Genomic DNA, 144179 nt, shown 5'->3' with positions numbered 1-144179 from the left:
ACTGTTTTCTTGACCTTGGCTTTGAAAGGATTTCTACCATACAGCAACATATGTGTATCTACTTTCATGTGTGAGCTCAGTCATTGGCATCACTAAGACTTTGATTAGAATTAAATTTATAAAAGTTTAAGTAAAAATTTTCATTAGGAACATAGTGTATGCATTATTTTCATTTAGCTGCTGTGTGTTAAATAATGCATACTATCTCACCTTCTCTGTTAAAATACAGAAAAATGTCTGCCTTCTGCCTACTTTCTGAGTTTGTCAGTAGCAACGATCACTTGGATTCTGAAACATCTTAAGAAACAAAGGAAAAAGTGTTTTTTTAATCACTGAGAAGTATTACAGCGGGTTTTCTTGGGGTCCCAGGATGAGGGAAGAGACGACAACGTTGACTCCATGCATCAGAAGGCTTTGATTTATTATGATAAGATATATAAGATATAGAAACTGTACTAAAAGAGTAAAGAGAATGGTTTCACTACCAGGCTATGCTAAGAATAGAATAGGAATGTGTAAACTGAAGTCTTCTCAGCCCGAGACGGGCCGAACAGGTGAATTGTGATAGGCTCTTAATTGGAAACAGTCTGACGGGGCCAATCACAGATTTTCCCGTGGCATTCCACAGCAGCAGATAAGAATTGTTTAGTTTGTTCTGAGGCTTCTCAGCTCCCAGGAAAGGAAAAATCCTAAGTAAAGGATTTTTCATAAAATATGTTGGCAACAGAGAAGTCCGTGACTTCTGGTCCTGGATCTGGAATGCTACTCAGATTTTCCAATATGAACTTACAGGGAATGTCTTCAGCCATGGCTTGAAGTTAGGGATATTCAGATGCCTTCACATGCCTTTTTCTAGAGTTTAGCATTAAACATCTCTCTTTTTCGGCAGTCTTTACAGATGTGCCCTCTGAAATATCAAGGCCTGGATTATCACATTTCATTTTTATGGCCGATGAAGATGATGAGTCTGTGAGAGCAGTTGTTCAGTGTTCACTGGAGAGTAGTTTGAGCAAGATCTTTGCATATTAGAGAAACCAAATTCCATATGCGCACTGAGGAAAAAACTCAGGTCTTAGGAGGAATGATCTACCCTCTGAAGGTAAAAGTCTTGCCATTGTCTATAGTGATACCTACAATGTCGATGATATTTGCACCAATTACCAGTGCCTGTGATATCTTATTCTTATGGCTTGCTTAGGTATTTAAAATTTGTGTGATGAATCTAAGCCTGGTCTATTTCTACAGCAGATACAAGTCAACTGCTTTTAACTTTTTTAATGTCCTGGTTTAGGGCTGATCCATTGCTAACTATAGAAATCATGATCTCATTAAAAGTCTTCTTGGGGAGGGCCATCATGCTTTCCATTAGTAGTCAGAGAGGGAGTGAATTGAGAGCAGGGAAGAAATGAATAAAAGTGACAGTGTGATAGGAAAAAAACCCCTTTTTTTTGATGTCTTTGTGTAGGAACTCTGGAATAAGACAAAGACAGACAAGCTTTCCAAAACAGGCAAGTCTTTAAACCGTCTCTTCATGCATGACAATACAAATACAAGTGAAAACTTTCCAAATTTTTAATAACATTGATCAGATTATATTAGCCCAATACCATGTATTGATGACAGTTCTGTTCTGAAAATTGTCTTATAACTCAACATCTCTTACTATTTTTCCTCACTACAGGGTAGTTCTTTAAATTCTTATAGTTTTTTAGATCCATATATAAATTTGAAGAAATTTATATAAGAAAAGTAAGCAAAGTTTTTATTTTTTAATGTTTTTCTCAGATGGAAATTGCTAGTGTATTTTCATGCACTTTTTAATGAGAAAATATACTATTCGCATCTTCTGTTATGCATTGAGTATTTCTTTTTATTTTTGGATTTTTTTAAGGAAGAGACTATATTGCAATCAAAAGCACTAAACTCCTTTGCTAGGTAAGAGGTATTCGCTAGAGAGAGCTTTCAAAAAATCAAATCAAGTGTATGAAGTACTATAGAGATTATGTCCTTGTACTCTTGTAGGAGAAGAAATAAGAAATCAATTTTCTTTGCAAAATTTATTTTTCAAATAACAATTCTAAAGCAGACTGGTAGTTTATGTGCGGAACCAGATCGTTCTTTCCATATCAAGTAGAACAATTTTGTCAGACTCACTTTGCTGCTAACATGGATGTCATGCAGCTAAATATAAGCTGACAGAATGTACGACATAACTAGAGTAGATCTTATCCATAAAAATCAATTTTTTTCCTCAAAAAAATGAAAGCTCTGTCTTTGGAGTGGTTTTGAACTGCCAAGGGAAGATAGTATCCTGACAGTAGATATTCCTTTAGACAGTCCGAGAGTTCTCAGTCGAGGTCATCAATTGTATGGATTCTACTGTCCACGTACATGTCTGGAGAGTCCTAATACTTCTCCAGCAGCCTTGGAGTGTAATGCCAACTCAGCCGCATGTGAGAGAGTGAGAAAGTGAGAAAACTCATGAGTTCAGATAGAGAGAGTGCATGGTATCCCAAGGTATGCAATATCCTTTGGTCACTTGGGGTCATCTGTCCCAGTTGTGTCTCCTCCCAACTTCCCATGTTCCCCCAGCTGCCTCGCCAGTGTGGCAGCATGAGAGGGCCTTGACATTCTGCAAAAGCTGCTCAGCAATGACAAAACCTTTCCTGTATTGTCAAAACCATTTTCAGCACAAATCCAAAACACAGTCTCATCCTGGCTTCTGTGGAGTTAACTCTGCCACAGCTAAAACCAGCACAGCCATTTAAATTAAGTGCTTCTGAAAATTGTTAGTGTAAGAAAGTATCATTTTCTACCCAGACAAAACATTTTTCATTCCCAAAGTTTAATTTCTTAAATTGTTTCTTCCTGTATTTAAGTGTCACTAAAGCAAGTGTAGACCATGGAGTGTAAAGGCCTTTTTGTTTCAAACACTGTGCCCATGCAGGCAGCTGAATCAGGTGTGCACATGCACATGCACACTCAGATGTACTCTTGTTAAATGATTGTGTCTAAATGCTAACCTATGGAAGCAGCTGAAAATGCCTTTTTTTTTTTAATTGCCAAGGTTAGACCTTCCTTGAGGGCAGGGAAGAACAGTGAAGAACAATAGTCACCCTAAGTGGCATAGTGAAGTAGCACAGGGACAAGGAGGTCAGCACAGAATGGTCTCAATTCAGAGCCTACAAAAATTGCTGTAATTCCTCAGCAAGGCACCTAATTGGAATCATGCACATTGACAGTTTCAGCAATTTTGCTTCATGCTCTGGAGCAATATAAAAACCACCTTGATTGTTTATCTGTCCCAAGTGCCCATGATAGCAAACACTAAATCCCAGAAATGGCCATTGGTGCACATGAAGTCTCTAGCACAAGCGACAGACCCCTTGTTCAGTGGGATCTATAGTTAAGGGTCTTGCCAAAGACATCTGATTCTAGACACAGATTTACCATGGCTATTTCCTGTTACAGCCCACATAAGTCTGTGCATCTGACATGGGAACAAATGTGCAGCTGCTCAGTCTATCCTTTTATTAGGTGAAGATGAAGCCTACCCTTGCAACTACAAATACAAGATTTGAGCACCCTTGCAAGTTCATTTGGCAGTGATACATGATCTGAAAGGAAAGCCAGGGGGAGCTGCTTAGGTTTCAGCAACTTTAAGGGCTGTCATAAAAGTTTTCAGAAGGTTAAAAGACTTCACATTATTTGAAGCTAGTCTCAGCATTAAAAAATAGTACCGGTCAGACTAAATAGGATGACCATGGTCTGATTCTTATAAATGCTGTAACACCTGAGGAAAAAGGTTTGACGCACTTCTGCTCTTCCTCCTTCCCTTTTCCATCTGACAAGGAACATCTTCTGATTTGAGGGCCAGTGCATAGGGAGCACAAAAATATCATGTGCCTGAAGATATGAAGCATAGAAACCACAGAGCTTCTACCATCCGTTGTTGACACATTAATGCAAGGCTCCAGACCACCTCTAGTGTGCTCAAATGCACATAGCTACAGAGACAGGGAAGCCTTGCTGAGAAACCTTCACGTTAGTGGCTCTAAAACTAACTGTAGTTTATAAGTCAACAAAGTCACAGAGTAGAGAACTATAGCATATAACCAGTGAGTGCAGGGAAGAGGATGGGTAATTAGATATAATTGGTCTTTCCATATCTAATTGCTATTGACTGTGTCATCAAAGCTTTAATCTTCGCTCTTTATTTTCCTACCACCATCTCTTCTTTTTAATCTTGTTTCCTTTATGGATGAAGAACCATTTAAACAACATTTAAGGACTATAGTCATCATTATATTGATTGAATGAATGAATATTTCTTCAGAAGCAGAGAAAGGCTCTTGTGATTCTTTTCTAAGGAAAATTCACAATTTTTTTCTGGGTAGTCAAAATCCTGCAGCATGTCTTTCTCTCTAGAGATCTGCAGCAGTAGGTTATATGAGACTGATCACTGGGCAAAAGCATATTAAAGAGTACAGCTGTGTCTTGAGACTGAGAGCATTTGAGTAGGGGCAGAAATATATGCAGGGGAGGAGCTCATTCTGCTGTAAGCCTTGATAGACTCTGGAAAAAAGCGTGTAAACACCTGTTTATGAAGATACTTGTTTAAAAAGGGTAAATCAGTCTAGTTCTATGAGAAGATCATCATTATGCAAATTGTCTCTCAGGGAGTTTAAATAAGTAAGTTCCTTCTTTCTGAAGAAACATGACTGAACTGTCAAATATTACTTAGTAAGAGGATTATACTGGATTTGATTTTATTTCAGACTGTTTCACAGAGAACAGTTTCTCTCTCTTCACTTTTAGTGAGCCACTTGCTTTTGAGATATTGGTTTGGATTCAACATTAGTCTTAATTGACATAAGTTTAGTTATTTCACTTGAGTCCTTTATCATAAAGCTCCACATATCATATAATTTTGTACAAACAGAAGGATCCATGCATGCTATAATCCATGCACTGGAATGGAAGGCAGAGAAATAAATAGAAAAGCCTGGTTTATGATTTTATGCCCATGAAATATATAGGATAAAACAAAACATTGTGAAGCAGCAGACTTACATGATTGCAGACTTACATTAATTTTTGGTTTAATTCTCTTTCTTTTAATTCTCTTTCTAATGATTTCCAAAATATATCAGTATGTGATCCACAAAACAGACACTTGGAAAATCAGTCAGTTGCAAGAAGTAGGGTGAATTTAAAACTAAGAAAAAAGAAATAGAAGTAAAATCATGAACACAAGAAGAAGAGAAATCCGTGGGGAGAGGAAGAGTTTCAGTCACGTAGTTCAATCTTATGCAGTGAGCTTTTTGCTATGGTCATCAAACAAATATCCTCAATTTGGATGAAATGTTACATCAGACCATTGAAGAATCTAACTATGCACACACTGGATTTTCCTCAGGGATTTTTAGGGCACGAAACCAAAATATGTAATTCATTATTTGCTTCTGCAGTTTGGATCAATTCCACTTATATCTGGCTGACGGAGAAGAGGCAGGTACAGAAGGAGATGCAGTTAGATGATCTAGAGCACACCCAGGAAGAAAGCAGAATGGGTCTGAGGTAATAATTAAATTATCCCTGGGAAAATGTTTTTCGACTATAATGAGAGAGCACCCAGAAAAGACAAAATTGGTCATTACCTACTCTATTCCTTTATCCTTTCTGTGTTAGTACAAAAGCCTTCTGTATGTTTCACTGGACTAAAAGGATGAGCAAAGAAAACCATCTGCTTGTGAAATCTGTTTATTTACCACAGTAATACTGAGTACCTGTTCAGACCATCATGGAAATACTTCACACATTTCCTAACAGTAGCTACTTAGCTAAAACCCAAGAACACAACAAGTTAAAAAGCTCTAAGAAATCAAATTGAAGAAAGTATTCAAGGTTTATTTTTACTAATTCTGTAGCATTATGCTTTGCTTGTCTTTTACTTGCCTGAACTTCAAAGAATTTCAAGCAGCATTAGAACAAATTCATCCCGCTACTCAGCAATTTCATCCTTCATACATGTCTTTGAAAATCTGTGCTTCAGATCCAAAGAAATAGATGTTATGCAAATTAAAACACCGTAATTCCTTTGGAATCGCCACATACATTCATTTTAAACCATCAGGAGCTGCGCAGAGACAGAAGGGATAAAACTCCTCATACCCCTTTGATCCCAGGGGCATTACCCCCCTCTGCCTGAGCTAGCAAAGTGCTTGTGCTATGCATACCTGCCCTGTCCACAAAGGTCCTGCTGATGGAGAGCACAGGCTGTGCAAGTGGCACAGCCCTGCATTAACCTTCAGGCAGGTGCCTGTGTGAGGGCTGGAAATGAACTGCAAGGATGGACTCAGGTGCACAGGAGGGTAAGAACAGGGCAGAGGTGAGGCAGAGCAAGAGAATTTATTGTTAAACCTTTATGCCATATAAAATAACCCAGCTTACATGTCTGCAGTGTCAAAGCAAGGCTTCCACTTCTCCCTTTCAGTCAGCTCCAGGTATTTTTATCCGTACTGACAGGACAGGAGTGTGCTGGGTTCAGATATGTCTTTACTCTTTTGGGACACAACTGTTCAAGTCCAAGCTTAAACCAATGTATGAGCTGGTCCAGGTGCATGATAGATGATCAGGGAGCTTGTCATAAAGAATGAGATCCAGCTTTAAGCTGACACAACATCAAAAACACATTACATCTCTTAGAAGAAATAAACCCTTCTCAGTGTAGAACAGACTCTATATAACTCATATTAAGAAGAAGTCAATCTTTTTCTCAGTCATATGGCTGCTTTTGATAATGCACGACTTTAGCATTGAAGGATGCCCCAGTGAACAGTTACATCTTGATGGATTTGGTTTTTAAGAGCAATGAGCACCTTCCTGGTACATTGGGCAATAGAGAAATACTGTTATAGCCCCTGTCTATAGAAGACAAAGTCCCATACTCACCACTGGCTGTAAGGACATTGATCTACAAAATATGAATAACTCTTTGCATGGAATCAGTATTTCCCAACAGGATTTTACACACTGGGAGATGTGAAGTAGAAAAAGACAGCTCAGGCACTGACATCTCTAATGGCAATGCCCTGGTCATGCTCAAATACCTGTTAACAGAGTAAGAGCCAAGAATTTTTTATTAATTTAATTGAGGTCTTAACTGTCTATTATGCAATTTAGCATTGTGAGTTCTGATGTAAATGCTATACATAGAGGAGAAAATACAGAAAATGTTACTACAGCAACAAAAAAACCAACAATAATAATAACAAAAAACCAAATACAGTAATTTCTAATTGCTATACACACCCTTTCCCTGGTGTTCTTTTTGTTTTTCCTCCAAGCCCTAAGCTCAGTGATTCTTTTTGGGAGTGGGTGAGGGAGTTGTCAACACCTTTATTTTTTCACCAGGAGGAAATATTTAATGTTTGTGCTTTTTCACTCTACAATCAATTTTAGATTATTATTTTTTGACATACTTTTATACCCGGTTCTTTTTATATTATTCTGTAATTCCTCATCACATCTGGATTTACAGCAGACAATGCCTTTTACATGCACTAGAGAGTACTCCTCTATTTTTTTTCCCTAACACCTATATTTTACCAACCCCAGGACTGCATTTTTTTAGCTGATCTTTTGTGTGTTTTTTATAACTATGGGGTTACAAAGCCAGTGTCAGGCTGTGTCCCATCTCTTTTATCCCACGTCTGCACCCCTCTATGCCATCCCTAATCTCATTCACAAGATGTCTCCTTTCACAGCAAGCCTCTCAAACAACACCTTTGATAATTGCTTCTTTCTGCTATCTGTATAAAACTATTGTCATACTTTACAAAGAGAAAAAAACCAAAGGAAATTAGCCCCAGACACCCCTAAATTTAACAAATTGCTGTCACAGCTAAACTAATTGAGTTGCAGGCTGGCCAGGTTCAGGCAGAGCAGGTCTGGTAGCCCTCAATAGTGAGGGCTTGCAAACTCAGTAAAAAACCTGTAACTGCTACTGGCAGTAGCAATTGTGGAGGATGGGACTCACAAACACACACATGGTTTTTTATCTGGAGTGATCTTAACATAGGCTACTAAAACCAGAGTCTGGAATACACAAAGGGGGTAGCCCAAATCATCCAGTTTCCACTGATCCTATGATTTCCTCTGAGTGTAATTTCTGATCTTTCTTTCTACAGACATGTTCCCATCTCATTTGAGGACCTGGCTTTATGTAAGGAAATGTGTCAACAAACCCACTCAGGATAACTAGGACAACCTCTCTGCAGAGCTCCAATGCAAACCCAATACCTGCAATGGAAATCAAGAAACATCAGCCTTTAGAGATTACAAATCATTGCTTTCAAGACAGGAAATTGTGTGCAGCAGTATTTTAAGGCAGAAGAGTTCAAGACAGTGCAATACAGATGCTACTGGCCCATGTGCCTTTCCCTTCATGCTGCTATTTGACAGTGTGCATTATAGTGACTTAATGGTGTATTTATCACAAACAGCATTGTCTAATGAATGAATACTTAATGAGCCTCCATTAAGCTTAGAAGTGCCCTGTTTTAAACCATTAGCTCATTACAGTAATAAGGTATTTTCTACTGCAGAGGAGTTAAAGCAAACACAGCAGTTCTTTGAAGCCAGATGACTGCTTAAGGCAAAATAAAAGAGAAAGCAGAATTATTAATTCAAAGAAATAGAAACCAAATCTACTATACATGGGAAAAAAGCAGCTTTGAATTTTTTTTTTTCTTTCTTGGCAGCATTTTAGCATTTTCTGGTTTGGAAAAAAAGGCAATTTATATTTGCAAGATAAGAGCTTTGACTTTCACTATTGGGGGTAGAATAGAATGTTTGTCATGAATTGTCTGTCCTATTAGTCTTTTTGCCCTGCCTTTGGATTGGAATCAGCTAAAATCATAGCATATGAGACTTTTAATAAGGAATTTCCCTTTACATGTCTTGAATTCCTTGGTCTCTTATTGCAGGCCTTTTAATACCTTAGTTTGGGAATAAAACTTATTCCAGTGCCTCAGGCAAGAGAAGCTGAGAGCTAGTGAAATATGTATAGTGTGATAGGATTTAGAGTTATTTGAAGAATTATGTAAGAGATGTTTAGATGCCTAAATAGATAAAAAATGGCCTGATGGTACCTTTAAAAGCACTTGAGTCATGTAAAGTTAAATGTGAGGCTGGATGCTCGCAGTATATCTGTTTCCCTAGGTGCATATCCATTTCACTAGGTGCATATCCAAACAAAGCAATGAAAGATTTCCAGTCAGAAGAATTAGGAAATTATGACTGCAGGTACTTTTATTGAACTTCTGATTTATCTACAGACTAATAATTGTAGGTCTAATCTAGAGTTCATACAATTCAATGAAATACTTTTTACTGATTTAATATACTTTATATCAGGCTTCCATAATAATAGTAAGTTACACTGAATGAGGAATTAATCTCAGAGAATTAAAATGTATTTGTGGATAATATGCAAGTAGAAAGTGGGCACAAATTTTAATTTATTTGCTATAAATTATTCACCCAATTATATTGCATGTAGATAGATAGGGAATTACTCCTTAATGATTATGTATTCCACATCAGCATTGGCAACATGATGAAAAAGATTTATCATGAAGGATCTGTCCATCAGTAGAAAGATTCACTGTAAAATATTTCAAAGACTCCCATTTGACTCCAAATCACCAGCTATTAAACAAAGAATGGCTGGAAGCTGCCACTGTTCAGAAGTAAGATTGGTGGGGGAAATGCTGTGTGGCAGGAGCAGTATTTTTAGTACATTTCTCTTCTCCTAGCTCCTGTTGGAGAGGCTGCGTCAGCATGGTTATTCTTTCAGGAAACAGAATGGGAAGAGATGAGGGGAGAATATGTAGGCATAGGACTCAGACTTCAGCTATTCTATTCTCATAATTTCCTGTAGGAAAATTTTAAACCTAACGAGGTCACATATTAAATCCTTGTTGAAATTAATGAGTTTAATATTTGATCATTTCATCCATCTCCATATCTTCAGTGTGAGCTTAGGACACTTGCAATTTCCCTCCATCTGGCTCGACCTCAGTTTGAAAAATAAAAAGAGTAGGAACAGTTATGTCCAACACACAAAATGAATTCCTACTAGATTTAAAAGAGCAAGCAATGGATTTTAAATTTAGGAGTGCCTGCTACCCTTCTTTTAATTTCATGCTTTGCTGTGCCAGCAGTCTGCTGTGTGTGCATGCCTGAGTGCAGGACACAGCTCTGTATCACGGCTGGGTGTTAGTGCACAGGGGTATCCGTGCATTCCTGCACGGACTGAAATCACAGCTCCATGCATTCCTGGCTCTGTGTGACACTGTGGGTCCCTGTGTGCACCCTGCTGTGTCCCTCTGTGTGTATAGAGTCATAGAATCATAGAATATCCTGACAGGGAAGACTCCCACAGAGACCTTCGACAATGTCCAACTCCTGACCCTCTCCAAGAGTCACACCATGATCCTTAAAGCATTATCCAAACACTGAACTCTGTCAGCCTTGTACTGTGAGCCCTTCCCTGGGAAGCCTGCTCCCATGCCCAGCCATCCTCTGGGTGTGTGTGTTTTAAGGTGAAGAAAGAAATGGGCTTCTTGCTGTCGACATATGCCCAAACTGCAAACATTCTGTTTGTCCTTTCCAAACTAAATTATGGTGCAGCTATTTCATTGTGGCTTAGCCCATTTTAGTGACCTAAAGAGTTATCTTTAAATGGACATGAGATAATTCAATCTTCATGCCACATTAGCTCTCAGCAGAAATGCAAGGAAATTTCAGTTACAGGATTTAATAGTGTGGTAAGGAGGCGATTAGAGTGCATTGTATGGACTGTTTTATTGGAGTGATTTCACATAATACCATGAAAATAACTCCAAATCATCACCTCCAGGATTGTACAGCTTGTCACTGTCATTTTCAATCTTGGATAATGCCACCCCGCAATGTGTGAGTGTATATCTGCAGAGATAAAAATAATTAAAATGAAAATTCAGAACTTTCAGTGTGGGTATACAGGATGTGGCAGAGAGAAAACCAAACAAACTAAAAACTCCCCACATTTTGATATGGTTCTATTCTGCTCCATTTTCCTGCATGTGGGATTTGGCATCTGTGCATGTCTGTAGGGATTCACAGCCATGTCAGAAACAAGGCTAGTGAGCCAGGCAGAAAAGGTGTAATTCTCACAGCAGATCTGAAGGACTTAAGGAAATTGGCTCTGTTAGCAATGAGCCTGCCATTCATCCCAGTTCCGTGTTTCACTGTGAACAAATTTGTGGACCCTCATCTCACAGAGAGCTATGAAAGAAATCTTTACATTTACTAAAAATACAGAGGAAGGAATCAAATGCACCCTCAGTCAGTTTGCTGGTGACATCAAATTGGTCTGCAGTGTTGTTCTACTGGAGGGCAGAAAGGCTCTGCAAAGAGATTTGGACATGCTGGATTGATAGGCTGAAGCCAACTGCATGAGCTTGAACAAGGCCAAGTGCTGGGTCCTGCCCTTGGGTGGACATTACCCCAGGCAGAAGTACAGGCTGGGGGAGAATGGCTGGAATACTGCCTGGTGGAAAACAACATGGACAATGGCTGGAATACTGCCTGGTGGAAAACAACATGGACAACAGTGGCTGAACATGAGCCAGCAGTGCCCAGGTGGCCGAGAAGGCCAATGGCATCCTGGGCTGGATCAGCACTGGTGTGGCCAGCAGGAGCAGGGCAGTGACCGTCCCCTGTACTCAGTGCTGATGAGGCCACACCTCCAATCCTGTGCTCAGTTCTGGGCCCCTCACTGCAAGAAGGACATTGAGGGGCTCGAGCGTGTCCAGAGAAGGGCAACGGAGCTGGGGAAGGGTCTGGAGCACAAGTCCTGTGAGCAGCAGCTGAGAGAGCTGGGGGTGTTTAGCCTGGAGAAAAGGAGGATCAGAGGTGACCTTATCACTCTCTGCAGCAACCTGAAAGGAGGTTTTATCAAGGTGGGGGTTGATTTGTTTCCTGAATAACAAATGACAGAACAAGAGGAAACAGCCTCAAGTTGTGCCAGGGTAGATTTAGATTGTATTTTAGAAATAACTTCTTCATGGAAAGCATTGTCAAAAATTGGAGCAGGGTGCTCAGAGAAGTGGTTGAGTAGCCATTTCTTGAGGGATTTAAAAGACATGTAGATGTGGCACTCAGGGACGTGGTTTGGTAGTGGACCTGGGTGTGATGGGTTGAGCTGGGCCTGATGACTTTAAAGGTCTTTTTCAACATAAGTGATTCTCTGACTCTATGATTCTAAACTTATATTATGCAGAGAGACATTGCCAATGGATTCACAGACTCACCACAAGCAAACAGTGTCCACACCTTTTCAGGATTAGTGAGTTAGTTCATTAGCTTCTCAATGCTAGAAGCAGAGAACTGTGCCTTATTGTAGCTTCTTACCAGCCTCAGAATAACAGAGCTACAATGAGGAATGAATTCTTAGCTTCTTCTAGGGATTTTGAGGATGAAAACAGACAGGGAAGGACACAGAAACAGTGCTCAGAAGTGGTATTAAGTAAATACCATGCTAATGGCATTTCCTGCCTCCTCAAAGACTGTACTGGAAGAGATGGCATCACAAGTTTACTTGTCCTGCCTTGTCTCACCTGTGTAAGGAAAGTAAGCAGCTTTTAGCTAACAGTTGCCCTCTTCCCTCTGAGGGATCTGGCAGTGAGGGCTGTCCACACGGGAGACTAATGAGACTTCTCACGGACCATTACTCCCGGAGCGGGCGTGTGGAAGGACTTACAGCTGAGCCTGTAATTAATAAAGTAGAAGGCTGAGACTGACTGGCAGGATAGAAGGAATCATTTCTGGGAAAGGAGCAGAAGGCCTGTTGTTGGATCCAGCACAGTGATGGTAACACTGGGTAACAATTGAAGCTGGGAACAGTGCTCCTCAGCTGCTGCTGCACATCTGCTCAGCTGGGTGGCCTCAAACCTTTTCCCCAAGGCTCTCACAAGTGCCAGGGTGTCAAGTTTTGTCTCCTGAAAACTGTGAGGCAGGACACAGGTGTTTGTTTGTTTCTGCATTTACCAAGGACGCTGGAGAGGTGAGAATGATCTGACAGCTGTTACTAGTTAAAAAGACAGGGAAAGAAACAAGAAAAAAGGTAAATGATAGGCACAAGTGATCAATACTCACTGCTGAGTGTGTACTATTGGTGAACAGTGGGTGTCAGCTTGTTCTCAGCTGCAAACCTCTGTACTGCCCAGACTGCTGTCTTGTAAAGACATGACCTGGAACAAACTGCAAAGCAACAGCTCTGAAGTGAGCTCAGTTTCCTCATGCAGTAGTCAGTTTTTGTTTGGACCTTGTCTTGTTTGAAACAAGACTAGTTGGTAAGAAAGAGGTGGCAGTGGCTTTCCCAAACTCAGCATCAGAATGTAATTCCCTAAACTTTCCACCAAGTCAAGAATTACCAAGCAGCCATTACAAACTGCCATAATGTTTGTATGTGTTTATGCTGTCACAGAGACTCTCACAAGGATAGAAGGAGATTAACAATGGAGTTGACAAAAAAAAGGTTGTATAGTTCTGAATACAGCAGGAAATTAAATGCTGTTTGTATTTTTCTTTGAGGATAAAACTTTAATTTAGAAATACTCTCAAATTTCCCTTCACATCTGTATGTAACTTATGGAAAAACTAGAGCTGCAGTGGAGGGCAAGGATAAAAGGGAAACCTCGACTTTGCTACAGATGAGAAGATTATTAAAAATGTATAACGTCCATCTTAATTACAAATGACATAATCTGCATGTTGATTAATTCTACCAGTGACTTGCTTTAAGCAGTACCTGCACAGTGACTGAATTGTCTTTTGAAGGTCTTTCTGTATTTGCACAAAATCTCAGCTGTGACACAAATTATTAAAGTCAGAAATTGCTGTTTGTATTGCCGTCTCTTAGAGGCTTCTTTTTGATTAGAACCCAATATGCTGCCCAGGAAAATATTCAGGTGCACCAAAAAAACTGCAGTCAATGAATTTTAAGTTGACTAGAATTCACTTCCCGAGAGGGCAAAGAACCTGAAAGAATCTTTATAGGTCAAGGAGAGAAATTCTTGGCTTTTGTGGCTATCTGGGTGAACCAGCACTGCTAGGCAGACTGACATCAGGCTTGGATCAGAGCAGGGTAGGAACTGCTTCATAGGAAAGTTGTCAGCTAAAAAACACCAAACTGTAAAAAGACTAATAAAATGCCAACACAGAAGATCCCTGAAGAGTGTTATTGATCAAACATAGTGGCTACTGTGCCTTCATCTCCTAATTATCAGTTAGTTTGTTTTTGCAGTTACTAGGTGCAGATCAGTTGTATGAAGTGTGGCTCTTCTCATGATGACAGCTGGGTTTTCCATTTTCTCTCAACACAACAGATTTGAGTTACTTGGTATTACAGAGTGCTTTCCACTCCACACTCACAAAAATATTTTATTAGATTGTAAATGAAGTTGTCTTGTTCTCTGAGGTTATTTTCTACAGCAGTTTCATTTCTTCTTTCTTTTTCTCTTATTTTGTTTTTATTGGATGCTAAGGGCAAAAATGTAAAACAGCATCAGTAAAAGGAACTAAAAAACCCCAAAAACCTTTAATGTGCTTGGAGAGAGGAATTAAATTGTACTTCTAACTTCTCAGTCTAATAGCTTATACAATATGAAATGGAACAGAGTAAGCTCTTTTACTATTTCAGCTTCCAGCAGTGTAGTTATAGGTAAAGATGTTTCATGCCTCCCATTATAAATACTCATTTACACAGCTTTACAGAAAGTCACAAAAATTCACTCTTGATTGAAACTTACTCAATGAGGTCATAACCTAAGAACCATTTCAGAGAAATGTTGGGTGAAATTGGGCTGATGGAGAGCCAGGCATCTATTTAAGTACACTGAGTTACCTGGGAGTCTAATACCAAGAATTTTATCGATGTTCAAAATACTGAGGTGTAAAAAGATAACCTGCTGTGGCTGATGGAATCAGCACAATCACAGGGCTCATCTGAGCCAATTAAAACATCAGTAATGCATTGTCAATAGATCACATGAAATGCACCGGCTGTTTTTAGAACACTGAGCTAAGAAATGTAGATATAGTATATATGGAAGGAGGGATGACAAAAAGCTGGAAATGAGCAGTCAGTGAGTGTGACTGCTTGTCTCAACTAGCTCCTGTTTCCAAGACATCTTTGTCTTTCAGGCTGGAGCCTGTCTACACACCTTTTCCTGACACCAATAGTTTTTTCTAGGGTATTTTTTCTTAAGTTTCGTTTGTTTGTGTGTTTGTTTGGTTTAAGTAACACAAGTGGTCACATCATGGGCAAAACTCATCCAGGGATCTTCATCTGCTTTCACTTCAAGCAAATTGTGCTGCAAAACAGAATCACAGTGCAATATAAACACACACACACACACACACACACACACACACACACACACATAAATATATATATACAAACATGCACAATGCATACACATACACGAACGTATGTACTTACATAATGAGAATTTTTCTGTCTTGGTAAAATCCTTTTAGAATGGTGGATTTCACACTCAGAACCAGAATTTCTGAAGCTCTACCTCTCCCATCCATCCCCTTTGTTGTTAAAATCCCTAAAATAGTGATGCAAAACATGAGAGACACACAACCTATCTCTGCTCTCATTCAAGGAGATTCTAGCCTTGGTCAGGTCTGTCTCTAACTTTTGGGCTCTGGCATCAGTTCTTTGTCTCAGGAAATACTCACTTGATCATACATTGTGGAGAGGTAAAAAGAAGAGACTGAGGATATACATCATGATTAAGTGATTAAGGAGCTAAATTAGGGCATGGCAGGATGAAGTTTAATGATGATGAAGTAGAAACTAAGACCCACCACCGTTCTTGTGCTTCCTTGCTTTTGCACTCTGTGTTTGGGGGCATACAGTGGGTCTCTTCCTAGTAGCTTGATGGTCTATAGGCTAAGTCAAATATGACCTTAAGAAGTAAAGCACATTTTCTTTTTCCAGTGATTTTCCATCAGTCACTAGTATGGCACATACAGAGGCCAGTGATCATTTGTTTTATACCTGCCCCATTCTGTGGTCAAAGCAGATCAGAGACATTTCTTTCAAAAATATCTAACTTAGTAATCTGAGTTCTGTTTTCACAAAGGCCTTAGCACACAGTAGCTGAAAGAGGGGATTTTTAGGTCTTCAGTGACAAATACCTACAACCCCTTGCTTTCCTTTGGGATTTTACATCCTTATGTGCCATTTAGTGATCTCTCTTTACCCTGATGCAATGTTTTATTATGTTTCATCGGACTTCTGGTAATTACCACTAACAGCTGCATGGTGAAATGGACTTCCACTGATTCCCAGTTTCCAGTTGCTGTGGAAAGAGGCTGCATCCAGACAGCCCCTTCTATTTGGACAACCTACAGCAGCTTGGAGTACAATGCTATTAACACAGGAGAAATAATCTGAGAGAGTAAACCTGAGGAAAAGATACATTAAGGTGTCCATTTGCTAGTCTGATTTCAGGTATCCTGAGGAAGAATCAAATCCACTCTGCTGGCTTTCCTTCAGGATTTCTCTGCTGGTATTAGCTTTCTTATTTTCCTTTCGTGGTTTAATTGATAAAATAACAAGTGAAAATATCACCATGGGGGTTAAGGAAAAGAAAAAGAATACTCAGTGACTGATGTCTTCTTGAGTCCAGTGATTTCATTGAAGTCCCCCATAGCCTATTTATTTTTCCAGGCAAGGTAATTTTCTCTAAATTATAGACACAAATAGCAACTTCAAAATTCCTCCTTTCCAATAATACCCACTGACTTCTTACATGAAAATGAAGTACACCAGCCTGTAAAGAGCACAGACTGTAAAAATAATTACATTCATTCTTATTAAAATGTCCAGTCATTTGCTGCAAAAGTACAATTTGTGGTGGCAGGAGAAAGTAATTTTTAAAATAAGTTATTCATCTAACTATTCATAATATGATTTAATCAGTAGATTGTATGCAGACTTTAAATATAAAATGTCCAAAATCATTGTTGTGAATTATTAACAGTTGATATCTTTGGGAAAGGAGAATTATACTCCTTATTTGCAATGCTGGGAGAAAGGGACAGAGGAAAAGATGAATTAGATCAACCAATGTGTTGCATTTTTCATTCTTTAAAAATTTTCATCTTCCTGCTGAGCTTGGAGAATGATGTCCTAACAACTGTAATGTTTAATTCCCACAAATTCCTCAGGAATCCAGGGCCTTCAAACTTATCAGCTTTGAGTAAAGCATCATATTTTGGTGCTTTTGAAGATGTTACTTGAACATAGTTGTTATTCTAATCAATAGCACATATGTTTTCCAGAAGCTTGGCCAAGGCCTACCAAATTTCATACATATTGCATTAAAGCATATTTTCTGCCCTGTGGTTCCCTCATTTGTTCTTATAGCCCTTAGTCTGCAAAAACACATGCTTTCCCTTTCTGTATTGGACAAATTTGCTGGAGGCTACTCACTCAATCCCATTGGCCTCTGAGATAAAAAAATTCATGTATGCTGCATTTACCTCCTTTCAAAATCTGGCACTTTTTCTGTGTGTGCAGGAAGATTACCTGAAGCATATTTGGCAGTTTTGCAGAGTTCTAATACGTGCTACCTGTGTATGTAAGCGATTTTCTAACAACATATGGTGGGCAGAAGGAAACCTTTAGAAGCACTTTGTTTTTCACTCTAGATGATTTTGATAGCCTGTAGAGATCTCCAGATTTTTTAGGGAAAATCTGCAGCAGACAATATATAACTTTGTTGAACAAAAAACAATGACAAACAGCCATTACACGTTGTTGCTACATTTTTGTATGGTGTTTGGCATTTCCAGTCTGCAATTCTCAGGATTACAGGTTTATGATATGTCTTGTTCACTGAGATTCTTAGCTCTCTGGAAAAAAAAATTGCAAATTTAATTCTGTGCTTGTTTAAAAATAGCACAAATAAGTAGAAGCTATTATAATATATGACAAGAAAGTACATCAATTGCACTTACTAATCTTTTATGCCTCAAAGCGTGTCCCTTACACAAAGAAATCCTTTCATTCCCGTGGATCTGATTCTCCAGGGCATGACACCCATTTTAACCTAAGGCAATTTTATCTCTTCTGATAGCATTGCACTTCAATGACACTGGTGTGATGAGGTAGAAAATTAGTGCTGTACCTATATGGTAGCTTACACCTGTTTCTATTGCTCATGTTCTGCAGTCAGAGACAGGTGCTGGAAATCACAAACCTCTCCTCTCCTACCCTGAGCTGGCCTCTCCTTTGCCCTCTTTGGCCCCTCCTGAGCACAGTGGTCACACAACCACTTAGCTCTGGGCTTAGTGCTGGTTGGTGGCAGCTGCTCAGGGCACAGACACAGCAGGACTGCCAGCACCTGAGTGCTCCTGCTCTGCACATCCCTGGGAAACCCCTCCTGAGGCAAAGGATCATCACTGAACCTCCTCGGTTTCCATGGCCGTTTCTGGACGTAGTGAGCAAAGAAATAATGAGCTCAGTGTACAAGGCACAGTCCTCCTGCCCTCAGCAACCCTCACCCCTCTCCACAGTCTCATTTACTGGCACCAGAGAAATGTGTTTAGTAAATAATAAGAGGATAGCAGTGTTTTGCCATTACTTAGAAGCGGATTATTTGTGGCAGAGAATAAAATAGACTGAAAGCAAAGGATAGGCAGTACAGTGTGGTTTTGTGGCAGACCATTGGTTTCCTGAATTAAAAAACATCACTGAAGGACACCAGAAATGCAGTGATGTCACTGAATAGAGTAGAACCTTCCTTCTATGGAAATTCTCCAGAATAAATATTGTATGTAACTCTGCTAAATCAGATATACAAGCAACATGCTAATCTCCTAAGTACAGATCATATTTAAATTTCTTCTAAGCTTTCATGAATTCATAATCAAAAGACAGCATTAATTTATGTGGCATAGGAAGATGACAAAGACCTCATACAGACAAAATGACAAGACACCCAGAGAGTAGCCCAGACAATTGCTCAGTTTCTTAGTTCTGGGAACTTGGTATTTGATTTGAATTAGTAAAATATTCAAAATGCTTGTGTATGTTATCACAGAGTGGAACTGTCTGAAGTTATTTATGCTGGCATGTCTGGTATTCCTAACAGCTATAAAAATACAGCTTTTGGATTAGATTTACTTACATTTTGTATCAGCCTGGAAGCCAAGTATAGCACTATTAACTTAAGTGCTGGTGATTTAACTCATATGAAATGAATGTTTTAAGAAGTTAAATAAATTTTTTTTGTGTTTTTTTTAAAGTACTGAGTAGATCTAATAATTTAGATAGACCATTTTTTACTAAAGATTTTCTTTATTCTGTACTTAAAAAACCCCTCAGGCGTATTCAGGCTATTGGTTATGATTGTGAAAGGTGTTTATCCTCACAAAAGAGCAAAAAGACTGATGATAAGATGTTTGATTTCTAACTTGCATCATGAATTTCATTCTGATTTTTGTTAAGAAAAGTTTGATTCTGGCATTGAAATTTATGTCTAAGTAACAGTAAATACTAGAGTTTCCAGGGTTTGGGTGCTAGCAAATCCTCTTTTAAGGTGAAAAGACCTTAAGGCTGTTTTCCCTGGTTGCAAAAAGGTATAATTAAACTATTTAGGACTTTGGGACAACCTCTGCAATTTTCAGCCTATATTTGCTGGTATCTGTATCATACCTAAGTATTTGCACACAGGTGTGATACAGGGCTCTCTCCTGACAACTGTGTGACTCTTCCTCCTCCTGCTGTTCATTATCCAGAAGCATTTTCAGAGAAAGATCTTATCATCTTTTGAGGTTATATTTTATGGGCTTGATCAAACAAAACTCTTTCATTCTTCCATTTCTTGAACATTTATGAAGGCCTCTTCTACTTCTTTTCGCTTTGAATTAATATGATCTGAACATCAGACAGTGGGATGTCACTGGAGGAGGTCTCCTTTCCTTGAGGTATTTTAACAATAAACTTTTTTCTACATGAAAAAACCCCTGGTGTTTCATTGTCATCCTGCAATCATTTAAAACAACCACTTTCTCCTCTTCCTCAGCTATTTACAGCTGAGAATCACCCCGTTGATAGAATTTGCACTAGTTATTGCAAATTCTTGTTGTTTGCGTTCTTACTTTTTCTATTCTTGGAGTTGCCCTGCATGTTTTGATGTGATATTCTGACATCCCTATATATTGATAATACACTGTGAAACTGATTCATGAACAGATTTCATTAATAGACAACTTTTCATTTAGTCGAATGGTGCTTAGCTATTTCTTCTAATATGCTTTGCAAAGATGAGCATGTCCCACCTTTGGAAAATTCTCTATTTTATTCTTCTTGATATCTAGGTTATCAAGAAGATATCCTAGGAATCCTTGATATCTAGGTTATAACCTTTTGTTATGAAGACTTCTTTCATTTTCTATCTGGTATATGTAGCTTCCCTACTTGCTAACATCTTTTTTGATTGAATAGTCATCCATTAAGTGAAATCCCTTTCAACAAGATTCCCCCTTTTTAGGGACGTGTTCTTGACAAGACAGTCCTTTGACCATGAGAAAAATTCAGAAGTTGCTGTCTTCTAGAAACCCAGCCTTCTTTCTCTTCAATTCTGAGCTAGTTTCAAGAGCAGCGTCCTCCAATGGAGTTTTTATTTGTTCATTTCTACAAGTAACTGAAAAAGAAACATGATTTGGAAAAAAAAAAAGAAGAAAAGGAAGAAAAAAACGAACTACTATAGCATTCTCATTTCCTCTCAAAACTCTGTCTAAAGCAATAGTATTCTGTGCATTTATCTCTTGATTTCCTGGAAAATATTGTTTACTACCATCTCCAAAAATAGTAGTCTAGTCATTGCATAGTTTCTGATCTCCTGGCAGGAAAAAATAAAAAAAAAAATAAAAGGCTTCCTAATGATGTCAGTGTTTGCTTTCCAAATAATATGAGGGATATCTCTGACCCTGTCCAAATCCAAGCCTCTAGGAGCTCAAGTTCTCCCCTTTTGTTTCACAGCAGCAGTAGACAAATCACTAAACATTTCTGTTGAAAAGGGGAATAATCCTTTTTCCTAACCACTTCAGCAGCCTGGCTACAGTCTTGACTAATATTAATTTTTCCTTCATTTCAGGCACCTAGGCTCATTGTCCTTTATCCATTACAGTTGTAGCTGCACTTGTCTATTTTCCCTAGGATCAAGTGTGAAAATACCTCATCTCCCAACTTTCTTTTTTAACTCCTACTCTAAAGCTTTTTTGATGGGTCTCAGTGACCTTAGCCAGACATTTCTCTACTGTAATATGAAGCTGAAGCATGTTCTTTCTATTAATATCTCAATAAAGTTGAATATCCCTGAACTGTCATCATTTAATCAACTAATTAGTCATATTTCCATCTTCATTATCTTGTCCTCTCACTTTCTTTGTCAGTTACCTGAAAAAAAAATAATGTTGATGATCAGCTGTGCCTTAGCACTGCCAGGCATCTTCTGTGGGGTGGCACAGTGATCCTTGAGTTAGGATGCTTCTCAATGTGTGAGATCTATGAGAAATTGAAGAAATCAAACTGCAAAAAGATCTGGAGTGTGTATGGGAAATTTCAGATGAAAATATTGAGAATGGTTCCAGATCAGTATAGAAAAATACCCAGAGTGAAATTCCCAGTGCATTTAAGATATGATACAGAGTTTGCAAGAGGTTGGCTAGAAAATATTGGCAGAATAAGCAAGACCTTTTTTCTGAAATGTTATAAATGTGGTCTGAAAAAAACCCTGTTATGGTGTCCTGATTTCCATTTGGAAAAAAAGGTTGACAGAGGTACCAATATAAGAGGTAAGAAAGGCTTTGAAACTATTGTTACTTCTAACAAAATCTTCATGTTTGTAGGATAACCACTGCATTTTACAGCTTAGAAACACAATCAGACAGGTTTGTTTTTCCCATATAAAGCAAACACTTTGTTTTATTTTCAATACTAATGAACAAAGTCTGAAAAATCAAAACAGAAGTTTCCATTTGTGCAATAATAAAAGTTTGTTGTCATTTAGAGATACACGGAATGATCATATATATTAAAAAAATCACTATAAAAGAAATTTTTATTATGTCTTTGATGGTATATAAAATATCACATCATTAAATGATCAATTTTGTTAGCATTGTGCTGTAGAATTCAATAAACCACTGCTGAGATTGATTAATAAGCAAAACAAAGAGGATATATTGAATTAGTCTGAAAATCTTTTGTTTATATGGAAACAACGGATAAGTCCTACCACGTGCTATAAACTAAGAGGTAATGAAAGAAACAAAGGTAGCTGGGCTGGATTCTACTTTCAGTTCAACAGAGTAGGATCTCATCATCATAAAAGATGATTAAAATACCAAATAATCTTTCCCATCCTGGTATGTTTTTATACTGACTTATTTCAGTGAAAATTCACTGTTTCATAAGGTACTGCAAAATCTGCTACTCATCCCCAAGGAGTCTTGTGTAGCTTGACAATTATATCTCCTGTCTAGAATATTCAGAGGTCAGTAAATATTCAAGGTGATTGAGAAAGAAGTGAAAACATGATATATCCATTCTCTTTTCCTCTCAGAAACTATTCTTATTTGCAAAATTTTGTATACAAATTCTTATTCCTCATGACTTTCTAGTCTACTGATTCCCTCTGAACTGGATGGTGGATCCAAACCAGAGTTCAAAACTGTCTCTTGTTTGGTCAATATTATACAGATGCATAATGATAAAGGCAGTCCCAGGGATTTGTTCTTTTACATGATTTTGTTCACTATCTTCTTCTAAAGGTGTAATGGCTGCAGATTTTGAAAGGTAGATGCTAAAGCAGGCATGAAAGGAGAGCTGAGAAGGGCATAAGCATGAAGTGATCCTTTTCCAAATCTTTAATTTGTGATCTGAATCAGTTAATCAGAGCAAATTAATTGAACCACTATACAGAACATGACCAAGCACCCACATTGGTTACTAGAATCCTAGTGGAATTATGTACTATGGGGCAAAGAGATTATTGAAATTAAGCATGCAATACACATTTCAAACACAAGCCACCCCCAACTCCCTGCATCATTGTCATGTTATACCCAGCATATTTACTAAAGGTCATGAGAGCCCTTCAAAATGCACAGAATCAAGAACAAGGCATTCATATGTGCAAAACCTTCTGAGATTAATAACTCAAAGGAAATAAGTGGAAACATTAACAGCTGGTTGAATTAATTTTATGGAGGGGTGGGTGCGTTTCTGCATTTTTGCTAGTATTGGCCCAAGGCCAATCTCCAGTGCAGATACATTGGACCCAGATAAAACCAGACTTGAAATAATATGAAGTCTAGAATAAATCAAATTCTGTGGAAGTTTTGACAGAGCAGATTCACATAGGAGATTTATTCTGCTATAGCTCCCATGAAATCCATCATTGTACTGCACCTGAAAATATCACATTGTCTAGAAAAGTCACTGGAAAATTGAAAGACTCCCACTTGTAGACCAGTGTATATATTGGTGAAACCTTAATTCTGTGAACCTACAGATCTTTATACCAATGACTGATCAACAACATGTAAAAGATTTCTGTGGACTTTACTGTAGCTCCCTGTGGCAGTGCCAAAACTGCAGGAAAAAAATGACTGCTTTTTAAGGTGTGTAGAAATCCCTGTTTAAAAAGGATGAATGCATGCATGACACTGAAAGAGCAGAATTGAATTTGACAACAGGGGAACATTGTGCATTTCGGATACTGCTCCTCACCAGCAAATCTCCTCTGCTTCTGCACTTCTTGAAAGGCAATGATTATAACTTCTGCAAATAAGAGGGGACTATTGAAACAGGAAGAGGAAGTTATTGTATAAAAACTTTAATTTGATCACCAAATCCTCCAACACTTCAATCCATCATCATTCCTCTGGTGATAAGAGGTCTATCTGCTAAAGCTGGGCGTTGGATTTTGTCCAAGTGATTCCCTCTGAACTGAAAAACTTCACTGTTCTGCTTTGGCAGCTCAGTGCCCAAAGAAGTCTGCTAAGCAGCCTGGGCTTTCTGGGGGTTATGGAGGTCATTTAATCATATAAGCTACAGGTACATGTACAAACAGTACATAGATATGTGGGAAGTGGCACAATACTGCTTGGATTGGAACTTTCCTGTAATTGCTTGCTTGGGGCATTAATAAGAAATAACATCCTACAAAATTATCTCCTTGAAGAGCTGAGTGTTGAAGCAGTGTAACATTCTGTGGTTAATCTTCTCAGAGCAGAACTTATCAGTAAATATCACACTCAAGTTCAGAGATCTTTAGTGACAATTTTTAACTATTCCACCATTATGCCTGCTTTTGAGTTCTCTGCAGCAGGTGCAGCAAAGAGAGAATAAAAGCCTCTTTTTGGCTTTGGTTGAACTAGAAGCTAGAATAGATGCTCACCCAAATACAAGGAAGAAGTTATCACAAAGAGGGCTTACAAGTGTGTGAATCAGATTTAACCTTCGTTGAGATTAGGATTAATATTATCCTTTTTGAAGACACTGCTTTTTGAAGTATGTTTTATTTCTTGTCTCTGCTCTTGGAAATCACTCCTGCAGCTCTTCTTCAGTAGAGAGTTCAGCTATGTGCTACAAAGTTCCTGGCATTTTCATCTTGTCCAGGTTGATGTTATCTTTCTGCTTTGCCCTCTTATATAAGCAGGCATTTCTTACACTACTGTTCAAGTCAAAACTCTGCTGAAACTAGCAGGGGAAACAGTAAGGCATGATTTTGAAATACCTATTTCTCTTCTCAGTAGAGGAGCTTAGAATTCAAGTTACTAATTGTATCTTTAGAGAAGAGTCTAACCAATTATGCATATATCACTGTGGTGAAGCAATATGCTTTTGTGTAGGAAGCCTTAGAGGCCAAGACTGTAGGGGCATTATCTTTTCTTTCCGGTAACTCAGAAGAATAAAGGATCAAAAGTGAATGCTTTGTCTAATTGTAACTCAGATGGTGAATTCAATTTAGTGTCATCTGGTAAAGGCCAGGTATTTGCTTAACTAGGGATGTGGAGCCTGAAGGAGCGATGGATATGAGATGAAAATGTATAGTCAATCAAAATGCATATTAGCAAAATTTGAATCTATTTTTATAAAAGTATTGTAAGTTTAAAATGGCTGGATTATAGTAGTTTTTCTTTCCTTGATCGACTTAATACATATTCTGGTGACAGAAACTTCAGCTGTTCCATTTCAATAAAGACAAATCTTTGTGTCCTAGTTTTACTTCTATACCTTTTCTTTTTTTTTTTGGCAGACAAAGACTGTTCTTTTCTTCATGTATGCATTTGTGAACATGTGCTCAAATGAATGACGTTGCCCAAAATCATTCTGTCTATCTAAAGAATGAGTGCCCAACTGCAGAAATATTCCTTTATTTCCCAGTCTTGGTTCTTCAGCTCTTCAGTGGTTTTCAGTTTTAATGCACCATCTTTCAGGGAGTAAAAGATGTACTTGACCTTTGTTCACAAATCATTGATTCTGTTTTTCCTAGTTATTGTTTTATTTCAGCTGGATCCACTCCCCCAAATCTCTCCCCACTACTGAAGCTTAACAGCTTCACAAAAAGTTTCTTCTTGGAAAGAACTATGACCCTGGAAAATAATGATGAATTCCCTATAAACTGATGTATCACACCAGCTAGAAGCTCTGCACAGTCAAGATTCTCCTGGATGCACATACTTGGAGGCATAGCTTGGCAAGGAGATATGAAATACTACTATGCCTCAAGAGACCAAGTATTCTGGGACTGGTGGCAAGGTCAGCCACTTTCTTCAAGCCTATCAAACTAGCCTTACACCAAACATTCAGTGTTTAAATCCCAGAGACATTTCAGATAAATAATCACTGCGTTATTGGCAGGGATTGTTAATCTAGGCCTTTTAGGATGCACCTCTTATTCTCCTTACAGGCCAAACTCACATATTGCCTAAATTACGTGAAATTGTCTACAAGAGATGGCACAACTATGAACATCCTGTTTTACACAGTAGCTAGCAGCTGGGAATACTAAATCCCTTACCTGAAGAAACTTAAACCAATATTTCCAGTTTCTGTTCATTTGAGCTCCCTGATTTTTAAAGTGCTACATAAATATGTGAAGCTCTAGGAAATTAATTAAGCCATGAGCTGCCTAAGCATCCACCTTCTGAACTTAGGCTAGACTTTTCTTAGTCCTCTTCAGGATGCAACTCTGCCATCTCTTTTCTTTTGTCAACTGCTTTAGCTGCACTGTGCAGATAACATTTTTAGTTACGAGAAAACAAACTTCTGCAACAAAAAATTGACATGTTCAAAATAAAAGAAAGACAGGCCTCTTTTTAAATGTAATGGGGAGCAGATCCTTCTGGATTTTCAGAAAAATCAGGTTTTATTTTGAACCTGTGGTTTTCAGAAATTCTCAGCCATGAATGCAGCATTATCTGGCTTTGGGAGAAATACTGTGGCTGTTCATGACTCTTTGGTCATGTCCAATATGTTCCCTCTCTTGCCCTCACTCACCATGTTCTTTAATTTAGGTATCAGAACTTACATAGTCACCCTTTGCTTCTGTAGTAAGCAAGCTCCTCTGGATGACAGTTCATCTAATCTTTAAATAGACATGCATAGTAAACCAGAAAACAGCCCTCTCCTGTCTGGGCTTTCAGCGCAGCGTGCATCCAGCTCAGCATTTTGCCACTTTGTGATGAATCATATTGTGTCAAACCTTTCAGCGTATTTGCCACAGTTCATTAGAGTTAGAAGGGGCTGTCTGCTCAGCACTGCTGGTATGTCTGGGGAACTGCTGTGCTGTGAGACTTCCACAAGGCTAAAAAATCCCTGCTCTGCAAAGTATCTGCTCATCAAAGGTGAAAGAGTTCAACTTTAGAGATATGTGACATACATTAGGAACATTACTTAGGATATAGATATCTGCAGCCTCTTACTGCAAAGAACATCGAAGCAAGGCTATTAGAAGATTCTTTGGGGTCTCTTTCCCTCATGGAAAATACTTCTTAGCCAGACATGTGAATATCATCCTGCCTTGTCTCTTCTAAGCTGCTCATGCTCAAGGAAGTATTTTTCTTCTGCTTAATTAAACAGCATCATGATTGCTGTGACAATAAGTCTCTTTAAAATCACCATGTTTATGTTCTTACCTTTCTCTGCACCTTCCAAGTCACATCTATTCACCTGATGTAAATGTCCGAATTTGTATTTCAGTATTGTCAATTTTTATAGTCTCATGTCTTCCTAAACTAGCAATGTAATTATAACTGTCTACCTCCTGGTATTTATTATTAATATGAATATAATGAAGTGGGTGATTAAGCAGTCGCTGGTTACTCCTGTAATCACCAGACCAGCCCCCTAAGGAAACTGGGTTCAATAACATGTCACTGGAATGATAAAATCTTAATGAGTCATCAACGAGATGCAGAATTGTGAGGCTCAGCAGAGTTCAAGTCCTGTTTATCATAAAGATGAGGGGAGTTGAGGCTGGGAAAGGAGAAGTAGCCCAAAATGAAGGGATAGATACTCAGTTAGTGTGATTTGCATTACCTCTATGGGATCTCTGGCAAATAAGACCTGCTGCAGCTCTGCCCTTCATCATTAGCACCGTAGCTGTAAAACCTTTGTTTTGATATAGAGTTCTATTTCCACACTCTCAGCTGCTGCCTGACATCTGCATTAATTCAGAGCATGTCGGAGATGGGACCACCTCCTCCCCATCTGCCCCCTATGCTCACCTCCCCATCTTCCTTTCAGAAGGAGTATCTGTGATGGGAAGTGATTCACAGAAAAAGAGTTTCCAAACCCTCTGGCATCTTGGATCTGCTTATACAAGCGTGTCCTGATTAATTCAAAATTCTTCTTGTTCTAATAATGCTCTCATTTCAAAGCATCTTTGTAGTTCCTTCACTATCTTTTGTTGGCATGCAAAAGAGCAACCTCAGGTATGGATGTTTAACTTTTTTTGTTCTCCCTTTTTTCAAATTCTTATAGGTTTGGAAAGATGTGATATACTTTGGGGGTTTTTTCTTCCCTCAATGTATTCTTCATGTTATTAATAATTCATATTCTTGAGAAGGGAGGTAAAAAACCAAATTACTCACAGCCCTGTTAGACAAAAAGAAGTGACAATGCCTCCACAAGAAAGACTGCAGGTCAAGTTCAGACCTGGGAGAAGGGGCTGCAATTCTATTGAACTCCTTCCAGATTATTCATAACAACAAGGCAATAACACTGCTCAATAATGTATCCTACTCCAACCTTCAATTAACCTTTTTACTCTTAAGCATTTAGCTTGGTAAATCACACAAATTAATTTACTGAGAAGCTAATAAACAATGAGTCAAGAGAATCAGAAGCTGGATGATTAGGTGTTTAGTTATATGGTTTATTATTTATTTAAACTGAATTTTGATGAATTATTGAAGCCTTAACATTATTCCTTTTTTTTTCTTTATTCAAAGTGTGTTGTTTCCAAGTGCAGAGATGATTTTCTAAGAGCCCCCATATGACATGATCTAAGGCACAAACATTTGCTTCAGTAATTTGATATTTCAGTATTTTGTGCCCTTGAGGCACAACTGTTATTCCAACTCTATGCAAGGAATTGATGCAAAACTAAAAATAAAAATATATACTAAAAGAAAAAGAGCAATTCAATTGCATATATCTAGAAGTCTAATACTTTCTCAAATATCTTCATCTGTCCAAAGTCTCAGCACACCAGATACCATGACACAGGAGAGACACATCTTTCTGTCAAATGGCCATATTTATACCAGCTGACACACAGTGACCGGGTGGGCCTCAGGGCTCTGCCCTTGCAGCAGGGGAAGGCATTTCAGCTTAACTAATGGGAGAAGCCAATCTGCATGAAAACTTCCCAGAAATGGCCAGGGCGGGGGTAACCAGCTCCCCCTTTGTAGGCAGTGACAGAGTAGAACTTCAGATTTAACCAAATGAAACTCTTCCCCCTAAAACTGATATATGCCTCCATCCTGCCAAAAAAACCCAAATGGCTTCTGAGGACAATAGCAAACACTAATGGCAGAGAAGAAACATTCCATCATTTAGTTCAGCTCAATTAGAGCTTTCTCTTTGTTTTAAGTGACAAAAGGCTTTAATTTTTGTATTTTGAACCTGGCAGCTGAAAGCAGAAAGAAACCTATTGATTCATGGTGGTAGATAGTAGATTTTACAGATCCAAAGTGCCTGGGTGAGCTGACAGATTCCTCTCTTGGTTCCCCATCTTCCAGTTATTCCCCATAGCTCAGTATACACATGGTCTTGGAAAATAATACTCCCATAATATACTTTTGCATGTACAGTTTTTCCAATGGGTTTGGGAAACTATCTGCCCTAATATTATGAATAAAGATGAGTACCTGTGCAATTTCCTTTCATAAAATGTAAGTCTACTAAAAAAGTGGGAAAAGTTAGTAGTTACTGTTCCCTATGAATATTGTTGATCAGTGTTATGAATTATGCATGTTATTCCTCCTGGGTCCAGTGTCCTCTGACATTTCTTAAGCAGTAGCTCAATATTTTCTACCACTCTGATAAATCATTCAATAGAAAAAGGGTAAGTCCTGGTTCTTGAGCCACTGTTCAGAGGCACTGACTGATGTGGTTTGTCAAACAGCTTAGTTTTACATTCCACGGCTGAAAGTCTGACATCCAAGACTTTATAGTCCACCAAGGTCACAAGGACACAAGAGCTGTGAAGTGTGCTTTCAGCTTCTTGGATGCTGAAAAATTGCTTGAAATTCAGCAGGAAAATTTCTACTTCTGTAGAGACACAGGTTTCTCTGATGTTTTTTATCTTTTTCATTACAGAGATATGAGATAACAATGGTGTCCCAAGGAGATAGTATTTCTTTCTTTAAGGAGAATTAGAGGTCAGATATTTCTATAATGTTCACAATATCTACGATAAAAACTATTCAGTAAAAATAACCCAGGGTTTTCTTTTCAGAACTTAATTTATTCTATACAGCTCTTCTGTGAATGTCTTGAAAGACACTGTGTAAAACTGGTGGAGGACTTCCACTCTTCACAGATTATGGGTTAGCTAAATAATGCTTTAAAGAAAAATAGTGTGGTTTCATTTCAAAATGAGTGGTTGCAACCCAACCCTGAGCACTAACAGTTTATTCCCACTGCTGTACAGTACAACTTCCATTAAGTTCCCTAAGCTAAGTGAAATAACAAAGTAACCTTGCAAAATACATCTTTTCCTCTTAAATGATTTTTTCTCCATGCTCAGCAAGATCATAGCACAGATCTTAATGGAAACCATGTAAAGGCACATGGAAAATAAGGAGGTAATTTGTGACAGCCAATATGGCTTCACAAAGAGCAAATTGTTCCTGACAAATTTGGTGGTTTTTTAAAAGGAGCTGCAGCATGGTGAATGAGGAAAGAGCAACTTATGTTATCTGCCTGTACTTGTGCAAAGCATTTGACACTGTTCAGCATAACCTCTTCATCTCTAAGCTGGAGAGACATGGATCTGACAGATCGATGGATAAGGAATTGGCTGAAGGATGCACTCAAAGGGCTGTGGTCAGTGACCCAGTGTCTGAGTGGAGAGCAGTGACAAGTGGCATTTCTCAGGGGCTGGTATTTGGACAGGTGCTGTTTAATATCTTTGTTACTGACATGGACTGAGGGATTCAGCGCACTCTTAGAGAGCTTGTGGATGATACACAGCTGTGTGGTGCATCCAGCAGGCTGGAGGGAAGGGGTGCCATGCAGAAGGACCAGGACAGACTTGAGAGGGGGGCCCATGAAGAACATCATGAAGGGCAACAAGACCAAGTTCAAGATCTTGCACCTGGACTGGAAAAATCACAAGCACAAATACAGAATGGGCAATGAGTGGATTGGCAGCAACTCTGTGGAGAAGGACTTGAGGGTACTGGTGAATTAAATACTGAGTATGACTGAGCAATGTACACTTGCAGAACATGAAGTCAGCTGTGTCCTGGGTTGCATCCAGAGCAGTGTTGCCAGCAGGGTCAAGGAGGGGATTTCAGTATCTAAAGGGGCTGTATGAGGGCAGGAGAGGGACTTTTGACAAGGGCATGTAGTGATAGGACAAAGGGGAATTTTGAACTGAAAGAGGGCAGTTTCAGGTTAGATATTAGGGGTAAATTCTTTATTGTGAGTGTGGTAAGTCACTGTCACAGGTTGCCCAGAGAGGTTGTATGTGCCCCATCCCTGGAAGTGCTCAAGGTCAGGTTGGATGGGTCTTTGAACAACCTGGTCTTGTGGATGGTGTAAGAAGACCATCTTTAAAGTCCCTTCTAAGCCAAAGTATTCTATGATTGTACAATTCTATGATATTTAAAGCCATAATATTCTGTATTTCATTTGAGGTACAGAGAGAAGATCTGTGGGATATTCAAAACACACAATTCAAATGCAGAATCATGAGCATTCATGGCAGATAGAAGGGGAAGTTTTACCTTTTTTCTGTCAGGGATCAAAGATGAGTCCTGTGCCCTGTATGTCTACCCAGCTGAATGCCACAAAGAATATTTAACAGACGTGGTTAAAATGCTCATGAAAGCTCTCTAAAAAATAAATCTGGCTAATACAAAATCTTTATTTCAAGGTCTCGAAGAGCATAAAACACATTCCATACTTTGAAAAATTAATGCAGGTGAAAAAAGAAATTCAAAATCCACAAATCAATGTCATAACTGAAATCTTGCTCCTTGGAACATTCTGATAAATGCGAACAGATCCAAGGATCCTGCAAGAAGATAAAATAAGCAAACAGAAATTATAATTTATCGCTGCAAATAATGTGGAATATGTGTCAACTCTCTCTTGCCTAAAAGAATTGAAATAAGGAACGAGGGAAAATACTTGTCTTTTTTATGTTGGAAGAGTAATAGGTGAGAAGTTAAATCTCTCTATAAGGCCATCACTTCATTTCAAATACCTTGCATGCAAGGTAGTAGATTTACTTCAAGAGAGCAAAAGCTTCCACAGCTACCTAAGGCAGAGCAGTCGTGCAACTATCATGTATCAAACACATTGGACAAAACCATTCTATGCCACTGTTACTGATATCTTTGTTAGGCTTTTGTCTTGGTGCTTATTTCCTATTTTTATATCCAGCTGGGCAAGGAGCTTGACATGCTCACACCTTCTCAATATATTATATGGTTCCTTGTTAGTACTCAGTAGGGAGCTGATCATAAAGAATCCCAATTCTATTCTTGGCTCTCTGAGAGATGCATGCTGTGTGCTTCCTGGGGAACTGAATAGTCCAAACTGATGTAGTTATCCTAACAAGCAAGACAGAAAAGGAAATAAATTGGGGTCTGACATATTGGCATGTTGGCCCTGAATTCTTAGTCTGACTCTGTGAATTCTCTTTTATATCATCTGAAGTTCACAAGCTTCTTTCTAAACTGCCACCTATGTTAGGTTTATGACCTTGTTTAGTAATAATACCAGAAAAATAGACAGGGATTTTAACAGCAGTTAGGAGTGATATTTGTTTTCTTATTTGCTATTTCTAGAGGATATAGAAATATTTGCTGAAAGTCTCTCTTTCCTCTTAGATTTTTGTCTTTCTTTACTTGTTTGTTTGATATGAAATTTGTCCTCGGAATTGGATGGTATCATTTACACATTAACAGAGCTGTCATAAAATTAAAGTTCCATGTATGTGTGCTGTTGAAGAATACATTTTCCTCTGTATCTGAATAGTGCTGAAAACTCTCTGAACAGTTATCACCAGAATCTGTTACCCTAGGACTGAGTAGAAAAGAAGAGTTTAGGCCCAAGAATATTTATTTCTTTTCCAGAAGGATACAAAGAGAAACAGTCCCAGGAAAAGCCTATCAAAATACCATTGTTATATTATTTTTCTTCCCTGTCCATTTCTCAAGACACTTTAGCGCATTTTGCTCATGCTCAAAGTTTTCAAACAGGAAATTTGGGCTTTCTTGTTGCATGAGTTCTCAGAGACACAGGTGGTGTTAAACGAACTCTGCAGCGTGACCAGACAACACAAACATCTGACACTGCACCAATGCACAGATAACTTTTGCTCACACAAAATGATTGCAGGGCTGGAGGTAAGTTTAGCTCACACGTCAGCAAGGGGCCTTCACAGCATTTAGGAGGTGCCTTACCCACAGAACAAGTAAACCACCACAGCTATATTCAAGTCAGTTTTGTGACAGGTTGATGAAGGAAGTAGTTAACATGTGGATGTAATGTCACTAAAACAGTAATATCTCTAAAACAAGGGATGAAGTATCTCAGAAAAAGAGATAGTATATCCAGAAAATCAGATTGATGAAGGCTGATTTCATGGCTGTATGAGCTCCTCTGTTCTTAGCATATGAGCTGCTTAGCAGAAACACCTGAAAGTTTCCTAGTTTTGTTCAGTGTATCTAGTAAAAAGATTTTTAAAAGATCCCATAGGAGTGATGGATTAGTTACATTTCTTTTGCCATCTAAGACCACATGTTTGGTTAAGATAATCATCTACCAGCAGAGAAGATAGAGAGGAACAGAGAGGTACTCCTATCCCATCTAGGATACTTTCACTATCCAAGAACTACTTGCTTGGGTTTGATTTAATTTATTTATTCCATTGTATCATATAATTTCATAACTGAAAAAAAAATAGCCTTGAATTTCATGGAAGGATATTAGCCAGCACTTTTGTGTTCATCTGTAGCTTTTTGCTGAGGCTGGAGGGAAGAACATCTACTCTGTTTAACCTACTGGCAGCTATTTTAGATATCCTATGCTACCTCTTCAGAGCAAAATCAGCTAATAGCCCATGACTTGACTGATAGACAATTAAACCAACAATGAGAGTGAATTTTACTGTTGAAAAAAAATTTTCCTCTTGAAAATAGATTTTTTTTTATTTGCTCTGTCAAAGCACTTATTTGTATACTAAAGAAAAATAAATGCCCCTTACTTTCAGAGCAAATGTAACCCTATATGATATTTTTACTGACACTCAACTTCAAGTAAATTTTATGCTAGTAAAGAAAATTTGAAACAGGACATTAAGTTGAAAGTATTTTTAAAAGTACGGGCAGAAAAGAGTGCTTAATGATACTATCCCAGAGCCCTGAAATGCGGCATGAATTGGTGCTGCTGAAAGATGGGCAACTGTGTAGTTACCCCTGAGGAACTAGAGATGAGGAAAGAGAAGAAGGTATCTTTCATCTAAGATCAGTTGTCTTTTCACGACAACTTGTTCAGGTAGCAAAATTAGCAGCAAACCTATAACTCTCTCAGTCCTTTTTCTCTGCTTTGCACCTTCTGTGGGACAATCAGTTCTAAGGAGAATTGAACCAGCCCTGCTTCATCTAAAACATCCCTTCCTTAGTTCCCTTATTTTGGTGCAATGCTAGCACATCTTTCTTTCCCCTCCTGCTTTGCAGGAACCCCTGAGCACTCTTGCTAATTAAATACTCTGCAGGAAACATGCAGAGAAGAAACAGACTGGAGCAACAGGCAAGCAATCTGGCACAGCTTCAAAGCCACCAACTTCATGGATGTGCGCATCAGCAATGTGAGCAGCCTGCTCCTTGTCTAAGTGATGGTGATCCATGCTCTTCCAGGAGTCAGCTATTGCCCCATGTGCTGTGTGGCACGTGGGGGAAACTGCCTGAACTGAATTTGGAATCTTTATATAACCTAAGAATCAACACTATTCTCTTTTCTTCCCTTCCCATCATTTTCTTTTTTCCCAAATGCCACTTTCAGCAGGGCTTTCTGAAGCAGACTGTAAGTCTCCAGACATTCTAGGAAAGATATGTGGGTATTCAGATCATTTGGGTGGTGATCACATGAAGAGTTATACAAAATCCATTAGCAGAAAGTTGTTCACAAAATTCTGTTTCTCATCTGACCAAGGTTTTGGTTTAAAGTTTCTTAGTGCTCCAGCTCATGATTCTTTCATTAAATGAGTCCAGAAGATTTGGGGGAAAAAAAATTAAAAATGCTAATTTCCCTCCATCTTACACATTCCAGCAGATAAATAAAGGGGTTTGATGTCAAACCCTACTGAAAGGGGTTAATGTATCTGAAATACTTTAATTATGACTGAATTGGAAAAAAAATCACATTTTGAAAATTTCACATTTTTAATTTTATTTTACTTTCCTTTTAGTCACATGTCCTTCTCTCTCCCTTTATCAACCTTGATTTGTTTGGTTTTGTTTTTTCCTTTTTGGAACTGTAAAATTAAAAAATCATTCTTGTCACAACTATTGTTAAAATCAATATGCCTTCATACAATATTTTGGACAATTAGAGTGTTGCTGAAATACTCATAGTTTTCAGTCTCAATAGGGCACCATGGCTGTTGTTTCTCCTAAAAGGAGCCTAACCACATCATTAGGAAACTTATCATGAAATTACTATTAATTGCTTGGCAGTGTTTCAAAGTGTCACATCACTCACACAACACATCCTTAGCACATTCTTGCTCAGCACTGAAATGAAACCTCACAATTTTCAATATTTCCCTGCAGGGCTGTGCTACATTAGTCCTACACGCAGCAGATGCAGTGTTAATATTTGATGCATGGCTGGGTTTACCCAGGGAATTCTTCCCTCCAGGTATTTCATAACTCCACTGGGAAAATACTTATGTCTAAAATCTCTCCTCCTCTGTCATGGAAAACACACAGCCACTGTGCAGCCCCCTCTGCACCCATGCAGCCTGAGCCCTGGGTTTGTCACCCTTACCCTCTTCTGTGTCACTGCTACAATCAACAATTTGATACAATAGAGGTTATCTAGTTCTGCATGAGTAGTTAATCAAAAAGAAGAAAATTATTCAGATTATACTTTTATGAGAAAGTGTTGAAACAGGACTTCTTAACCTGTTCATACTGTTGAAATATTTAACTCAAATCACTCCTTCCCATGAGCACATGCAGTTTCAATGATTTATCAAAAAAAAATCCAAATGAACAAGGAAAGAACTGAAAATTTGCTGAGAAAGCTCCAACTCTAGACCCACACACAGATTTCAATGACAGAATCAGTGAATTAGGCCTCCAGCTGCAGTTCCTTGGAGATCTGACTGGCACTTCTAGAGCAGAATCAGGAAAGATGCAGGAGGAAAGTATTTTCTTCTTATAATTATCTTTCAGGCTGACACATTATATATTTGGATGTTTTGCTTCTTGGATGAATATCAATAATTCATGCATCTTCTTTTAGCTATATCTCAGGTGAGTGTTCTCACTTTGTTGTTTTGTTCCAAAAATTGCATCCTTGGGGATCAAAGAGGGAACTCTTAAGGCATCAGTTTTCATCTGCACATGGCAGTTAATTGTGTTGTGTCCCGGTGTATGCATTTCAAGCTTAAATTGATTGAAAAGATGGGCAATGAGTTGGCTTGATAGGGAAGAACCCTCTTGCAGAACAATCTGTGGCACAGGACCATGCCATTATCACCCACCTGTCACATGTGGCAGCTTCTCCTTGGAGCACTCACACTGAGGAAAAATTATCAGCTGAGCCAACTCTGGCAACTTCCACTGGCTGCTTGAGATCAACCAAAGCTGTGGTTGAAAGAGGTTAATGAGGATTTTTGTAAAGCCTGTCTTTAACCAAGCAATCTGAGCACAACTTTCTCACTGCTCAGACACACACAGAGGAGGGTATCTGTCTGAGGGTTACTGCACATATGTGCTTGGGGATAAGCTTTGAAATCACTTTCAATTTCTATTTCCTCACTGGATTTAGCCTCTGAAGGGCATCTACTCAGCGTGGCACAACATTGGCAGAGCCCTTTCCTGTAGAAGCTGTGTGATTCAGCCAAATCTTTTTCATCAGTACCCTCATACCACAGTTGGAAACAGCATGAGCCAGCAAAAGCAGGTGTCTGTCAACATGCATCCAGGGTTTTGCCAGGATAACTAAAAGGATTTTAGGCTGCAGGGCTTCTCCTCTACCTCTCACTGATGCGGCTTCATGGTTTTGTTGTTAGACCTTTGGTGGCCATGCAGGTGCTGATGGACTGGGCAGTGGGTCTTGGCAGAGAAAGACTACAGGATGATCCATCCTGCAGCTTGTGCCTCAGCTGTTCCTGCAGCAGCTGCTGAGCTACTACATGGTTTGCAGCACAGCATGCTCAGAAAACTCTCAATCAGCTCCGTGAATTACGATGATTAAGCGGTTGCAGCATGAAACTGTTGAACTTCCTCTGTTGTAAGGATGGAGGGGGAGTCAGCCTCCTTAGAGAGAGGGACAAGACCACCAATTCTCAGAGTAAGCATCTGGGATGTAGACAATTCATTTGGGCACATTTTAACATTTTAGCCTGCATACCCACATCTCCTCCCAGTACAGAGAATGGATTTCAATAGAGCTAAAAACCAGCCTGTGTTAAAGAAGCATCCAATTGATTTTTGTGCATTTACCTGCCTAAATACAAAGGATTTCTGATAAATGTTTGAAATCAATGCACCAGCAAGAGCCAAGCAGCCTTTGTACCGATGCAGCTGTGAAGCCCTGAGACAGCATGGAAGCAGGTTGACCTCTCTCTCCTTTTGAGCTGGTCCTTGGATGTGCAGCAGCTGCCCTGGCGCTATTCAGCTCTGCACTGACATTTTTTCCCCAAGATGTGTCAGTTCCATGAACAGAGAAATTCAGCAAAATGATGGCAAATGTGACCCATACTTAGCATTATCAATGCAGGGGGGAAAAAAGCACAGTAAAAATCTATATTCCAGCACAGAGCAACACAAGTAGACAGCTGATCTATAGCTGCCATGTGGTTATCATACTGATTAGTCAAACAGCGTGTCCACAGCTCTAATACATACACCCTTAGCTGAAAACATCAGGAGAGATCCAAAGCATTAGTTTAGAATAAAGTATTACATGTTATGATAGACAGAACAAGGACAAGCTGCTACAGACTCGGCTACATCTTAATCAAGCTCTGAATTAAACAGAAGGCTCCATCTTATTACTGTAGTCATCTATTTGTAATTTCAACAGAGAAGGGAAAGCCACAGAGACATTTTCAATAACCTTCCTCGTGTTCCTCAAGAGCAAAAGTACTTCCAGCAATGCCGAGCCTTTTATACAGGTTGTGTTTGCTGTGCACATTTTCCAAACAAATGGGCTTGGAAGTCACTGGAATCTGGGTCAGCTGGGATGCTGTGATCCTTGAAGTAGCTTGTTTGTGCAAATGACTTGTAAAATCTGCATTCTCAAAAGTCAGCCACATTTTCTCATTTACACGCTTTTACTTCCATTTTTTTTGTTTGCTTTTTAAGCAACACTTATTTCTGCTTTCCTCTGGAGGTTTCTTAAGAGGGAGGCAAAAGTATTTTATTCTTCAAAAAATGTGTTGGAAAATTCAATAGTGCTTCATGTCTCTTGGCAAGCACAGTAATTACAGAAGCTACAGCAAATATTTAAAGAAAAAGAAACACTTTTTTCTCCTTGCAACCTTCATTGTGATAATAAAGGGATGAGATGATATTAAAGAGCTTGAAATGAGAAATATTTATGGAGAAAAATTTATGAAAAATGAATTAGGACACAATTGTCTTCCCACAGGATATCTCCTTTATTTAAGGGAGAAAATCTTCCATTTTGGAGGAAACATTTTTAAGAATAATTATGGATTAAAGCTGTTTTATTATTTTTATCTTGGTATATTTAATGCTGTTTTATTATTTTTATCTTGTTATCTAAATAAACCCACCCTAAAATAGGCTGGTAGAATTGATGGAATGTTTTGATTGTCTTTTTTAGCATTAATTCCCAAGGAACAGAAATACCTTTAATGTGTCACATTTTTAATTACTTATCTAACAATATTTCCCAGACAACAGAAGAAATTTATCCAGCATTTTGGAAAGGGAGAACACAAATTGGTCATACTGGGGATAGTTTTGTATATTTTTTTATTCCTTGGTAAGATATTGTCTATTTTTCCTCAAAGAATACCCCTTTGCTGGATAGACATGTAATGAAAGTTATATTTATTATTCCCTTAAGGCATTAGGTCAGAAAAAAGCCTAAATCCAGAGCCCTCCCTGACACATCCCTGCATTTCCCGATCACTGCCTGTCTCTGAGTTGCCAATGACTGAATTACCCACTGTTCCCTCAGAGGCTGACCTAAAATCCTGTCCTCATCTGCTCAGGACAAGGCTAAGACCTGCTGCAAGGGTTGGTGGAACAGATGGAGGCAGAAAAGGCTGGCTGTCATTCCCTGTCCTACAGCTGTCCCCATGGGTGACAATCATCGTACGGTCATTTCTGCTGGAGTTCCTTCAATTGTCCTAAAGCCTTGAAGGTGCATCAGTTTCATTCAAGTAAAATCCTCAAGTGAAGGCAAGAATATACAGATGTTACCATATCCATTTTTCTCGCTACCTCGCTGTTTATCGAGGTTGGTGAGGTGGAATTCCACTAATTTGAGCTGGCAGATTAACTGGAGGGGAAAAAGGAGGGGTGCGCAAGTCCTTTCTGCAACATATAGGGGCTAAGTGAGTCCTACTAACATCCACCTTCTCGTTAAACATCTTCATCAGTGCTTCAGTAACCTCAGTTAAGGTTGGCATAGATGTTAAAACATTTTTTGAAGTTTCATTTTGAATTTCTTTCTTTTCCTCATATTACACTACTGCTCCTAATTTAACCACTTAGTTATTTTCCCCCACTCTTTCATATTATTTCTTCTAAATATATTTTCTTTCTGGCAGTTATCATAAACCTTCATAACCCTGTGATTTTCTCTGAGCAGCATTAAAATTCCAATATAAAAGGATAATCAGAGACTGTCTGAGCCAGTGCAATTTACTCTACCTAAAAATGGCCTTATTTAATCTCTGGTAAAATGCACTTTATTTTGTTTCAGTATGGAACTTCTTAAATGGAAATCATGATTTCCACAAATGAAGGTTTTGTGCTTTTTAAAACTTTTTGGTGTGCCAATTAAAAGCTGTTCAAGAAACCCAATCTGTGGCAGTGTGGTTTCAAGTCTGAATGAAGGAAAACGTGACAATCAACAAAAAAAGACACATAATAGAGTTCTGCTTTTCAAGGAGCTACCAAATGTCAACTGAGCATCAGCCAAGGCAGGAGGCTGTCCAAATCTATCGACAGGTGGGGTCACTTATGCAAACCTCAGCAAGGAGAGATATGAATTCCAGGAATCTCAGGTTCCAGACTATTTCTCTCCATGACACTGTAAGCCTCTCCTAGACATCAGGCTCTGCCTCAGGAGGCACAAGTGTCTGTGTTGGCAGAGACAGATTCCCTTCCTGCAGTAACACAGCCAGTTGAGTTTACATGTATTTACCAAAGCTATCAGGGACTTGGCCCATTTCCATTCCATGTAGCCATGATATTTTCTGAAAAATCCTTTCCTTAGGATTTTTTCTCCTGAGAAGCTGAGAGGCCTCAGGAACAAAATGTAAACAATGATTATCTGCTGCTGTGGAATGCAACAGGTGGATCTGGGACTGGTCTCATGCGGTTGTTTCTAAAAAATGGCCAATCACAGCTGGCCGGGACTCTCTGTCCAAGACACAAGCCTCTGTCATTCATTCCTTTTCTATTCTTAGCTAGCCTTCTGATGAAATCCTTTCTTCTATTCTTTTAGTATAGTTTTAATATAATATATATCATAAAATAATAATACAAGCCTTCTGAAACATGGAGTCAACATTCTTGTCTCTTCCCTCATCCTGGGACCTCTGTGGCCACCGTCACAATTGGTGATCCCGAGTGACGAAAAATTCACACAATTCCATTTCTCTCTGACATTACCAAACTAGGTAAAACCTTTTAGTGTATATGCCCCAACATTCTGAAGCTTCATGCATAGTGATGGGACAAGGGGGAACAGACTTAAACTAAAAAAGCTGAGATTTAGTCTACATGTAAGGAAGAATTTTTTACAGTGAGGGTGGTGAGGTGCTGGCACAGGTTGCCCAGAGAAGCTGTGAAAGCCCAATCTCTGGAAGTGTTCAAGGCCAGGTTGGATGAGGCTCAGAGCAACCTGGTCTAGTGCAAAGTGTCCCTGCTCATGGAAGAGTGATTGGAACTGTATGATTTTTAAGATCACTTCCAACCCAGAACATTCTATGAATCTATGATCACAAGGATAAATAAATGAGCCTAAGTTTGGCAAAAAACTATCAGTCATTCAGTGAAATTTCTAAATGTAGCTAAGGACTTTTTGTTAGACATTCCTTCAAGGTAATTTCTGGAGTTTGGGTCATGACACACCACAAAACAAATAACCCTGAATGGAGCTTATATTTCTCTGGAAATAAAATACTTTTGTCTTCCTGCAAAATGCAGAACTCTAAAATGGTGTGCTTCTTTCCCTGTCTAGATATTGCTTGTTCAGAACAATCATCATTTTAAATTTGGAGACAGAATGCTCACAAGATTGTAGTTATCAGTTACTTGGCTTATCAATTGCTGCTTTTTCTTTTTTTCCCCTTTTCCTAATCTTCCAAAACTGATAAAAGCCTTTCATTATTGTTTGTTTTCCACCAACATTTTGATGAGCTCGTAGCAGATGAAGAAATTCTTTAATTAATTTTACTTTTGCAGCATCACAATGGAAAAGATGGGAGGCTCTGTCTTTTTTTTTTTTTTCTGAGGGTGGAGCTGAGATTTGTAGGAAGGAATTTCCTGCCCATGGTCCCGATACACCATCTCACATCATTTATAAGTGCTATCTTGCATTCAAGGTATTCGAGGGTTGTTTTTCAGTCTCTATTTTCTTCCTTAGTACAGGATTCAGCACATCAGGAGAGCAGGATGCTGCCACTAAAACCCTCCTCTATTTGTTTTGCCAGCTCCATTTTTCTTCCCTACAAGGCGCTGGGAGTGTCACTGGGTGAGTGCACACTATACCGGCTGTTTGCCTGGTCCTTGGTCACATCCAGGCTGGGTCAAGACACCATCCCACAGGATCAAAACCAAGGTGTGCAGGCAACTCTGATGGATATCAGTAGGAATAGGAGGGGGACAGACACACTGGGTGGCCCCCAGGTGCCATTGGATTAATCTCTGCACTATCGATCACTGATTGCCAGGCTGTGCCATCCATCTTCCTCTTCTCACCCTTGAGAGGAAATCATTCAGAGGAGACTTATTAAAGCCAAAGAAAATGTAAACTGAAGGAGAGGCAACACAGAATAATTGCTCAGGACCTGCCATTTTAAATGCTTCTTCTTACTCTGTTTTTAAAGCTCCTTCATTTGGGGGAGAAGCTGTTATAAAGTAGTCCCTTGTGACAGTAATTGGAACTGCATATAGTGTTCATTAAGGCCTAAACAAGGATGAAGAGGATGATCATCAGGACATGTATAATTGATGGTGCTGCATTAAGTATTATAGAGCAATTCTAATTAGAAAACATCCCAGGTCTTCTATCAATCATCCTTCTCTCATTCACCTTTTCTGTTTTGATCCCCACACACATTACTCACACAGCCTGAAGCAGGTCCCTTGCTGCATCCCTGCATCCCTGATGGCGATTATCGGGAATATGCCTCACGAGAAAAGAAACCACAGCACTAGATGCAGCACAGGCTGCAATACCAAATATCTTGGTTCTGCAAGGCTCACCACACACACTCATCATTTGAATAACTAATGCATGTGGTTCTACTACATTTGCTCATTAATGAATGGGAGAAATGCATTTCAAAGACAACACTTTCCAGTTATACCTCAGGTTACTGTTGGGAATGGGGTTTTAGCTAGCTTTTGAGGTATGACCTTTGTGTGTGTTGGTGTGCATAAGGATAAGCAGTCTTGCAAGAAATTCAGAGATTTACCATTCTCTTTTGCTACAAAATTAAAAAAAAAAGAAAATTCAGTTTTGGGGGGAAGAAAAGGGATAAAAAGGGAATTTTAATGATTTTTTTTCCACCATGAAAGCAAAATAGTTTATAATTAAAGTTTTTTAAGCTGATTTTTAAATCAAAATACGAAATTCCATATTAATAAAATGAAAATATTTTTTTTATTTTCATAATCAATGTTTTATTATCTCTTTATTAATAACTTGTCGATATTTATAAGAAACAACCCCTAAAGCAAGCAGGCATAATAAAAAACTTGTTGAGAGTTTTGATGAAGTTTTTCTGTCTAGCTGCTCTTCTGTCATCCCCTTCAATCAAGTACCTAAAGCTGCCTGAGAAAAAATACAAGCTTTGAGAAAAGGTCTGAGATCAGCCCGGCACTTCATAGTGGCTGCAGAGCAGTCACTGAGCATCAGGGGATCTTAGCAGATCCAGAGCCTGCTGAAGGATATGAGAAACTTCCCCAGTAATTGCATCTGGCTTTGATCAAAAGGCAATGTTAAACAAGGCATAAAATTAAATTACAATATTTCAAAATAATAAAAAGAAAAAAATATTGAAGCCAGATTTTTGTCAAAGTCATCACTCTTAAATAGTTTCCTCAATCCATCAATAAATAATTCACACTTTGGCACTGAAGCACCACTATAAAAAAAGACTTAACAAATAAAATTTTCTATGATGATTGTCAAAAAATAAAAGATTTTTATTACTGTAATCCAGATAAAAATATGTCTTTTGCAGTTATCTTAGCCACAGACTGAACCTACTGGTGCAGATCTGATTCCTGATTTCCTGACTCATCTCTGTGATTCCAGATGGACTCTTTCCTAAGAAACTTACCTGATATACTGTGGATGTGCTATGAGTCATGGCAAAAGGTGAGGGTAATCCAGGTTTTTGTTAATAAATCCTTGGGGTGGATTAAAGTCAAAAACCACTAAGTGATCAATATTTGTAGGTTACACATTTAGGGTTTATTGCAGAATGAGTTGGTTGCACAGGCAAACAGGTATTGTTGCTATCCATAGAACAATAACAATATGAAAGCATTAAAATATCACTTAAGAAAACATACGAGAAAGGGAAGGAAAGAATAAGAGTAGAAAGATCTTACCACCCACAGGCTTTGCAGTGAGACCTGGTTGTTGCAACAGAGTCAATACCTGCCTCACAGGATTTTTCTCTTCCCTGATCTTTTCCAGCGCTCAGCTGTAGCCTGAAGTGTGGTGTGCTCATCCTCTGCACCTAGGTAGTTATTTCCATCTTGTCCCTTAAATGTTTGAGCCATCAGCACCGCAGTCTCTTCTCCAGTATGGCCTGGGGATACATTCTTCCCTCCAGACCTGGGACAATCAGACAAGAGCATCCCCTTTATCTTGTCTCAAGTTCCTGCCACAGTCCGAATTATAGTTTGGGTTGTGGTGGACTTCCCTGGTCAGAAATGAACAGCTGTTTCTTTGCAGTTTGTACCAGTGGGCAAAAGCCCTCCCATGATTTTAGAAATGTCTAAGCCATTAACCATTTCAGTCTCTCATGGAATGCAATTCAAAAACTGGATTTCAGATGTAGCATGGGACAACAGCTGAGTCTGCTTCTTGGAATGGGACCATGAGGTATCCACACTGCATCATCTCTGAAGCTCCAGTGTCCTAGGGAAGCTAAAATTTTATTTTTTTACTAATTAAGATAAAACCATCACAGTTCTATTCAAGAAATGCAAATAAACTGCTTCGACATTTCCAAAATCAAAATCTGATGAAAAAGAGGCAAATGAGAAGTTTTTTAAACAGGTAATAGTGAAAAAAGTTTTGTGTATTTTCTTGTTGAAAAGAAGATTAAATTTAATGCAGGTTTAATACTGTATTTTTTATTATTATTAGTTTATTTATGATAATGGTCAGAGAACGTGGGACTGGAATGAAGTTCCATGTAGTATAGTGGCTTGCTTTTTTAGTCAGTGCATGAGATGATCCCTGTTATTCAAATCCTCAGGCACCCCAGTTTGTTTCTCTTACTCCTCCTAGAAGTGCTTTACTCCACTAAATCCCATTATGTTCCCTCTGAGTGGAGGAGACCACTCTGGGATTGTCTACACAGATCGTGAAAACTCTTGAAGCTGGTGGCACATGGGGCTAAGGTAGATAAAATTTATGTCTAGGGACCTCTAGCTCTAAACTGATGAAGTAGGATTTCTTCTTTTCACAGCTCAAGCCACTGCCAGTACAGTGGTGAAAATTGAGAATGCAACCTGGACTTTACTACCTGAGGCTGATACCTTAACCGTTTTAGAGAGATATCTCTTTCACTGAAGGATGACTACTATTCTATTTACCTTAAAGAATGAGGAATCAAACCCTTTTTAAAGTTCTGGGAAACTTTACTGAGTATATATGGATTTCACTCCTCTGATTGTGCTGTAGTGAGATGTCTGGTGATACCTTCCTTACCCTAACACGCAATGGCATTCTAGTATTATGGGAAGCCATAATCCTGGCAGTGTGGAAATGTTTGATGAGCCATCAGGGTCCAGTAATGCATTTTCCGTCTTCCTCTCTTGCTGTCTTTCCATCTTTGTTTCTCTTGTTTTATTTTCAGTGCCTAAACAAAGGGGAATGAGGCTTTCAGAATACTGTGCATGACACACTTTGCTTAGAAGAGCATGCAGAGAGATATAAAGTCTCTTAGCTGACAGATGCTGCTATCCTGCCCCAGGCTGCCCTGCAGAAATGGGGGAAATGGGATAGTATGAGGACTGCTTTAATCCCAACTGCAGCTGGGAAGCAGGGCTGTCTCAAAGGGAGCTTGCCAGCCACTAAAACATAGTCTGTTTTCAGGCAAGCTTGAAAACAACTGAATAATCAAAACTAATCACTATGGATGCTGTTAGGCTCCTTACCTTACCTGTGTGCCCTGCACACACCTGCCTCTGTCCCCTTCTATGGGACAGGGAGCCACATTCCATGACCATGGGGAAATTGTGACTGTGATGTAACTTCCCCATATCTGAAGGTAGACAAAAACCCAAGATAAAAGCTATAGGTAGACCAAAGGCCTGATTAGAGACTTCCTAAGCTGCAAACATGATCAGACCATTGGGTGTTTGATGGATCTGCTCTTTTTGATTTAGATTGTCTGATGCTGTGCAGTGGTATCTTCTGGGTATCTTTATTCTGCAGCAGTGAAATTGGTTATTTCTTGGCCCCATCTTTGTGTTCTACTTTCTCAGTCAGAGGACAGAAAACTGCTTCTCTTCACTTTTTAGTATGGGAGAAATCCCAGAACTGGCAACAATGGAGAACAGAGAGTGAGAGACCTAGGAAGCTGCTGCTGCACCCATAACAGGTCAGGTGGTCCTCACACAAAAATGGATTTTAAACATAACTTATTTCTGAATGCTTTGAGGAAACTTGAACTTAAACTCAGTAGCACAAGACTGGGGACAAGTTTTGAGTTTCAAGGCAACTCTGTGAAACAGTGGCCTACAGGACTGTGCTGCATTACTAATGGGCAATATGATATTCTAGGATATTTATGAGATCAAGTCCATCCATGAGATATTCTGTAAATGTCATGCTCCCCTCTGACTAAGGGGATTTTCTCTAATCAAAACAGTTTCCAGTCTAAACAGAAGCTGGGCTGGGGAGCTGGGGGAAGTCACATATGAACAAGAATTAAACACAAAAGGAATAATTAAAGACACAGAGCCTCAGTCACTAAGGTGAGGAGCTCTGGTGCCAGCACAAGTGTTCTAGAGTGCCCTAGCATGGTGTACAGGGGGGGTCCCAAACTGGGGTACTTCACAGGGAGCCAGGAGCTGCCAGGAGCCTGTAGCTCACATGGCAGTGACCGATGGGACCTGGGCAGGGCCAGAATTGATGGCAGCCAAACCTCCTGCTCCTATGGAAGCAGCTCCTGGGGAGCAGAGATAAGCTGGAGCAATGCCAGCAGAATAGGCAAACACACACACCAAGGCAGTTCATGCAGGAAGGGCACCATAGTCCTGACAGCTCAACCAGGGAGCCATGGCATCCCCTCAGCAGAAATGATTGGATTTGATGATCTCGGGAGACTTTTCTGTTTTAAAGGATGCTAAGATTCTGTAATTTATTCCTTTCACAGTCTGAAAAAAAAAAGTTTTGATTAATTTTTCATTTTGTATGCTCAATTTACTTAGTATTTCTTTTATTCTTTTAAAGGTAACTTCATGAAGAAATAGGAATTATTTTTATATGCTTTTGATTTGCAATAATCACTGAGCTGACTGAGCCCCAACAATAGAATTTGCAAATCAGCCTGTATCTTACACAGTGGTGAACTTGGGTGTGGGAGGAAAAATGACACCTACTTATTTATATTTAACAAATTTCCTGCTTTTTCACAAGTCTACCAAGGATTTTAAAGCGCTGGTCCATGGAGACATCATGTGGAGAAGGGCAGATGAAGGAGGAGAAAGGAAAGTTAGTGTTTGGTTGTTTTGATGATAGAGATGGGTCAAATCCTGAACTCAAGGCCAAGGTTTAGATTCAAGGTTATAACTGAGTTTATTATAATTACCTAAATTTATTTTCTGTTGGTTTTTGTTCATTGAGGGTTTTTTAACCTCTTTCCTTCCATATCTTTAAGCACTTTGGCATTTGGGGACTAACTTCTGATTAAAAGACTAGGCCAACTAGTGGCAAACGTACAAGACAAATGAAACAGCTTCTTTTTCTCCTTTTCTTTTCTTTCTTTTCTTTTCTTGTCTTTTCTTGTCTGTTCTTGGTGGGCGTGTGTGCTTTTCTGTTTGGCTGTGGTGTCTGTTATCGGTTCTGTTCTGTGTCTGTTCGTTTCTTTCTTTTCTTTTCTCTGTAGCGGTAGAGTTCTTTAGTCTTTCGCTTCTCTTCTCTTCTCGTCTTTTCTGTCTGATATCTCTTCTCTTCTCTTCTCTTCTCTCTCTTCTTCTTCTCTTCTCTTCTCTTCTCTTCTCTTCTCTTCTCTTCTCTTCTCTTCTCTTCTCTTCTCTTCTCTTCTCTTCTCACCTATGAGTAATTTTCTATTTACCCAACTTGCTCACGTTTCTGTCAGCTAATTAGTGAATTTAGTAAAACAGTTAATTCTTCTTTCTGAAAGATAAATTATATTTCAGACTCAGGGAAAACGAAAGTATTTATGCATGAAATGGGACCTGCTGCATTTAAATCACTAGACTCAAATCTACTTGGAGATACCTCAAAACCAATTCTTGCACATTCTACCACAATATCACTCAAGACCACAGGTAGGTTGTATCTATGTATCTGTATAGACATCTTAATTTTCTTGACAGAAAATGATTTGACTTCCACTGTTTATTAGCCCTCTGCTCATTTTGAAGATAGTAATTTCTGTGTGAGCACAGCTAACATGACTGCTTTTGAAAATACTGCTGTGAGAACTAGTTTTGTTATTTCAGGGAATGTGAATTTTAAATACAAGCTCCTTAGATTCTCTGGCATTAGTTAATTGTGGACACCCAAAGAATGGCAGCAAAAGTAGAAGGAGCCATGTGGGAAGTGGGTGAGGGAGCTGAAGTTGTTAAGTCTTGAGAAAAGGAAGCTCAGGGGTGACTTTATCACTCTCTACAATGGCCTGAAATGAGGCTGTAGCCAGGTCAGGGTTGGCCTCTTCTGCCTAGTGACAAGTAGTAGTACAGAAGTGAATTGTCTCAAGTTGCTCCAGGGGAGGTTCAGGTCAGAAAAATCTCTTCACTGAGAGAGGGGTTCAACATTGGAATGGTCTGCATGGGGAAGTGGTTTAGTGGCCACCCCTAGGGGTATTTAAAGATGTGTAGATGTGGCACTTAAAGACTTTGGTTTGGTGGCGGACTTGGCAGCATTGGTTTAACAGCTGGACTCAATGACCTTGGAGGTTTTTCCAAGTACCCTAAAATGTTTATGATTCTATAATACACATTGGTTATCTGTTAATTCAAATGAAAAATCTAGACTGCCTTTAATCAATTTTCTTTGCTTTTCTGCATGCTTTGTCTGCCTCCTGAAGGACAGAGTACAACATTTCAAGATCCAGGTAGTATCAGTTCATCACTTAAAATTGTTTTCATTACATTGGCTTACTGCAAAAATCTGACTAGCTTAATAGAATGAATATTAATGAGCTTGCCTGAATTTGAAGTAGACTTGTCTGCAGACAACATTTCTGTATCTATATTTTTCATGAAATCATAAAGAAATGTGGGGTTTGTTTAGCCACTGCTAAAATTTCTTTAATTTGAGTTGTACAGGCTGTTTTGCACTAAAAACATAAAGAATAGGGAAAAATAATGAAGACATCCAAAAGCTCTGTTAGCATATGCACACTGAACTTTACCTTGTGCTAATGGTCACAACTTTGTTATTTAGTATGAAAATAGCATTCAATCAGTGCATAATGAGGTATTTTTTGTGGTCAGTTACTTGTAATTGTTCCTTGTTTTGATCTGTTGCAATGTCATGCACAATGAATTAAACTTCAATAAAAGCCAGTGTAGGCCAAATTACAGTGTTGTCCTCTCTCCACAGACACATTTTTCAGCTAATAAAACACAGTCACATTAAAAGAAGGAAAATTATAGAACAAAAATGAAGGAAGAAATTTCCTCTTCCTTCCTACTTATCACAGATTTTTCTTCAATAGGGAAAATTGATTGGAGGCTAAGATATATTGGTTTTGCATTGTCATCAAAACAATTGGAAGGTTTACCTTCAAAGCCTGCCAGAGCCAATTTTTGTACTCTATGATAAGTCCTTTACTGGGCCATAAATAAAAAGGTTCATTACTTACAACTTCTAAGGTTAGAAACTTGCAGCCTTTCCCATATGATGCTTTACATGTTTGGGGAGAATGTTTGAAGCATCTGCACAGGTGCTTCATTACTGAGTTTCAAGTTTTTCCTTATTTTGTTCTTTGTGTAACAAAATACAAAATTCTTGTGTTGTGTAACCTACAAAATGCCTCCAATCAGGAGAAATATTGGTCCTCAGGTGCACCAAGCCTTACTATTCATGACAGTGGTCTCGTTGGAATTTCCTTTTCCCGAGTACCTTCTCTTATCTAGTCCAATCTTTGTTTCCTCCTCTTTTTGGAAGGGGATTTTGTTATAAGTTTGCACAGCACTTGAAAAAGTATTTTGCAGCTATGACTGAATGAGATTCATCTAGACAAGCACTGCTGTGGAGACATCTGCATCCAGTGAAGTCACTTGGGTTGCTACACTTGCATTTACTACAAATAAAATACCTTGAGGTTTATAAGCTGAGAATGTATGTTTTGTAATCAATTAAAGCTGCAATTAACTATGGTACACAGTGCAGACACTCACTAGAAATGAATTCTGAGTTTCAGGGTCAGTCAGTGCAGTTGATCTATCACAGGAGGTCCCTTTTATCCTGGCTTTATTATCCTGGATTTTTTATCCTGGATTTCTATAGGTGTCACGACCCTTTAGTACCCACCACATTTAACTCTGAGACTGAATTATAATGACCTAGGATGCCTTGTTTCATAATGTACAGGCTGAGTCAGAGCACCCAAAGTGACATGTTGCCCTGGATTTACCCTGCAATATCTTTTTTCTGTATTCCGCCCACTTAGTCTAACTAGTAACAATATTTCAGCAAAGCTTTGGTTTTAAGCTGTTGTCTACCATGGCAACATTTTACCTTAAAAATTCTCGGTGCCAGACTATTTTCTTTTTAAAGCTATATTTTTCATAGAACTAAAGTAAAAGAATAAAATTACCTAAACCTCTGAGCTTTACTTGTATAAGACTGGACTTCTCACCTAAGGGTCTGAGATCCCCAGTGGGACTGAGAGTGAGACACAGAAAGAAAGCCCAGACAAATTTACTGTCTGAGGAACCATTTCTGACAATCACTCATAGGTGAAGAAAGAGAATCCAGCTCTCCTAACTTCAGAGACTAAAATAAGTTTGGATTGTGGGTATTTTACATCTTTCTGAATTTATCAAGAGATTGTTTATCCAAGAAGTAGGAAATTCCCTAGGATAGCTGAGATCTTTATGGCTGACAAGATGTCTAAAAATGCATAACATCTTCCACTGACTAAGAGATGAGGCCCCAAATTAGGCAATTCTGTTCAGCACCTGAACTAGGGCAGCATAAATCTGGTAAAGGATGCAAGCATCATAAATACTTTAAAATTATTTAATCTTTACTTCAGCAAATTCAGAACTGACATATGGAGTTGCAAGGGAAGTCTTATTTCCCTTTAGAAAGTACACTTATTTCTGGAATGTTAAGTACCATGCTTTTCAGAAAGCTCCCCCTTCATTATTGCTCCCTGATTACTTTAATTTATAATTATAATAATGCAATTTTCCTATTAACAGCTCTTTTGATAATAACATCCGTACCAGATGCTGCTTTATCTTCTCCCTGCTTTGTGGAGCTTTCCTTTGTGCTCTAGCACCTTCTATAGATTGTGGATACATTCTTCTGTAGCCTGAATGTTAAGTATAAAAACCTCATACACAGCTCTTCTCACTGGAATAAGATCAATTCCACACACATTTCTTTCCAGTTCAGTCAAACTGATACTTCTTACACACATTATGTTTCCCTTTTAAGGCTCTTTTGTGAGATTCTCTCCTTGTTACTCAGCATCACAGTGGGGCTGATACCTTTCACACACAAAATGACCTGTCAGGGTGTCTTTCTCCTGTGAGGTTTATTTGCTCCTGGAATGCTGTTCTTTCCATTTGTCTAAACCAAACCCAGTCTGCATTAATAATTTCTGCCTCAAAAGGAAATGAGTGAGATCTTCCAGAAGCACTTCTCAAAACAGAAACAACTTAATATTTGGGTTTTTACTCTTTTCTCATCATTCCCACTGGGACAGAGGGGAAGAGCCTATTTTCAAGGTATCCAAATATAGGCTGATTTTCAGTGTAAATATTTCACCATGATGAAAGAAGAAGCTGCCTCTACTATTCAGAAAGCCAGGAGTCCTTATGTTACATCCTGTCTTGCCAGTAACTTTTAAGTGAGTTGTTTCATCATTAAATACATGTGCTTCATCATTTTCCCCCTCTCATGTTATTTTTCTGGGCTTCCTGACTGCTAGTGTAATACAAATAATGTTATGTGACCAGACTGTAAGTGCCTTCATTTCAATACAGGTCATTCAGAAATGTTGTACTTTATTCCAAATGCAATTTTGGGGATGTATACTCCTAATGCAATCTAACATTCAAGAGGTGGCTTCATCCTCTGGAGGAGTTTGAAGCTGTTGTTTTGTTTCTCATTAGCAGTAGACAGATTACATTTATTTTAGAAGCTGGATTTCTGCCATTCCATTACTCTGCATCTCTCTCTGGATCTGGCTTCAGAAATCTTTGTAAGGTCCAAGTACCTGCTGTTGTGTTTATAGACACTAACAGAATTTGGAGTATACACAGCGATAAACTCCAGGTGAAAATTAAACCAAATCTTATGTCCTGAGGGATTCTTCATTATAAAATGTAATATCTTTCTAGCTAAATTAACCAGATAAAGTGCATTCCTCCAGCTCAATTTTATTTCAAAGAGGAATTGTGAAAAGATTGGTTTGCTAGCATGTGGATATCAAACCAGCTTGGAATTGTAATGAACAAAAAGCAAAGCAGCCTAGCTGAGAAAAGTCACTGGACTGAAGAGCTGGAGCTTTAGATGAACAGCACATGAATTTGGAAAGTTAGCAGTGTTCCCTGCTTGCTGGAGTCAGGTTAGAAAGTTGTTACTGCAACTTGCATTGCCAGCTACTGGCATGTTGCAGCCTGGAAAGCACGCCATCCCATTTCGTAGAGCCTGCCGTGAGAATTCCCTGCTCCTTCAGACCTACTAAGCACTGTTCTGTTGCTCTTGGTCATGGCAAAATGATTTCTAGGAGAAAAGGAAGGAAAATCTCTAATTACATATGTCCACTGTGTAATTTCACAGTATTTTTCCATACCTAAATGCAATAGTTAAAGACCAAGTGATAAATCATAGTGGAATCATATGCTTAGAAATGTGTGGTGCCATTGAAACCCTAGAAACATGATGTTAGCTCGTTTTGCCCAATCTCTTTTTTTGAAAATCTCTCAATAGAGATTTTCATGGAGGCAGAACAGTCAGGACATCCAAATTAAGTGTTCATTTGGGTCTTTCATTTGAAATGACTGCCTTGGCTTGCCTCTGTTTTATTATTTGAGGTGATCATATATTGCTGTAAAAAGTAAATTTTCAGAGTTCCTCTCAACAGAAAAAAATCTTCAGTTCTGTTGACATGAAATATTTCAAAACAGAATGAGAGTCCTGTTTTTGTTTTTCTTTTCCCTCTGAGACCTTTCAAATATGTTCCAATTCAGAAGAAAGCTAAGTATCAAAATCCTAAAACTTTTTGTAAAGTCCAAAGGAATGTCTGAAATCTGTGCTGCTACTCAGAACCACATTTCCTCAGCCAGCACAGGCTCATCACCTAGAACTAGTCTCTGGGTCTAAGATATCTGGCATTAGCTACATCATTGATTTTCTTGGTAAGTGAGACTACTATTTGCTCTCTCTCTCTATTTCACTGTCCTTATCTACAGAAAAGGGAAAAAATGATACTGACCTTTTTTTGAAGTGTTTTGAAATGTGCTGAGGAGAAGGGCACGGCATTCATCCGCTCTCAGCCTCTCCAGAGATTTTGCAGCACAAATGGAATGCATTCAAAGGGCCTTAGTCAGGAGCAAGGTTTGCCAAAGCAGAGCAAGCTGTCTGGAAAACAGAAACTGAAGGGAATAATAAGAGCACATCAAAAAAGAAGTAGATGATCCCAAGTAGAAAAGGCTTCAAGATGTCCACAGATATTATAAAAGTTTCATAGAGGGTTTTCAAAGGCCTCCTAGGAAATCTGCTTGCATTTAGAAAGGTGAATATCATAAGAATAGTGAAAGGGAAAAGCCAAGTGTCTGAAAGACCTATACGAGGGTTACAGCCTGGAACTCTTTATCTGGAGTTCAGGGTGAAAAGCAAAGCTTTGACCCTGGTACTTTTTGCTGAATAGGAAACTGCAAGTCTTTCCTAACTCTGCATTTCATACAGGCTGTGCCAGCTGAGGGGCTGTATATCAAACTTTTTCTAGAGACCCTCAAATCGTCCTGCATGCACAAGGTTTCTCCTTGCCTTGGTGAGAACACCAATAGGTATCTGAAAATTCCTAATGATAAAAGAAATAGCAGTAATGGCAATAGTAGCAGTAATAAGACCTTGAGCACAATGAGAGGCAAATTAGACATTAAGAATGAAGTACTACTTTCTGGACATAAAAAATGAGTTCTCCACAGCAGGTATACTCCCTATACCTCTATACCTCCCTCTTTCTATAGATATGAGTTAAGTATCTCCTTCTGTAGATAAAGTAACTGCCCTGGTACTCTTAAGCAATAAAGAGGGTTTATTGCTGGTTCTTGTAATACAAGAACTAGGAAGGTCCCAGAAAAACTGTTCAAAAACATGCTAAAACCAAATCAGAGCTCCTTTCCTCACCCCACCAATCACAAAATTAAATGTGAAACTCATTGCCACAGGATGTTATAACGATAAGAGGTTATAAAGAGGCTTTAAAAAGCAAAGGGATCTTCCTGAAGGATGAGTCCAGCAGGGACAATTAAACAGGATGGTCCAAAAGTAGGCTTCAGCTCAGAGAGTCAGCAAATCTCAAAAAATTTAATTATCCATTTTAAAGTAATTTCCTACTAATCCATTATTGTCTGATCCATATTAAGCTATTGCATGTTGAACCTGATGCAGTACCTGAGCCGTAACTCAAACTTAAAGTGAATATAAGTTTGGATTACTTTTTTATTTTAGATCTCATGAAGCAGTATGATCAACCACAAAAGAGAAAATCAGACTTGGAAAAGACCCAGGAGTTGCTCACAGTAGACACTGCCACAGTATGTTATGTTGTGCAGTACCTACGAATAGATTCTTATTTTTATAGTCCCAGTAAGGGGCAGTATGTGTCACCTCTGATATTTAATGAACCCAGAATTCCAGGAAATGGAAGTAAAAAGCTAGACCTTATAAATGTATTTTAAAGATGACTCAGACAATTAATCTTTTCTCTCACGGAAATCACCTTTTCTTGGCTTTTCGGTTCCCTAACAATATATCCACAATATTATGCTACATAACATGTTGTCTTAAATAGTAGTATATCCTCACTTACAAAGAGGAATTTAATATTTAATTTTCAGGGAAAGAAAAGGAGTAACTCTGAGGGGGGACAGCTGGTTGTGCCTGTAGGTTAGGGAAACGAGGAAGAGTTCTTCAAGTGGGCAACCTCTGTGGATGAGGAAGGTTATGGATCTCTTTTTTGTTGCTGTTGTTGTTTTTTGGGGCAGAGGTATGGTTCTCTACTATTTTATGGTACTCCTGCTTGACAGAAACTCTGCTTAAATTCTTAAATTTCACTACTCTCTTTCCTTCCTTGCACATCTTTCTTACAGCACCTGTAGGCCTTAGGGGAGGTTGGGTAACAGTAATGTCCCTTCATTTAAACCCAGGGCTCATGAGCCTAGCCTACTCAAGTCTTAGCATCAACTGCAAGCTGACCCAAGTGCTAATGTGATCCAGTACCCAGCCCCCTGCTCCTGGGTGTGTGCCAGCCATTGTACACCTGGCTGTATAATGCATTTAAAGTGTTTCCTTGCTTCATTTTTCTCTTCGAGCAAATTGACAGTGTTTGCATGCAACTACAGGCATAAGGATGGCAATCTGGTCCCAGTTTTGAAGATTATTTGGGTTTGAATTTTTGAACCCCATGGAGGTCTATAAAGAACAGGGAAGAGTTTTTGGTTGGTTGGGTTGGTTTTCTGCCTGCTCCTTTAGGAAGAGGTGCCTTACCCTTCATCAGGCGGAGGGAATTTCACACCAACAGACCTCAGGCTTTAGTGTGCTGTAGGATAGGCATTAGTCCTCCTGTTAGCCAGGTTCACTCCCTCAAATGACATAGTTTGCTCATTCTCATCCTCACTCCACTCACCTTCAGTCCTGAAGGAGACAAGATCAGTAATAAAACAAACCAGCTTTAATAAGCAAGATTCATGGTCAGATTGTTACCTGCAAAACTGCAAACATTACAATCAATAGAATGTAACTGCAATCTCCAAGTAAATTTTACAGTTGAATATTTTTCCACTTGCTTAGTTTTTATTAGATTTTATTACCTTTGAATTCCTAAGTTTTTATTATGAATCCATTATGCAGCTGCAGAAGCATTTTGCTTTCAGGCTTCCACAGGTCTGAACATTCTTCTTAGCCCTGGACTCAATTACATCAGCTGGGTTCGTCGCTTATTTTTAAGGCAAATCAGGTATTGAATCATGTGAACAGCATAAACCATTTTTATTTTGCTGGTCAATACATTTCTCAAACATTGCACTGCTACTGGATGTCTTATAGTGGTTTGGTGGGTTTGGGTTTGATTTTTTGTTTGGGTTTTGGGAAGGTTTGTTTGTTTGTTTTGTTTTGGTTCTGTTTGGTTTTTTAAATTTTAATTTATTTTAGATTTTGTTTTGATTTTGGTTTTTTTTTTTTTTTTTTTTTTTTTTGGGTGATGTTGATGGTTTGGTTTTTTTGTTTTTGTTTTTTTTTTTTTAATTCAACCTACCCTACAGCTGGAGTTAAAAAAAAATAACATGTAGAGTACATGTGGGAGGCATTCCACTCTTCCATTCTCCTCTGCTCAGACTATGTTCATGAAGCCTTCTATGCCTTTATCATATTTCATATGTTTCTTCAATTAAAATTACTGTTCAGCTATGTTGCTAAGCAAGTATGGAGTTCCTGCAGATTATATCAACAGTGCAGAGACAGATTTAGTAACACAACTTTATCTATAGACTTCCCCCACCCTACACACTAACTCTTCATTTTAGAGCCTTTAGTGTTACAGGTGATTTATGCCAACCTCGTGATTGCAGAAACCTAGAGTTGAGAGGATGGACAAGACAACCAGTAATCCATCAATTACTAAGGAATTGATTCACATCACTTGCAATTATCTAACCATAGGCTATTTAATTGTAGCTTTTCATCACCAAGTCTGCCCTTTTGGTCTGCGTCCTCTCCAGCTCAATTTCTGGCTTCTCAGCCAAGCTTCCAAGTCAGATCCCAACTGCCACACAAGAAGCAGCAAGTCACCTGAATCCCAAGGCTGTTACTAAATCAATAAGAGCAGTAAACCAGTCCTTGAAAATGCTTTTTCTGGAAAGGGACATTTCTCTTCTGTCACTGCCTCTTTTATATAATATCTGTTTCACAGATGAAAACCAGAGATGCCCACTGAGGTCAATCTTTTTGTTGTGGAAAAATGCCCAAATATAAAAAGAAAAATGAATTAACTTACTCTTTTTTTTTTTTTATTTTATTCTATAAAATACAACTAGACAAAAATGAAATTTTCTTCAGCACTTTAAAAAATGTAACTGTTTTAAAGCATGTCTAAACTTGCAGTTTGGCTTAAGACATCTCCCACCAGAAAGACAGTCTCTGTGCTTTTTTTACCTCTTAAATTCAGCCAAAGAAACAGAAAACCACTCACTGAATTGTCCCTGAATGATGACTAATTGTGAAAACCTTGACGGTCAGAGATATTTGAGTGCATTTGGAAGGACTTCCATGAACTGAACTTCCACAGAATTCTCCTTGTAAAATTTAGTGGGTTGTCTTCTTAAAAAAAAAAAAAATACAGTGGAGAGTTGAACTTCTAGTTTACACTTACAAATCAGGTGTGAGAAACTAGTATTAGGAGAGACCTTGCATTTAGAAAACTAAAAGTTATCTGCAGGTGTCATTACCACCAATTATCCACATCATCTTAGAACAGGTGGAGAGTGTTATTGCTTTAGTACAGTCTGACTGCTATCAAGGAGACAAAGTCAATCACACTCACTCTTTACTCAGAGATATAAGACAGGCGTGATTTCTGCACAACTATGAGGATACCTCAAAACTCCTTTCAAGGTGCTGTATTCCACAGTGGTTTTGACCATTTGTCAGTTACAGTCAGGAATATTGAGTCCTTAACATTTCACAGAGATCAAGGGTATTGCCTGAAGCAAAGCTATGTATTCAGTGAACTCTTAAAGAAAGCTTTCATTGCTCAAGCTAAAAAGGGGATGAAATGCATAATTCAAGGTCATTCTGAAGGAAAAGGTTGATGCTAAAGAGAGAGATCATGACTCATGGCCATGGGACAAACCCTTTCCTTGGGTCACAGGTTTCCCAGTGCTATCAAGTGAGGTGCCTTGGCATTACATACTGTAAGATATTCCTGTTGTGGATCCTCCTGTGATTATAAAACTGTTCTTTTATATTTGCACAGTAAATCTCCTTCCATATAAGAAAAGATAATATGTTGTTTGGTAAACACAATTCTGCTGCTATAATCAGGGTTGGTGCATTTCTTTGGCCCGCCCATCTCCACCTTCAAACCTCCTCAAGTCCTCAGTGACAACGAGAAATACAATCCTAGAACACAGTGCTATATCCAGGCACTTCAGTCTGTTCAGATCAGCAAAGAGAAGGTGATGAGCAACTAGTGTCTCTTAGACTCTGCATGGAGAGAAGTGTGGCAATAGGGACCTCTTCAGCTTAGCAGGAAGAGACGCAACACTGCAGTACTTAAAATGTGTAAACTAAAGAAATTTAGAGAAAATGGCCAGAAAGTTATTTCCAGTACTATTTAACTGGAGAATAACTCCTTGCATGCTAGGGACTTTCCTAACCAAAAGGGATGCTATTTTAAAATGGACAATATTATTTCAGACAGTGATTAATTAAAATATAAAATACATGTGTGTTATAAAAATTGCCAAATTTGTACAAAATATAAAATTGATAAAAACTATTACATTTGAAGAGTCTTGTTTTAAAACATAGGAACTACTGGAAGTAATTTCTCCTTAGGCCACTATCTCCTGATGTAAATAAGAATTTACATCAGGAGATAGTGGCCTAAGGAGAAATGGGGTTAGTGTAGAATGGTGCCTTATTAGAAATCCATAAGGAAGAATTTAAATCTATCTCTAGGATTTGATTGAAGTGAGAATCCACTGCACTGTGAAAAAAAACTAGGATTGTGTGGGCCTGATGCTGCCCACACTGTGGCTCTGCCTGCAGTGAAAAGCAGAATTCCTAGATGAGATCCCTGCAAGGGGCTCTCTGAGGTGAGTGTCTGACCATACCATGCCTGTACTTACCTGGCAGGTGTTACCTGGGCACTGGCATGCTGCACCGAGCAGGCAGCTGTCTTCTCTCATATACCTCCTGCCCTGACCAAGAAAAAATCATATTCCTTGAAGGCCAAGCAACAGTGATTTTGCTGCTATTGGTGCTCCTGCTTGGATACAAGGAGGTGCTGCACCAGTTTCTCAAAGCAGAATTCAACAGCATCCCTCCTGCTCCTCTAGTCTCACTTTCACTGTGCAGTGTTTGGCCAAGCCTATATCTACCCAGAGCAGCTCATGCCTTTTCTGCCCAGAGATCTTTATACCTCTCACATCTGCACAAGGACAGATCACAGAATCTGAGACAGATCTTAACACCTGCCCTATGTTGTCCTTATCCCTGCTAAGAAGGTGCACACAAGGAGTTGCACTCCCTTCATCTGCCTGCGTCACTCCTATGGCACCCCAGGGCTTTCAGAAAGAGAATGCCGTGTAAATCAAATGGTTGCCATTGATAACAAGCAAAATCTAATCTAACCAAATCTGGCTTATTCTAGTGTAGCTGCCATTATATATTAATGTGTGGTTTATTAAATGCAGTTATATAGATAACATTATAGTTCTATATTGCTCTATACTGGGTTGCAATATGATTATAGATCCATTGCACCAGGAAGTCTTTTGATTTGAGGGGGGGAAAAAAGAGGTTGGAGTTGAATAAATTATAGATTAGAAAGGAAATAAAAAATGGACTGCAGTGGCTCAGAGAGCATGGGAATTTGAATTTTTATAAGGATTTATTATGTTTACTGTATCTGCATTAGTAAAAACTGCAACTGGCTGCGCAAAACTTTTTTCAGCTGACATAGCACACAACATTTATTTTTCTCTGTTTGCTAAAGAAAGGAGATGCTTTTTTATGAATTAGTGTACTGCAATACTAAATTTTATATTATCTATAAACTAAGGTAATAAAAAAAGTCACATCATTTTAACCTTGGAATGTGAAAGGGAATGTGGCGGATGTGTAAAAATTTAATGCTCTCTAGTGTCTGGTGAAGTGGTCAGCACTGATGAGTGGGAGTTTTAATTTGTCTCACAGTAGTATATTTTCTAGTCATTTTCTTCCCAAAGGTTCTCTGAAGTTTGGGCTGCCTTTCCAAAGCAGCCAGGCCATGGAATCGATCTGCTGGTGAGGAGATGAGGAGATCTTGACTGAAGCCTTTCTTTGGTAATTTGAAGATCAGCTAAATACTAAACTCTCGTCTCATTTCAGAGATGTTGTCATTGTGCTGTGTGTCTTGCAACTAAGCTGTTCAGTCTGAAAAAAAAAGGCATTTATGCGTGGTTGTTGGCATGTGCTACACTTCTCCCTCAGATCTCAGACCAGGGGTTGTTCAAGTGCATTTGATGACTGTCTAGATAAAGCTGGTGTCATGAGTTGCAGTTGTATGATAAGCATATAAGATGATAATGTCCTTAGTCTACAAAGACTTGTGGCTTTTACAGCATCTCTCTTGGCTGCTGTGTTCTGGAAAAACAAAGTATAAATAATTCATCACTAAACTACGCTAAAATACATTTTGATGTATTTTAGCAAACTCCCGATTCAGCCAGTGACAGTTCTGGATGAAAAACTGAACTGGTCCAAATGAACCCAAAATTTTTCCCTTCTTTTTATCTTCTTGTCTGAGATCAAAGCAAATGAAAAGCAAACACAAGCTCTCTGGCTGAAAGAAATAAACAAGGCAGTTTCATGAGCATGGGTTTTCAAGAGAGTTATGCAGATATTTTACTCTTTTAACTGTTTATTAATATGTAAATCCAAGTCAAATGTAACTGACTGTGTTGTTTTGGATAATGACATATTTGCTATTTTTCAAAAATGTCTATTTTCCTCTGAGTTCCTCCCTGTTCTTGTATAAAATATTGTCTTGTCTTCTCTCTGACAATCCTGACAACAAAAGATGATGCAGTAAAAGTCTTTGGACTACATGTTTGTGTGGTTGTGCCTAGTGCTTGCAAATCCTACGGGATAAGAGCTGCCATATAAATGTAAAGATAAATCACTGTGTTCTTTGAACTGATGACCCTTTGCTGCTGTCATATTTGACAGGATAAGCAGCCTGAATAGCAATTCTCAGAATGAAATGTCTCAATAAATCCTACTCTTTTCTAATTTTTCAAAATCTAGGCTATCTTCACATATTTAAGGACTTATTGTTGAGTATTTTCTTCAAAGAGAAAAGAAATAAAAGACAAAGTTTAGGCTAGAATAAACTTTCAAAACAGATCTAAACTTGTGGGTTTGATTTGTAGTTCAAGAAATGAAATATGTACCTCTGACTGTAACTCCTGCTGAAAGGTAAGAAAATTGGGCTACTTTTTATCTTTTTATTTCTTAGATCCACCATCTATCTTTCTTTCTTTCTTTCTTTCTTCTTTCTTTCTTTCTTTCTTTCTTTCTTTCTTTCTTTCTTTCTTTCTTTCTTTCTTCTTTCTTTCTTTCTTTCTTTCTTCTTTCTTTCTTTCTTCTTTCTTTCTTCTTTCTTTCTTTCTTTCTTTCTTTCTTTCTTTCTTTCTTTCTTTCTTCTTTCTTTCTTTCCTTTCTTTCTTTCTTTTTTTTTTTCCCGCTGGATGTTTTCCGTAAGCTAAAAGTCCATTACCCACAAAAAAGGTTCAACTGATTTCTTTGAAACTTTATGAATTCTCAAACATTGCCTCAAACAGTGTGTTTTTTCAGTGTCTGGGCTTACGTTTCTCACCCAAGGTTTACGAGATACATAAGACAGGTCTTGCTTGTCTGTGAAATGTCATAGCATTTTATCAAAATACTAAATTAATTTTTACATCAAGTACATATGAAAAGAATCTTTGTTACCATGCTGCTTTATTTGTAATTCTTACAACTTAGTTCATTTAAGTTTACTGTTCCTTTTTATAAAACTTTTATTTTCACTATCAAAAGTAACATTTACATTACAATGGTCTGAACTTTAAACATACATTATTTGGAATTTTTGACTGATATGTGCAACATTAAAGCAACTTCAATGAACTGGCTCTGATAATACTTATGCTAGCAATCTTAGAGTTTGCAAATTCAGAAGCCTTGTTAAGGTCATGTTGAAAAGGAAGGTGGCTCTCATCTGCTTAAAGGTTTGTCAAACTGTCGCAAGAAGTGCTACTGGTTTTATTTTATTTTGTGAGCTAATTCACTATATTTGTTTCTGACTCCCTTCTTTTTGGCCCATGGTTTACTGGACTTGAACCAGCAACTCCCACTGGCTGAGAACACAGAGGAGTCCCTACACTCGTTAGTGGCATGGAAATTTGCCATCCCCATTGTGTACCACTAGCTTGGCAAGCTGATATGATGACACAACCTATTCAACACATAATCCATCCAGTTGTCCTTTTCCAAACAACACTTTTATTAGAGGCCGAAAGTGATAGATGACACTGGGATAGCAGGACCCTTTTTTCTTCATTGCCAGAAACAGACTAAGCAGTGCCATGAGTTAAAATGTTTCTCAGGTAAGTGGTTGTCACCATGGTTATGCATGAAAGTCAATATCCACTTTTAGCTTTTGACCTTTTCATTCAAACTTCGAACTTTAATAACAAAAATCCTGAGTATTTAGAAGAGAATGTGACTCCTATCAAAGAACAAATATTATTGCATAATTCAATTAATATCTAATCACTCACAATTCGTCAAATAAATGGGTTTTGTGTTTTTTTATTCTCTGTTCTGAAGAAGGAAATGCAGTGAATATAGCACACATTTATTGCAACTTGCTAAAGAGAAGCAGTCAGGCTGGCCTAAAGGAAAATTTAACAGTGAGTCAGAAATGTCATATTTTAGAGGAAATAGTATTGTTTCAGAGGTGTCTTGCAAGCTGCACCTCTTCACCCAGTAAAGCTACGAAAATCTCAGGAAAACTTTGCTAAAAGCAGAGGGATTAACTCAACAGTCATTGCATCATCTGAAAGAGATTGAACTAGTCTGTGAAGCAGATGATAGTATTGTCTTTTAAAATGTAAAATTCCAGCATTGACATAAGAACACACAGAACTGGTGCTGTCTCTCTGTCAACAGGCAGGAGAAGGACTGTGTAACTCAAAGGACCAAATCCATAAAAATACCTGTCCATGACCACCATGTCCCAAACTCCATCAATTTTGCAGCTCAGATTTTCAGCTGTCTGCACATTATCACCACTCATCTTTCCATCTGTGCCATCTATTTTATTTCTGCTGTCTCAGCTAGATAAGAATTACTTCCTATTCCTATGAGTTTCCTTAAGAAGAAAAAGAAGACAAAAGAAATAATATTTTTATAATTCTTTTTGTGAACTTCCATGCCAACGTGGCTTTTGTGCATTCATTTCAACTGAATTATTCTTGGAAGCCGTGAACAGAAGCCATCTCACCACAATGCTGATGCCTGAATCTGAGCCAGCCAGTGCCCCAGGTGGGGGACCTTCAGGGAGCATGTCAACTCATCTGTCAATTTGAGACACTGACTATAGGATAAGGCTACTCTCATCCTAATATACTCATTTCTCTCTTAGGGTTCTGAAGAGAATTTTTTGAGTTCTGAAAAGAGCTCAAGATATACGAAATGTGTGTGTGTGTGTGTGTGTGTGTGTGTCTGAATTTGAAGAGAAATCCTGTGCCATGAACACATCAAAGCAGAATGGTGATATGACAGAAGGGGTTGTCCAAAGAGTTTTCAACCTTTGTTTGCTTTTTTTTCTTTCCTTCTTCTAATTTTTTTTTAATATTTCTGTAATGAAAACAAGAATCTCATTTTCTCACAGAGATTTCCACATTTTTTGAGAGTCAAAATTAAAATATTTTAACTAGATTTCCTTTTAAAAGGAAATCAAACTGTTTCATAAGAGACAGAGTTTTCTCACCTATATTTCTGTTTCCCACAGATCCATACTAATCATAGCCTCTACATGGCATTACCAGTTCTTTCTTAAGGGTGGAAGAGAAGACAACATTGAAGTCTTCCCTGGAAAGGCAATGGAAACTCATCTCAAAGAATTTGTTCCCTGAGGGTTTTATTCAAGGTAACTCAAACTGCTGAAAAAAGTTCTGACAGTTAATTGCAGATTTTACAGTTGGTGAACACGAAAAGTAGCTCTGAGCCTTATATGTTGATCTTTGCATTCCTACTGTGTTAAGACATCCTTCAGGCACTCATACAGAAAGATCAGCTCTATTTCTTAATTTTTTTTCGGTTTCATAGGATGTGTCTGAATCCTTGTACCTTGTATAAACAGAGATCTTGACTGCAAGATTTGATTTCTCCACTGTGTCCTTACTGTTGCTGTACACTCAGAGAGAGCTTCATCTGCCTCAGCAAAAACTCCTGTTCTGTTTATCATGGTATGGGGTCACTCAAAACACAACTGGGAGCTTTGAAAGTTTTGTGCTGAGGCTGCCACCCTCTGCATGGCACCAAGGTCTTTGAGAATAACTACTGATTGTGTACCAGTTCTATACACAGTAACCTAAAAAGGAAATCAAGGAAATCAATCTGGATTGCACCTAGGGCATAAATGTTTAATACCTTTTATCTTATATCTTAAAAGAACTTTTAATTAAAAACTGGGCCATTTTTCTTTTTCCTCCTTGTAGAAACCTGCAGAGGGCAGGAGTTACAATAATGCAGTGTAAAAACATTATCTTTGGCATTTATAGAACAGCATCATATATTGCTTGCTAATTGCAGCAGAATATTTTTAGGGCATCTTAAATTTGTTCTTCTTTCATAATACTCCCCAAAGAAATATAACAGAGGAAAAGGTAAAAAGCAAGATGTACTTCCAGATGAGGAGTCCTTTGGTTCTTCCATAGATGTTACCATTAAAGGCCAAGAACTTTCCTTTTTTAAGGCAATATGCAGTCATCTGCTGATCTTGCCTAAGCAACAGTCAAAATGATTTTGTAGATGATACCAGATTTTAATTTTTAATGAGGCTTCAAACTGCTGCCATAATTTTTTCATATTTATACCAGCAGGCAATTCTATAACTGAGACAGATTTTATTAAACTTGTTCTGTGTTTAACAAAACAAAAAAGCAACTGAAAATAACAGCAAAAACTCCAGATCCTTCAATGCCAGATGCTAACAGATTATTTTTTTTCCAGGAAATGATTGTGTCAAAATGAAAAAGAAATGGGATTATGTGAAAACCCCTGTTTATATATGTTAAGAGGTTTTGTTGCCATATGAAGACACTTTAAACTGTAAAATCCTAAGGAATAATCAGGAATATATTTTTGCTTCACTTTATTCCTATCTTGTTGGTGGGAAAGCCAATTGTAGATCAAATTGGCTTTGTATAACTTCTTGATAAATAAAGCCTGTCTTTGGAGCTATTCTTCCAGGTAATATCTGAATTTTCAGGGATCCATATGCCTTCTGTTGGCAGCAGGTGTTTCAAAAAGAAGTATAGGAACACATTTTTGGACTGCTTTGCAATGCAGACTCAGGGGGCTTCAGGCTACAAACTGGTTTGTGAAATACTCTTCCTTTTTATTGTTTCCTTTTTGCTGTAATGTGGCACAACTTCACTGAATGAGGACTTTATATCTGAATTGATCTTGAAATACCTCATATAGGAAGTTGATTATTCAATCACAATAAAAACCTATTTATTTGATTGCTTTGCAATGTTTTTTTCTCTTACTTTACTTTCCATGCAGAAATAACATTTTTTTCCAAAAACTTCCTCAGTATTTTTATAGTTATTCTGAGCTCTTTCCCCTCCCCCTAGACCTGTTTCTCTCTCACTCTGTTATGCCCCCTTTGATTTTAAATTTTTAACTAGAATACAAGTGCTTCCTCTACTGTTGAAATGCATTATTGAAAAAAAAAAAAGGCATCTGTTCCAATTACCTTCCTATTCACGGGGCTGTGATTGACTTGAAACAGTTTCCCCAGAGAAAAAGAGGCCTTGATTGAACTGAAACTGTTGCTTGTGATAGAAATACTTGCAAAAGAACCTCAGTGTTCAAATCTTACAATTTCTGCAAATGCTTTATTTGTTATCTGAGATTCTTTCCTCATTGTCAGGCAGAAATGTGGTATATAAAGCTTTTTCAAATACAGGCAACAAGAATTAGGGCAAAACGCTGCTGCAGAACAACACAGCAGGAACCACTAAACAGTAGCACAGACAGATGCAAAAAACCCCCTCATTTAATTATAAGGTATCCACTGCAGTCTGATAAATTATTAATTCTCATTATTGTTGCTTTATAACATATCCAAATGGATTCCAAAATTCCAGGAGTGGAACTAGGTCTTCTCATGACAAATGTTTTAAAGATGTGTAATAAATATTTATCTAATCTTCAAAACCTCCCAAAGGCAATTCATCCCATGTACTACAAACACTCATCTATTAAAAAACTCCATTTGTTGCACTCTGGAGATGCTTGATCTTCTCCATCAACTTTGCAGAGAATCCCTTTGACTAGGTTGCAAACACTTTTATAATTAAAATTAGGTGAAATAAGTCCCACATGAAATAAATTAAGATAAATGGGCCATATTTAAATCAAAATATTATGTGCCCAATTAAGCTATAAAATCTATGATGGAGTTTACTATCAAAACAGTGGTGAATAATTCAAGTCATCTACTCTCCCAGTGGAGGCAAGAGAAGTGCTACAACTGGAAAGTGCATGGCAGATGCTTATGAATAGGGACTAATATTAAATATGTTCTCTCAGTGTCACAAAGAAGACAAGAAATAATTAATGCAAGAATCTTAGGACACTGAAAGAAGTTTTCAGTCTGTGTTTTCAGGTTGGAGAGAGGCAGTCACAAAAGCTAAATCCAGCCTCACATCTTTAGACTCCCACTTTAGTCAATGGAATGAAATAGGATCCTACAAAGATTATTACTAAGATGTTGATATAGGTGCCTGCTCTAAACTGCTCTCTCCATCAACTGCAGCAGAAGCTTGCAAGAGATTAGTCTCACTCAGCTAAGGTCAACATTCTGCACACCTGTTGTGCAAAAGGCAGGATAAAGCCTTCACCTCAGACAGGAAAACGTGTAATGGTGCTGTCATTTTGATGTCAGCTGCACAGAAATCTGTGTTTCACTGGACACTGATATTAAGAATGCCTATAGTTCTCCTAGATCTCCACTCCTTTTTCACAAGGTATATGCATCTTGGGATGGCTGCTACACTTGCATAAAGCACATATACTTTCACAGGTAAAATGACCTGGGTCCAGCCCATGTTGGTGACTGTACTTTTTGCAGTCTAATGATAACATTGATTTCTCCTTGTAGAACATTCTGGGCAATCTCAATTCTGCCCAAAGTTCCATAAGCAGAAAACCATTATTTTACTGCTTTGGCTTCAGGAGATGCACAAAGTTGTAAAGAGCCGTTCTTTGACAATACAGCAGTGGAGGTAAAACAAGAAAAGAAACAAACACCATCCAGGGAAAAGCTCAAGAAATGGGTCCTTGAGAATCTCATACCATTCAACAAGGCCAGCTGGAAGGTGCTACACCTGGGTCAGGGCAGTCTGAGATATGAGTAATGACTGGGAGAAGAATATGTTGAAAGCCCTGTGGTGAAGGATTTGGAGGCAGTCATGGAGGAAAAGCTGAACATGAGCCAAGAGTGTGCTCACAGCCCAGCCAGCCAGCCTCAGCAGAAGCAGCGTGGGCAGCAGGGCCAGGGAGGGGATTCTGTCCCTCTGCCCTGCCCTTGTGAGACCCCACCTGCCATGCTGTGTCCAGCTCTGGGGTTCTCAGAAAAAAGAAAATGTCCAGAAGATGATCAGAGGGCTGAAGCACCTCTCCTATGAAGGCAGACTGAGACACTTGGGGTTGTTAGGAGAGGAGAAGAGAAGGGTCTGGGCCAAGCGCTTAGAGACCTTGCACTACCTAAAACAGCCTTATAAAAAAGAGGTAGCATAACTTTAAATGAGGAGGTAGTGACAGTACAATGGGGAATGGTTTTAAACTAAAAGAGTAGAGGTTGAGATTAGATGTTAGGATTAAATTCTTTACTGTGAGGGTAGTGAAGCACTGGATCAGGTAACTCAGAGAAGTTTTAGATGCTCCATCCCTGGAAATGTTCAAGACCAAGATGGATTGGGCTCTGAACAACCTGATCTACTTGGTGGCATCCTTGCCCATGGCAGGGAGGTTGCAATGACCTTATTACTAAGGTCTCTTCCAACCCAAGACATTCCTTGGCTCTGTGGATAAATGTGCTGCTGTTTGCAGGGTTAGCTTACATGAGAAGGAGATTCTGCTGAAGATGCACCTTTCAACATTATTTATAGGCAGTGTGGAGTTCAATGAATGACAACTGAAGGAAGAATTAATAATTTTTCTTTTTAAAAATGCTTCTATAAGAAATCAAATCTGAACCATACATATGATCTACATGAACCCCAGGCTATTTTTTTCCATTTTCATGCAGGGCAGCTGGAAAGAAATTTCTATTCTCTGCCACCTCTGATTTCCTGTCAGCATTCAAGGTCCAGGATCATTGGGAGATATCAAACCATGTAGCCTAAATAACATATAAATGTCCCTGCTTCAGTTTTTATGAGTTTAGAATTATTTTTCCAATTTGGAAATATCTTAGAACATCTAAGCACTTCCATATTACAGGGGTTTGCAAATTTACAGGGTACAGTTAGAAATCTTTCTGAAATTACTTTTCCTCTGTGAATTCTGGCTGTTCCTTTGAATGGCTTACTGGTAAGCACAACCTTAATGTGGAGAGGCGCTTGATCACTTCTGATCACTTCTAATCACTTTTGGCCAATAGGGATTTTTCCACTTCAGCCCATACAAGGGCTACCAGCATTGCTAGAGAAGGAAGAGAATTGATTTCTACCCTTCTATAGAATGGGAACTAGGTAAGAGAAAGGAATTGATGGGAATCTGGCTATGGATCTTTCAGCTTGCCAGTGTGCATGTTTAGCTGAGGCAGAGGAAGGAAGGATGTGCTCCAGAAGACCTACTGGTAAAAACTTTTTCCATCTATCAGCTTGCACCCAAGTCTGAGCTTCAGGCAACATTTCTAAATATTGCTTAATCCAACAGGATTGATGCCTCACAGCAAACCATCAGTGGAGAGTATGTATTACTGCAGGAATGTTAAGATATGCTAAAAGAGCACTAAATAGCAAAATTAAATGGCCAAACCCAAAGTATGGTGCCAAGGCTGTACATCCATATGAAACTGAATGCCTACATGAATGTTCATTATAAAGCCACAACTAGTGACACGTTCATCTACGCTTTCACACAAAGACAACAGCTTATCATTCTGCTTTTCCTACAACTTTTACTTTCTATATAAAGCATCTTGAAGTTGTGCACACTGTTTCTGTACCTTACTGACAAGCTAATTTGACTGGAACAGAAGCTTCCATAAATAACATTTGTAATTAGGTTACCACGCTATGGCCCATTTATCCTCTTTAGCAAAGCAGTCCAATAAGCCAGAACTCAAGAATTTCCTTACTCTTTCTAAACAATCACATTACTGGCTTTTGGTTTTTTTTAATGGGCAGGAAGTGGAAGAAGAAAATTAAAGAACTGAACAATGAAAACTACTCAGTTTAGAACATTAACTAACTTCAAGAATCTTAATTTATTTCTGATTCTTTTACAGCTTACTAATATTTATATTTCCAATAATTTCAGGAGATGATAACAGAAATTATAGATCAAACTTTGAAATTTCCCTTTGCTTTTGGGGCACTTTGTACTAGGCCCAGAGCACACATATAGCTATTCTAAAAAATTCTGTTAGTATCTTCATTCATGCTCAAAAACCTTTTCTGCTATAGTGTTCTTGCATTTTGCAGCTGATGATATCAGAAAGTTTATGTGAGTTTAGGAGAATTTGCATCTTTTCTTCTCTTCTAACTCTCAATAAGTCCAAACCTCTGAGACAGAGAGTAAAGGTGAATTAAATGAAACGAGGAGAGACCTGATTCCCTTTGTGAAAACCACAATGAATCTAAACTCCAATGTCTATGTATTTTGTACTGTAAGACTGAAATCCATAATCTGAATTTAGTCATCTAAATCTGCTTGTCTTTCTACAATCATATAATCAGAATACAGAAGCACATTTAGCATACAGTCTGTCTGTTTCACATAGAGATGTAAGAAGTAGGTAAATCATGCCCTCAAAATACCTATTTCTTTTCAGTGATTCATAAAGAAAAATTAAAAGGCCTACTGAAGATGGAGATGTCTATGATTCTATCCAACATAACATGATTTTAGGAGAATAGAATCAATGTTTTGAAGGAAATCAAATTAAGATACTCTACCACATCCCTCTCAGCCCAAGAATGTAATTATTGAAGATGTTAAAACTCATATCCAAACTTTCAGATAACACAAATACTTCCTTTGTGTCTCAGGTATTTTAAAACCTGGTAAATGTCTCGCTTCATAGATAGAGAAGATCATAGGATCATAGAATGGTTTGGATTGGAAGGGACCCTAAAGATCTAGTTCTTACCCCACTCCCATGAGCAGAGCCATCTTCCACTGGACCAGGTTGCTCAGAGCTCCATCCAGCTTGGCCTTAAACACTTTCAGGGATTGGGGTTTCCACAGCTTCTCTGATCAACCATCAAATCTAAATCTCCTTCAGTTTGAGGCCATTCTCCCTTGTCCTGCTAGTACATGCTGCTGCAAAAGGTTTATCTTTCTTCTAGGCTTCCTTCAGGTACTGGAAGGCAGCACAGTCAGGTTACCACAAAGCCTTTTCTTTCCAGGCAGAACAAACCTAATTCTCTCAGTCTTTCCTCAATGGAGAGGTGCTCCATCCATCCATCCATCCATCCATCCATCCATCCATCCATCCATCCATCCATCCATCCATCCATCCATCCATCCATCCATCCATCCATCCATCCATCCATCCATCCATCTATCCATCCATCCATCTTGGTGCCCCTCTGGACTCACACCAACAACTCCACGTCCTTCCTGCGCTGGGGACACCAGAGCTGGATGCAATATCCAGGTGGGGTCTCACAAGGACACAGTAGAAGGGCAGATTCACCTGCCTCACAACAGAATCACTGTTTTTGAGTCCAGTCTAAATATCTGCATGAATCTTCTCCCTAACTCACACCATGGAATTATACCCACTAATTCCTGTAATGGTCCAAGCAATTTCTGCTTGACCTGAAACATGTGTCTTAGAAAGACTCTAATACTTTACTTGGGTCAGAGGTTTCAAGTGATGGAAAATACATTCTAGGCATGTTGCCCTGACCTCTGTCACTAAACTTGTACAGTCCATTTCTGGTTTAATTTTGTTGAGCTTCCACTTTCAGTCACCCCATAATACCATCTACTTGTCTGGCAGATTAAAGAGCCTTGCACTGTTAGAAGTTGTATCTCTGTGTAGTTATTTTTAAATGTGGTCAAGATACCTCTTAACCTCTTTTTCTCAAATTATTTTTATAACACTAAAGACAAAATAATAGGAAATATGAAAGAAAGTCACATTTAGCAAGTAGGTTCATCTGGACGTGTTCAGTTGAAAATCAATGTTGTAGTTGTGTGGACCTGAAAAAGGAGCATGTCTATCAATGATTTGCAGGGTATGGTTTCCAGGAAATTCTGTGAACATCAAATGATCATCCTACTGGTTTTGTTGATGCTAGTTGAGAGGGTATCACCCGCCCTCTACTGAGAGCAGGGTTACTGCTGGCTGAATCAAATGTAGAGCAGCAGCTGCAGCTTTTCTAGCCAAAGGAAGAGTGCAATCTGCATTGATTTTTAAAGATAAAGGTCTAACAGTGGGATTAACAAAGTCCTCTTTATCCTTTATTTTAAAAACTAAATTTTAGCACCTCTTTCTAGTAATTTAAGAATTCTTTTCTTGCTTGCTCTATGATTAATCTGGGTCAAAAATGTTTCACTTCCTTTTTTAAAAATTGCATCATACTAAGAAACCAGGCTTTCTCTGTCACTGATTAAAAAATATTGCTTGGATAGCAAGCATCCCAGGAAGACTATAGCACTTTTAAATTACACTTGTACATGTTCTTCTAATTAATTAAATCAAGGAAGTTAGTCACTACTGGAACAGCAATGCACATGTCCAGTTATCCCAGCCTAACTGTTGTTAGGAATGGTTCTGATCATTTGTAGCAGCCACAATTCTGCTGAGCTTGCCCTGAATATCACTGAAAACTCTGGTTAGTTCTGAGCCATTTTCCATCCTAATCAGCATTTCTCGTGGACCTGCTGTCAGCACAGCCCTCTGACTCCAAGGAACTTGCTGCTTTTTTTATGAGGCCTGAACTGATTCAAAACCAATGAGCTTCAGAAGAGTGTTTGTTATTTTTGTATTACCTCCTCATTCGCTGCTCTTGGTAGAGCTACTACAGGCTCTCAGCTCAAACAGAGCCCATCCTAGCCCATGTTAGTCAGAGATATGTAATTCAAAGTGCCCGCTGTACTGATCATTCCCCCGATACAGTTCTTCCTCTAAGTGCCTTGCAGCCATTTGGAAAGAGCTCTGCATTTATTTTAAGTGTGTAAACTGCTAAACCAAGAAAAAACAAACAGGGGTACATTATAAATATGGCAAAGTTTATGAGCTGGACATAATGATAAAGGATTTTGGAGGGGTTCCCAAAAGTAACTTGGATATATCAGAGAATTTCCACATGGGCAGGATGGGCAGATCTTTTCTGCCCCCATGGAGACGGTCAGATGTAGGCAAGTTACAATACCATTAGTGGGATGGCTTGCCTCACAAATTTCTGCTCCTCTTCCCAGTTCTAATCTGTCCCTTTCTATTTCACAAAAAAACCCTTGTGCATAATTCCTTTCCCAAACCCCCTGTTTGTACATTCATTTTCTCTAAGAAAAGATGTCTCTTTTCCATGTTATAGACCAATATCTAAAATCATACTGATACCTGCAATGCTGCTCTCACCAATTTAAAAATGCAGTGTGTCATTTTTATATTCCACTGAGCAGAATAGCAATGAGCAAGAATTGAAAAATGCTATTGAAGAAATTCCACATGTTTCAATATCCCCTGAGATTCACAGAGCAGATGTGAGTAGAAATGGGAAGCACTCTGAATTTCTCCTCACCAGACTCTTCCTCTAGATCAGGTAGCCAAGACTTTTCAAACTTTCCAGTCTCTTTTGTTTTTGATGTCACATAGAAACTCTAGGGAATGGCAAAGGACTTAAGATGACCGGAAAATGAAATTTTCTTCCTGAAAATTTATTTATTACTTGGGTCACATAGGGAGTTTTCAAGAAATAAAATGAGCTTCTGAAAATCAGGAACAAATCTTTCCTGAAAAGAAATATTCACAGGATTTCCGTTTTCTGGGAATTAACAGGTGATTTTCTATTGTATCCTGTCTGTCTGAATCTGCTAACTCTCAACCTGAAGCTCCAGGGAGCTGATGTCTGAGGAGCCAAGGGAGCCAAGTTGATGAGAAATATTAGGCTGCATCAGCTCCCAGTTGATAATCTAATAGAATCCAGCCCTAATCTTTCCAGTGTGTGCAAAACTGTGAAGACAAAGTCTCTGCTTGCACTATTGTTTTACCACAGAAACATCTTTTTTTCTCATTTGAAGTAAGATTTTAAGTATGTTAGGTTCAAATGCACTTCCTGAGGAAGTAGAGATCATTTAAAACTGAGGCTATTGTGGTCTAACAAGAAGTTTGCTAGTGCAGGTTTATACAGCTGCACAAGTTACTGCTGATAAAACTAAGCAGCATTTAAATGCTCATGGGATAAGCTTGGCAGTGAATATGCAGGAGGAGAGCAGTCCTTTTCACACACAAAACTTCACTTTCATCCAGAGGTTCTGGATCTATGGTGCCATAAGACAAGAAAAGACTGATAGCACCCTGGACATACAATGGATTTGGTCCTTGTCTATGCTAATTCTTTGTTTTATGCACATGAATTAGGCAGTTCCCCAGACAGGGACTTAAAAAGGACCTGAACACTGAGGAGGGCTGACCCATATGAGTTTATGTCTGTGTCAGTGACTTTCTTTGACTGGAGAGGCTGATTCAGTGGAACAAGACAGTTTTTTCCAACTCCCTTTTTCTACATGAATGAGTACATGGAATTGCACACATGTATTTAACTGCATTTCCATACATATTTTAGTGTATTTTCGTGTATCTTTGTGCATATGTAAATATTCTTTGTATAAAAGCTCATGAGAGGTCAAGGTGATCAAATATCCCACTGTTCACATGTTACAGCCAGAGTGTGAAAGCAATCACATTAAAAAAAAAAAAAGAAAGAAAAAAAAATTAGTGGAAACAGATAGAGTGAAGTAATTCCTGTTCTCTCTCCTTTGTTTCACAGCTGGCACCTCAGCGTCTGTTACCCAGCTCCTGTGGCTCTCTGCGTGACCAGAGGGAGCTGGAAGGAAATGCAGGAATAATGGATCATTTGAGCAGCCCATCTGGGTGAGGGAATATGGGAAATTTGCTGTACCCACTAGAATCTGCTGTTCATGATGCTAGAGTGAGCTGGACCCATGGTCTCACAGGACACCTGCTTGTATTAGCAAGGCTGTTGAGGAGTAGCTCATAGATTATGGTTAGAAACTGCAAATTACCTCATTCCCTACTTGCCTGTTCAAAGGAAGGTTCATCCTTGCTCTTAACCTGCCTACTGCTTCCATGCAAATTCTTTTCCCTTGGGCCTTGTGAATGAGAGTAGGGTTGAGCACTATAAGGCTCTACTCTGATGTCTTTCTGCACAAATCATGTGAGATCTGGCAAACTCAAAAATATTAAGTCTATTATGAAGCTTATGTATCAGTTTTTCATAAGCCACCGAACTGGAAAAAGCAACTGACTGTTCTGTGGAAGGCTGAGTTTTACCCTCCAAGTGATATTTTTTTTTTAATCAAGATATCAAGCAATTTTCCAATCTGCTCTTTGGGCTTTGAGCACAAGTATATTTTTTCTAATATACCATCTAGCCTACACCAGATGAGATATTTCTCTATTTGCTGCCCTTGAGATGATCTCAGCTTTTCTAATTTTTTTTTGTCCATAAAAATCCAGGCCATCAGTATTATAAATGCTGAAAAATGTAATTTTTCACCTTTGCTACCAGTTAAAATGCTGAGTGCACCATTCACCAAGGTGCTTCATTTATGTAACTATGCTAATTTTCTTGTGTCATTCTCCTCTTCATGTTGAAATGCAAAAAGCTAAATTCATTAAAGCTTGTAAGGTGTTTTAATTTTGCTGGCTGGTACAAATTATAGAAATGTAGTAAATTTATCTCCAGTAAAAATTGCAAAGGTGGAGTTTGAATGAAAAATATTCTTTTGAAAAAATTTTCTTTTTATTTTAACACATGCTATATAATTCCTGCTCACAAAGAATAATGAGAAAACTACTGACACTATCTTACTCCAATTAGTTTTTTCCCTTTGTCTCAGCTTCTCTGGGGCCAATACAGCTCTATCTGTTCTAAAGATAAACTGTGTCACTCAGTCCTCAGTGTTTTCAGGTGGACCTTAAGCCAGTATTCCCTTAGAACCCTTATATGATGAATAAGCAGGGATTTTGTGTTGATAAAAGCTTGAACTGACAGATTGCAGCTCCATCTATAGTCCCCAGCCCAGGGTGGCTGTGGCTCCCAGGAGCAGGCAGGGCATCTCTCAGGGAAGGACCACTGCACCTTTGCCCAGGTTTTAGGTGCTGAAAAGGCAGCTGTGGAGGGCTGAGGTGTTTGCTGCCCTCCTGGAGCTGCAGAGCACCTGAAAGGTGCTTGCACTGAGCTCCTCTGGAGCACTCAGTTATGGCCAGATGAAATCACTCATTACTTTATATTGCTCTTCCAAGCAGTACACAGCTCAGGAGCTGCTCCACAGAATTTCTCTATGACATATTGATAAGAAAGCTTCAAACATTTCAATTTAATGAATTATTATCCTTATACTGTTCTCCTAACTATCCATTAGAACTATCTCACCACTGTCTGAGAGAAGATACAGCTAGAAAATATTCTTAACCCAGTATGAAAGCTCATAAAAAGTTGATCCAAAATCCTTAAGCAGTTTTGCATGAAAATAGAACAGCAGAACAGAATTTGATGCCTGTTTTGTCTATTTAAAGTTGTTTAACTTTTAGATGCCCTAACAACCATACTATTATGTTGGCATTATATGCTGGAAACTTTATATAATATGTCCTGCCAAGTCTGAGGACTAAAATTAGACAAGAGAAGCCTAATTGAAGTTATGCAATTGTGTTCTAAAAATAAAAATAAATCAATAAAAAGGGAATGTATTGAATTTCTCTGGTTATTTTCTTCCAGACAGCAGAAGAGAAGAGCAATTTCAAAGCCAATGTGGATTGCTCAGGGTCATGTGGCTGTTATGCTTTAGCCTGATGCTACTAGAATTCTGGGAGCATGTCAGGCTTTTCCTGAGTATTCCCCACAGGCAAAATTGAAGTCAAATCTCTGATTTCAAAGAACAAAGAATAATGCTCCTCTTTTTCATGCAACTAGTATCTGCTTCTAAACAAGTTGTAAAATTCAGTACAATAATAGCCCACATCTCTTTGAGTTCTAGAGAGGTAAATACAGAGGTTTTAAGTATCTGTACAGACAGTAAAATCTTTGCCCCACTCTAGCAAAGAGCACTACTCAATCAATTTAATATCACTTGCACAGAACTCTGCAAGAGAGGTTTTCAACTAAAACTAAAGCTGCAAACCCCTTCAAAAGCAAGTATGTCAGGGTCTCCTAGTTTCAGTGACTTTCTACAGTTATAGTTATTTTTTGGTGGGAAAGTGTAAAGACAAGGAGGTAAAACCTCCAGGTTTACAAAAGGCTTCCTTCTAAAGAGAAAGCTCATAGAAATGGGAGCAGTAAACTTCTGCCTCTTGAGTGACAACACTAACATCAATTCTTAAAATTACAAGAATTTTAATGACCAGAATAGAATCTGGTCAGAGCTTATACTTGAACTGAGAATTTGACATTTTGCTACCATATTATCAGGATTTCCAATATGAATAAATGAGAAAGAAACCCCTTGGGCTATCCTGTACTAGACTGCCTGCTATGCCTGAGTCCTGCATGTATCACAGGCACAGGGAATATGAACAATCTTGGAAGTGTTGGATTTGCCATGCACCCATGGAACACCTACATGTTTATGTTTTGTGCACAGTAGCCTTTTTTCCTGATGCTTTGTTCTTCAGGCCATGGTATAGACCCAAAACATGAATCTACCGACCTCAGCATTCTTTGCATTTACAAGAAAAAAGAATCCCAGGATGATCTATGCTAGACAGAACTTTTAAGATTAACTCAGCTAAGTTAACCTAACACAGCCAAGTCAACCATTAAACATTTTCTTAAGTGCCACAGTCACACACCTCTTAAATACATCCAGAGATGCTGACTAAACCATGTTCCAGTGCTTGAAAACCCTTTCAGTGAAGAAATGAGAATAGCAGCAGCGTCATTTATCTCTGTTGTACTGCCAATTTCCAAATAGTGGCACGGCTCTATTTGAACCCCAACAGGATCACATAGACAGGTCAAGGAGTGCTTCCAGCATCCATTGCAAGGGAAGGGAAGAGATCCCATTTACCTCCACTGCAAGATCAGGATAGATGATGCTTGAAGCTGAGGTTAACTAAAACTATAAATCTGGTCAGAAAATGAATCTCAGAGGGAGATACAAAGCAAGGTAGATTAGTCACAGGAGATCAGGACATTTTGTTTAATGTTTCGTTATTGAAGCAGTAAATAAAAGCTGTTATCTGATGGGCCTGGTGGTGTATGTGAAACCAATCAGTTTTCCCACACTGAACACTCTCATAAACATTTATGGTCAATAAGCCATGGCTTTGGTGAACAAGACAGTGCAGCTCTCATCACACAAGATCATCTTTTCTGGAAAACATCTAGGATGTATAGAGATTTTGTTTCTGATATCATACCAAACCTTCAGATAAAGGCCACTAGCAGTATTTCTGGTCAAATCTTTTTTGACTGGTACTTCTTCCTCCCATCTTAGAATTTCTGACAAAAATGCACCCTTGTATTGGAGGGAAATTTGTTTTCATTTATTGAAATGTGTCAAAAATTCTAAGAGAATAAAGATATAAGTTACTGGGAAGAACCTAATTTATGTTTTACCAGTAAGTCAAGTTACTGTGACATCCTGCTATTATTTTTTACTGCCAGGACCTCATTTTTTTTCCTGAAAAAATAGCTCTTTGCCAAAATTAACCTCTGCACTCTCTGCATTGCTCAGCTGCATTGCAAACCAGGAAAGAGGCAGGTAAATGAGGCTAATGCCTTCTCCACTGGTCATCTACTCTGAGAATCACTTGGATCACTTGGAACCTCCTCAAGTGCACACAGAAAAGCCTGTCCACTCTGTCTGAGTGAGATGGGCAGCACTGCAGCAACTATTGAAAGAGGGAGGATTTAATGTTCCTGATGTAGGAATGGAATTTGGCCAGGGGGTCTGACATCTCCTGGACTCTCTCCCCCCATCACCTTTGAAATCTGAAGCTCAGCAACAAAATTCTTTGCAGATCATTTAGGATCACTGAGCCCCTCTCACTTAATCTCTGCTCCCTGGAAGGGTATTCTATTATTTTTTTCTGTTCTCATTTCTGAAGGGATGTAGAACAGAATTGGACCCCTCATTTATACACATATCCATAAATTCCAAGAGCTGTGGCAAAACAAGTGTGAGGATGTCATGACAAACAAGGGCAGACACACCAGGTAGAGGGTCACTAAGGTGATATTGAGCCAGTATTTCTCTCTGCACTGCCAGTTCCCTCAGACAACATGCAATTACTTCTTCCAGAATAGATTGGATCAGCTGTCCTCTCTCTTTCGGCTCTTCTAAACATTTCTACGTGCATTCCCTCTGGATACACAAGTCAAAATAGATCATCACAAGTTTGTAAGGTAGATGCTTGGAAGATTGTCACACATCTGTGCTAAATTCCCTAAGAACAGAACTGACAAGATACCTGTTAGAAATCATTATCCGTGAGCCAAGGAAGAGATTTCTGTATAGTTCTGAGCGAAGGCTTAGGGCAGTATATAAGACTACAGGGAAACTAACAATTTTGGAAAATTGTGCTTCTAATGTGATTCTGGGGAATTATAGTTTGACATTGCTTTGTCTTTTTATCCTCACAAACGCCCTTTTTTCCCTTGTCACAGTGAGGTCTTTCTGCGAGTCACATTAGAGACTTTACATGAACCTTTATAATTGTTTCGTATAAAATACATTGATTTCTATCATCTTGTTTAATGATGTGGTACATTGTTTATAAGATAATGCAATGAACCCACTTTGAACTCATTCTATTATCCCATAAGTAATGCAATAAAGTGCTTAACAGGGCAATTAAATCAAGTGATTTCAGGTTAATGTTATTAGACAGTGTTCAAGAACATGCAACTTTTGTTTTGAGGATTGGCTTCCCTCTTAAATATTGGAAAATGTACTTTGCTAATGTTTTTGTTTGCATTCCCCCAGGTATTAATCATATTACTCATTGCTCAAGACCAGAAATATTATAGCAGCTTTCCAAACAGAGGAGAGTGTTAGTGTAGCCTCTAGTAGCTTGCAGCCAAACAATGGATCTAATAACCTTGGAGAAATCCCCAGGGTATTATGCAGTGTTCAAAGCTCAGGAGAAAAAAACATTTCATTATACAGACAGGAGAAAATCAAATACATGAACAAAACATAAAGGTTAAATACATTATGTGCTGAAAAAAAAAGTCAGGCTGCCCAACCCACATATCATATGTGCTTTAAATTTTTGAAATGGATCCTAATGACTCCTTTGTGGAGAGCACCACTTTTTTTTCCATATACCTTTTTTTGGCCCACCCAAAATTCTAGTTCAAATAATCTGCATTACACAGAATTACATTAGGAACTGTTCCAGTGAAATTAAATCTCTATTGTGCATCTCAAGTCTGCTCTAATGATTACTGCTCCACTGAGTATGTAATTTAAAGTCTCTTGTTAATAGATGAGGTGCTGAGCACCAACAGCTAGCTCTTCCAAACTTCACAACTGAAGAGCTATCTTGCCTACAGCTGTAAAAATCTACTTCCAATTGGACTTTCATGAAACAATACTGACATCTAACAGCAGGAATAATCCTAATTAAATATTATTCTATCATTTCAAAAGGAGTCTCTTTGCTGATATTTTTCTTTCTTGGGGTTTTCAGAAAGAGTATTCCAAAATTAAGACCAACTGTGGACTTCTTACCTGGATTTGGATTTTCAAAATATGTCTAAAAAAAGATCCTGAAAGGAAAAAGGTAAAAAAACCCCAAAACCAAGAAATCAAAACAATGGTTAAATCCATTATGCTTTTAAATTCTTTTTTTTAAACTTAATTAAACAAATAAATAATGAAATAAGGACAAAAAAACAGGATAAATATTGGAATTCTCTGCCCTTCTTTGGGCTGAACAGTCTCAGCTCTCTCAGCCTTTTCTCATAGGAAGGATGCTCTAGTCCCTCAGTCATGGCTCTGCACTGCAATGTCTCCAATATGTTCTAGTCTCTTTCCTACTGGGAAACACCAGTGGCATCATGATGCCATCAGCTGTGCTGGACAGAGAGAGAGGATCACCTCCTTCAATCAGCTGACATTACTTCACCTAAGGAAGCTCAGAATTCTATTTACATTCTCTGTGGAAAGGACCCACTGCTGCCTCGTGTTGAACTTGATGTTTGTCAGGACAAACTGCTTTCCGGATGGGAGACTTCTAGCACACATTGGTGGCTGGGGTTGCTCCTCCCCACGTGCAAGACATTTCACTTCTCCTTGTGGGACTTCATGAGGTTCCTGTCAGCCCATTCCTACAGCCTCTTGTGGTCCCTCTGGATGGTCATTCCTCCTAGATTTTGTCATCAGCAAACTTGAAGAAGAGTGTTTGCAGCAGCACCCAGATCATTAATAAAGATCTTAAAAGGGATTGGATTCAGTATGGACTCCTGGTGCACTCTGCTGGCTCCTGGTCTACAACTAGACTTTGTGCTACTCATCATTGCTCTCTGGGTGGTTTTCAGGCAGTTTTCTCCTCACCTCAGTGTCTGCTTGACCAGCCCATTTGTGGACACCTTGTCTATGAGGATCTTATGGGAGACAGTCTCAGAGGCCTTACTGAAGTCCATCTAGACTGTGCTCACTGCCCTTCCTTCATCTACCAGGACATTTTACCACACAAGTTTATTGACTTGGTAAAGCATGACTTCCCCTTGATGAATGAATGCTGACTATTCCTAATGATCTTCTTGTTCCTCTTGCACATGGAAATGGTTTTCTAGCCTTCACCTTCCCAAGGGTAGAATTGATGCTGACTGTCCTATTGTTTTCCGGGTCTTTCTTGTTACCTTTTTTAAAGATAAAAGTGATACTTCCTTTTCTCTGGACTTCAAGCATTTCTCTCAGTCATCATGACTGATCAGAGGTTGTTGAGAGTGACTTTGCAGTGACTGGCAGCTCTCTCAACACTCATGGGTCTGTCCTATCTGTCTATGAATTTATGTATGACCAAGTTGTTAAAGCATTCTGTAACCTTATTCTTCACCACAGAGCAATTTCCATGCTCCATCCTTTACATCTGGCCTTTGGGACCTGAAGCTCCTGGAGTGTGCCACTGCTTGTGAAACCCAAGACAAAGAAGGTATTCAGCCATGTCCTGTCTAACAGGTCCCTTCTCTTATTGAGCAATGGGCCCACAGTTTTCTTATTCTTCCTTTTGCCAGCTATGCGTTCATAGAAGGTCTTCTTGTCTTTGACATCCCTGGATAAGGCAAATGGGCTTTAGCTTGCCTAATTTTGTCCCTGGATGACCAAACAATGTTTCTGTATCCTTCCAGGCTACCTGTCCTTGCTTTCACCCTGTGTATGCCTCCATCCGCTTCATGCATCCACAACTTCATGGTGAGCTCTTTTTGAATTCCATCCTATAATCTTTTAATCTTTTACAAAGGTGACCTGATTTTCAACAGTGCTGAGCACTCAACACCTTCTAGTGATACACTTGGGAAATTGGGAGATACATCACTTATAAGGAAATATTCTTCAGTCCTAAACCATTGATAAGCCCTGCTGAGTAAATCAGGAATTCAATTTTTTTCTGTGATTTTTTTTTTTAATGTAATCTTAAACTGAAGTTCACTAGGTCCAAATGACAGCTTTTCCCATCCATTCACTGCTTTTGAGTCCAACTGTTGCCACCTAAACTATTTGTCTCACGTGCGTATTTTGTGATTTCTATTTCTATTGCAGTGTGTAAATTGTTTGCAAAAAAAGATTCACATCCAAGCATCTGATCCCCTCTTCATAAATCTTTATATATTTTTCTCATAAATTCCTTTCAACCTGCTGCTTAGATGTTTTATGAACAATAATAATACTTCACATTTAGACACATTTTTAACAAGAACTGAACAGACATTAATTAAGCAGAACAGAATTTTCAGAACTGTCTAAAGAAGTTAAATCCAGGGGTCCCCCAGAATTTAGGGGGACCTAAATTCTGGGGGATCCCAGGATTTAACTTCTTTAGACAGTTCAGAATAAACAGAATAAATATTTAAACTCCTTGTGGGAATGTAGAATCTCATTTGCAGCCACAAGGGCCTCAGTGATGGTAACTAGCATGCATCCTTTTAGACACAAACTGCTTGAAATACATAGCTAAGGAAATGCCCCAGAACTGCAGATTCACTAAGGGGCACTGTTAGTTGGGAAGGCTTCAGTCTAGCTGCAATCACAACAGCCAGGTCACATACTCATGGATGCTCATGTTCATCAGGAGATGCAGAAATTCATTTGACAAGGCTGAGATGAACCTCACTTGGATGCTGTGACCTGTTTCTCGCCTCAAAAAGAGATAGAGGAGGCACTCCTTGGTGGCCATGTGAATTTTTTAGACCTGAATTCAGAAAAATAAGTCTCCTGCAAGCAGTGCCTGAAATTAAAAGAAAATGGAGGTTAGACGAAGAGATTCAAAATTCCATGCAAAGCAGAGCATGTCAGGTTCACCTAACAGCAAAACATTTTTTCCATTTGATTTTGTTTAGCACTGTTGCTAAACATTATGAATTTTTTTTTTGACTCAGCTGTATACCAATTTTTCATTTCACCAAACCTGAAAATTGTTATTTCCCTCTGCTTTATTTGACGTAAAACTAAGCTACACCAGAAGGGCTGACTTTATTATTAAAGATTGCTTAAAAATTACAAGTTCTTTTTAATACAGGTACTACATTCTATTGAATCCAATCTGTTACTTTTCCTCCATCTTTTTTCTTTTTTTGAGATATCTATCTCTAGCATAATTAACTAGCTAGTCCTAAAATGCAATTTATATCAGCTAAATGGGTCTGAATTACGTTGTAGTTAGAGAGGAAGAGTGAAATGGGAAATGCAAATTTGAGTTCACATGAGTTTTAAAAAGTGAGCAGTAATCCTTCAGGGACCCAGGATTTGACAAAAGAATTATGTGAATGATGTATGTTCAGAGAGAGCATTGCTGATAAGGAGCTAAATCCTGATCATTCGCAAGTGTGTGAACTCAGTGAGCCTGATTTTTATTTATTCTCTCTCTCCTCTTCACACAAGGATGGCTGGAGAACTGAAGAGGGTGACTCGATCGCTTTTTTCACTCCTTACCTTTCAAGCCTACATATTGAGAGATTCACATGGAAGCAGCATCTATCCAGCCATCATTTCCACAAACATTTTCTGATTCTTCAACCTCTCTTACTGACTTTCTGATCTTTGGACACAACTGTGTATTTCATGCACCAAGGTAATACAGGGTGACCATACATGACCATGGTCTCAGTCAGACCCCCATGCTGCTCCTCCCATCTCTCTTCAGCTGTGTGTGACAGAGGTATTCTTCATCCAGAGCCTCACATTCAGGGGTTTTCACTCTGTTTTAAGGCTCCTATCAGTTATAGAAATGAACTTTGTGCAGTTAAAGGTGAGGCTTACCAACACTAAAGTCATTATAAACAGGTGGTAATGAGTGGAAATGATATTGGATCCCTATTTTCAGAAACTGCTAAAGCAAATCAACAAGGCTCTAAAAAACTTCCTGCTGGGATGCTGGACAAAATTTTCATCCCTCTATGTTCAACACGGACTGGAAGAGAAATCAAAACATTCAGAAAGAACCAAACTGTAAGATGAAGACAGCTTACCTTGGTCAGTACAGAAAAAGAGAAGCTTAGAGCATTTTGATTGCTTTCCTCCTATAAATAAGTCATGAAAGTAAAAGAGGATTTTTTATGCTAAATGAAATTGTCCACACGATTGGAACCAACTTTTGCCAAAAATTGTGAAGATGTAGTATGAATAATTTATGAGAAACTTTTCAGAAGAAGACATAAAAGCAAAAGCTTACTCTCCACCAGTTTGCAGAAAAGGAATATGTGACACAGCAGTAGTCTGTTATCATGAAATGAGAGAAGCTGATCCAAAAGATCTGCTCTTTTCTGTCACTAAATTTAAGAGAATTTTAACACACCTTTCTTTGCTTTTATTTTTTTTAGGAAGGTAACTAAATGTATCATCTGGAGCTGTTTCCTCCTAGTTATACAAAGCATGCTATATTTTTGTGCTTTGCAAGTCAAAAGCTATCACATAAAATAGGAACATCTCACAAATTGTCAGTGCTGGGATTTGCATATATTATTACCATACTTTCTAATTATTTCTGGTTCTATTTGCATAATGAAAAAGGGAATAACTTCTTCTCAATAACAGTAAATATAAAACTGAGCCTGTCACTCCTCCATAGGGAAGGAACTTTATTTGTTTTGATCTAAAGCCTAAAGTTGAAAATTCAGAGAAAACTAAATAAAAAAACAATATAAAAAACCAAATAAGATCCTCTTCTGGGACATCCAGGATTTACATTGAACCAAATGTATCATTACCCATACTTTAGCTCTAATATACTGACAGATAAATGATTCCTGTATTTTCTCAGGTAAAGTGTCTAAATTAAACATAAGTGTCTAAGTAAACATCTTGGTGATCTTTCAAGAAAGTAGATGCTTCAGTTCTATTTGCTTTTGTTTTACTATTAATGGGGCATGTCTGAGCTGAAAAGGTTGTGAAGATTTGTGCATTAGGTGACACTTTATCCTACCCTCACTCAGAGAGAAGAAACATTTTACTGATTGCTTATCTGTCTTTTTCAGAGGCCATCAGCCAGAACATCAGACACACTCACTTGCTTTAATGGCAGAAAGGTTATTTGTTGGTGTTTAGTAGAGATTGGAATTAAAAAAAAAAAAAAACAATTATGTAAAACTTCCAGGTATATTTGATCCTTTTTCATACTTAGCAGCTAAAAATATGGAATAGATAAATGCTTGCAGTACTGTGGTGGGAGCCACAGACAGTGAGCTCAGTTCCTATCCCAGGCAGCAGATTTTTACATGACACAGAGAAAATCACTCCAGGAATATTAAGGAGCCCCAGCACATTTTCATGCTATGTGGGGATGAGCCAGCTCTGAACAATATGTCTGGACCAACTCCATGCAAAGGCAGGAGGCTGAGTGGGAAAAGAACAGCCAAGACAGTCCACTTCAATCAATGAATCTGAACTCTCAGGGAAGCAGCCTAAGTGGACTGCTTTACTGACATCACTGTGCACCTTCCAAATTAAGGAAAGAGCATGATAAACTGCAGAGAGGGGGAGCCTTATGGTTTTATCACTTGCCATCTGCAGTCTCCCTCACAGGACAGTTTTGCAGGTGTCCTTTTGAACATTGGGCAATGATTGAGTTACATGATGCAAAAAGTTAATTTCAATAGACAGAACTGCTGAACCACAGGACTTCAAAACACACAAAAGTCTCTAAAAAACAATTTACTGTCTATTATCACCTGTCTTTCATTAGCACTGGTAGAACAATTTGCTTCCCCTTCAAACCAAAAAGGCAAACAAGTTAGCTGACTTTGGCAGACAGCTCAGCAGGAACATGAAGGCACCAACTGGGGATCAGAAAACCTTTTGAAATATCTGGAAAAGGTAGTAATAGGAAGAGGAATGACCAAAATTGTCCAACCTATATTAAGCAAATGTGAAATCTGCCATCAAAACAACCCTGATACAAACAGAAGGGTAGTGTCAGGGGTAACAAAGGCAGGAGATCTGGAGATTGCTAGTAAATAGATTTTTCTGAGTTGCCACATAAAGAAGGATCCAGGTGTGTATTGATGTTGGTTGATACCTTCTGAGTACATCCTGAATCTTGCCCCTGTCACACTAGCACAGAGAAAGTGGTGGTGAGAGTTTTGCTCAATCACATGATTAAATTATGAGCTGCTTCTCAGTGAAATCTAAAATTTTCTGTCAGTCAGAGGCTCAAGGATTGCCATTACACCTGTGTGATACTCTGGATTATGGACAGGTGTAGAAGGTTGATTAGATTTCTCCTCTTGGTTCTGTAGAGGAAAGTGTCTTTAAAAGGGGCTGTGGTCAGAATGTACCATATTGTGAATTCTTCTGGTTTTCTAGCTAAGCAGATGAGAAACAAGAATACAAATAGAGAAAGAGAGCAGAAGAGTAATATTTAAAAAGGAAATGTGAGGAGAGAGGGGGGACACAACAGAAGTCCTGAACAACCTAGCATAAAAACTGGAAAGTGACAGACAGAGAAATCACTCTACCAATTAAAAAATAATTATAATTTCCATACATGTGATTTCCCTGAAAAAAACTCTTCTTGTTTAATGCAAGGCCTGTTGATAAATAATAATAATAATACTAATACTACTCCTACTACTACTAATAATAATATTATTACTGTAATTATTATTATTATTATTTCTAAAATGTATAAGTAATAATGATAATATTATTACCTGTTGAGTATTATTCTACTCATATATGCAAAAGAGTAAATTCAAAGGAAAAATAGCTGAAATTCTGAATCTGCAGAAAAATGTGAGAGAACATATATATTTTCTTATTCATTGCTGTACCAATAGGACCTGTACACCTATTATGTATAGTTCAACATCATTTAATAATCCTAAACATGTATAAAACTTTTTAGATTTTTAAAAGAAATTCTTTTGAGATAAGCTGAGGACAGTGAAAACCAATTTTTAAAAATACAATATTTTTAATTCATTGTTACAATGGGGGAACACATTTGTTTTAAATGTCTCTCTTTAATGCAAAAATCAACAGAAGATTCACAAAGTATTAACCTGGTATAAATTGCTATGCACAATAATCACAGCTTGTATCAGCCAAGAAATCATCCCATAGTGTGGTTTTGATTAACAAAGAAAATGTTGAAATTTGTTTAAAGGATTACTACCATCTTTGGAATTTTTTGTTCAAACAGGCCAGCTTGGAGCATCATAATATGCTTTCTCATGAAATTTTTAATACTTTCTTTCACTTGCAGTGTGGTCAAGAACAAATATGGAGAAAAGTGGAGGGTTTTTTATTAGATTGACAATTTGAATTACAACTAAGGCTGCAGAGAAGGGAAAGAAAAACATAGCTTGGGAGAAATTGCCTGCCTGACAATCCAACAATCAAGTACAGATGTATTTTACTTTTCTTGTGTAAAATTAGTGTACTTTACATGAAAACCAGTAAGAATACATTCAAATGTTTTGTCCAGTCACACATATACTACTAATAAAAAGCAATACATAGAAAAATACTAGAACCCACCTAGAACAGAACCTCACTGTGAAGTGCTTGGTAAAATAATGTATATATTGTATCTTACATATACAGTGTATATGTAGAAATTGTACATGTATATATCACCCACAAGTTGACAAAGCTCTCCAATTATTGTCCTCCTTGCATTTAAATAGTGCAATAGTGTATCAACATCATTTAACCCATTTTTTAGGTAGCAAAACAGAAGACAGCCTGGGAAAAGCAGTTTATCAAACTTGTTGAATTGTTGGGATTTAATTTCCCAGTGTCCTGATGTGTTATAGTGTTCCCCAAACAGGGTCATACCCTGATCTGATGACTGTCCAAACAAGCCCAAAAAGGATTGCAGAGGGCAGGGATTTATTGTAGCACCTTTCTCTCAGGTAGATAGGACTGTGCTTCTTGCAACAGATGTAGGAGTCAATCCCGAGAGAGAAATTTTTCTTCTGTTTTTCAAAGTGTAGAGGACAGCTCTATTCTGTTTCAAAACAGAGGAGTCAGGGGTGACCAGATCACCCCCTTTTAATGTAGCAGCCAACAGTCAGAGAACTTCTTCTGAAGATAAAAAAATTTAGGCCTGAGCTTCTTGAAGTCATCACCCAGGAGAGCACCAGGAATCTTGACCTACCGGCCAGGTTGCTGCTCCGAAGACTCTTTTGGTCGTTCAGTCAGTAACACTTAATGTACAGTGAGAAACTCAAGCCAAAAGCCCAGTGTCTATCCCATGAGTGCCTTATCCCAGAGCTAGGGAGTCATTTACCCACCTGAGATCCTTTGGTGTGACTCAGGGTACACAGAGGGACAGTGGAAGTGGAACCCTCCAGAGTTCAGTTGCTAATGTCAGTAGGGCAGTTGAAAGGGCTTTCCAAAATTGAAATTTGGAACATAAACAGCTGAAAATTTCTTAGAAGCCTTTTTTCTGGCACTTAAATTGTGGTTTGAATCTGACCTTTTGTTTAACAGGTATGACATCATTTATCTCTGTACTTTGTTCTAACTGTCAGGAGGAGTTAATTGCAATCCATATGCTAAAGTTCACTTCTACAGAATCAAAATCTAATTATAACCCTGAAATTCTCTTCTTCCATTTTCAGATAATTGAGGTCTTACAGACCCAATGAAAGAGGAACATATATTCTGCAAATCCTTTTTTCCTTGATGGTTAGGAATGGAAGGTAGCTCTGCTGTATGTATTGATTTGAGGATTTCCTGAAGTTTCTCTAACACTGAGTTTCATCTACTGTGAACAGTATAATGAAAGGGGGTCTTTTGGAATGACAGACTTGCTATCTATTAATTTTTCATTCTAGACTTGTGTGAATAAAATCTTTTAGCTGCTGCTCCTCCAAGTGTCTCAAATGACAGTAAAATAGCTACCAGACAGATCTTCACCCCAGGGTTTGATGTAGCCTCGTGGTAGCACCTAGTAATACCACGCACTTCTCCAGCACCTTTTCTTCAAAAACTTCAAAGCACCGGCTGGCTCTGACCAGGCCTGTGAGATCAGGGAGGGATTTACATAGAAGATCCTTCTCAAACTGCAAGCACATGCTGGGACACAGTGCTGAACATGAAAGAACAGTGCCACGTCACACAACTGTTTGCAACAAGGTTTAAAAAGAGTAGGTTATCCTTTAGAATCCTGCGCGAGTCTCCTGGGAGAATGTGTGCAACTCAGCCTTTGAGCCTTCCCATGAAAGGCAAGGGATTTTCACTCCCCAAGGTAAATTAGGATAATGCCCTTGAATTCCAGTTATTGCAGTGAAACAGTAGCAGCAGACCAGCTGTCTTCCTCAGATCTAAAGGAAGGCTGATTTTTTTTCACAATTAAATAATACAGGTGCAGCTGGGGGAAGAGCATGACCTGTAATTGCTGTTATTGATTCATGAGCCAGGAAGATCATATTTTGGCTTTTAGCTTCCACAGTGGCAGTGGTTGGAAAAATGATCATTTTGCTTGTTTTTTGACCATATCTGACATAACATCAATAAGACAAAGCAAGCAGGGCACCCCGCAGTGCTGTTCTTCTCTCTGCAGACTCACTTTTTGGCACAGGCATTTTAGAAATGCTTTGTTGTTTTGTTCATACAGATGAGCTGTAGGGTCTCAAACTACAAACAGTGCTTTGTATTTTCCAATTAAATGCAGGAAACCAGGATCATAGTAATGAAAATCTGTATAGACTTGTTTTGGTTTAATTGAACTACATTTAAACACTTATCTTAAAATTCAAAAAGTTGTAGTACTGATGTCTAAATGACTGCCCAACCTATCTGGACATCAGACCAAAAGAGCTGGTTTCAACAGCTAACACTAAACCTGAATAACTGGAAAAAATTCAAAACTCCTCTAGAAGACAGGGAGGAAAATTCAAACACAGAAATTAAATGGGATGTACCTTTATCTCAGTGTGATGTCACAAGATAGAATGCGTTCCACCTGAAGACTCACTCCATTGTGTGATTTCATCCAATATTTGTGATTTCTCAAGATTTCCAGTCTGCATACATTTATGAAAGACATAAAGTTATTCCAGAAAGTAAATGACCATAATTAGCCCAAGAGAGGACAGACCAACAAGCATACTGTCCTGTGACATCCTATTCATGAAATGTAATGCTTTGAATTCTATCCATCTTTTTCTCCACATTCGTTGAAGGATTCATCCCAACCTATTCCCTATTGAACTTAAGAGAAGAGCAACACTGACCTTGGAGGACCTGCACTCACTCACATAATCAAAATTTTGGCTCACAGTCTGTGGAAAATTTTATTACTTGAAGAGAGGGAAAAATTTCTTTCCACTTGTGAACACACTACACATGAAGTAATGATCTTCATTTCATAGCATGGTCTATATTATTGTCAGCAGTTTTACCCATCACAAAACAATCAAAAGTAGCATAAAATAAAATCAAAAGTATTCATCTTAAAATGTAGGAAAAAAAATAATGTGGGATCAGTTCATTCATTTAAACCATCAGAGAAAGAAAAATAGTAGTAGAAACAAACTCAACCTCCTGACAGCAAAGTATTAATTCTTTATTTCAGTGTAGAAACACCAAAATATTGTGAACTATTGTAATAACAGAAAAAATAGACAAAGTTTTTCAGATGGATATTTTATTCTTGTGGTATTTTCTGAAGAAAATTACTGTGAATAACTTAGCAAGTGTGCTGAAACAGAATAAAATCTGTAAAATCAAAAAAATGTCCTCTGCACTAAAAGACACTGAGGAATAGTATACTTCTGCAGTCCTTAATCCAAATGAAGTCCCTCAGTACTAGGAAAAACATACCTGAAATTACAAAATCATCATGAGGCAAAATAAATGGCAATACAGAAAGCATTAATAAAAGTGTCCCAAAAGTTGGAATCACTTAGCTGCACAAGGAGAAATTAGGGGACTTACTGTGAAAATTATGAAAGATATGGTGCACAGAAAAATCATGGTTAAATTAATGTGGAAGTGAGTTTAGAATGAAAAAAAAGAGATACACATCTGTATGCAATCCATATTCAGCAATTTGTGTTTTATAGTTGAAGGAGGTATTTGATTTAAATACTGTGGCAGAAATTCTAAAGGGTTGGATAATTTTATGATCACTAATAACAGTTGTCATTATGCACGTTGCCATTATGATAAGGATAATCAACTCTCATGCTATAGGCATAAAGTTATCACCAGTGGGATGTGGGATTTTCTTTCCCTACCTATTAGGTGTCTATTTAGATTTTTCTTGTTCACCTTTGCTAGTCAGTTCCGTGAAGTATCCTCCAACACACACAAGTCAATTCTTACTGCTCCAAAGAAACATTATATAGGCTGTGTAGGGGTGATTTTTATCCTGCCAGGCTGAACCCCTCCTTTTGGAGGTGAAGGATTTTCTTTTACTGCAACACAAAAGATGAACACAGGACTGTCATCAAAATTAATTAATACCTTGTCTGTATGCATTCATTTACTAGATTAAATGGCTCTTGGGGTCTGAAAGAGGCTGGAGGGGGTCTGTTCCCAGACAATATTGATCAGTTCATGTTCCTCCAGGAGAATAATCTCAATTGGGCAGGAGAAATTTGTCTTGAATCATTATCTTGTTGGCAATACCAGTTTGATGGTGGAAAGATAATTTGAACTGACAAAACTTAAGAGATTATGTTTGATAGCATGCTTGATAGCAGTACCTCAGAAACTGTGAAGAAATAAAACCAGGGAAATAAAGGAAGAGGTGTTGTTAAGTGCTTAACTACCCTTTCTGAACCTCTCCCACTTTATAATATATGAAGTTTCATTTCAAGTCCTTGCTTTATCCCTGCTGAATCAATGTAACCTTTGCTTATGAGAAGTCTGGCCTTGGCACTCCTTGAAAATAAGGCTAATGTGAAACTTGTAAAAATTCTGAAACTTTCTGGTAGCTTTTTGTACTTGTAGGTGGAAGTCTATTTATTTCTGATGTTTTTTAATTTGAGAAGGAAGTAATTGGGTTCCAAAATTCAATTTTTTCTAAAAAAGGTGAATTTATAAGAACAAAAGACTACTTTAGCATTCCCTTTTTAAATGTGTTTATGATGACAGAAACTAATTTAAATTAATTTTAAAAAGAAAAAAGTCTAACTGTATATATTCAGGTTTGCCTTCAACATAAAGTAAACTTTTCTCTAGTCCATAGAGAAACTTCCAACTTTTCTGAATATTCCTTAGTTGCAGCAGTAAAAACTCTCTGTACAGGTCTTGCTTCTGACATTTCTGCTACGCATCTGTTGAAGAATTAAATTCAACTCCAGGTTCAAATGATAACTAAGCAGAACCTGGAACATATATACCTTATCCCTCATCGTATTACAGATAGATTCAGTGGCCTGGAGGCCAACATTTGGTAGGACACATTTGGTTTGTGATTGTTTCATCTTGAGATGAATATTCAAATAATTATTTGCTCATTTTAGGTGGCTCTGTTTTGCAGGGGAATTTGGTTTGTTTGCCTCTGTGCAGCACAGCCAGCTCAATCTCAAGCTATAATCTCATACAGCTGTCCCTGTAGGTCCTGTCAACCCCGGTCAACACCATGGCACTGCCAAGGGTAGCCCACAGATTCCCAAATCACAGAGATACAATGCAGAGAGAGAGAGCAAAGGCTCAATGCCCTGTACAATTTTTTATGAATTAAAATGGTTGTTAGTCTTAGGACAGCTGCTACATGCAGAAAGCCCATAGTACCAGAGTGGAAAAGTGGATATGCCCCTTACAACCAGCCCTGCAAGAGACACTCCTTCAATACGGACAGAAGAAGGACATAAGGGCCTTGAATAAAGATTTACTTATGGAAAATAATAAAAGCTAACACAAATCCAAGGTTAACTGAAACATATAATTAAACTTCACATTTATTTTAATAAAATACAATATTGACTTTGCTCTTTAAAGTAGATTAGGTTGTTGACATTACAGCAGTACAATAAACAAGCACTAAGCTTTTTACTAGCAGAACAGAAAATTAAAGCTGGTTATGACAAGACAAATAAAATGAGTTTATTCAGGACTGTATAAATCATCAATAAGAATTCTTAATCACTTGCCTCCAAAAAGCTAGATTATTTGATCTGCAACAAAACTGGGGCTGTGTCAGCAAGTTGGATGCAAATCAAACAACATTCAGACATCTCAAAAATTCTGAAAGTATGTGTCTGGAATACAGATGGAGACCAGAAATTCAGTGAGGCCTTCTTAGGGTTGTAAAAATATAAAGTAGAGCCCTTTTTTTTTTAACACTGAGATGTGGTTATTGAAATTAGAGGCTCTCAACAGCATGGTGTATCACAGATAAAACTCTTTCCCTGGTCTCCTAACCTTCTTTTTAATGTATGCTTTTACAAAGACTTCTCCTTTTTTATATATGCATGCATTTTATACAGGCTTGAAGCTATAAAATACTAAGCTGTTAATTTTGATGTTTTATCATATTGTATTACCTTTCACTAAAGAGCCACACAGTTCCTGGAAAAGTTTACTATAATTTAAGGCTTGCAAGGCACAATAGCACACTTTGATTCATGTGTTTTATATGCGAAGGTTGTGATCATAATGTTTGTGATCAATAAAGATGTTCACTCTGGCATGGAGAAAATTTGTCAACTATTAATATTTTACTATCTGTTTGCCTAAAACATAGCCTGCTCCCTCAATGAAATGCTTGTTCCTGATCTTTTCATACCATATAAATAAGGATTAAAAGCAAAATAAAAAAAAAATATATATATTAAGTAATAAGAACTTTTTAACTTCAAAATCTATAATGCAGAATTCAGATGTAGCAAGAACTCACTTTTACCTGAACATGGATCTGGTTCATAATTCATGATAAAAGCTGAGAATTGAATCTGCTTGGAAAATAGTCAATCCTATTATTTTTTTTTTACCGTGTAAGGATTTATTTTGAAAGTACCAAGTTTAAATTCTTGCTTAAAGCTTTCTTTATTTAAGAATGGATTTTAACATTTGCTTGTGGGTTACTGCGAAAAAAACCCACTATGTTCTTGGAAGAGGAAAAATCTTGAAGATAGTGTGCTGCCATAGTCTTCCTCTAACCAGCACTCCTTTGAATCTGATTAAAAATGAAGGAGACATGGAGGGGACTAAAACTTCATATCCTTCTGTAGCTTATTGACCCCTTTCCATATCATGTGGCAGAGCTGCAAATAAAGCAGAAGTTTGGTCATATGATCTCTTTGCTACAAAATACAGAAGATATTGATCAAGTGTTGGACAAAGAACAAAAATAAGGCATGGAGGTAACAAGGAAGATTAAACATTGCTAAATGAAGATTGTATCAGGTTAGGCTGCAAGACTAGGTTCCCTCTCTAAACAAAAAGAAAAAATAGTACATCGAGAGATTTGTACTTTGGTGAATCTTTTGATTCAATAGCGCAGGAAAAATTATATTAGCTGGAGAAGGTAGAAATTATAAATTTAGAGAAGAGGTGAAAATGCAAATAACAATTTGTTGTGTAAATGAAAATTGGTTTTCCATGAAAGAGGAACTGTTCATCTAGAGAAATATTATCAGTAGACTTCATCACAGTTTGGATTCAAGCCCTCCTTCAAATTATCATTATTGAGCAAAATACAAAAGTGGATGCAATAATAGCTCAGAGTTGGAAGATATCTTTTGTTCAGAGAAAAAGCATAATATCTCACAGAAAGAAAGAAAACCTGGATGCTTCAAAGAAGTGAACTAATCAGCTTTTGCTGTGAGCTGAAAGGTCATCACATAAGGCAAACAACACAGCAGGGACAGTGAATTGCTGGCACGATGTTACCACTCAAACAGAGAGGGCATCCAGGGGTGAATCACCTGGAGAAGTGCCTCTAGAGAAAGTATGTTTATACCATTGTGAAAGTGCTTGCTGAGTGCTCACCCAGCATCCAAGAAAATGCAATTACTTTTGACCATGTGGGATCGCGCCTAATAAATTCATTGAAACTGGTGAGACTCATGACAAGAGACTAGAGAAGCTCATTTTCTTCACCTTAGAAGACAAAGAGCTGGCCAGGGTGCAAACATCAGAGAAGACAGAGACTCATCAGTTCATGAGAAAGCAGGCATAAACAGGCCATGAATACACTTGGGCCTGAAAACAGAATGATGCTAAAGTGTGATGTTCTGGGAGAGTCTTTTGGCAGAGCCATGGGGACACGGGACATCACTAATGCAAACAGGGCTCCTGCCCAGAGATCATATTCTGTGTCTGCTCACCACAGCATGGAGATGGTGTGGTAATTCAGGAGAGCTTTTTGTATGTTCTTAGCTATAAAAAAAAAAGTAGAGGAAAGGCTCATCAGGATACAATGTCAGAAATCAAGGAACTACAGTGGTAGGAGGTAAATTGAAAGGGGCCAATCTATTCCCTCAGTCAAACAAACAAACAAACAAACCTAGGGGTTTTCTTAGTTTACTCTTGGAAATAAGGCAGAAGAGTTGAACACATATTGTAGACCATATATACTTGCTTATTCTTGTATTTCACTCTCTTTCCCAAGCACAATTCAAAGATTAAATATAGGCTTCTCTGGGACAAAGACTTTTGTGACCTTAAAGATTTTAAATTCTCTCTCTGAATAGACACCCATTCAGTCTAACTCAGTATGCAGTCTTATCTTTTAGCTCCTGGCTTGAAAGGGCTTAGGTTAGAATTCAGGTACTGCTTTAAAATATAGAAAAAAACAGTAGGAATTTTACTATTAAACTGGAAAAAACCCACCAAAAAAGTCAGCGCAATGACTTTGCTGAAAGAATTACTTAAATAAATAAATTCAGAGAAACTGCATTGTTTAGTCCTTGAAACAAACAGTAGTCCAATCCCTTGGAAAACATTTTTAGTGGTGTAGCAGATCCTACACACAAAAGGTTACAAGATATATTTAAAGGGAAAAAAGGTCCAGGATAACCTACTGTGAGTGAAATATGATTCTGTCATTCAGTACTGCTGTTTTCTTGAAATGTTGTTGGGTCTGATGTGGAGACTGGCATCAAAATGCAAGTAAAAATATGTGGGGGTTCCAAATATATGTTAGATATTGTTTTGGGCTGATTTCTTTTGACATCCAGCTGTGTTTGTCTTTGGGAGTAGTGCTTGAAATCAAGGGTCATCTCTGCAGGCAACTATGCTGAGAAAAAATAACTGGCACTGTAAACGGAAAGGGTTTGAGTGAAATACCATTCACAGCTGAATGGGAATACTTCAGACTGGTTACAACAGTGGGGAGATTGTCATAGGAAAAAAATGTTTCTTGACAGAATATGTAACAAAGGTACTGTTTTCCTTAGGATATTGAGTAATAATTTCACATGCTTCCCTCACTGTCTTCTTTCAACAAAATCCAGATATACCAGGGCGCTGGCTAAGCAAAATTATTCTAAAAATATTAATTTCTTTCCCTTACATCCCCAGAGCTCCAAAGACTCATCATCTCAATTTTTCTGACTGTTTCTAGAATTGATCAAATGCTAGGAATTTAGATTACTTGCAGCATAAAAGACTAGATTTTTGTATAGAGTTCAGATATGAATAATAAAAGCTCTGGAAATAAGCAGAATAAAATTCAAACTGCTAAACAAATCAAAGAATTTGCAAACTGGGAAAAAAATGGGAGTTGTCTGTTTGCAGCTGTCTGGTTTGAACAAGGATGTTATGGTGGGTTTGGTTTCTGTGTATTGCAATGAACAGGAAGGTATGTTTCTTATGTTGTGCTTATATTAGAAAGTCATGCTTTGTACTTTCCTTGTTAAGAGTTAGGTAATGACAAACCAGAGGTCATTTGTCTTTACACACCCAATAATACAGCAAGTCACACCCAAGACCTGTTTATTTTCAGTGCATGCTTCCTGAAAAGAAAGTGTTTTTAGAAATGCACAAAATCATGCTGAGATTAAGTGAGGGTGAACCTGGTACAGATAACAGTCTCTTATCATTGAAGACTGATGAGATACTGAGATCTGCACTTACAGTTCTCTTTATTGTTGGATATTAGTAATTACAATTAGAATTATTCATATACTCATATATAAATTTCTATCCCCTCTCTGCTTCCTGTGCATGCCATGCTACAATGAGGGTGAGATGTATTTGAGAGTCACCCTGGCACCCTTTTAACCTCAAAGTGAGTAACAGGCTCATTAGGGTAAATTGCTTCTGCTCCTCTTTAAGCACATAGACCAGGGTATGGAAAATTTTTCTGCAGAATTGTCTTTTCCCACATTGATGAAAATTACTTTAAATGATAAGTAAAGACGTAGATCCTTGCACTCTAAATATCTAAATTTGCTCAGATTAATCTCATTTCCGTGGACAATGAAGTTTGTCTCCTATATATATGTTTGCATAGCACCAGTATATAAAAAATGGGTGAATTGTTGCTCTGATCCCCCTGCCCCAACACTTGAAGCTGTTTATTGAAACATAGCAATTCTACTTGAGAACTGGAGTCCTTGAGAATTAGGACAGTTCTCTGACTTCAGCACTAGCCAGGTCCAGGTGCTTCTGGGAAACAAACAAAACAATCAAGACAACTGCAAAAGGTGAATAAATAATTTCCTAATCACAGTTTGATTTAATTTCTCCTTGAAATTGAAGCTTCTCCCGGATTCAAAAGCTCGTTAATTAGTTCTAAAAAAAATCCTATCATATATATGAATATTCTTTCATGCCCTATAAATGTACATTTTGTCTTGTACTCCAGGTAAATGCAAAGCTTTGGTTAGCAGCTTGCTACTACTAGTCCTTGGTTGTTTCACACAGAAATGAACATGTCTAGTCCATGGCTCAGAGCACATATATGTTTATAGAAACAATGCAAATAACAAGTGTCACAGTCAATTGCTTTTTGGCAGACGAGGGTTAATTCATCAAGATGTTAAGCAAATTGATTCCATCCCAGAAAATCCTTTACACAAGTTCTTAACTTGGTGATTTCCAGCCTTTGTCATTTGCAGTGTTTTTCAGAGATATCACCACTGACACAAATACAAATAGCATCTAAGGTCTCCCATTTCTTTGCTGTTCTCTGAAATCACTTTAAAAGTCACTGGTTTCCATAAGTGTCAGGTAGCACAGGCTCAAAGTCATTGTCTTAAATGAGGCAATCCTGCTTACCTAACCATGTGGCTGTGTGTTTAACTAGGACAGCTCTTCCTGTACAAATCATTCAGAACATTTAGAATATGCACAGTGCACAGTGTCAGATGCAATAAAGCCCCACTGTGTTTAGCATGTATAGGAATTTCTGCAAATCTATGTCATTTTTTCTCTATGATATTTTACAATTGAATAAGTACAGTCTCTGGTTCATGGATTTAATCTTTTTCTTCATGTCAGCATTGGAAAAGGAGTCTAAACCACCAGTACATTTCCAGAGAAGAAATAGAAATGAGATTTAAATGTATTTTTTCTTTTTTTTTTTTTTTAATCTGAGGTGGCTGATGCCTATTGTCTGTGTAGTTTTCCTACTCATTAACATGTCAATTGAATTTCATTTATTGATTGCTAAGGAAGAATCTGGAGGCTTTGGTTTTCTTATATTCATTTTAATTAACCCTCCTTCTTAAATGCTAAATTCACACCTCTACAGTGCATAAACAATTTAACATGTCCTCAATGTATCCAGATTTTTATGGCTATAGAATACTGGGAAACATCATTGTTTGCTGGCTGCATTAAAACAGTGTCAATCTTTATTCTTCCTGCTCCCAGATGAGGGTCTGTGTGCGGACGGGAGGATACAACAGAAACATAACAGAAAAGTTACTAATTTTAATCAAAACATAAACAACAAGGGTGAGATTTTGAAAGTGCTGTGTTGGCCTAAAACATTTTTAGTTCTACAGAAATGAGGGGTAAGACTCCTGCTGACTTCAACAATGCATGGTTAAAAAACACCATCATTGGCTTTCTTTGTAATAAGACAGTTACAGCTAATTGGCAGTACAGTCTCCTGGGTTGGTGCTTTTTCAAAATCATTTTTTAATACAAAGGCCAAAAGCACAGCTACATTCCAAGCAAACCAAATTTTTCTTTCTATATTTAGAGGTGGTCATGCTGTTATTTCTAACTGCTTCATAGTATGACTGTGCAGCTCTGGTTTTGGCCTCCATGTTTCCCAAAAGTCTCAGCATTATAGCAATTATACATCTCTAGCAGGCAGTCTTATTAAACTGTTCCTCTCTGTTTCTATCCCACTGCTTCTTCCAAGTGCTTGGCACACAGTTTTTCATAATGTACAGCACCTGGTTAAAATGACCCTATCTTCACTTCTTCATCTACTTAGACATATTTTCTTGATAAAAAACCAAAATTTCATCGTTTTTGCCCCCAAAGACATTGCACATAATGTACCAGAGTACACAATTTTCCATTTCGAACATTGAGACTAGAATATTCATGATAACAGTCAAAAAGGTGAGAACCTGTGATTTCACTAATTACTTTATTTACATCTAGAAATCTGTAGCTTCAGCTGCTAATCTTTACCTGTACATGTGATATCTGGGTCATAAAAAGTAAATTCAGTGTATTGCCCTTGATAAATTTCACATCAGTTATACACAGATCCTTTAGTAGTTCAATGGCTTTTAGATTTATATAATTTTCAAGTGAAAAGGAAACAATTGTTTACATTTAGTCACATTCCACTATGTTTGAAAAATATAACTTGTAGTAGAATTAAAGAAAAACTGAATTTCCCTCCACTCTGAATTGGTAAACCTGTATCCCCTCCTGAGAGAGAAGCACAGCACACTTAGTGTCAAGGGGCTTGAAATTTCTGATAGACAAACCTAACATGCACCTAAATACAAAGATTAGCTGGAATATAAGGAGAATCATGATTTTGGAGTGCCTTTCCAAATATGGAGTGCTATGCAGGGGACAAGTTTCTCAGAAGTTTAAATGTAGGTGCTTCAAATCATCCTAGAGAAGCACAGCCTTTTGACTCCAAGGAGACCAACCATCCTGAGGTTGGAGGTAGCACTTCAAAGGCATTTTTAGCTTTATTCTGTGCAGGGAATCATCCATTACTGTCTGGATTCATCCATCAGACTGCTGGACCCAGTGGCTACAGTCAGCCAATGCAGTTGCTGTGCAAGACCTGCCACCTTCAGAGCAGCTTTACCTCAAGGTGGCAACACTCACCTGCCCTGAGAAAAATCAGCTGAGGGAGTTAAACCAACACTGGCAATGAGTGGACAGTAAGAAATATGAAGAATTGGTTTGTCTAAGGAGGTAGGCACATCTCTCACTAGGGAAATTCAGATTTTTTTGAGTTACTCTTTGCTAATGCAGAATCTTTACAAACCTGTGAAAGCAGAAGAGAGACTTGAGCACCCTTTGAATCACCTCAGCAGAGGAAACATACAAGATATTGCACCTGGAGGCAAGCCATGCAGGCAGACACTGCTCCTGATATTGTCCAGGTTTCAGCACTTTCAAGAGTTTTCAAAGGTTTAAGATGCTTATCAGGGTCATCAAGCATCAAATTCTTTTCAGATCTCGGTCTTTCATAGGAGAGCCTCATTGTAATTTCACTAAGTGGAAATTTTTTGATAGCTTGTATCAGCAGACAAATTAGCACAAATCCAAGGTAATGTTCCAGGGAACACAAAACAGACTGCAGTTTTCACGTGTATTAAAGTCAGAAAATTCCTATGGGAGTTACCTCACCCGATGAACTACATTCAAACTTCTCACATGCCTGGTTTTCATTAAGGCCATATTTTGCATAAATTGACACTTGGAGCTAAGACAAGGCATGACCCCTCCTCCCTACTTCAACAGAGAGGGCAGGGTATGGAGGGTATGTAAGAAGCAGAATATATTATTATTATTATTATTATTATTATTATTATTATTATTATTATTATTATTATTATTATTATTATTATTATTATTATTATTATTATTACATGTTTGTTTCATAATTAATCATTTAAAAAGCATGCTTCAGCATGCTTCTGTCTTCACCACTAGGTACCTCCACAATTTTGAAGTGTAGCATTTTGGAACTTTTACTTCAAGAAAAACCTGAAATACAAGCACTGATTCGGTTGGTGATTTTAAACTAATGCTGGCCAATGTTTATTTTCAGCTAATGCCTCTAATATGACACTTACCTTATTTTTTGTGATATATTTTCTCTTCCAAACTTAAACACAAATAGATTCACTTAGTGATCTCACTTCCATCAATTTTGCTCCCATTAAGGATAATTTGAGAGAAAATGTCCATTACAGAAAACATGAAAAAAAAAAGTATATTTGTTACTTCTAAATATGGCAGAGTCCCATCACTTTGACTTGCTTTTCTCTGTGAAGATCCTCTAATAACAGTGCTTTAAGACAACACTGGAATGATGAGACTTTGGTCTCATCAACTCAGATGTCTTTGCAACCACAGCTACAAAAACAGTGATAGGCAAAGGAACATTTCCTTTATCATATTTGGAACAGTGGGCTGCTGACTTGCAACACATAGCCAACGTTGCTATGGTTTTGGATGGCCTGGGCAGATGAGCTCACCATGAAGTCATCTCAGTGGAATAATCAGGGAGACAAAATAATCTGTGTCATCATGGCCAAAAGTTGTGGTTACTTTTAAAATATCCAAAATATTTGAGATTGGCCTAAAATAACCCTCAGGAAGCACACTAATGTGCCTCAGATTGCTAAAGCCCTACAGTAGGCAACAACAAGTATTTATAGGCCATTATGATGGCAGCTCTGAAAAATATTGGTGTGATAGCATTGCATTAGGTATCCTGCAGAGATTTCTCACATAATTCTCCCAAGTTCTCAGTGTATTCCTCTTGTTTGGTAAATAGTTTTAGTTCAAGAACTTTTTTAACTCTCCAGGCAATAAATTTAGCCCTTTTGTGAAATTTTGCAAATACCCTCTGAAGCTAGCATTAGAATGAGCAATGAACTGTGTATTCACGCTCAAGAACTGTGTCGTGGGAAATTAAAATTATGAGTACCTTTACAGTGATTCATTTTATCTCAGTGGCTTCCCATAAGAACCTAAGGGGAGGAGTTGCATTTTCAAGTGTTATAGCTCAATATCTCCCCTCTGCTAACAAAAAAGGGAAGAAGGAATTATAAACAGACCATGATAAACATTTTTTAAAATCCCAACTTTTGACCAGTACTCAGTTTCCAACCTTGGCTATTGTCAGAACCCAAGCAGAATTTGGCGTTTATCTGGTCAACTTAAAGAGATTTTGCTACATTGGTATCACCCAATGCAGTTTTGGTTATCTCATGCCAGGAAAGAATAAATATGCTACAACTTAAAATCAAAAAATTAAAAAAGAAATTATTAAATTATAATTTTTAATTAGAATAAGATTGTGAAGGTAACTAGGGAGTGGTTATTGTTTATTTCCTTGAGTACAAGAAGATAACCATCCAAAGAAGTGATGAGACAACATATTTAAACAAATTTTTTTTTTCCTCATGAAGTGGAATTAAAATGTCAATAACAGTGCCATGGGATAATTGTGAAAGCCAAAACAAAATTAATTGACAATTTGTCATAAAAGAGTTTCAAGCATGATGTTTTTAAAAGATAAATAATGAATCCTTATCCAAACTAGTAGAATTTACTGGAGCAGGATCATCCCCTATTTGCTATGTTTTTGTATTTTTACCTATTGTATCCACATTGAGACATTCTTAATAGACCTATTATCAGAAAAAAAATATAAATCCAGATGAGTCTTTGTTCTGACCCAATATGGCTACTTTGTATGCTTATGGAACATGAAGATTTTGCTACTTTTTCTTACAAAAGGATTTCTTAACATCCCATGGCTTCTCAGACTCAGATGGAGTAAAGCAACAAAATTGCTTTAAAACTGCTTTGAATACACTTGTGAGGTAGAAACACAAGTCCTTTTTGAGAAACAAGCTTAACTGTTAGTGACATGTAGATCAATGCCTGCATTATTTATAATGTTCATCTCCTCTCTGCAAGTATCAGCCTTGAATTTGACCTCATAGGCTCTTCTCTTCTAGAATTCCTATGTTCTCTTCTCTTTGAAGTTTTTCGGGCTAACAAAAATCTCTGCAAATTTGTTTTGATGATTTTCTCCCAGACTGCCAGAAATTGGTGAAAACATGAGAAGATATTTTACAATAAAAACCTGAGGCTTAGGCAGGGTTTGGTTTTTAGACACCTTATTTTCCACTTTTCAGAAAGACTGACTTTGCTGTAAAGGTTAGTGCTCCCCAGTGACACACACATGCTGATGAGTGGGCTACAGGAGCCTGCATCTGTCCTTTCAGCTGAAGAGAAACATGACCATAATTGCAAGCTCTTCATTTAGCCCCAGCCAAGACAGTGTCAAAATAAGCCAAAAATCATTTGGACTCCCGTGCTTATGGACAGTATGCTGTGTCCATGCAAGTCCAGAAAGAAACATCCTACAATTTCTGTTACTTTTTAAGTATTTGAGCTTCTAATGTTTTTATAATTATACAGCCTGGGAGTTGATTTCTTCTCCCAGTGTTTGTGATCCTAATTAAGCCTCACATTTTTTATTAACATTTCATCCTATTTTGTATGGGGAAGCAACCTCTGGAGACGCTGTTCTGTTGTGCTGTGACACCCGAGGCTTTGCATCTCTCTAATTACTGAGGCCTGTCTCTGCTCCATTAGGATACTGTCCTGGTTAATCCTCTCTTGCTTTTACAGTCTGGGAATGGTTTCTTTTCCTAGTATTTGAAGTTCAAATTAAGTCTCATGTTTATTAGTAAGAGCATCATTCCATGGGAGAAATACAAGCCCTGTGAGAAAGATCAGAGAGTGCTGTGCCACCAAGGGATTCCCGCAGTACAGAGGGGGTCGGGTCAGCAGCAGCAGCACAGGCAGAATTTGCTTTATAGGGAACAAACAAACAAAACCCCTCACAGCTTCAAATCCTATCCCAAGGCCACAACAAAAGCCTGAAGCTTAGGGAGGTGCTTTCAGCTGGCTTTGATAAAGGTGCAGAGAAACTAGGAAGGTCTGAACATAGGATATGCAAAAACCAAATAATCATGGCTTTGTGGTCTGGGCTCCAGAAGAGAAGAGCATGGGGGACAGCATGGTGAGTGTCAATGGCTAAGGAGGGAAAGCTTTTTATGCTGCTCTGCTCTGTCCAGAAAGTATCACTCCCTCTTGCCACTGTGACCACTGACACAGACCTGTGCAAAGCCCTCAGGACATGTCATTGCAAGGTGTACAAATCAGGACAGCTGCTCTGACAGCCCCAGTTCTATCCATGCCCTGCTGTCCTGCCTCTGTCCCTTATAAGTTTGAACCAAGACTGATGTAACAGACTCAAGTAGTACTGTGAAGTGGTGAACATGAAATTGTGTTGGCACTCCAACCTCTGTTGATGGTTCTGCCATGGACCTGCTTTATGTCACACATAGAATTAAATCAATGGTTTCTTATCCAAATTTTGCTTGCTGCTTTTCTCTCCAATGCCTTTTCCCTGATGTTTTATCATGTTCTAATCAACATCACTCTGCTGCTGACTCTGTATCTGCCTCTGATATACAGCTGACTCTGTATCTGTTTGCAGCTCAAAGACATCAGCTTAAATGTAATAATGAGATGTGACAGCAAAAGCAGCACAATTTCTGTGAGGAGTCTTTGCCCTGCAGTTATCCAGGTTTCAGATTTTTTTAACTCACGAGAATATCATCCTCAGCCCTGTGAACTCCTGCTTGCTTTGCAGATCTGGATTCATTTATCTGTAATGAAACTGGAACAAATGGGGAAAAATTTTCTACTGTCACATGAATAAAAGGACAGCAGTCCCAAAAGACTGCAGCCGTCTGCAATCTGCATTGGTAGAGATTCAGACAATTTTGTGATGGCACCAAAACTGAATTGCTTCAGTTTTCAATAAAGATAATGGAACAATAATGGTCTTGAATACAGAGAACAAAGGCAGGATGACCAGTGATGCTATGGAAATAATAAAAACTGTATAGAACACTTAAAAAGTGCAGTGCTATCACAATCTTGAAGGACCAGATAACCAACATCTGGCCCAGTGTTACAAGTCTAGCAGCAGGGAGTTTTAACTAGATTTGTGAAATCTAAGGAACATTTTTATGACTGGAACAAAATAGGTATAGTTCACACAGCATGTGGATAAATGCTGAACTGCTGAGCTAAGAATTAAAATGCTCTTAAATACCAGCAAACAAAAAACAGTTAAATGAAGAAAAGTGATAAATAAGGAAAATGAGACAGTTTAGCAAACATTTTCTGTGCCTCACTAGTATGATAGCTCGTCCTGAGAAGCCAACAGATCTTATAAACAAAAGTTCTAATCTACCTGGATTTCAGTAAATCATTTAATATAGTCCCACATGGAACATTATTATTTAGGCTAGGTAAAATGTGGAGCAGTGCAAGATTCACAGCAGAAGTACAAGATTCAAGTAGAAATTGGGGGGAAATAGCTAGAATAAAGAAGACAAGTGAATTGGTTGCTTCAAGAGGGAATTACCAGCCTGCAGAAAAGCTACCTGTGGAATCCCACAGACATGGGTTTTGGAATCAGTTGCACAGATGGAATTTGCTGATGCTACAAACTTAATCATCACAGAGTCTGTCTGAATCATCTTTTTACAGAGAAAGGAGAGTTTGCCCTGTGCTCAGTCCAGGGTGATGGGTTATAAGCCACATCTGATCCAAAGCTATATAATCAAACATCTTTAAGCTTGATTTACTAAATGAGGAAAGGAGAGACTCTCACACATAAGCAGAACCCCTAGGCATTTCCAAAGGATCTAGCTCCCATAGTTGGGTTAGAGACTGTGATCAGATCAAGTCCACAAAGGGTTATGCTTCCATACCCCAAAAGAATAGCCAAGATGCAGGACATCAAGAGGAAGAAGACCTGTAGATTAAAGTAAACAAGGCAGGGCACAAGGAACCTGAGGTCTAGAAAAATAACATTTTGCCAGAAGTTCATTGTTATCAGGAAAAATATGGAATAGGAAAAGCTGGATTCCAGGATGAAACTGATCTGCATATGTAATACACTGAGGAAAACACCCTCCTAATTTCAAACACAGCTATGGTATTGTGGAATGCTGTAGTAAGACTACTTTTTATATTTTAGCAGAATCACAGAATGAATTAGATGGAAGGGACCACAGTGGGTCATCTGGTCCAACCTCCCTTCACAAGCCCGGCCATCCTAGAGCACATGGCAAGGATTGCATCCAGACAGTTTTTGATTTCCTCCAGTGAGGGAGACTTGACAGCCTCTCTGGGCAACCTCTTCCAGTGCTTGGTCACTGCACGGCAAAGTTCTTCCTGATTTTCAAGTGGAACTCCTTGGGCATCAGTTTCTGCTGATTGTCTCTTGTCCTATTGCTGGGCACCACTGAGCAGAGCCTGGCTCCATCCTCTTGGCTCCCTCCCTTCAGAGACTGATTGGCATTGGTGAGGTCAGTCATCAGTCACTCTCTCAGTCATCTTTCCTTGAGGCTGAACAGGCCCAGCTCCCTCAGCCTGTCCCTGTAAGGGAGATGCTCCATCCCTTAATCATCTTTGTGTCTCCCTGCTGGACCTACTCCATAAATTCCATGTCTCTCTTGTCCTGAGGAGCCCAGAACAGGACACAGCACTCCAGATGTGGATAGAGATGGTACTCCCACACCTTGCCAGGGATTTAGGTGAGTGTGACTGGATGGTAGTTCCTTATGCTCAACCACATTCACAGGGACAAGAAAGGTGAGCACAGAAGGCTGCAAATGACAATATGAGCACTTGCAGAGCCTTTCTTCTGGGGTGATTTTTTTCTTTGTTTCACTACATACATGGCTATGTCCTTATTCCTCATATTCTGAATATGAATGTTATTGCAGTGGAATTCTGTATGGGTAGAGCTGTGCTTTGCTTCCTTCTGGCTAATACTAGCTGATAATATGGGCTTTTTTTTTTTTTTTGGTTTAAGGACAAAGTCAATAGAGTTAATTTAGGCCATAACAGTAAGAGAGAGCTGCTCATTGAATCAGATGCTGATCTCAGCAGGGAGGAGGTAAATGATTTCCATGTGGTAATTTAAAAATCTGTTCCTTATTGTTTCTCATCTGTTAGCTGTTGCCTCCCAACTGGGCCTGTGCTTGACTGTGTGCTAATTGGACCCAAAAAGCATTGGTAAGAAGGGTCAAAGAGCCAAAGCCTTGGTCTGGATTTGGCCTATGGTCATGCTCTGCTCAGCACCTGGAAAATGAAATGCTTATATGAAACAGAAGACAAGGTTAACACAAAAACAAATTGCTTTAACCTGGTCATAAATACATTTTGGCTGGAATGCTTTCTGAAATACTTCTCCTGATCATAGCAGTGGGATTCTGGAAAATCCATTTTTGGAAAGCATCACATGATACCCCATCTAGTCAACATCAGAGAGTCAGCAGAGAGTCAGCAGTTGTGGGCACCCCTTCTTTGTTCTTACCTTTGAGAGAATTGCTAAAAAAACTCTGTCCTAATCTGTATCTTCGGTCATAATGCACGGCCAGAAAAAAGGAGCTTGACTTTTGGTTCTCAGGTGGAGTTTGCATTGGCAAAATTGGCATTTATGGCAACCATCTGATCTTGTTAGACATAGAAGCTATCAAGAGATGATAAATGTGTAATCCCACAGCACCATTTTTGCAGTTACATTTTAAGAGCTGAGCAGCATGTAATGCCAAGCCGAATAAAAAGGTTCTAATTTAAATATTGCTGTCCTCATGTGTTGACTTAAGGAAAGGTGTGTGGGTGATAAACACTCCCCCCAGCCCATGAGTCAGGCAGACCTAGTGTAATCTCATTAGCAGGTATAGGGACACAAAGGGTGAATTGGAAGATGGAATTTAGAAAAGACAAAGGGCTTAAGGCTCAGCTGTGTAGCAGCCAGTGGCAGGATGACACTGTGTATATGTACAGATTCCAAAAAGCACTTGGTGCATGTTAACTGCTCTGGAAACTCATATGATCCAATAAGTTTGTTCAGCCAGCTTCTTTCTGCCTGCCAGGTGGGTTTGTCTGTAGTGTCTGATTTTTTTTACAACAATCTGGTTTTGTGCATGTGCTCCCTCTTAAAAATATGGCTTTAAAAAGGTTATTTTCTCATTTGAGTTTCAAAAGACAAAATGCTGATACAAAACAGCTTTCAACATTTTCACGCATCACCGTAAAAGTGAGCATAGGAAAGTTGAACAGATAAGATTTACTGTACTACATTAATTTATATTTAAAAAATACCACTCATAAAAGATAATGCTCACATTACTATAATAAAATAATTGATTGAATGAGAGGGTGAAATAAGAAGGGCAATTAATTATGATCACAGTAAAGTTTTATGTTAGTACTCCTCTAGAATTTATGGAACAAGGAACAGTTGCACTGTACGCTGTTGGAAATCAGAGAGAGGTGTTTGGTTTTGTGTTGGGACCAGAGAATGAACTACGCAGTTGATTCCTATCATGTTCTTATCATGTTCATGTTCTATCATGTTCATGTTCTTTAAAAAATTTGACTGAGGCAGGAATTGATGCTGATTTGTCATTTTGGGGTTTTTTTTAAGTCATTTATTTCATTCCAGTGAGCAATAGGTAAAGCTGTTAAAATCTATGGATGTCACCAGACATATAAATGGTGCCCTGCCTAATGAGCCCTCTGTGCCTCACAGAACTGAGATATCTTTTATGATCTCAGTTACTGACGTGGACACAAGTGAAGAGCTGCAATATAAGCTACAGCAACCAGGAGAGCAAGTGGGGAGACGTGTTACTTTCAGTTTGTTCTTTGAGGTGAAATTTGGGGTATATAATATATAAAATGCAAATAAAATTCATGGTGGTACAGATATATGATTGTATGTCCATAAATAAATAAATAAATAAATAAATTAATTAATAAATAAATATATAAAATCAAATGGAGACTATAGACTGTGTTATCAAGTCAAATACCTCCATATATATATATTTTAAGGTCTTACTGAATCCTTAGATCATCTGTTTGGCCTTCAGGATATCAAAGGACACATCATTTCAATCTGTTCTCCTTTACTGACTTCAATAAGTTAATTTTGCATATCAGTCCCAAAGATATCCAGCCAATATCAATAGCATTTGAAACTCTTATCAGTGGTTTTAAAATTTGTGTTGATGTATTTTCATTGGTCTTCTTTTCTACATTCCCTCTCTCTGTCACAAGATCAGTAATTTTCTCCTCTGGAGTCAATTGGTCCTGGAAGAGAGCTGGGGAATCACATAATAGATGCAAGGGATAGCTTCCTCTAAAGCAAACAAATTAAACAATACAAGATGGGAAGGTCATCCTCAAGATCAGAACAACCAAAAATCATCACGAAAGGCATTTGCAATGGACTTTTTTGGGATCATCCAGGCTCTAGGAAACAAGAGAAAAGGGGTATGCTGAGGGCTTCCCTGAACTGAAAGATATGGAAAAGAAAAAAAGATAAGAAACTTCATACAGGGTGACAATTAAGGTATACTAAATCTGGGTGACAGCTAATAGGGTGGAGGACCCCTAAAAAATCCTGGAAAACCTTTGGGACTAGATGAAAATTTATGTGGACACGTAATGCCTTTAAGCCAAAAGGGCTGTCTGAAGGTGACACAGAGTCAGAAGATTTTGAGTAATATCCTGTGGAAGTTAATCACACTCCAAAGGGAAATAGCATAGAGAAACAAGGCAGGTATTCACTGTTTAATGTGAGAGGGAAGGTTGAGTGAGACAACACAATGCCTCTTAACAACACAAGGTAATTCTTCACTGTGCTCCTTAATTATATACCATAAATGTCAGTCCCAGTTCATGTTACCTGTAGTTAACTGTAATCCTCCTGCACAAACCCAACATAAATTAGCCAGTTTGTACAGGCTGATGTATAAAAAATATGCTTCAGAATAGGGTACATCTGATTGCCAGTGGAGATGGAGGGGAGCATCTCTCATATCAGTCCATAAATCTCACTTTCTAACCTGGAGCACTCTTAACCACACTTCTTAACAAAAGATCTGCATCAATGTAAGTTTTTGTCCCTGTCTGCCTGTTGAACCTTCTAAATCCTCCTTGCTTGTGCAGGGTGAAAAAAAATCCTCTTGAGGCTATGGCAGGTCTCTGCTTGTAAAAATGACAGACTATTAGAAATGCAATCCATTGTGTGGCAAGGGAACAGAACTTTTATTCTAGATTTCCTTATAAAAGAATATATTAGAAAATGTGGTTATCAGCAGGCTGTTTATGACCAGAAATATTTTCTTATACTTTAGTGCTCCTTATATCTTTAGATTAGACACTTGTAAAATAGGCCATTATGTGTAATAAAAAGCATTTAATGAAACTTTCATTTGGAGGACATTGAATTCAACAGATTTAACTTTGACACTGACAAATTTCTCACAAGAGATGATTTGCATGGAAACCACTGGGGTCTCATTTTAGTTCCTGTAATACACCAGAACAGTGATTTTATCATTTCAAAGTCATTTATAAGAGCCTGGAGCTAAATGACACAATGGCAATGCTTAGGATTGCAGCAGTACATCATCTACATAAGTGGCATAACTTTCACTGCTGTGATAATCATTCCCAGAGCCTATACCATACATATAAACATGTTTCAATCAGGGGGGGAATAAAAAGGTCTAATTGATCAATTATTTCCCAAAATGTCTCATCATTATGCAGCACATTTATCTAAATTTTAAAAGGACTGAAAGGTATGGTATACTGGTTAGGTTATAATTTTCATACCTTTTAGTAGACCAGATGCTATACTACTACAATTTTTCACAGCTATTTACAACACAGAAGTAAAAAATAAATGCAATTTACTAATAGTCTTATGCCAGGTAATCCCTTGACTGCAAGAAAAAAAAAATTCATAGGATCTAATTAATGCTCTAAAATGAACACTCTATGTGTCTTGGACAGACCCTGGATTCAAATTTTTATTTTAAAGCTGTTAAATGGCAGTCAAACAGACCCACCTAGCAAGAGTCACAAGTGCACAAACAAAAAGGACAAAAAGGAAAATCAATGCAAATGTATAGCCTTCAAAGTAGAAGGATCAATATCCTCTGATGTTAATACCACAGAGTGAGATTTATTAACCACCTAGGCGTCTGAGAAAGAATTTATAGAAATACTTATTCCCTCTATTATAAGGATTTATATTTGAAGTTCATCTTTGCAAAAGTCTATTATAGTAGGCAGACTCTTTACTTAAAAACACTCCCTACAGCAGTGACATTTCTTGTATAAATCACTCCCTAACTGCTACAGAAACTGAAATGAGATTTTAAGCTCCTGATGACAATTCTTCAAAAACATCCAAATTCTTTTTTTGAGGACAATTTAGGTGAGATTTTTTAAAACTTATTTGAGGACCTAAATGTCCCTGATTTCACAGGAGCCAAGAGGAGCCTATTGTAGGCCATGGTCTTTTCTTTCTGCACTGGGAAAATGACAGATCTTCCCAGGAAAACAAGGAGTTTTTTGATTGGTTGGAGACCACAGCAGTGGGCAACAGAAGCAGGACAGGTTGTAACTCACTTATTTCAGGCCCTTCTGCACGTGGAGTTTATTCACAATGCCTTCACAGGAAGAAACTCAAGGGAGTGGGTTTTTTAGGCAGTATTCTCAGTACCTGGGCAATAACAAAACCACCAGCCTTCAAAAGTAACTTGAAGTGCAGAATTGCTTGTGGCCCAAAGATGACCTCTGGGGACCAGAGGAAAGCCCAGTTCTCGTAATGGTTTCCCTCAGGCTAAATCCTTCACTGGGCAACTCTATATCACAGGGTGTCATTACAGCTTTCATTCTTGCTGACTGAGAGAAATAAATAGGAAGACTAGGATAAGTAAGAGCCAGCCCACATTCCTAGCCGACAGCGAAAACAAGCACAGTCACACAGTACATATAAAGACAAGCACCAGGCACCAGAGATGCAGCCTGGGTTGTTTTGAGAAGAGAAAGCAGAGAGAAGTATTGTTCCAACTATTTTGATTTCCTGTTCTAACTCCACTATTAAGTTCTCTCTATTGCATTTATATACTTTCAAAGGTACATGGCTTTTAATGTATTACTTCTTCCTAGTACCTGCGTCTCCCAAGTACTCGTGCATGTCTCAGTGCTCTTAAAGAGTGGCTATAATCAGTACAATTGTGGTTTTAACAGTTCTGGTTTCACTACATTAAGGTAGTAAAAATCATTGAGAAGACTCTGCAAAATTATTATCCTGCCTTGGTGCATGAACATACGTGTGAGCAGGTTTGCTACTTCCAACAGCTTCTGCTTGAAAGAGGCAACACAGAGGAGGGAACAATTTGTTAGCAGTGCTATCAGGGGAATGTTCCCCCTCTACCCATGTGTGTAATCTGCTTGCTCTAGCTATCAGTCATTTTTCCTGTGCACCACTCCACAGTATTTACTTGGAATGAAATCCTGCTTTTTGAACTTGTTATTGTCAGTCACTGCTGCTCTGCAAACTGACTCAAGGGAATTTTTTTTTTTTTTTTTTTTTTAGATTTCAGACTTATGTTTTCTACTAGAAACAAGTGCCTCATTTGATGTAGCACAAACTATCATCACAGCTTCTTAGAATTTTCATAAGAGATATATCCAGCCTAATAGTAGCCCAATAACATATTGGCAACTGTGCAAAGGATGCATGGCATACCAGGGAGCCAGAGTATTTCTAATTGTGTTTTTATTTTGACTAGGACGTAGGAAGAACGGACACCATAGGAAGCCCTGACTCTGTGGAGGAAGAACAGCTGGCTCTCAGACCCACACCAGACTGCAAAGCTTAGCTTGAGACTCTGCATGTTTAAGCATTAACACTACTTATGTTATTGTTGTGTTATTCAGCAGCTGCAACAACCTTTAGGGATACCTTGCTGTGCTTGCCGAGACAAAGTCGTTTGTGAAGCCAAATGGCATTGTGCCTGTATAAGACCCAAATTTGGACAGATACTTATATTCCTGTAATTCCTTCATTTTTGCCTTGAGTGGCCCATGCTGTGAGGTTCAGTATTTATGTTAAAGACGCTTCATTTTGTCAAGGTGAAGGGTGTTCAGCCTGCTGAATATTTTGCTTAAGAAGGGATTTGCTTTCTCTCTCCTTTCCTGCAGTTTCCCCCCTGCTGATGGATGATCTTTCCCTAGCGACCCTAGAGAAGGTATTTTTCCCCAAGTGTGAAATTGATTCCAGCTGACAACAGAGTGTGTCAATCACATCCCACTTTTGTCATCTTCAAAGACTCCTTCTCCCCTTATTTAAATTGTATTTTCATAATTGAAAATTGCTTTCAGATGACTTAATGAATTCCTCCACTATATTAAAGGCTGAAAGCAGATGAAATGCTGCAGCTTTCAGATTAAGTGCATTTTTACAGAGAAGCTTTAGCGGAAGCTTCAGCAACAACAGCAACAATTTTTTTGTATTGAGACATGCCCACTAAAGAAGTAAATCAGAGTGGTAGAAATGGCATTTTCCACTAGCACCACTGCAAGAAAACAAGTCCTAAATTGTATTTTGACCTTATGGATATACTTGTGAAGCTTCTGAATTGCTGGAGCTGACATCAATCTCCAAACAACTAAAGTGATCCATTGATCAACTGAGATTTGCATTCTTTCCTGTTGATATAGTGCTGCATTTTTCATTGTGATATCTCTTTAGAATGATAAGGATGACCCTGGTAAGCATAAATGCTGATGGCAAACCATACTGTGCAACCACTATTAGCTATCCACAGTTCATCTTATGATAGAAAGTAGAGAGAGACACAAACTGTTTTCTTATGATGATATCCCTGATCACCAGGGCTTAAAATGCAGACTTGCACAACAAAGTGGTAATTGATAAATACAGTCAAACTATTAAACCATCTGAAACTATGATTTGAGACACTGTAGTGCAAATATCTGCTGATATTTATGTGTCAATTATTCATGTAGTTTATTTTAACTTATTTTAACTTAGCTTAACTTTTAAGACCTTTTTTGTACAGAAGTGTGAACCAGCATTTGTTTATATCTAAAAATAAATAGCAGTATCTATATTTGGATATCAGATTTTTTAAACTCTTAATACTGTTTCTTTTGATAGTTTAGGTTTTTTTAAAATAAAAGCTGGACAGTGAGTTGATATATACTGGTGGGCTTCAAAACAGGATTAAAAGCCAGCATCTCCTGGATTAGAATGAGTCAGACTGATTTACCAGGCCCATTAATCTACATACTCATTCAAATACAAATTTAGAGTAACTCCTGTAAGACAATGAAGTTGCCTCAGTTTTGACCCGGGATGCACAGTGTGAAATGGGGATGCTCTGTGAAACAGGGAACAGTAGTAGTTATTTATTTCATATTTTTCATGAATAATAATGTGGTAAAAATAGTCTAGGTGCTGCAATGCAAAGAAACTCAGCATTATCTGCAATGGGTTTGGGGAAAAAAAAGTGATTAATTTTTCATGTAATGTAATGCATATCTGAGCCAGGGCACCCCTAGCATATGGCACAATATGTGTGAGTGATTTGTGGTCCAAACTGAGGCTGATGAGTGATGACACATTGGCTCTGTATTATTGCCTAGTTTATTGCAGAAAAGGTCTAACATGAAAAAAACCTTTTCCTTTTCTATTAGCTTTTTTTTAAATATCACAATTGATATGTCTTAGAGGTATAGCACAAATCTCACAGCTGAGAAAGCTCTAGTGGCTCCAGGCCATTTTTCAGAACACGACTTCTAAGTTGCATAGTAGTATACTTTAAGGCTATCCTGCAGTACCCTGCACATCAAAACATATTTTTAAGAGAATGTTAGAGCTGACTGCATTGACAGAATCCTTTTCTTTCCTGCAAGCTCTAGAATTTGTAGCATTAGCAACACTTGAGATAAGTGATGACATCCTGTTGTAGATTTGGCTTACTCAGCTCCTGATGAGTTTTGTATTTCAAATGCTTCTCTTAAGGAAAACTGAATTTTGATTTCATGTTTGTGAGCAAAGCTGTAGGGTATTCAGGCCTCCCCATCCAAGACATGCCATAATTTTATGAACAAGAACTTGTCAGGCATGTTAAAACTCTTCCTTGACAAGAGTTTCAGAGCTCAAAGGCTCGTCCTGATTATGTCTTTCTCATAAATAGCATTGATGGTTTTCAAAGGCAGACTTCAGAACCTACTAAGACCCACATGTAGAATCATATAAGCTAAAAAAAGCCTTTGAGATCATCATGTCATACTGTTACACTGGCCCTGCCCAAGCCATCACTAAACCATCTCTAAGCACAATATCTACGTCCTTTGAATACCTACATGGAGGGCATGTAGGTGTTTCCTAGGGAGCCTGTTCCAATGCTTGACAGTGGACTTTATTGACATTACATATGTGAATATTTTTTCCTTCTTTTTTTCCTTCCTTTCCTTTTCCTTTCCTACCTCCTCTGGCACAACCTGAAGCCATTTTCACTTATTCTATCACTTGTTACTTGGAAAAGAGATTGACTCCCATCTGGCTACAGCCTCCTTTCAGGCAGTTGTAGAGATCAATAAGGTCCCCTGTGAGTCTCCTTTTCTCCAGGCTAAACACCCCCAACTCCTTCAGCCACTCCTCACCAGACTTGTGCTCCAGACCCTTCCCCAGCCCCGTTGCCCTTCCCTGGACACGCTCCAGCCCCTCAATGTCCTTCTTGCAGTGAGGGGCCCAGAACTGAGCACAGGATTGGAGCTGTGGCCTCACCAGCACTGAGCACAGGGGGACGGTCACTGCCCTGCTCCTGCTGGCCACACCAGTGCTGATCCAGGCCAGGGTGCCATCGGCCTTCTTGGCCACCTGGGCACTGCTGGCTCATGTTCAGCTGCTGTTGACCAGCATCCCCAGGGCCTTTTCTACCAGGCACCTTTCCAGACACTCTGCCCAAAGCCTGCAGTGATACATGGGGTGATATGACACAAGTGCCGGACCCAGCAATTTGCCTTGTTGAAATTCTTACAATTGGCCTCAGCTCATCAATCCAGCCTGTGCAGATCCCTCTGCAGAGCCTTCCAGTCCTCCAGCAGATCAACATTCCAGCCTAGCTCAGTGCTGTCTGTAAACTTACTGCGAGTGCACCTCTGAGAAGCTCCTCTTATTGCTCTGATGAATGGACATTTAACATGTCTGGCATGATGTTAACCTCGAGCTCCCTTCAGCAGCACACCTGATGTGTGCTGTACCTTGAAATAAACACCTGAGACAGGAATAATTTCTGCTAATTCCAATCCTCTGGATGTGGTGTCCCGAACTACACATGGAAGCTTCATTGAGAAGTGAGAGATACGTTTTGATATTTTAGGGCTTTACATTTAAGGGCAGGATTGTATGAGCAGTCCATTTCTGCAGAAAATATAGAGTATCATAGAATATTCATAGAAGATTTTGGGTTGGAAATGACTTAAAAGAACAGCTAGTTCCCAACCCCTAACATGGCCAGGGACACCTTCCACTAGACCAGGCTGCTCAAAGCCTCATCCAGCCTGGCCTTGAACACTTCCATGGACAGAGTATCCACAACTTCTCTTAGCAACAAATTGCAGTGCCTTACCACCCTCACAGTGAATAATTTTTTCCCAATATCCAATCTAAACCTGCCCTCTTTCAGTTTAAAGCCATTCTCTGATCACCACATTTCCTTCTGAAAAATCCTTTCCAGCTCTCTTGTAATCCCCTTGTAACAACTAAAGTTGTTGTAAGGTCTCCTGGAGACTTCTCTTCTCCAGGGTGAACAGCCATAACTCTCTCAGTCTTTCATCATGGGAGGGAATGTTCCCATTGCTTTTCATTCCCATCCCAGGAATGTATTTGTGCCCTTTTCTTTGCAGTGTTTTTGTATTTAAAAGGATTTTTATTTTTTCACCAAATTGGGCATGAATGGCAAGTACTGGACCTGCTACTGAGATGTTTTGGTTGGGGAGGAAATAAGATTAGCTGTTAAGACAGGTTCAACTCCCTGTGAAGCCAGTGTCTTTAAGTACATATCTTGGCCAGGATGAATTATCCACTGGAAGGATTTGCCACTCTCCACAGACTCTGAATCCAACTTACCCTGGGTCATTGCTAACACAAAGAAAGCTGCATCAAGGTTAGCCAAATCCCCCAGTATTTCACAAGCACACGAAGGTACTAATCATGTGTGGTAGTGGTTGCATGGATCTTGTTCCAAAGCAGCAGAATCATGGGGCTTTATTTTGCATTTCACTGTGTTCCTATCAGTTTTTCACATGCACATATTGTTGGGAAACAAAAAAGCAGAGAGGAAACATTAATCAGACATTCTAGAACAGGATCTGGTAGATACAGTTCCTGACCCCGCATATGTTGTCACTACAGAAATAATTTTCCTGTATCTTGAGTATTTTGTGTCCAAAACTGTACTACTGAAGTCATTTTCAGGAAGGAAACATTCAAGTTGTGAAGCAAGGAAATCAAGTGGTATGAAATGCCATGTTATTGGGGCTGTGTTGCTAAGATGAAATGGACTGTGCACATTTTGATCTTTTAACTGGAAATTGTTGCCTAAGAAAAGTAGTCTCATTTGCAAGGCTATTTGGAAAAAAATGCCTGTAAGCATTTTTGTAAGTCATGCTCCATGTGGAAGCTTCAACAAAACTCTAAAAAACTAATGCATTTTACAGAATCCCTGAAAAAAAAAAAAGAAAAAGAAGATACTTTCCTCTTCAATTCATGTATAATTTTCATTATCATTGTAGCTATGGTATTATGTTCTCCTACTCCAAAAGTATTATTTTGAAGTGAAGAACATTAGAAGTTAAATAATACTGTGAAAATGAAAGCTAATTATAATATTCTTTTTTTCCATTCAAAATGGCTAATGCTTAGTTCTTGGAAGACCATTTTATTCTACAAAAGAGATAAATAGTGCAAAATAGAGCTTCTCGAGCAGTTTCATTTTATTTAAAGGCTTCCTTTTGGCACCACAAAAAGGAATTTATATAGGCATGGATGGCCACTTGCTACAGACATGAATATGAAGTTGGAGAGGGCAAGAAAGATTATGATGAGAAAAATCTTTTTAAATAAATGAGTGTGGAAAACTGGGGAAGTCACAAGTCATGGATTTTCTTTCAGATTGATGTGCACTGATTTGTATATTATAAAATATTCTTGGCACCTCTGGAGAAGAACAATTATAATATGAGTCACAATGGATGTAGCTTAATTAGAGAAATATAGATTGGATTTTTTTTTCTAGTCAGAAGCTTAAGGGAGCTCGGGATGGTATAAGGAAATATTTATTAATATCATTAAAGCTTTTCATAATCACTTCCAGATGACTAAAAGCCTCTGGGTGGAATGAAATTTGGGGTCTTCCTACCACATAGGAAATGGCATTGTGATTAACATTAACACTTATTTCCCATATTTTATCCTGAGCCAACGTCTAGTTCATGTACCTTGAATATGAAGATAAATTAGACCCATACATGGGAAGTTTCTTCCTAACCCCAAAGTAATTACTGGTAGCTATAATTTTAAAATCATATCACTTTACACATTTATCCCACAATTACCACAGAAACCTTATGGATTTATATGACTTATTAGATTTCATTAGATCTTTTTAACTAATCTTTTCTTGGCTATTACTTTATTTCCCTTATATTCTATATTACATGTACTCCTTCTTGGATGCTAAAAAAAAAATGGGAGATGTTTTCAAAGTGTTCAACAATTTTCAAGCTACGTAGCTTTCAAACAGCTTCCATCTATTGCCAGGATATCAAAGAATATGTTTACTAATGGCATATTTATGTTGAAATACATATATGCACTAATAATATAGATAAAGGTACATTCTATACTGTGTATGTACATACCATCATTTTTTAAAGAAAATTGACTTGGAAGGGAAAGGTTCATGATTGAAAATTTTGTACTTACTCCAATTTCTTACCTTATAATATGGAACATAAAACCACTGAGCTGATTGAATTATTTGAATATTGTCTTTTCTTAAATGAAAAAATAATGGTAAAACAATGGAAAATAATTATCCATGATGCAATAAAATGTCATTGACTTTTAATCTGCATCCTTTTTTCCAATAAATGTATTCCACTTTCTTAATCAGCAGAATAAAAGAGGACATATCTTAACTGCTATCTAATTTTAAGGCTATGCTTAGATGAAGATAACATTGTTTAAGTATCCTTGTATGCATCATCAGCAAACTCCCAATAATGGCCTCTAGGCATTTGGAGGCAGATTCTCTTCTCATTTACATCACAGCAAACACCATTCATGAAAATTAATTGAAAGGAGCATTTAGCCCACTGAGCATAAATCCAGTTTATGAAAGGCTGTTAAACCTGAGGATAGGAATTTACTTCAGGATAAAATTCATTATATGTTATTTCAACCTGATATAGACTATATATAAATTAGGCTTTATCTCTTTGTGTTTTATTGCTTATTTTAGAATATTTCCCTTTAATATGAGCAGCTACTCTAAAAACTAAAGTCATGTCTGTATACTGTCACACTCTGGCAAAGGATTCTCTGCAAATTTTAAGAAAAACCAAGAAGTGGCAAAAATACTCACCCATTCGCTGAGAATGCAGTGTTAAATGCAAAATTATTCCAACCTATTCAGCATAAAATCTTGTATTAAATCACTCTATCTTTGAACAAGCTTGTTGGCAGGTTGTATGCATTGTATCAAGCTTTAGACCAGGACTGTTAAATACAGAGAAGGTTTAGACTCCCTTCCTTCAACAGAGAGAGAGGGACTGGTATTCCTAGAGGGGCTGCCTAATCTTGCCATAAATGAGTTGGGTTTTTTAGCAGGGGCTGTATTGACTTGTAGAAGTGTCTGTTTGTCTCTACTGTTTGCCTATACAGCTGACTTAGAGCTAACTAAGCTCAGGTGAGATGAATCCAACTGCTAATATTTTTTTTCCCTGAACGTCCACTATGCAGCAGTTGGAGATTACATCAGAAACATAAAATTAATATGCAAGAAAAACCAAAATGAACTCTACTTTAAGTGAAATGCATGTGATTGCAAAGATTAGACAACAGAAATCAAATTTAAAGGTCTTTTAAAAGACTCTCATGATGCCCAAGTTAGTGTTACAGTTAATTTGGTTTTGCTCTCTGGAGCTTGATTTTCAAAAGAGGATTTTCAATAGGATTAAAATGGGGGATATATGGGATAACAGCTTCCAACTAAAATACTTCTAATAACTAGACACTGGGGGATTCACCCAAATTTTCACTTTCTATTTTGTTTTGCTGGAATGCTACAGAAAAGAATAATGAGAAGGCGAGGTTGTGTTGGATAATTAACATTGGCACCTAGGAGCTTCAGGAAGACTAGGAATCCTCTGTCTATTAACTTTATCAGCATCTGAAATCACTGACTTAACCCAAAGCTTGTTTGTTTGTACACTTGCTTGTTTTCCCTATATTCAGTTAATTTGCTGCTAATTACAGGCAGACTACAAGAACTGATAGAAGAGTATGAAGGGGGATTTATATGTTGGTAATTGATGCTACTGAAAGCCCTCTAGAGGCTCAAGAGCTTCTTTTAACAACAGATGCAATTGTATGTGTAGTAGTGCAATTGACCACACATTTACCCTTGTTTAATAAAATTTGGACATGCACAGAATAACACATTTGACTAAATGTACGTGGTGGAGTTATTACACTGAAGAGAGTAATTGTAAGCCAGAACTGGAAAGTAATGGATACCGAACATTTAATTATAATGTAAGTAAACACATAAAAGCCTGCCAAGAATATGAAGGTGAACATTGGGATTCAGCAGGACAATAAAACTGATAATAGAAAGGGTAGAGGATGCACAGCTTTTTGACAGTGCAAGAGGAGGACTTTTACCAACAAAAACTCTTGGAATCAAAACTGTGCATCACATGAACCTATGGATAAATTATTTATTTCTTATCTGTTCATAGTCTTGCTGATTAAAAACCTGATCTCTGACATTACTTGGAAATGGAATAATTTTCTTTTTCCCACTTAGTCAAATGATATTGTTTTCAGGATGGTGCTGCTCTGCCATGTTTGTATTTTGCTAGGTTGATATTCATCCAGTCTTAATTCCAGGAATCCTGAGTCGCTCCTTAATGCTTAACAGTATGGACTACTTTTGTTCCCTCTCATGCAACAGCAGACAAGAAGTCTAGATGGCTGTGTCTTTAGAGAGCATGAATGCCAGGAACTTTTTTATTGCCTCAAGTTATCCTCTGCTCTCCCTAACAGTTTTCACTTAGGAATCTGAATTATAGCCTTTTCTCATTTTAAGGCCAAGTAAAAAAAGTTAAAGAGATGAAGGAGGAAGGGTAAAGGTACAGCTGCAGGTGATAGGTCTGCTGGGAAATAAGAATAACCTACCCAGAATGAAAAAAATAAGAAAGACTGGTAAGACATAAGGAAAGAAAATTTCTGTGGATTAAGTACTGAATGAGATCAGGGTTCAGCCACAACCTTACTTTTGGGAAAATCTTTAATTTGTCTCTCTCTCTCTTGCCCTGCTAATCAAAGATAAATCTGCCTGCAATAATCTATTTTATACTTCCCAAAAACTTGATTTTTTTCTCTACTGTTCATACCAAAATTCTGCTTGTGCCTTAGATTTAAACCTAAGGTTTACTGCTATTGGGTCCAAAATATTACTGATATATTTTTAAGATATACTTTGTTGGTTGTAGAAATGGTTGGAGAAAAAAAAATGGAAAGAGGAAGAAAGCTATTCATCAACAAAGTTGGTTTCCCAAGAGGCTCCATGATCTCCTTAGTTTTCTGAGATCTTGAAAATCCATAGATTCGTGGAATGACAGCAAATGGGCTGGGCCAGGTTCACATCCAGGAAAATTAAGAGAATCATGTGGTTAAATGAAAGGTGGCACATAATCAATCTTCTCAATTCTTAAATAGCCATGAAATCACTGAAGTCTTTAATATTTCATTAATAACCCAAACTCAAAAGAACTTAGTAAACACTTCTCAAAGACTTAGATTTTTCCCAATGACAATTTTCTCCTGAAATATCTTTCAAATATGTACAAAATGTAATGCTAAATCACATATTCTCCTCTTTAAGACATGGGACAACTCATCAGCCCTGAGCCCTGGTCCCCAGTTCTGCCACTATTAACTGTGAATCTTCATCACCTCATATCTCTGAACCTCTTTTTCATTTTTAGTAGTTTGTCTTGCCTATGTACTGTGTGAAGGCTGTTTGTAACAGCGACCTACTGAAAATGCCTCCTGAATGTAGGCAATGTTCTCTAGCAGGCACCTCTGTGTAACATAATGAAAGAATGAAAAGTGTTCCTCAGATATCTTTTTCCTGGGAGAAATACTCATTTTCAGCCCACATTTCCCCGTGAATCTAGGATTAAGGGGGATAGAGTAATTAATTACTTAGTCACATATAAATGTTCCATATCCAAACAATGACATCTGGGTGCATTTTTCTGAGCTGGCTTCTATCAACGACGCTGTAAACAATATTCTGTGCAAGTTAAACCAGTTGTCTTCAGATTAATCCTGTTTGGTTTATGTTTCATTGTGGAGTATTTTCTTCCACAATAAAATGGCATTTCTCTAGCTGCAAATACCTGGCTGGAGAAAACAGGCTCTTTGAATCAAATCAGTGGTGGAATGTCTAATTTTTTCCTAAGGATAAAAACCATCAGATATGTTGCTTTCTCCTAGTAATTAATTTAATTATTATTGCAAAATGTTTAGTCAGATTTATGAAATTGTATACTCTGCAAGGAGGTTTAAGAGTTGAAGAGGTACTTTCTGGAGGTTATTGTAAATACACAGTCAATAACATTCATGCCCATATAAACAATATTGATTTCAGCCTCTCACTGAGGTAAACTATTCTAAATCCTCCTTTTTTTTCCCCCTTTTTTTTTTTTCTAAATACAGTCTCTTAAGACTTCCATAAAAGCAAATAGAAGCCAAACATAACTCTACTTAAAAAATGAATGCCTTTGCCTATACTTAGCATTCTGGAGAACAATGTTTGGATACTGTGAGAGGAATAAGCATTGGGAAAGGAACTATGTCATTTAGAGGATAATTATGGAATGAGGACCACATATTTTTGTAAACCTACCCATTCAGATCCTGGAGTGCCTCTGTGATTCCCTCACAGCTATAGAAGTAGTAGACGGCGAAAGACACAACACACAATGAATTGCCAGTTATCTCTTAGTAGGATTATGTAGATTGCAGGCAGCTGCTTACAGATTATGGTGCAGACACAATTCAACTGGATAATTAATGGTGTTACTGTCTCAAGGACAATGATTAACCATGGCTAAGTTTGTGCATAGTTTGAAGGAACTGGCCAAGCCAACCTGTTACAAGTTTAGCACAGGCCAGAGATCAAATGAAAATCTGATGTGTTTTTCTGAGTGCCAGCTGGGAGTGGCAGAAACCTGGATATCCATACTAACCTTGCAAGACTTCAGGGATTGTTTTTTTCTGCCCTGTTGTAGTCACATATTCCTGTGAAGTAATGCTATCTCATCTAACTCCACATCTGATGGAATGGTTTGAATAACAGCTAAGGGTTAGAGCTTGATGGGTCAGAAATGAAGTACCAAAGACAAGATTTCTCTGAACATATGTGGGCAGTGGGACAGGTAGGAGAGGGGAGGCTGTCAGTTCTTGAAAAATTGCAAGCCAAGGGCAGGCAACTTGGTTTATTAAGAAACTCAGTGTATAGCTGTCTCTTGTATAGCTCAGAAGGCAAGGATGGGGGCTGTGTTTTCCAAGAGTCAACAATTCGTGTCTACATAGTATTCCTTTGACAACCAACAGCTTTGAGATTTAGAAGCAGAAGTAGAAAAATCAGTACCACTTTCTGGTCACTTCTGAAGTGCCATCACAAGTCCAGCTCACAACTCAAAATTTTTGGCATTGATTTTATAGTCACCTGTAAGTGGTATTACAGATAAAGCAAAGTTTACTTGCCAGCATGTTCTGGGTTTGTTGTTTTCCTTGGCTACTGTGCAGCCCACCGGACGAGACTGCAGATTGATTTCTGCTGAGGTCCATAATTTATACAAGCTTTTTAAATAGGTATTGGACACCTGTCTGTGGTTAATAGTAGAGTTAAATCTTAGAAGAAAAGGAACTGGGTTGCCAATTTAGGCCTGAATCCGATATTTCCAGCAGAGAACAGAGCAAGCTTTGTTTCATGAAAGTGCAGGCCTTGCAAAAGTAGCTGTAGTTAGAACTTTTAAAGGTCAGTATTTGAGTAAGACTTTAAAGAAGAAATAATGAAGGGTTGACTCTATTGCATTTAGAAACTAGGTTAAAAATACCCATACCTTAGCAAAAAATAAACCTGGAATAAGGGCTTTTTTCTTAGGATTTGGGAACGAAGATTGAAGATGAGTGTATTTGCATAGGTGAAACTAATTTCACAAGCCTTGACATTATCTGATAGATCAGAAATCTAATATGCTGAGGTCCAACAGATTCTGAAACAGTCTAATTCTAGAAGCATTGCTTCACTGAAGTTTTAATCTACAGCTGTATGGTGAATGGGGAAATTGGCATGGTGGTAAAGCTTTATCCACAAAAGGCAAACATTCCTTTGTTTGAAAGTTGTATTTTGAATTACCACAGGGAATCTGCTCATATTTTGAGCTAATTGCAGTGTCCCGAACGTTAAAAAGTCCAGCTCAATGAGACTTACTGCTGAGCAGCATTGGCTGCAACAGTCTTTGAATATTTTTTTAAGAAATCATCTGAAATCAGGGTGGTTTCTTTCAGTCTGAAACCTAGATCATGCTCAGTGTATCATCAAGGTTATGTATATCAGGCCATGCAAAATTATAAGCACATTCTTTACATTGCAGTAGCTGCTGTTCTATTTTTAAGCCACAGCAGGAATTTCATTTACTTCCAGGGATACTTTAATTCCCCATCCATTTTCTATATCTCTAAGCTGAAGTATGTTGCAAAGAAAAAACACAAAGAATACCAGCACCACTAATCACAGTGGAGACAAGGAGAAAACAACAAACAGATATGTTCAGAAAGTAAAAGTAATCTGACATTGTCATGTATTGGTTGTTACAAAAATTCTAACATTTATCACATCTCACACCACTGTATTTCAGCTGGATTCAAAGAAAAACCTCCTGTGGAAGCAGTGAAGGTGGCATGTCTCAAGCTCATTTCCATTGAAAGACTGAAATGTTGATGTACTCTGCTGCAGCCTGAGTGTATATCCTGAATTTATATTCAGATCTCTGACAGAAGAAATTTTGTATATCCAGTCACATGCCAGGGTAAGGTTTCATATATTCAAAGATCACTCATGTTGCATCCTTATAGAAAATTCAGTTCTGCAAGGGGCTAATAATTCAAAATAAAGACATGCAAAGATAACCTAAAAAATCACTTGCTAATTTTTAAATTCTTGCCTGTGCATTTCTGAACATTATCTCACTTATTGAATATTTTCTCATTGACACTGTAAAGGCAGCTGTACTTGCTCATATCAGGGGTTCATCAACAGTGCCCATAAAGGATAACTATGTCCATAAATCAGTGTGTAGAGCAGTGACAGTGGAATGGGCCATGGGATCACAATGGGATTGCCTTACATCTGATTTATACACATAAACAGTGAGTTTTTAAGTCTACAGTCCATTTTAATGCTTTTCCAAAATCTCTTGATGTTCTCACTGTACATTGCCTTTCACCTTTCATACAAAGCTCTGTTTAACCTCTGGCACTCTTCAGCCCACCCTTCTTGACCTTACTCAAGCCAGACATCTATTGAGGCAGGAAAAGGAATCAGGCATGTGGTGCATTTCTCTTCTCATGTCTTGACATATTTCTAGGCAGAACATGACCAGAGACCTTCTAGCAGCTTCTTGGATGCCTTTGGAAACACAGAGATGATGTCAAGTTGTCTGACACCTGGTAACTTTGTCTTCGCAAACTACGGGGGGTTTTGAGTCTATGATCTTCACCACCATCATTCACAGATCCTCAAATTGATTTTGTTTTCCTCAGATTCTTTTAAGTAGACTCTCTTCTTCTGGGTTTTTATGCAGGAGCTGATGACTTTCCAGAAGAAATCAACCAGATGGAGCCATGACCCTAATTCAGTGCATAGAGATCTTCAAGAAAACAGTGTGTACTGATTTCTTCTCTAATTCTATTACATCTTCCAACTATTTTCAGCTAAGGGGAGTTTCTGAACTGGCTGTTATCCTGCATATTTTGAAATCTTTTGAGAATTGCAGTGTCATGTGCTTGTCTAGTGAGTTCTTCAACCAATGTCAAATTTGGCTGCACACAGCATTCTTTTGCAGGAAAGCCCACAATGATGGCACGTGTTCTGTGTAAAACTACCACTTTTGTTGTTTATATGAAAATTACTTCTACTCTCATTATTTGGCAATCAATAGTTCTTGTCTTAAAAAAAATGATGAATAATTAAGCCTTACCTCTGCCTTCCACGCCACACATAATTTTATAGAAGCTTATCATATCTCCTCTGAAATATTTGCTTTGAGGACCAAAAAATCTTCACCTACTCAGCTGCTTCCTGTAGAAAAAGCCTCAATATCTTTTAACCCTTGTTATCTTTTTTCTCACCTCTTTCCTATTCCCTTTCAGAATAAGGAGGAAAAGCACAAAACACAATGTTCCAGTGGCTTGCAAAACAGACTTGAGCTGTCTGTACCATCTTGTTCTGTCTGTGTGACCTGAAGTGAAAGGCAGAGATCATCTTACATGGAAACTACTTTTTTATCTCAATTTTCTTGCTTTTTCCTACCTTTTATTTTACATGATGGCCAAAGCTGCCATAGAAGCAATGACAGACATCAAAGGACAGGGAGGACAAGCCCTGATATTCAAGTGGAAGTCAAGTGTAAAACCCATATATGCAAACTGTATCAGGGAACTACAATATTACAGGAAAAAGAAAAAAATCCACACTGAAAATTCTCTGGGTTTTACATATGGGAATTAAATGGATGTAACTGCTATCATCAAAATGAAGTGCAAGTGAACAGAATATGTGTGAAGACAATAGGAAAAAACTCAGTGGAGGTGAGTTGTGAATTTATAGTTTGACATTAAAAGTGCTTGAGCATTCTTCATAAAGTAAAGAGCAATAAAATCTCAAAGGCACCTACAGTCCATTGGCAGTAAACAGTCCAAAGAACTAGGCCTATAAACAAACATATTTTGCAAGTAAAGAAGTAATGAGAGCTACTCAGAAGCTAACTTTCTGGTCAGAAAGTTTTTTCAGCTGTTTGACTGAATAAATAATTGTTTTTCAATTACTGCATCCTGCATTAGGAGTCATCTCTTCACATTTCCATATGTGCAGCTTCCACAGTAATGTAAAAGTTGAAGTCAGACATTTTCTGCAGAACTCAAAACATCATTCAGTTTTGACCCTTGTGGGTATCAGACACTCTGAACATGTACTGGAGGCTTTAACCTAAGAAAACTTACCCTCTTTTACTGATGATACAAACACGTGGTATCTAGCACGACAACACTCATGCAAGAATTAACAGATTTAACAATATGCATATAATCCCCTTAACTACTGTAATTATTCAAACCTGCAGGCTAATGTGCAGAGTGAAGACAGCTGTCATTTATTTTTTTTAATTTCAAAGTCATAGCCCAAATACTGGGAACAGAGTTTTTAGAAGCTCAATTTTCACATTTTGAATTGTTCTATATTTTCATAGTCTGGAAAGGAATAAAGCAAATATTTTAGTTTTGGGGGGGCGGAACTGAAATCCATCTGTGACTGGGAAATATAATTGCACTGCCTCACCATTACAGTAACATCCCCAGAGTCTGTTGTTGGAACTGACAGCAGAGTTGAGCTGATGGTACTTGAAGCACACAGAATGACAAACACCACTTGCTTAGCAGCTCTACAGCCCATTTACTTATGAGTAATGCTGCAGCAAAGCCTAATTCTCACTTTCCCACCTCTCCAGCAAGTATGCACTTCACTCAGTATCTGACCTGTAAAGATATGAATCTCTCTTGCCAGTTTTTTTATCATGGCAGATTTCCTGCCACAGTCTCTATCCCACATCCCACCTCACGAAAATGAAACAGACAAGATGCAGAAACAAAAGTGGTGTTTGGGTCTCATGTGAAAAAGGACTGAGGATCACTAAGATATAGAATTTCCACTACCAGGGGTTATGTTAAATTCTCAAATGGGATATGTAACTTTTCACAACAGGATAGAATGCCCCTGATGGAAGTGATGAACTACTTACTCAACCATGGCAGTGATGTATCCCAGTGTACACCGAAAACATAACCACAGAGTCAGTTGTGTGAAAGGCATGAAGCTAAGAGAAACCTCAGACATGTGGAATGCAAATTGCTCACCTCTGATGAGCACTGTATTCACTTGATTGATTTTAAATGGCTGTATAAGTGTTCTCATACATGTTGAACCTGCATAAAAAAATTAAATAACTCCCAGTGGAATTTTTCTGGTATTACACTCCGAAATTGAGCTTAACTTGAACAACAGAGTTTAAATACCTTGGGATGTAGTTCATCATAGCATGATTTTAATTTTAATTCAGTACCATAAAAATGTGGGTGACACATTTTGAAAAGTGTCACCCACATTTTGAAAATTGTCTCATTGAAAGTATAAGCCAAATTCATTCTTTCCAGTATTATTCCAATGATTTCCACCAGATATAAAACTGGTATGGTGTTTTCAAGTGACTCGAGTACATGTAATTTTTTGATTTTAGATTTCTGACAAAAATGCAAAACCAAGCCACCAGTTTGAACCTCTTGGCAGAACAGACATTTTTCAACATACTTTTTCTAAAAACCTTGGAAAGAGGAATGCCTTGGACATTCCTTATTGTCAGTCTCTGTATTTGCTTTATCTCAGTGTCTGGATTCACACATTAAGCTCTTAAATACAAGATTACTGCCACTTTCTCCCTATTTATAATCTGATGTGTCTATGTGTGATTGAGCTCACTAAGCCTACTGAACCTTTGGTCTTTCTATTACTGAACTCCATCAAAATACCTCTTGGTATACTGCATCTCTGGAAAGATGCTCATCTCCACTTGATCTAAAGCTTATTCCAATTCAAGCAGAACTTGTTATTCTGTTGCTCATTTAAACAACAAATTGATTTCTTGGAAATTTCATTTAACTTTCATGCTCCAATTCTTATTATCTAGGACACAAATGAAACTGAGCTTTATAAATCAAAAGTCAATACAATCAAGTAAAGTTCAGAAGTTACCAAACAAATCTGTGATTTGATGCCTGTGAAATTAAAAGCTTGGAAAGAACAAGTTAAATCAAAGCCATTTCCTGTACACAGAAACTCAGGAGTGTCTGGGCTTCCCTCACTCACTTCCACTCACTTCCTTCATGGATATGTCAATACCTTAATTCAAAGCCAGCAGAGCTGATGACAGACTGGCCCCACATGGTAGTTTCTTCAGCTTTTAACATGTAAATCACTTTGCTTTGCTCCCTGTGATCACCCACATATTTTAACAATGTTGTATCAATTAATACTAGAGGAGGGGGGAAAACAAAACAAAATAAAGCAAAATAAAGCAAAACTAAGCAAAACTAAGCAATAACAAAAAAAAAAAAATAAAGCCCCCGAAAAACCCGAAAAACCAAACCAAACATTAAAAAAACAAAACAAAACAAAACAAAACAAAAAAAAAACCACACACACACAAAAAAAAAAAAAAAAAAAAGAAAAACAAAACAGTAGGAGGGAGGTTACAAATGACTTGGAATACTTTGAACCAGACTGTCTCAGATTTTCTAACAAAAAAAGTTGTAAGGTTCTCAGCTTTGCCTCTGTGCCTATCTTTCTCAAAGTTGGGGATATACAAAGAACTTTCTGCTGTGACCCTTCATGAAAAGCAGAAGAGGGAGGTCAGCGTGTGAGTGAGTGCAATTTTAAAAGCTTTCAGGGGAGAATATATATTGAATTTCTAGTCAAAACCTCATAATTTAACAAGCATTAAACTCAAAGTAAGGATTGCCAGCTGTAAGAAGAACATAATGCAGTGGTATTCTCTGTCTTGGACAATTAAGTCTTCCCTCTTTGGTCATCTCTGAGGAAGCTGACACTGCCTGGTTTGGGTGCAGGAATTGGATTTCCTCCGTTACTTAGCTAACTTTCTGAGACAGCTTCAAGAATACAATCTAAGATCTGTATCCTCATTATTTCCTTGAGCTGCCAATTGAAATATTGATAAGTAAAAGTCAGTCTGTGCCATTAATCATAAAATAACACTGATCATTTAGAAAGTGTTTAAATTTGTTGGGACACTATTTAAGACTCTGTACATGTAGAACATATTGTTTGAAGCATGGAGATTTGGATCATTGTTAATTTTTAAGTGAATAAAAAGTAAAAAGACACAAACTAAGTTGAGTTTCAGAGCATTTGTAGATTGACAAGAGGGTTTGAGATCACAACTTAATAAAAGACTTTGCTTGTTACATGCAGCCTTTAATTTAGGAATTTATCAATGGCAGCAGATGAGCCATTTTTCCCCTACTTTATTAGTGGCATCCCAGGACCATCACCACTTTGATAAAGAAGAAGCAAATAATCCCTCTCCCTTCAGCTGGCAGAGAAGAATACATGTTTCAAGAATTTAGGATTGGAAGGAAATTAAAATTTCCAATGTATGACAGTAAGAGGTTTCAGCATGGGACTTTATTCAGTGGGGCAATAGGATAAAGCAATTTGTGTCACTCTATGTGTTGTGAGAAGTCTCACCTACCCTGTAGATGCTACCTCAGAGCAGGACAGGACTTAAACACTGCCCTGTACTGGTTTGCTCTGCCTAGAAGTCTTGGATATTGAACCAGCTCCCAAAAGGCACTGGCTGTGTTTCTATTAATAAATGAACAATCTCAGTGCAGAATAATTCAAGTGCCATAGTTATATAGCACACATTAGAGTGTATTGCCTGATTCCAAGAGTGCTCCTCTGTTGCATATGGCAGCTTTGTGATAGAGAAGAACTGGGAGAAGTTAAGTTGGAAACATAGGATGCAATGTGAAAGAAGATGTTTTCATTTTTGTCTTTGTTTCTCACTGCCCTAGACTATTTAAGTTTGCAATAAATTGAGTTATTTTTCCTTAGGTTTAGTCTGCTTTGCCTTTGATGGGAATTGCCAAGGGATGTTCCTGTCTTTATCTCATCAGCCCATGAGCTTTTTCATCATATTTCCTGCTTCTGCTCTGTTGTGGAGGAGGAGTGAAAGATTGGCTGAGTGGAGGTGTGGGAGCCAGCCAAGGTCAGCCCAGCAGAGAGGGGCTGCCTGACTCCATGGTGAGACCACTTCCCAGATGTCAGGAGTGTGACAGGGCTCTGCAGAGCTGCTTTATGCTGTTGATCTGAAGCACAGAGATCAACTGTGATCTCTGGGGCTGCTGAAAAGGCAATTCTCCTGTGGGAGCAACAGGGCCTGGTGTGTCTGTTCTGGTGCACTGGTCTGACACAGCAACAGAGGAACCTGCTAATGAAGGACAGAGCAAAGCTGGAAGAGATGCTTCTCCTGTACAGAGCTATCCAAGTTGGAACAATAGTCCCAACCCTAAAGTCATCTCATATTCTTTTATCTGACTCAGTTTTCACTGAAGAATACCTAAGGCAAATGGTCCCCACTGCTTGTGATGGCTGGGTTATCTGGTTACTATCTCAGTCACATGGATTATGGTCTACAGTCTCAGGAATATTTAAGCCTCTTAGACACCACATTTCTGGTGTCTTTATGAGCAGAAATACACACAAGACTAGTGAAATTATTGTCTGGCTTGTCTCCTTTCGTGATCCCACTACAAGAGGATTTGTAGGTGTTGAAAGTGCTTAACCAATACTAGGGTTTTTTTCTCCAAAAGTCTACTTGTGGGTTTTATGTATTTTATCACTGTTACAACACTATTAATTGCTGAAACAAAACTTAAAGAGAAATTTCATTGCCACCGCTGGTGGACAGACAGCTAATCAAACAGCATTTGATTTTTTAAATGTTTATTAAACAATAATTGGGACTTTAAAAGCATATCTTATTTGTGGCAACCCATTTTCTTACTGTATGTGCACAATGGAAGAAACTCTCCAGGGCAGGGAGACAGTATCAAGTCTCTCAAGGCCCTTCTGCAATGCTGCAGTGAGCATGGAAAGCCACTAGTGAACCTATGAAGAATGAATAGGTATTTTGATTTTCAAGGCAGGAAAGATATTGTTGTGCTCACAGGTCATGTGTGCAAACTAATCCTACCACATACCCTGAGACAGATGTTTTCAGTGACCTTGGGTAAATTTCTTGAGTATGTATTTCTAAGTGTATAGACACTTCATGATGCATATAGACACTAAATTTAACCTCAAAAAAAACATTTCATCTTCATCTGCCTCCTTAGGCTTCTAAATGGCTTTTAAAATCTGATCCTAATGTTTTGTGCCTCTATTCACCATCTGGTAAATTATGATAAACACTTTTCTCCCAACTTTTTGGGTTGATAAGGCTATAATCAAGTAAAATCACCTGTTTTGCATTCAAGGTTGATCTGAGAAAAGTGGATAAATTCTGCATAATGCAAACTGATGCTCATCTCCCTTTACCTGCCTTCACGTTAAACTATATTAGTGTTTTTCAGAAACTTGTCTTTTAGTGTCTATTTGTTCAGTGACAGTTCAGCAGACTGAATTGAGGCTTCAGGAAACTGTAAATTAATCATGGAATTATGGTCATTGAATTAATTCATGTTATTCTTTGGGCAGGGATGGGAATTTCTAGAATATCTTAGTGTCAGGTAGTAATAACAATAGTAATAGCAACTAAACAGATTCCATGAGAAGGAGTGGCCCTGGTGAGTTCCTGAATTTGCAATGCTTGAACAGGGTCTTTCAGCAGATCCAGTGCACCAGCACACAGGAATTTCATTTTCTCAAGGAGGCATAGAAATAATTTTTTTCTTCTTTTGAAAATGTTTGGTATAGAATTCTCCCACAGAGATATAACTGGAGCATCATTGTCACAGAATCATAGAATCATGGAATGGTTTAGGTTGGAAGGGACCTTAAAAGATCATCTAGCTCCAACCCCCATGCCACAGGTGAGGACCCCCTTCACTAGACCAGGTTTTTCAGAGCTTCAATGAACTCGGGAATTAAAAGGAAAAAAATATATATATATCCTTAGCTGAGATAGTTCAAGGAGAAGTATGGCATGCACCTAACACAGTACTGTGCTATGATAAGGGTCTTAGCTCAATATACATTTGCATCCAGTCTGGATCCTCACATAGAAATTTCTGGAAATGACAACCAACCCCTCTTTTTTGTAGTGAATTGCACCCCTTTTGTGCAGGTCAGAACAACATCTGACAAGGCAATGGCAACTTCCATGCAAAGCAACAAAGAACCAGGCCAATGGTATGAAACTATTTCAGCAGGTTGGTCTCCAGTGTGGCTGAGTTGTGAGCAGAGTGTGACTGGAAGGAATCAAAGAGCATGTCTGCACTCTGCAAAATGGATAGATGAGAAGATCCCCAAGGAACTGGCCCAGACACCAGCTCCTAGCAAACACATTTGGGCTGCACATTGCCTCGTTAGCAAAGTTAAGAAGCAGACCTAATTGTATTAAACCCAGTCCTTAGCCAGTGTATTTCTAGAAACTGAGATTTCTGTGGTTCAATGCACATCCCTTTCTGTGGTGTCACATCAATAAGCACAGAGACATCAATAGGTGGTGTTTTACATCATTTGTAAGGAATAGAGCTAGATTCTATGTAAGATATGAATCCAGCAGGAAATTTCTATCCTGTGTACAGTGCTGAGTGTTGTCTGTGGTTTAATTTCATCCTATTTGGAAAAAATGCAAACATTTTTAAGGATTCCTGAGAAAGTCTTCTTTAGCAAGAACTAGCAGCTTAATCTTTAGGCTGCTGACTTGAAGGGGAAGCCAGAAAGAGATCATCTGTGATATTTTTAAATGGAAAATGGAAAATTAGGATAATACTTTTAAAGCCTGGAAAGCCTCTCTGACAGCTTCTACCTTCTCTAAGTCTTTAGAGAAGTCCTAAAAATAATTCCACTTGTTCAGTAAGACAGAACTTTCATTTTAAATATAAGCACATTTCAAATATAAGCAAAAATTTTACTTTAATGAAATCAGAATTACGAAGCCAGGAGAAATTTTTTTTCTTGTTCCTTTAATCACATTGAATATTTAACTTAAAGGAACCTTGCCACTGATATACCCCATAAAATGAAACAGGAGGAGAAAAATTAATTATTTTTACTGTTCATAACTGGGCTTATTCTCACACAGTTCAATTTTGCCTTGAAGATGTTAGGGTTACATGTTAGAACTATGGGGGAAAACTGTACTGCTTTTGTGATCATGGGAAACCTCAGTAGAAAGATGCTACAACTTCTAAATTTTTAAACAGCATAAGCCAATCTCCATGGCCAGCCCTAATTTGTAAATTCTATATTTTATCATACTGTATACTGTACATTATTGGTGGTTTGAAGCACAAACACCCTGAAACTGATTGATACTGGGAATTGAGCCCAGGTGCAAGGTCCTGCATGGCTGGGGCAATCCCTGGTATCAACACAGGCTGGGGATGAACAGATCAGAGCAGCCCTGCTCAGAAGGACGTGGGGTTTTCTAAGGGATGAGAAACTCAACATGACCTGGGAATGTGCACTCACAGCCAGAAAGCCAGCCTCATCCTGGGCTGCATCCAAAGCAGTGTGGGCAGCAGAGTGAGGAAGGGGATTCTGTCCCTCCGCTCTGCTCTGGCAGCACCCCACCTGCAGCGCTGCAACCAGCTCTGGAACCCCCTACCCAAGGACATGGATCTGTTGGAGCAGTTCCAGAAGAGAACCACAAAGGTGATCAGAAGGATGGAGCACTTCTCCTATGAGAAAAGGCTGAGAGAGTTGTGGTTGAACAGTCTGGAGAAGGCTCAAGGGAAACCTTATTATGGCTTTTCAATACTTAAAGGAGACCTGTAGGAGGAAAGGGACTTTAAAGAAGGTCATGTTGCCAAAGGATAAGGGGTAATGGCTGTAAACTGAAAGAGGATCAATTTAGAATAGCTACAAAGATGAAATTTATTAACAGCAAGAGTGGTGAAACACTGGCACAAGTTGCTCAGGGATGTGCAAGATGGCCCATCCCTGGAAACATTCAGGGTCAGGTTGGAAATGGCTCAGAGCCACCTGATCCAGGTGAAGATGTCCCTGCTCACTGCAGGGGGGGCAGATGGGCTAGATGACCTTCAAAGGTCATTTCCAAACCAGGCTGTTCTGTGACTATTTGACTATGAACACTCTAGAAGTACTTCCATGAATTCCTCTATGTCTTGGTTTGGGGTGGGTTTCTTGAGAAATTTAGGACTCCTAATCCTGGATTTCCTCACTCATCTAATTCATCTTCAGTTTACAGATTGAATAGAAAAAAAAAAACAAAAAATCAACCACTCCACTTGACAGGTCTAACAACTCAAATGGCCTACTTTTCCATGTGATATCAGTGTATACTTTCAAGAGAAAAGTATATAGATTACCAAAACTATCCTATTTGAGCAGTGATGCTTGAAAATTTACTGCCAATTTTTCAGTTAAAGCTGCTAGCTTTATCAACCTGATAGCATTAACATGGGCATAAAACTGAAGAAAAGATTTAAAAACTGAGCCACAAGTGTAATTAAGGCAGTGTTGCTGTTGTAACACCCAAATACACATTTACAGCTTGAAAATAAACTTTCATGTAATTTCTAAGTCAGAATTTACAAGAACTTGTGTGAGTCCCTGCATATCCCTCACAATAAGAGAGCTCAGAGAGTAATTTCTCAGATGTATTAACCCATGTAAACAGAATATCTATTTCTTAGCAAGTTTTGATATCTTTTTTGGCAGGCAGAGTGTGAGTGTTGATGTGTATATTAAAAATGTAGAGTGGAAAATCACTGGTAAGGAATGTTATCAAATCGACTCCTAAGGACTTTGTAGAAAAGGTGGCAAATGTGAAATTTTTCATCATAAACTTTAATGAAATGAAGGGGCATATTTGTAAACTCCTTTTTCTTTTTTTTTTTTTTTATCCTTTTAATATTAAAACCATGCTAAATAAAGATTTAACTATGCTTTCCTTATTTTTAAATCTTCATTTCTTATATAATATTTCATACAAAGTACACAACATTTTCGACTAGCATTTGATAGTTTCCCTAAAGTTTCTTTTACTGGTCTTAATAACAGTGCTCAGTAGTGAGTTAGAGGGTCTTGACTATTTAAAGGAAAAAGTTTCTGAGAGTTTACCCAAACCACTGAAAAATGAAGCTTTAGTCTTTCATTAAAAGCTCTGCAAAACCAAGATTTTTTTGTTTATTTTTTCTTAGTACATATGGACTGAACTAGCATGATTCTCTGCTGTTTTGGGACACTTAGTGAGCTGGCTGGCATAACAGAAATACTTGGGAAGCTACAAATAATCCAAGTTCACGCTCAGTTTGCAGAAAATAGTGGAGGAAAAGACATCGTTCCAGAGTGTTCTGATAACATATGGCAAATAGCATTTTCTGCTGGTATGCAGCACAATTTAACTCCAAGGAATTTGCAATTATATTCAGCTAATTAACATCATTTATTTTTTTACCAAGCTGTCTGTCCTCTTAAAGGAAAGGGAATTCAATCTCCACCCACTGTGAGTACTGTTTTTATTAGATATGTAACTGTTGAAAGAGGAAAAGGAATTTTGAGGGCTACCTACTAAATATGTGCACAACATATATCAAGAGAGAAGATGGATAAAGACTGCCAAACAAACTTTTATTTAAATTACCAGTTTCTGACAGATACAGATTTCCTTTTAGGGTCATCAGAAGTCTAAGTACATACTTAAAAAGACAAAACCTCCTCAAAGAGCCAGAGTATGAATGTATGTGTTAGCAGCCCCCCTTTCCATCTGCTGCTGTTGACAACACCCAAAGTCACCACTCTGAATGTGAATATGCTTGATGTCAACTGCTCTTCAGGTGCTCCTTTCAGTGGTTTTCCTCTTGCAAGAGAAAAAACAAAACTGGCAGGAGAAACTCCTCTTCCTCAAAAGTATCAAGGAGAAAAAACAACTCTCCTGGCTCTCGTGTTCTCCATGTCCAAGTGATGTGTCAGGCATTTCAGCTGTATTTATGAGCCTAATGTTGTTCTGCTGTTGTCATTTCAAACCATACTATTAAAAAAATATTTATGACTGGGATGAATCTTGTGGGTTACTGAGTACCATGGTCTTGCGATGATGAAGGTAAGGTAAGAAAAAGTAATAAAGCAATGGGAGAAGGACCTCCACCAAGGCAGGGTGTAAGAATAGGCTTTATGCCCCATACTAGTCTCTGTTTCCTAGATCTTAAGTGAGGAAGAGTCCTGCCATAGCTGTACAGAACTGGGCACAGTTGAGGGCTGTGTAACATTGCTGTGGTAGAGAAGGTAGAATACTTCCCAACCCCTTGCCTGTAGGAGTTGTCTGACATCATGTATCAATTTTTCCCACTTCCTAATTATCTACAGCGAGGTAAAGAATAGACTGTCAGTTCTGGGACTGTGATATCTGTTTTTGCAGAATAAATACAGAATCTGGAACGTTAGACTTCATTGGCAAGTACATTCATTTTTGTTCTCTTACTCCTCTTTATTATTATTTCTCACTTACAAAATCCCATGTGCCTCCTATTTTCAGAAACAATCAGTTTTTAGAGATGATGCCTCCAGTTTGGGCAGCCCTCCTGAAAGGAAACTGCCAAGGTCATAGACCCATCTTGTCTCACCTAATTAAGGCACTTTGAAGTCAGATGTCTGCTGATAAGATCGGTGTCCTGGGTTCTCTTTATAGTCAAGGCAGAGAAATAGGCAGCTCCAGAGGAAAATTCATCTGTATTAAATTTGAAACTTATTTTAGGAAGAAAAAAAAATCATACTCTGAAACTGTCTACTTCTGTACATTGAATTTAAAGCTAGAGTGATCAGCTCCAGCATAAAAGTCTAACTACTTGAGTATGTTTGCATGATGTCCCCTATGTTTGGGATCAGTAAAGCTTTTTCAAACTAGGGAGTCCTTCGTGCTCTTTATAAGGCTGCTTTAAAAATGCCTATTTTTCCTTGATCTTTCTGCATTCTCTAGGAACTTGAGATCATGCCTTATAATACAGATAAGGAAGGGACAAGAATGACTGAGCCAAATTAATTAGGTACCTCTGCCTTCTGCCTGTGGCCAGAACAGAGAAGTTGCTGTGGCAGGATCTTGGGAACTTGTCGGGAGGAATGAAGATTTCTAAAACCTAGGTCTGAAGATTTCAGGCATGTCACTGAACAGCAGCTTCTTCTCACTTTCTGACCTATGTAACACAGGTGATACCCCCCAACAGTGTGACAGAAGGTGAGATCAGTACACAGTCCCCCTCAGAGGATCTGAGCACTTAACTACATTGCTTCAAGGCCCAGATCAATGTTTAATCAAACTACATTGGCCCACGTGAACAAACTTACTTAACAGTTTGTGTGACAGGTTTATGCCAATTGTCAGTGTGCTCAAGAATGAGCACAGGGAGGACTGTGCAATGACAAACTGAAGAGCCTGAATTCACAGCTAGCACAACTCTCAAATACCAAGTCACTGAGGAAGGAAAGGGAAACCAAAGGTCAGGTAGTAAAACTGGAAGAGTACAGTCTGATTTTTGTACTGTTCAAATACATCTGCATACATATTAATACAAATTTTCAAGTGGATTGCAAGAGTTCCTGTACTTCAGTCTAATGACAATCTCCACTCTGCTATGAGCTACAGAGTGCTTTGAGCATCATCCTGTCACATAGCCCTGCCAGGAGAGAAGTGTTCCTTGGGGGATAATGATATCCTTTGGATAATGGACACTGGATGTGATTTTGTATGCTTACTTAGCATACTGGGTACTGAAAAAGAAGTCTGCACCTAGCTTGCTTAAACTATTTAGCTGGCTTCATTTGACTCATTAAAATCTCCACAGACTGGCCTAAATCATAATATCATTATGGTTGGTGTCAAAATGTCCATGGATCTCACTGTCTCCTTTCCAATTTCACTCTCCATCACTCCTTCTTGGTCTTACCTCTGTCAGCACTTCTGCATTCATGGAAACAAAGCTGAAAGCAGCAGGATCTTTCTCCCCTGTTTCACCACTTGATGTGATGCACAGATGGCTTTTCTTTTCATGCCCTGCCTCCCCCTCACATAATTCCAACAGAGTAGCAGGAGGAGGGCTGTATGCAGCCTGCATGTTACAACACTTAAGATGGACTAGGGATGGTCACAGTACCTGAGTTTAAAATGAGCAATTCAGATTTTTTGCTGTGCTGGGACTGTCAGGCCTTAATTCCCTGTAGCATCACAGGAAAGTAAGTCACAATGGTTAACTTATGCAGCTCTTGCTGGTGGTCTAAATATTGCTCCTACCTTGCTTCACAGGCAGTAAGGGATGCCAGTCCTTAATAGCCAGAGGTTTGAATTGCTTATTTCTCTTCTGAATTTAGACACTGTAATTGGAGTTTCATTTCATATAGAAGCCAGAATAGGCAGCCAGACCACAGCCCTAAATCACAGTCTGAGCTGTTCATTGTTCTCATGAGGTTATTAGATGCCATAGCAGATGGCCTGAGGTACCAGAGGAGGAACTCCAATTATACCCTCAGGGCCTGTGATAAAACTGACCTCTCATATATTTCATGAGACCCTCACATTAGAGTGTGTAACCTCAGGACTCTTTCAGACATATGTGCACACAATTTATTTTTTTCAATGCAGTTTTGCCTTGAATCACATTGGGCAGATAACAATGTTCCCTCAAATAATAGTAAACTTGTTTCCACTCCAAGTTGACAAAATTTGCTTTCACTTAAATAAAAGCAAGAATTTTTAAAAAGTAACTGTAGAAATAGTGAATCCAATATGTGGAAATATTACATAGTCTGTTCTCATCAGATGTGGAGCTAGTGGGGCTGAGAAGGAAAAAGAGGGGCATCAGTGCTGGCCAGAATGGTGCATTCACCATATGCTACTGCTGAATGTCCATCCTGTCCCAAAAATTAGGCTGGGGGGTTAACCATGACTGGATCCAGCAGAGTGACAGCTGACACAACTTCATCATTCTTACTTGTGTGACTCTTGAGACACCTATTTCCTTACAGAGTTGTGCTGCCCTTCATGCCATAAACCTTGTGTGTATGTAAAAGCTTACTTTTACAGAAGTTAATTTAATAAAGGGGGCAGATAGCTGTAATTCCTCTGTAAGGAGAGGGTAACTGCTGAATAACATCAAAGCCATTTCCCAGCTCCCCCAGTTTAGGTGTAAGGCTGTGATGGCCTTTATATATAATGGAATATTACATTGGAATATGGCTCCTTCTTTGCCTGACACAATAGACTCCTCAGGACAATAATTTTCAAACTGTTATCTCAGCTATCTTAGGATGCAGCAAACTTGAGTAAAACCATCTCCAAAAAATTTAGAACTGTTGCCTGGTCCACAGAGGAAGAAACTTTAACAGAAGATCCATCAAAACATATGCACTGCTTTGTCTATTGTCACTTAAGTGCAAACCATGAAACATAAAATGTCTTTGAAAAATACCCATATTCTTCTAATATTTCTGGCAAGCAGCTTCTAGTACATGATCAATATGTAGGTGTTTTTAATTGTTAAGACTTTACCTCTAGATTAAATTACTCAAGGTATGGTTTAAACCTGTAATAAAACTCAGTAAACTCAGTAACAACTAAACTCAGTAATACACATCACATAAAAGATCAGAGGAAAGAGACAAAGAGATGGATATCCATCCTGAAAATAAGCTCTGACTCTTGAATGAAGCAAATTTTACAGGGAACCAAATAGTGCCTGCTTAAGAACACCTTTTTATTTTTTTTAACCACTGGAATGATTGATCTCAACAAAACTATTTGGATTTGGTCTCAATGGCTTCACAGCTCCTCAGTGTTCAGTTGGAAGCTGACTGAAGCACACAGAAAAGTGTATATTAAGCAAATAATTAAGTCTAACCGGGGAATAGCTTTTATAGGGCTGATTCCTCAGGCAAACCACCAAGAAGATTTACGCTGGTTTTACATAACAGCTGCATGGAGGAATTATTGGTTTAAACAGAGGCTATTATTAACCTTAACTAGTAAGACCTCGAGCTCAGCTGGCTGTTGTCATCAGAGTACATTTGAGTACAGCCATTGTCAGGCCATGTTTGATATGAATTCACCTTTCTGCTTCCTTTTTATCCTGTATCCTAACTCTGACACTGGCCAATCCAGGATTCTTAGAGGAAAAGGCAAATAACAAAAAGCTGTTTAGACAAGGGGTGGGTTTATGGTACACCCAGCTCTGGCATCAGGGGTGTTCTTCCTGCTCAAAGCATGCACCACTGAGAGTGTGGCTTTTCAGTCTGTGTATACCAGGAGATGATGATTTCTTGACAGAGCCCAGCTTCCAGACCTGTAGACACATCCTTATAGATTGTTTGAGATGTGGGAGAGCTGCAGGGGTGGTAAGTTGGACCAGCAAGGACACAGGCATACGTCAGATTCTGGTGACCTTTGGAACTACAAGGATGAGAAGCAGCAGCAGAGAGATAGGATAGACAACTTGAGACAGCAATATATTAAACTATATAGGTAAAATTTTCCATAACATTTCTGTCCATATCTTAAGACAAACATTATACGACTCAAGAGAGCTATTTGAAATACCATTTTATTTTTGTTTAGTAGAGTAAATCCAAGGAACAAGCCAAAACAAGTCAAACTTACAATTGCTATCAAATTCAGCTTTTGGGCTCAGGTAAAGGTGATCTGGATTTTCCTCCTTCTGCCTTTCAGAGGTTTCTTTGAAGTCCAACTAGCCCACTATTACCATAAACACTCTTCCCATCTCACATCCAAAAGGAACATCCTTTGTAATCTGCCTTTTCCCTATGTCTTTGGGAGCCTCCCCTACTTTCTAAACCTCTGGCTCAATACCTAGATTCATTGTACTCGGGAATTTGCCATGCAACAGACCCTTGCCTCCTACAGATATTTGGAACACACTGGATCTACACAGTTTTAAAAAGCCACATTAAAATGTACCTAAGATGCACATATCAAAATACAGTCATTATGATTAATCACTCTTGATATCCCTTCAGGGCAATTCGATGAGGAGGACTACTGCACAAACATATTCAGGATGATTCCAATAACAGAGACAGAACAGTGAGCTACATGCAATCCTGGCATATATAAATACTTTAAATCAAGTAGGCACATGCTGGAAGCCTTTTCAACAAAGACAGAGCTGCATAAAGACATTTCTTGTAAAATCACTGCTCACAGCAGAAATCAGAACTCCCTCATGAATTCTTAAGGTGTTAAAAATATTCACTTTACAGTTTATCTCAATTGTTAATGTTAAGAATTATACCACAATTCCTTGAGCTGATTTTAACACAAAGATGTCTTTCCTTTTGGGCAGAGACCCAAAACACTATATATATATTCTTAGAATGTCTTTGCTCCCAAGACTGAATAATTTTTGCTATATATACGACCAAAATCCCTCCAACTGTCCTGAGATAACAACATATATGGCTTACAGAGAATCAAGTTTATGAATAAAAAAAGATTAGGCTGGCTGGCTCCCAGGATTATTAACTAAAATATGGTTGCTTATCTTGAACTGTAAAGTAGCAGTGTATCCCACCATGGCCCATTTCCAGAAGCTATAAACATTTTTCCTACTAGAGTTGCAGTACCGTTTTCAGGCATCTATTGATAGTTGAAATGCAAAAATATCATTAATTTTCCAGTTAATGTGTTCAACCTCTTCCACATGAAGAGTGCTTAAATAGAATAAAATCAGTGGAATGACCTACTACTGGTCAAGATCTCAAATGAATGTCATTTACCGTTAATATTCTGGCAGTAAAACTGGACTGCAATTATTAAGATCTCTAGTTAGAAACAACAAATACTTTGAATTTTGTATGCCTTTATCATTTTCAGGGCTTTTATATACAGGGAAAAAAACATGTGGCGAATTGCCAGATCTATCCAAGTTATATATGCATATTAACTCTGGAAATTGGAGTCAGTATATCCCTAACTGTAATCTATTTATCTATCTAGAACTGCATATACACATACCAAAGCAAAAGGGTAATAGTTTCCACTTACAGAAAAAAATTCTCTGTCTATTTTCATGGAGTGGAACAGAGCTTGGCAGAACAATTTTTCACCTTATTTTGCGTCAAAATACTTCTTTAGTTGTGCAGACAGTTTTACAAATATTCATCCATAAGTTTTTCCATCTCTCCAAAGACATTTTGTCTTGATTTATGGAGAAATTAAATCTCTTCCTAAGGAGTATATACAGGAACACACTGGAACTACACTGGATCTAGTTTTAAAAAGC

This window comes from Serinus canaria, chromosome 1, assembly GCF_022539315.1.
Source record: "Serinus canaria isolate serCan28SL12 chromosome 1, serCan2020, whole genome shotgun sequence".
Classification (NCBI taxonomy): Eukaryota; Metazoa; Chordata; class Aves; order Passeriformes; family Fringillidae; genus Serinus; species Serinus canaria.
The sequence above is the reverse complement of the archived record's forward strand: the minus strand, read 5'-3'. Positions refer to the sequence as shown.